At 35.9% G+C, this 109,719-nt stretch overlaps 2 protein-coding genes across 3 annotated transcripts; one reads left to right on the forward strand and one right to left on the reverse strand.

Annotated features, from left to right (window-relative positions):
* Positions 1-36,701: 36,701 nt before the first annotated feature.
* On the reverse strand, positions 36,702-95,163 carry LOC121423470 (transportin-1-like). Of its 2 annotated transcripts, none has more exons than XM_041618818.1 (22): positions 95,025-95,163; positions 92,248-92,323; positions 78,644-78,903; positions 69,211-69,344; positions 65,012-65,093; positions 63,702-63,824; positions 60,630-60,748; positions 59,461-59,629; positions 57,451-57,511; positions 55,981-56,133; positions 54,455-54,651; positions 53,102-53,326; positions 52,383-52,577; positions 51,408-51,563; positions 49,896-49,983; positions 48,576-48,674; positions 46,793-46,888; positions 45,057-45,132; positions 43,099-43,198; positions 41,888-41,962; positions 40,226-40,344; positions 36,702-39,280 (listed from the first exon to the last, which is right to left on the reverse strand). In XM_041618818.1, exons 1-21 carry the CDS (start codon positions 95,127-95,129, stop codon positions 40,237-40,239), a joined length of 2,697 nt encoding a protein of 898 aa, XP_041474752.1. In that variant the 5' UTR covers positions 95,130-95,163; the 3' UTR covers positions 36,702-39,280; positions 40,226-40,236. The 2 variants fall into 2 exon arrangements, with proteins under 2 accessions (XP_041474752.1, XP_041474753.1); XM_041618819.1 differs by having other exon boundaries at positions 54,455-54,627; positions 95,025-95,162.
* A 4,079-nt stretch (positions 95,164-99,242) lies between these two features.
* Positions 99,243-102,839, forward strand: LOC121424298 (protein PET100 homolog, mitochondrial-like). The gene is made up of 4 exons (XM_041619927.1): positions 99,243-99,372; positions 99,762-99,848; positions 100,894-100,926; positions 102,651-102,839. Exons 1-4 carry the CDS (start codon positions 99,343-99,345, stop codon positions 102,765-102,767), a joined length of 267 nt encoding a protein of 88 aa, XP_041475861.1. The 5' UTR covers positions 99,243-99,342; the 3' UTR covers positions 102,768-102,839.
* Positions 102,840-109,719: the final 6,880 nt, after the last annotated feature.

Consider the following 109,719-nt stretch of genomic DNA (forward strand, 5'->3'; position numbering starts at 1 on the left):
TTGAGCTAAAGGAATTCTTACATATTTTAAGATACAAGATATTTATTTTGTCTTCACAAACATGATTACAAAGAAATTTGTTTTCCACTGGTGTAATTAGACATGCATGAACAAAATCAAACAAAGAAAACAAATAAGTTACATATGTATGAAGCAAAAAAAAAACATTTGCAATAGTTTGAGTCATCCAGAATACTTATCATAATTATTAGCATTCAAATATTGTTGTAATTATTATTGACATCATTATTATTATCATTATTATTGTTGCCATCATCATCACTATTGCTTTTATATGACTATTATCATTATCATGAAACTTTCCAGGATATCAGTAAATAAGTTCATCATTCCGCTGGGAACAGAAGTTTACTTAACGTTGAGCTTGTGAATTGAATTTGTGGATAGAGTCGGGTATGAATGAATTTAACGGGAAGGCGGGTTGGAGTGGGACGAAGTTTTATGCCAGAACGATTGAACGAGTAGTAATGATTAAGTGGATGAGAAGTGTCTTTCATAATTAACTGATTAAGCGAACTTTTCCTAAGATCTGATCGGTACAGTGGGATTCGATAGAGGCCAAATCTACTCCTATTATTCTTTGCGCTATTTTACGGGGCTTTTCCAGTTTCATCTTGTCATCTTTTGAGAGATTGCCAAATACACATAATACATTGAAGAGATCTACTCTATTTTATTACCAATCACTATTAGAAACACCTCAGTGCGACAAAGTATGAACATATGATCATATTTTCATAGAATATTACAAAATTCAATATAGTGTCATTAGACTTTGTTTATTTCTGGCATTGTTGCGTATATAGTGAAAATGCGTTCTCATTGTCTCCTTTTCATTTAGGGATTGATATTATTGAAATGTAGAATTAAGTTTTTTTCACGTGTTTTTATTCTGCATTATCTGCTTTAATCGCTATTAGAATAGTTGGCATGAATAAAGGCTTTCTACACCCAATTGTTCGTAGAGTTTGGTATTCTGTTCTAAGTCTGGGCGCCAACAGCTCCCAATTCTGTGGCGCGCGTGTTTGTGATCCATTTCACGTTTTGGAAATTACAAATTGATGAAATAACCGGGATTCGAGCCAAGGGGCTTGTAGCACAAAGAGTATCCATCAAGTTCAACTCAACTGTCAACCAATATGCGTACAAGGGACTTGCGTATGATTTTTTTAATTACCATTTTCTTCTTTCAGTGGGCCCCATGTCCTTTGGATGGTGATGTTAGATGTCGGTTCCATTAGTAAATAATTCTCACTTGTTGATGAACATCTCTATATACTCAACCACACACAAAACTTTTTTATAAAAATGCTACAAGATAGCTAGGTCTTAGTTTGTTTTAATTCCCCCAATAATGTATTTGCTCGATGATGATGCTAATCATTAGAATAAAAATTTTAGAAATATTAATTATAATAATGACAACGAAAACAACAATAGTAATGCAATTCATTATGTGCTAGTATCAACTCCACAAATTGCGAAATGTGTTCGATCTTTTTATTTTTCTGACGTCTGGAAAGTAGAATATTTTTATATTATTTAATTCATAATTAATTTGTAAATTACAATTGTTTTTAAAACATAACATCAGAACACAATAGCATAAAAATTATATGTATATAGGAGAAATTGCATGTTGGAGAAATTTCCCCCAACATACAAAGTGTATTGAAACAGGTGAAATAACAAAAAAAATGCATTAGACAACACAAATAGGTGATACAAACCTTCTTAAATATAATGGTCAATGTATAGGGTTAGCGGAATAGACAGAGGTAAAACTGATGTTCAGAATATTCGAATACTTTAATGTAGGAGACAGGGGTTCGCTTTTTTGTTTGATAGCATTGTGGAGGTGGAATAGAGTGACACCGAATTCGTTAAGGGCATGTCCATGCTGAAATCACTTCCTTTTTAGGATATTTTTTCTTGGAAGGGGTTCCGGTACAACTGTGGCTGAAAATTATTTCCCAGAGCAACTCATAGACATAGTTCAGCCAATGCAGTTTCAATGGGTGGCCAAAATGGCGCATAATGCTTTCGTTATATACAGGCAAGCCCAATCCAAAACAAATTGAGCCATACAGGTAACCCATTGAAACCGGGTTGGACTCAACTCTTTCTATTAATGGCTCTGTTTTCTTCTGATAAAGAGCGCCATCTCTTGCATGAACTTCATGGATAGATCTTCAAAATAATGATTAATTTCATAAAATGTGCTATTTTAAATGAAAATTTATTCAAAATCCACAAATGTCGATAGAAAGATATTTGTCTCTTTAGAAAAGTGGATTCCTTCACACTGTGATACTAACGGCGATTATGAGACCGTTGATATAGGGCTGCCATTGTATGATAAGGGAACTTGTATGCTCAAGCTTGATGTATTATAACGATATTTGGTAAGCAGATTGGATTGATTCATAACATGATATAATTTTGGATGCGATTCATTAGCGTCGTGGCCCAGTGGATTAGTCTCCGGACTTTGAAACAGAGGGTCGTAGGTTCTAATCCCAGCCATGGCGTAATTTCCTTCGGCAAGAAATTTATCCACATTGTGCTGTACTCGATCCAGATGAGGTGAATGGGTACTCCGGTAGGATTTATTCCTTGACCGCCTTATAGCGCCTATTGATATGGCGGCTCAGCTACGGCCGGGGTAATAATGAAACCAAGTATCAAAGCGCAGTTGAGTATATGCACATAGTATATAGCTGCGCTATATAAATGGACATATCATTATTATTATTATTATTATTATTATTATTATTATTATTATTATTATTATTATTATTATTATTATTGTGGAAAAGGTTTCTATGTGAGAGAGGAATCATCATTCAAACTGTAAATTAAGCTATGCATGTCTCAAAACTGGCAGCACTCGTTAGGCCTCTTCTATAAAGCAAACAAAATTATCGAAACTAATAAACATATTTTACTCTGTTTCAATACGCATCGTCGAATGAGATCGAATATCCCGAACCTCAAGCAATTGTTATCTAAAATGAATTCACTTAATTATCGCCAATAGTTTGACGTTACAATATAGGCCTTCCATAGTGACTGGCTCGTATAATCTGGATATAGTGGAGAGCGCCATCATATTCAAGTACTACAAAAGTATTAATAATTTATATATTAATAATCTATATATCAATATGTCATATAATCATCACCAATGGTTTGACGTCGTATGGATCGCCTTTGCCGACGACGTCCTACTTACGAAAGCGACTGGCGCGTATAATCTGGAGAGATTGAAGAGCGCCATTATATTCAACAACAACAACAACATAATGTATGCAATTTTATATATCAACACTTCCATCATAACTATCAACACCACCCCCTCCCCACATCCGTTCTGTCCGTTCCCCGTCACTATTGCTTTTTATTACTACATGATAATGTGTATTCTAAAACCTTGGTTGGGTTATAACAAAATTATCTCATGATTTCAGAGGATAGTTACCAAAGTAACGATTCTTGTCAGCCAATCAAAATCAGGAAAAGGTGTCAGATCTGACCACTTGTCGAACGAAAATGTTGTGAAACACTCCCCTGATGTCCAATCAAAATAATATACACTGCAAAATCTCTGGTGTTGATTAAACATCAGCCCGGAATCTGTTATGTCCACACCAGAGAAGTGTTAGACAACACCAGTTTCGTTTTGGTCTAACACCAATTAGTATTAAAACAGCATCGATTTGATTCCAAACTGATGTTGTTTCAACACCGGAGTTTTTGCAGTTTATCCTTATATTTTGTTCTATTTCTCAAGAACAGGTCTGCCCGAAATTTCACTATTTTAACCTGGATGTAGTTTTGTTATTTCCATTCCTTGAAATTTAATAGTGAGTTTTCAAAAGGTCCATTTCGAAGATTTTATGATACCGAAAGAGGAAGCTAAATCCAATTCCACAATTTTACAAAGAATAATCGGATGCTGGGAAAAGGTTGTATAGTTACTATTGGAAGTTTGTAAGATATACATGTAAGATGATACTCGAATAAGATTCGCATTACTGACCATTTACTAAAGTGGCTCCAACAAATTCCCGTGGAGAGGTAAATCCGAATTACCTGCATGTTGATAATTATGAAGGGGTTTGCTCAGTTGGTGGGCGATCGGTGTATACTTTTAGCGCGAATAATGACAATTTCAAGGTATGAAATTGAAAATGTTCATGCACAATTTTCTAGATGGACAATTGTGGGCCCTGGGAAAAATAATTGAAAATATAAAGATAAAAAATGATTAGTCATTGTAAGTTAACTATTAACAAAAAAGATTTAAAACATCGCCATATAACAAATACTGTTGAAATGGCTTACGTACTTCCTCCGCGCATTTCGATATTTAGCAAATATTGAAGAAATTGCTTGTGTCTAAACTGATCAGAGTTTAGTATTCCTTAAGTGTTAAACCAAGGGAAATGAAATATTTTTTTGCAAACACGTGTATAAAGAAATAACCCTCTAACAATGAGCGAGCCCCTCAGAGCTAAAGTTGATAAGCTTTCAGGTTAATTGCAGCCTCGATCAAAGCTGGAAATTCCCGTGTCTTTTTCGTCACAGATGTAACCATGCATTGGCCATTATGTTATGAAAGGTACTATTCTTTTACTATCCGCCCGTGAATTGGAACTACTCCCATTGCCTTTCAGTAATTAGAAATGGATAAATTATTGACGCATCACTGCGCAACAGCTTACCGACGACTTGCACTCGAGGCTGGATACTATAATACTGGCGACCTTTCACTGTAGCTTTGCATTGTTATATCGCAAGCAGTCATAACAGACGAATAAATCGAATAATCAATAATTGTGATTATAATTCAATCATAATTTTATCAGTGAAAGTGCATAGAAAATGGTCATTTATAAAAAAAAAATTACAGAAGTTTTTTGGCAATTCACGTTATGCATGCTTTAAGTCACATTACTCGATGATCTACGTTGTTTTAATACGAGTGGGTGTTAATAGTGAGAAATAATGCTCTTTTCATCATGAAAATAAAAAGCGATTGTAAAAAAAAATCGGACCAATAAAGAGATTTATCTTATTAGTTCGGTTTAATATAATATCAAATGCGTTTGAAAAAGTCTTGACAACATTCAGGAAAACTCTACTTAATTGAAATCAACATATACTGTTATAACTGCAATATATATTCCCAACATTTCCTTGTGTTGTGTCTGAACGACGCTAAGAACGAACAGTGGCTGATGCATCCTTTGGAAATGGGCTGGAAGTTATTAGAATTAAGTTTACGTGAACCTTAATAAGGCATCTCATTAATGTTTAAATGGTAAAATGCGAGCAAGGACCGTGAGCTAAAACTTTTGGATATGTCATGTACTAAGATCAGAAGTTGGAACTTTTTTGTATATAATCATGAATGAGTGTAACTACGCGAGTGCGAACCGCGATCTGATACATTTGATATACTGACCTGAAAAAGGGAAAAATTTTACAGGACTGTTTGCACGAACTAATAAAGAGGTTATCCAAGAGCGAAAGGGAGAAAATGGTACTCTGACCTGAAAAGCGGTAATTTTTAAATTATGTTTTATAGTAAGGAGTAGGATGCGTATATCACTAAACAATAATTAACATGATTAATGCGACCGCAAAATGCGAGCTGAATTATTTCATTTTCCTACCCCAAAAGTGTTGTTTTAAGCAGATTGTGATTTAAGAAAATCATAGAGAGGATACGTATGTCTGTAAATGAGAGCACAAAGGGCGAGCTGATATTGAAAATATCCCGACCTAAAAAAAAGGTCATTTTTAGCACATCCATGAAAGAAAACGATTTCATCAAAGTTCAAATTTCTCGTTTGATTTATTTTACATTCTTCAATCAATATCGACATGGTATATTCAGTGATATTTCGCGGGTTCAATTTCCTATATTTCGCTTTCTTAATGCTTCAGTTTCCATTAGATTCATCTACATTCATTATCATTAATTTTTCCAATATTTTACTCTCTACAAGAACATTATACGCATTGACATGAATGCTGCATTTATACAATTGAAATTCCATTATTTTCATAAAATATCACTCGATAAGGTTCTACGTGGCATCGAATTTCTTCACAACGAAACTTGAGAACTACATCAAAGACTGTTTCTTCTTTCCTTGTTTGTGACGGAGCATGCAGACCTAGGTTGTCAATGACCATGATAGCGAGATTGATTCCATGTTTTACTTCGAAATTCATGAAATTGTATAGCTGTGTTTTCCAGATAGCAATGAGCTCCGGCGCTGGTATATACTGCAAGAGTATACCTGCGTGATGGTGTGAGGTGAAATATGGAGATGGGTGAAATATTGAATTAAACGAAAAGAAGCGTTGATTTGTGGCCAGCGGGGGAATAACTGAGTGTGTTTGTCATCCGAGACTCACGTTATGACATTTTACGACTCTTTTTTCCAACAAAAAATTAAAAAATAAAAGGGTTTCAATGTTTTCAACGCCTATATTAAGACTTGCAATTGCAGATAAAGTTTTCGTTCAGGGGGTACAGAGAGTTAAAGAACACAGTAAATGTATTGAAAATGTCCATCGGATGACAAAGGACAGCTGGGAGGTCTTTGTCGAAAATTCGTGAACCGGAACAGCAGTTTTGTCTTAACTTTCGGAGCTGACGAAAAAAATGCAAAAATGTCGTTTTTTCCACGGACGAAACTGCTGTTTTGAAGAAAAAAAAAATCCCCGGTCTCCCGATTTCATCCCTAGAGTTTTTGAGAATGAAAGGCGACATTGTAAAGTCAGACAATGATCATTTAGTGCGACATTCCGATAAACCGCTTGCCGGTTCGGCAGTCAGCCACGACTCGTTTTCAGAGATCGGGAATGTGTGGACGCTCCGTCTTAATAAAAAAAAGGTCTCGTGACATTTGCTCCGGCGACAATTGCTCCACTGTAAACTCCACACACTAATAGGATGACCAACTTCAACCCTAGATTTAGTACTATACCCTCTCCGAATCCAAATCCAAACCCTACAAAAAACCCTATCGGAACCCTAACCCTACATCTTAGACGAAATAAATCCGGGAGCAATTGTCGCCGGAGAAAATGTCGCCCCCCTGTAAGCGGATGACCGTCAGGAATATGACTAATACCTCAGTCAGATTTGCTCTACGCAAGCCGTACGGCGAGTCCAAAACAGCCCGGGTTCTTTTTTTCATTTTTATACAAACGACCTTTATGTAGCTGGTACAAAAAATGTTAAAACGGCTGTTTTCGACTCGCCGTACGTGACTGTGTTATAAAGCTGCATGCCGGATCCAATCAACGTCTCGTCAAATTCATCAATTTTTCAAAATCCAAGTCAAGGCTCTTCGAGGACGCTAATGACTCGGGTGGATTTTCTATGGTGGCTTCGGAATAACGTTTCACCTTAATAATAAAATTGAGTAAGCTATGTATTTATCTTGGTCAGAGTTTTTTTTATTTATGTACTATACTAGACATCATTTGGGGGGAGCATCCATTCTTTGTTCAGGACTTATTGTACAGAAGGAATTGTATTATTTACAACCATGTGCTTCTGAAAGCTGAAAATAAAAAAAATATAAATACATGTATCAAGATTGTTAAAGCGCTAAAATTGTGTTTTCGGAAACAATTATCCTTTAACTAAAATGAACAATAACCATTGATGTAAGCTATGTATTTATCTTGGTCAGAGTTTTTTTTATTTATGTACTACTAGACATCATTTTGGGGGAGCATCCATTCTTTCTTCAGGACGTATAGTAAAGAAGGCATTGTAATATTTACAACCTTGTGCTTCTGAAAGCTGAAAATAAAAAATTAAAAATATCAAGATTGTTAAAGCGCTAAACAGGTGTTTTCAGAAACAATTATCCTTTAACTAAAATAAAAATGACCATTGATGTTAAAGTTACGTGATGCAAATTATAATTGCAAATTATTTCATGATTAAAAACTACATTACAATCCTAACTCTGACCTTTTGCCCACTGAGATATTAACACAGGAGCAAATGACGCAGGAGCATGTGTCGTGTCACTACTACATTGTAGAGGGACATAGACCTACATACACGTAAGTAGAGATAGTCACTTCAGCTTGTACCTAGTTGTCAACGCAGTTGTACAAAATCTCAGATTTATTTTAGATAAATTCCGACGTTAAATCTATAAAAATGCGCTTCAGTCCGCATTAACGCGAGCCTTCAACCGATAGCAAGTCAGCTAGTCAGTGGTGGATCCCGAATTTCACAAATGGTTAGGTATATGGCCCAAGTAAACTTGGCTACCCTTTTTTTTGGGGGGGAGTCCAGTCGCGGCTCCGGGATTTTCTTAAAATTGCTTAAAGGGGTGCGTTTAGCGTTAAAGAAATGTCATCACTCACAAATGAATGAGAATTGGTGTCAGGAAAGAAAAATAACAAGCAAAAAAGTCATCACCAATACATGAAAGCCGATGGATCTCCTGAAGAACTGACAACCTCCCCCCCCCCCTCCCTTAAAAGGATCATCACTTCAAAAGAAAGCATCTTCAGTTCTCTTACCGGGGGGTGCAATTTTACGGGATAACCTTTTACCTTCCGACCCCCCCCCCCCCCGGATCAGCGCCTGGGGGTCGTAAACACAGAAAATGCTGAACGTGGGTACTGGTCGGTCAGCGGGAAGGTTCCATATTCATCTCATCATCTGATGAATAATTCTGGTTGAAAAGAATCGATCAATTGCAAGCAATACTGTGATTCATTTCCAACCTACACCCCCCCCCCCCCCCCCCCTCTTCAGTTATTGAAAGTTTAAACAATATTTTGCATCTCAATTTCAGAAAAGAAAACGAAGCTAATCTACACGTACAACACCCCCTCCCTCTACCTGAATATAGCATCCTCGTTATGGATGCTCGCAATGCTCACAATAAAAAAAATCAAGATCGGATTTGAAAATTATTGGGCCTGCAATACATGGTGCTCGATCCTCAGGCTCGATTTGAACCAGTTTCCTTTACGTCATAAACGTTGTATTTATTGTTGTTCATTTTTCAACTTTGTGATTATGATTCTTTGAATGTGTTAATGTTTTGTATGATTTTTTGTTCTAGCAAATTAACTAAATTGAAATTGAACTTGAAATAAATATTGAATACAATTTAATTGATTCAAGAATACATTATTTTTTAATCAATCAAACTGATATGTTAGTATCCACAAGGACTGAGGGTCCTGTTCAGAGATAACATTGGCATATGCCAGCTACCATCATTCCCAAAGGGAATGGAGTGTTTCAATATAACCATCTGTTTGAGATGGCCTCAAGGGTAAAAGCTAGACAGTTTCCTCATTATCTTAGCCATTCGTCACTCGGGAACATTCGATAAATTTGTGGATTCAGGCAGTTGTTCTATTTCTCACAGACCGTCGCCATCCACGTGGGATGAACCCCAAACCGCTTGGTCTACTGTCAATTCGGTTCAACTTTCATTTGGTCTAGTTTCCTCATTTTATTATATTCCGTTATAATGATAAATGATAATAATATTAGTTTTCCGCTTTCATACAGTGCGTATCAAAAAAAAGTTTACTCTTTGAAAAATCCTGTAAAATTATACATTTGCAATATCCTGAAGATTTTTCCGCATTTTAACATTGGTACAGATCCATTTAAGCAAATGATGATATAACAGTCGAAAAACATTTCCGCTTGAGTGAGCACCACTTACTTTTGAAGAGTTAGTGACGTGTTTTAAGAATGCAGTAAGTTCGGCATTGTGCACTCCAATTATTTCATGATTCATAATATCGTTCGGTGCATGACACATGGCTGAGGTATAGGGATAGAGAATCCATTCTTCACAAATTATTCTAAACGATGGTTAGGGGAAAAAAAGCCAGAAACGTCACCTTAAACAATGATTGTTAAATCTTATACTTTACAAATTGAAGATTAATCTTTCAATATGCATGATGTGTAAGACGGTATTGCCCGTTGTTTAATCCCTGCAAAAAGGTTGGAATTTCTTCTTCGCCTGGCTTCAGGATGTACGGCTTTTTTTTCTACACTCTCCGGGGCCGATGCAAACTTATCCATTAGAGTACATTTTCACTTTTAAGAAGTGCAATGCTTTGTCGACCGTAAACCCACATCCCTCTTCAGCAGAAATACACTTACTGATTGAAAAACCACAAACATACGCATTAACACTAAAAACAGGCGCCTAGTGTAAGAAGTTGGTTGAGTGGAAGATGGAAAGCCCCCATCCTACATCTCCCTTTTCCATTCATGAGGCGATGAGAACGATAAAATGGAAAATGGAAATCAGGACTGGACAGAATGTGTGAATGAATAGGATATAACATCCCGCCACCATGACAGATATACCCCCACACCCTCAAAAAAAAAAATTAGGAAAATGATGCCTTGTTTTACCCATGCAGAAAATGCATCCCCTTTCAAACCTCAATTCTCTACCACTTTTCACACTCTACACCCTGCTCATAAGGGAGTTGCGGTGTTAATGGCGTTGGTCCTATATATACTGTGTATCCCTCCACTTACAATAGAACCAAATGGAAAAGTGGGTTTTGCTCGACTGATATTATTTTTCGAAATCTATCAGGTTCTTGACGTCTCGAAAGTGACTGGACTTTCTTCTTTTTTCCGATATGTATGCTTTACATGACTCGTAGAAAGGTCCCTATCATTTTTCTTAGACGACTAAAATAATGGGTCCATAGTATATCACAATATTATTACACCGACAGAAGATGATCAGCCACGTAGGTGCTGACGCATTCAGGATAAGTCCAACCGGGTAAACGGGGAGTTGAGAATAAGCATTCATCTCACCTTCGTTACCTGGGTCAAGTGCAGCCAATGTGGATATGTTCCTTGCTGAAGGAAATTAACGCTTGGATTCGAACCCACGACCCTCTGATTGGAAGGCAAGGGTCAGAACCACTACACCATAATGCTTCCATGAAACGCTCAGACATGTACCATCTAACCTATCAATTAGAAAAAAACAATCCTTCATAAAACTTCCCCAAGTTCAACGTGAAGCACCTGGGGAGTGTTTCATGATTGTTTGTCTGACAAGTTGTCAGGCCCGTTGCAGAGAGAGTTGCGACCAAACGCAACTAAAAAAATATTGCGCAACTTGATTTTCAACCAATGAAACACCCGTATTCGCAACTATTTCTGTGTCCATTTTTCTCACATTTTCCAGTTTTCTTTCTTGTAACACTTTCCACTACAATCGTATATCAATCATTACCATTTCATCCTTATTGTATACCACGACCATCAGAATTCACATCCTCTTCATCATCATCATCGTCGTCGTAGTCGTAGTCGTCTTCGTCGTTTCATGATTATTGCAACTGGGTATTTTCCTTCTATTTTTCAAGTAAGTATTTCGATTGTTCTCTATTGTCCATTCTGTTCATTAAATGTGATTAAATATTCATTATATATCTTGGTTTTTCATATTATTCTCAAGCATTTTGCTTACAATGACAATCCGTCTTCCGCAAGTGATTTTATGCTCAGTAATGTGTATATCTGACTTATTGCCAAACTTTTTTGTGTGCTATTGTTATGCAGAAGAAAAATGGAAAATGAATCAAATCATATTCAATCAGAATTTTGTTTGGTGTGTGATTGGAAGCAGTAAAAATGCCATTAAAATAGCAGTGTACCTCAAGAGGTATGTTCACATCTACTGAAGATAAATTCACACTTATAGTTACGGCGGCTCTAAGGGGTCAGGAGCGACCCCCCCCCCCTCCATTTCAACAAATTGAAAAGAGGTGAGAAAGAATTCTATATAAAAGAGAGGTATGTTATGTTGTATACATCTTTTATCACCTTTGTAATTCAACTGATTGAAACAATGAGTCGTATTTTTCATAAATTTTCCTAAAAACGCAGTTTACAACAAAGCCCATTTTCCGTATAAGATCATGACGACACACGTAAATAGGTCAGCTAGTTGTTTCTTTTTATCGATATTAATGAAATAATATTACTAAAATATTTGGCTAATATACCAATCATTTTTAATAGTATAATAGACAATCTTAGCAATATTATAGAGTGGAACCTCGATGTGTTGAATGTCAGAGCAAAGAATGATCTGAATTCAATTTCATAAAGACTAGTTGAAAATAACAATGCCGATTTGTTTTCTATGCCAATGAATCAAACAAAATTATTCAGTACTTTTTAGCAAAAAGAAAAAAATGATATCCCAAACACTAAACGGGCTACTGACATAGCTCCCAACAGTAACTGAAATACGTATATGAATATCACAACGCTCCAAGTCCATGATTTGGAATAAATTATTCTTTAAAAATATATCTGTGTATGTTCAGGGCCCATTTTTGTTAGTTTATATTCATTTTGGCTATATTTAGATCTAATCCAGAATATGAATTACGAGATGAGCAATGTAAACGCAGCAATATTCCACGTTTTAGTCACTTTGGTCAAAATTAAGTACTTGGGTCGATCTTGCATTCAAACAGCCATATTTCATTCGTGAATTATTATCAGAACCCCACTCAACATTTAGAGCCATTTTAGCCGCAGAAGACGTATCATTCATCGGGTATGATTTGCTCACATCTAGAAGTCGGATCCTTCGCATGCGGCGGTATTTTTTTTTGTTGTTGTTCATCTTGCATAAGTACGGACGACGGCGGACATCAGCGATGCATTACGCAGAGAGGGCACATTAATCAAACATCCACAGCGAAATTGAAGAGAAGTCCCGAAATGATTGAGTCTTGGATGAAAGTGAGAGAGAGGGGGGAAGAGGGAGAGAGTGTGAGGAAAGGAAGATAGAGCATGTCTGGGATCTGAAAAGGAGATTATGGCTCTGGTGATGGGGATGAGATGGGGTGGATGAGGAGCCCACTAAACATAAAATAAAGATTTGTTTAAAGGGGAAGACAATTCTGATGATTAGTTGGTTTTAATACAAGTGGGAAAAGAATAAAAGTAAACATTTGTGAAAGTTTGATGAAAATTGTGAATCACCAAAGATTTATAAGAGAGAGGTGAATTCAAAAAAAATTTCTTGTGGCGTCATACGCCAGCAGCTCTCTAATTATCGTATTATAAATTTTATCAATTTCAGATTTTGTTGGAACATGAGGCTCTGCATGAGTTATTCACAGTTCATGAGGAGTTACAGACGAACAGGAGTCGTTTGATCCTTCAAAAGTGATAGCTGCAAGTGGTTGCTCTTTCAACTATGCCAACGTATTCGTTATTTTGAGTTTAGTAGGGTCAATTTTAATGTATAATGTGCAGAGATGTATCCTGTTCCTTACACATTTTTTTTTCTACGATTGATTCCATGGACTACAATGTACAATCAATCGTTGAAATCAAGCATACGATTACTCGATAACTTTTGTGTTACGGGCCATTGGCGGCGGAAGCCAAAAAAAATTCAGGGGGTCCACCTGAAATTTTGGGATGGACACAAGTAAAACATTTGACAAGCAAAAAAAAATTATCAACAGAAAATTTAGGGGGGACGATCCCCCCCCCACCTGGAACTTAGGGGGACAGGACTACCCCCCCCCCACTTCCGCTGCCTATGTACGGGACCCGGGGTATGTGAATTCTCTCAAGGGGGTTTGGTGCAAAATCAAACTCACTGCATGCGTACAACGGTTCACCCATTGAATCCCAAGCTAACTTCTGGAGAAGAGTTTTACCAACATATTATCGTCTGACAGGTTGTCAGATCTGACAACTTTCCTTGATTTTGATTGGCTGAGCGGCATTGCTACTATTGTAACTGCCGGATATAACAGGACTTGTGGGATAAAAGTACTGTTATTTTACTGTTTGCTATATTCTGAGAGTATTTCGGGTGAGGTATGCACATGAATCTCCGAGGTAATGTTGTCAAACTGGCCTGGGTAATTTCAATATTATCATTCAGTTCCACCAGAATTAATGATCGCCTGGTTTTCGAGCAAACATCAATCGATGTTCGATTACCCCGTCAGTTGAATAATCACTTTTTTTTAATAACCCTATCATGGAGGTGTGTATCAGCGATCACTGTAGACCGAAACATGGTATATGTCCAGATAAAGCAATGTATACCGTAGAGATATTGTTGCTGTTGTATTTGCCAAGCACTTATACAAAACTATAAAATGCATAAGATACTAGTATTGGAATTCACAAATCTTGACAGGATAGACACATATGAAAACTAAGGAGCTTTTTTCCAACATGTCCAATGTGGTTTTATACTGAAAAAAGCTGCAAAAACACATACAAATCGAAGCATTTACAGTAATTGGAAAAGCAAAATGATTGAATGAAAAGATGAATTTATATTTGAGGTAGAAGAAAGTAGAGGAAGAAAGGGTTAATATAAAAGAGAACATAAAATGATAAGGAAGGAGGAGGGAGAGGAAGAAAGAAAAAGTAGGAGACTGAAAAGAAATAAGCTCACTTGGGGTTTCTGATAAGTGTAGGGATTATTTTCTTCTTTGAAGGGCAACAGTTGGCCTTCACATAATCATCAGAAACATTCGGATCGAGTCGTTAAGTTCTGGGAATAAAAAGAGTTCATGTTTAAAGTGCAAGTGGATTACTTCACATCTACCCTAGATACCAAGGCCCGTATTCTGAAGTCAAGTTTAACGTAGACCATCATGTTCTAAATCTGTGCTCAAATTATGGGGGCCAAAAGTTCAAAAATCATCATTTTGTATATTTATTATATTTACTATTTTGTTTCCTTATGCTTTCATAACGAAGAAAAATATTTCAAAATACTCAGTTATCATTCCCGGACAATTATGGACAATTCAGGTGTCATATGAGTTAATACTGAAGGGATTCCATAGTTAAACCACAACTTTAAACCAGTGTGTAATTTAGACATGAATTCAGAATATGGGCCTAATATTTCACTAGTATTTTCTCCTCCGCCCATTGGTCTACCCCTTCCCTTCCGTTACCCTCCAATTTTTTTTTAGCTTATTTCCCTTTTTGTATTTCTGATATGCAAACCTGATATAATAGAATATTCATTTTGATTGGTTAAAATGCCCTTCTGTTTAGTTCTGATAATGGTATATTGATTTTGATTGGTTTAAGGGGCTAATGTGCCAATGAGATTCCCATCGATCATTCCCTATTTCAGGAATGGGATCATGAGGAAACCCTGGATACGAGGGTCAAACAGTTGACCTCTATTGATGGAAATGAAGTGGCTGTGCATGTAGGTGCGCGGGGGAATGAGAAATCTTCAATTCGGTTACTCCCACGTGTTTAAAGCAAAATTCAACTCAAACGACTGCTGTGTCGGTATATTTCATGCCAGACTGAGTGCTGGAACTTTCCCTTTGTCTGCAACGGAATAAGGGGATAAATCTACCAGCGGAGCAATATTGCGTATTACATCATAATAAATCGAATAACACATTCCTTCTGAAAGTCTTCATTTTTCACAGCGCTATTTCAATACAATCTATATCATGTCTACAACAAACTGGCCTATGTATTAAAAGTCAAGAGTGAAGCATAGGAATTGCTATTCAGTTGTGTCAGAAAAAAAACAACCATTGTTTAGGTTAATTACACACCAAGTTCTCAATTACCTCAAAATGTTTTGTTTTTGTTGTTTGCGGGGGTTATTTTGGAGAGAGAATGGAGATGTGCGTGGGGTCAAAAGACAGACGATGTACACGAATTTGTGTCACGTAATTTTGGCGCCACGTGGGAGTCGTGGGACCTCACTTGGTGTCGTCCAAAGGGCTTCGGCACATACTTAGAATCACCCTTCGTCTCTCCGTCTTGCATAAACTCGACTGACCTCGACTCATGTTACTCGTGCAGTAAACAACCAACAAACAACCCTAGTGCATTTTTTCTCCATCCCTCTTTCTCTCTCTTTCTGTCTCGTTTTCGACAGCAAATATTATAATGGACGTTAACCGATCATTTTGGGGGGGAATGAAGAAATGCGAATAGAATTTGAAATTGTATTTGAATCGTGATGTTGAATTTGAAATATAGGCTTTATTTCAGACCCTTATTTTACCAGGGCAACCTCGACAATTCATTTCCACCTAGGAAATCCATTACGTTTCATCAAATTTTCAAAATTTGCCAACGTCTTATGCTGTCATTAATGTCATCATTGTCGTTATATTCACCACCATTGCAGTATTATGGTCATTAATCTATGATCTCGTTATCACTTCATTAAAATGCAAAATTACGCTTTGTCCTTGATATTATTGTTTCGTAAAATTTGTCAGCTAGGGCTTCGCACGGTAAAATTGTCGCGCTGGTCCGTCAAAACAGATGCGGGAGCTTATTTGACCCCCCCCCCCCCCCTTACTCACTTATTAACAATGGCCTCATAATAGTCACTATAATATCTTATTATTTCCCTAGCTTTGTTTGCGTGCATGTCGGGATATTTAGATCGCAGACAGTTAGTATTCGCATGTCTGCGAGTATTACTTTCGTCTCGTTCATACCCATTGCGGAGAAAGCATTATATCGACTTGCTCATGAGAAATTCCTCACCATGCCATAGGCACCTTTTTACGGTTCTAGGGTCTAGGGTCTCCTCAATTATCGTCTAGCTTCGGGCTAAATCTCGATTTACCTGCCGAGACCGAGTGTGTTTTTAGCATACCTCATGTTAACCAATAGATGATGGATCTGCGAAAGATAATTAGCTGCAGTTATCGACAAACTTAACCCTCAATGCGATTAGGCTGCCTTTTGACCCTAATCCTGTTTGTTACATGAAACTCAAGCAGCCAGAAATGGTGTCTAGTTTCATCTGATTACATGAAGGCTTTCATGAAACATGTAAGACAAGTATTTATTCTTTCTACAAGGATGACTTGAGTGGCGTCGAGTGGTGGGAAACTCAATGAGTCTCTATCTATAGCTGAAGGCTCACCAGAACATTCTCCACGTCATGCATGTGGAATGTTTACAAATCAAATACATTTCATATTTGAAATGAGAGAAGACGTACGTGTATCAGAACTGACAGTGTCCTAGCTTTTATCGTGATTGTCATTATGCAGCAATGAACTTAAAATATTCCTTATATAGCTGCCGAATACATGTTTTGCATGCACATTGCCAGTCTAGGTTTCATATGAGCAAATTATATTGACGTCAGGAACGGTAAAGAGGAACAGAAATGTTTAAATAGAAATAAGGAGCTAAAGAAATTCAAAGAGAATCACAATAGGGTAATGGAAATAGATCACTAGAATTCCATTATATTCAGAATCGCATAAAACATGATTAAAAAAAATCATCATCGGCCTTGGAAGAGGGCGCGCTATTTTGAAGGAAAACATGACAATAAAAAAATGAAGGTGATTTTGATCAAATTTCTACATTTAAGCATACCAACTTGATTTTCAGGGGTGCTGCCTATGCTACCCCAAGATAAATTCTAGAGGTGCTTCAGCATCTCCAATACCTCCGCCTCTCCGGGCCATGTACAGCATTTTTTTTTCTTTGCCGTTGTCGAGAGGTTAAAGACGCCTGGCAAAACCATAAAAGTCAGGGATTCGAATCCCGGTAACAGCATCTTGGAAAAGGCTTTAATATGCATTCGTCTTTCATCATACACGGAAAAAAAATGCATTGTTCTATCAACATTTGCACTTGTTTTTATCTTAAGAGATGTCTCTGATTGAGAAAAATTCTTTTGAAATTCTATTCTTGTTATCTTCCCTTTTTATATGAACATTTATCTTCCTTCTCGACGTCGTCCGTTCAATCACCCATCTTCGTCGTCTACCCCTTCTTCGTTTTCTATTTTATATTCTCAATATTGTCATCACAATTCCTGTCAGTGTTAGTATGTATCATTGTTGATGTTGTTATTGTTACTAAATTATTATTGATAAAAGCAGTAGAGTAATATAGCATTCAAGACAGTAGAAGTGTTGTGTAGTTATTTAGTTACAGTTGTCCTTGTTTTAATTCTTGTTCAACATTACCCTTCCTTCTCGTATTATGACTTTTCATGAAAAAAAATAGAAAAATCACAAAAAATTACGCCATAGTATTTCCATGTTGCTCAAATAAAACATCTTCAACCCGAAATCCCATCATCGTAATGACAGCGTCTCTGCTTGCGGGTCATAAAATAAGCTATTCTATATCCATTTCATTACCATGCTTACCGAGCGTATCGTGATTGATCAATAAATCAAATGCATTTTATGATATTCCTCACAATATTTTGAGTGTCATTTCTTTATGTTATCGTGTTCTCGATCGTCAGCCCTGCATATTTTAAAAGCGGCAGTATAACAGGGGCCACAGAACAGGAGGTACACAGTAAATACTGTGGTGTTAACAGGTGAACATAGAGGACCACACAAGTTATTTTACATCGGCGTTAAACTGGTGGTGTTAGTTTTACACCTATGGGAGTTATTACAACAACTATGGTTGTTACATTTACACTCTTTGGTGTTAGGTTTAATCTCTAGGGTGTTATTTTAACACCTCTGGGTGTGGTCCTCTATTAACACCAATTGGTGTCAGTTTTAACACCACAGTTTTTACAGTGTAGGGAATCCCCTCCCCCCAACTTTTTTTCAATAACCACACACAAAAAATTAAAATGAACATAATATGTTATATATGCCCTACTTGGGAGTGTATTATAATAATAATAATAGTAATAATATAATAGTTTATTTTATATAACGCTTCATAGGTTGTATTTCTACGCGCTTTAAATTGATGAGATGGCAGACCTATAGCTACTCAGCTATTATTGTTCTTGCAATATCCTTTTGTCATGCAAAAAAACAACCCAGAATTACATTTGACGCAAAATAATTATCATACACAAAACGAATGGCCACCCCCTATGCTGATTTCGACGCACGCTTGGGTTATATCGTCGGCAAACGATCGTTATTATTACTTAAAACCCTTTATAATGCGTAAATCATGATAACAGTTAATGTATGCATTACTTTCATATAAATCGAGCTTCACATTTCAATGCCCCCATTAATCTACCAAATCTTCAATCTATTGAAGACGTGCATGGTGACTATTTATTCATAGAAACATCTTTCGTGTCAGAAACCAATTTCAATTTTTAAATGAAAACCCAGGAGTCTATTTACAATCAAAATGATTATTTGCAGCGAAAAGTCCGGTGTATAGGGCTATAAATCGCTAATGACCTCAAGAAACCATGGAAACGGGGGAATGGTTATCATTCTTCCCCATTTTGATTAGTTTTACGCCTTTGTATCACAAGTCTGCTCACGACGTTGTTAAAGTATGCTATATGCCTACATATTCTGCGATTCGCTTATAATATAATCAAAAGCAAGAAAATGGGAAGTTGTGCCAGAGGAGGGAGGCAAGGAGCCCCCCCCCCCCTCCCTGGATCCGCCGGCTCTGATACAGTAGCTGAAATGCTTATCTGCTCTCTGGGTATACAGTCGTAATATTCACATCTGAACGGTACACGCCAAACAAACATGTCCGATAAATACAGAACATCCACCAAGTAGAACTGAATTAGATGTATAAAAATGTTCAAACACTTTCTTTTGAATTCTGTTTTTCAGACTGTAGTTATACTAGAGAAGACTGAAAGGATTGTTCGAAAATAATTGATCTATTTTACATTGGTGGAAATCCCGGGGGACAGGGGGACGCGTTCCCCCCCCCCCCTTCCGAATAGTAGGGGAGCACAATATCAAACGTCCCCCTACTATTTTTTGGTCTTTTGTGACGAAAAGAAATTTTGGACGAGATGACTTTATATACTTTTGGGGTGATAACCTTTTTCTTCTTTTTTGTTGTCAATTTTTCCAGCCCCTTGTCCTCCCCTACCTTTTGGGAGAGATTTCTGCCCCTGCGATTTTAAGGAGTTGAAACAAATCTTTTGAGTTTTCTTTTCAATGATTTTTTTAAGATAAAAAGAATGATTCATTCCGCTGTGGATTTTGAGATATTTACAGTCATTTTCTGAAACCCGGACTAGAGTATTAGTCAGGAACAAAATAAATTTCAAGCTTAGAATCTTAAAGATGATTGAAAATTTTATAGTAGGTCTCCATTTTAAATCACTTTGAATTTATCAAAGTGATTGTAATCTTATTTCAAAGTCTGCTCTAAAACAAATGCAAAAAAAACGTTTAATTTGACTTTAATCTTGTAATGCAAAATCACATCTAAGCAAGGCTTGTTATCGCTTAGTCAGAGCTGTTTGACAGTTTCGTTTTTCTGAATTACCGTTTTCAAGGAAGACGCAAACATTCGAAAGATGGTGAAAGAGGTGTCATGTCGGGACATGGTTCGAACTAATTAAGACAACCGTCTGATACGCTCAAGAAACGGGAAACCGTAACTAGAGAGTGAACACGCATGTTGCGTTCGATATCAAAGATTTAATTTAGTTTGTCTCTCCTGTCACACGGGTCGGGCCAACAAAAAAAAGACAAATGAAGAGAGGAGACTATTCCGATAATAGTAAATTCATCTACTCAGATTCGAAAAGTTATTTTGTCAGAGGGGCGCTTACTAAAATACCAAGTTAAAGGGCTGAATGACTAAAAACTACATGATTCTATAAATGTCAATAGAATGTTCAATTTTTAAAATAAATGCTACTGATTTCCCTTCTGATAGGCTAATTCAATTATGAGTAGATTGGTTTTAGAATGTGCAATGATGACATCCATAAATCATGTGTCAGAAATTATATGGGATAGGCCTATATCGTTCTCTCCTGTTTCATAAAAGCTGTTTAGACATTCTGTTCAATGATTTATGACATAAAGAATGATAATCCTTCTCTAAAATCACATCGAATTTATCTCTGAATGTCAATCTTCGCAGGTTGGTCTTAATTTAATGTGACGTTGGAGTGGAATCGAATCATGCCCCAATGTATATTTTTACACAGAGAAAAAAAATCAGCGGGAGCAAGCAAAGCATTTACGAGTCTCTTTACGCGGTAAGTCTTCCTCTTTTTCGCTCTCATCCGAGTAAAATGTATGCCCTATCAACCCCGAAGTGTATATTGAAAAAATGTGGCCTCGCGCTGTTATGAAAACTGACAAGAGCTCTCGAGGCGCAGTGAGGGGTAGACTCGCTAGGGAATCCCGGAAGGGCCGATGAGGGAACCGGGGTTGCGTAGCAGCTGGAAAAAGGAGCATTTCAGATCAGTGTGAGATGTAGACGTATTATTCGGAGCATGAACAAACACCTGTTAGCTATTCTTCTTCTGTCGATTTATTTCGTTATCACGAAGCCCTAGTCAACATTTCGATTTTGCTCGCCGAATTTGCCTTTTCGGGCACAATCATTTTGTTGCCACTGAGATGATACAGCCTCAGTGTGAACGTTAAATGTAAAAAGCAATCCCCTTTAAAGAAACACCAGCATGATCATTCCATTTCTCCATCTTCAGTTCAAAAAGTTAAATCTACAGGCACTAAAAATAGAATCTCCAATCTGCATTAAGTCAGAAAAACCTTCCCCTCCTCCCCCGCCGTCCGCCTCCCCCATTCGTCCTTAATGATGACAGTAGTATTTATATAACGCCAATTCTATTTATGAAATTACACAAGGCTCTGAGGTTAAATGGCAAGATCATTAAAGTAGGGGGTCCACGTGAATTTAGGGGGACGCAGAAAACAAAATTGACAAAAAAAAGTAATTTCTCCCTTGACATTCAGTATGGAAAGCCATGAACTGGTCTGATAATTTTTTTTAATTTGTGGGCAATATCATATCGTGTTTTTTTTTCATACAACAAAGTCAGAATCAACATGTTACTACAATACAGATTTTGGCGTGTTTAGACATTAACTGGTCTGATAATGGTTATTTAAAAAATAATAGATAAAAATGAAGCACAATAATCTGCATGTCATCGTTCGATCTGAAACTAGACATTGGCCTAAAATCCTACACTACAAAAACTCCGGTGTTGATTTAACACCAGCCCTGAATTTATGTATGTCCACACCAGAGAACTGTTAAACAACACCGGTTTGGGTATTAGTCTAACACCAGATAGGTGTTAATACAACACCAATTAGTTTTAAAACAGCATCGGTTTGATTCCAAATGTAGTTGTTTCCATACTTCTCTGGTGTGGACATAGATTCCGGGCTGGTGTTAAATCAACACCGGGGTTTTGCAGTGTACTGGGGTCATCGTAAGGTTCAGTTGGTCGACAAGCAGTTGGTATACTTCTCACATACCTGCAATTCAATACCACACTGACTAAACTCGTTTGGTCTATACTATCAAACGATATCTGTCTGGTCTACATTCCTTATCCAATACCCATGCAGTCTAAAAGTTAGTGGCCCGTATTCTGATAGCAGGTTTAACTTAAATCAGGTTTAAAGTTGTATTTTAAGTATGGGAGGCCAAAAGTATCAACATTTTTATTAAGTTGTATGTTTCTTACATTTACTTTGCTCTTTCCTGATTTTTCGATGGTGAAGACAACAATCTATAAATACTTGCTTAACAATTATGAATGATTTTAAAGCCAAATGAGCTGAAGTATGATATCTCTAGAGTTAATAATTTATGTAACAAGTGGCTACCCATACTTTATCCACAACTTTAAACCTGAGTTTAACTTAAACCTGCTACCAGAATACGGGCCAGTGAGTCTAATGTCCAGTTTTCCAGTTGCCACTAGTTTCGTCTATTCATTTTTTTTACTTTGTCAAATGAAAATATGGTTCATACGCAAGTTTGTTAGACCAGGTGGACATTAGTCATGTTAGAAGAAATGTGCATAGCGGAACTAGTAAATGGTAAATGGGCTTAATGGCATTTAGACCAACCAGTTAAGAAATAGACCACGTCGGATGAGATAAAAACGGGAGCTACATTATAAACGAAGCGGTTGTCAACCACTCTCAATTTGACAAACAAATAAGCAGCTGTTTTTAGATCTTTTAAAGATTATCGATTGAATGGGATATATGAAAAGATTATGGAAGATGCAGCATTGCAATTGTGGATAATTTATAATTGTAAACCGTCGTCCAAACCTATTTTGCTGTTAAACAATGCACTTCAGTATTAACCTTGTCTGAATATGCAGCCTATAAGTCCCTGCCAACTCAAACCAGTTTTACTTCTACTTACATTGTCATGTGCATAGTACACAAAAGAGATCAATCTATAAATTTTTCCTAATAAAGTATAATGCAGAATAGGTATTATATCCAAAATCATGCTTAAGCTAATTCAAAACAATTATTGTGTACGCTGTCCAGCACCTCCATGACCTCATGGTGAGGATAAACACAGAAAAAAAATCTTAACATTTTTATACAACGCTGTTTAGCTCTACTTTACGAGCATTACAATATAGCTGTTTAACAGTTCAAACAAGTCCTTGAAAAATAACAGCTGCGCTTAAGTTATTGAAAATTTAAAAAATATATAAAAAATTAAGGTTTCAATCACTTATCTAAACTTTTTTTAGAGCACATGGCCCTGGGAAGCGGGGGGTGGTGGGAACCAAGTTGCATCCTCATTTTTTAGCGACCCCCCCCCCCCACTCTTTGGGGGGGCCTGTAAAATTTTTCTTGACAAAAATGTCCTTCATTTTGTAGTAGAAACATTTTTCCCCATTTATTTTGAACTTAAAGCCTGCACCCCCTGTATAGAAATCACTCCCAGGGCCTTGATAATACAGTGATGTAGGCCTATATAATATATATTTAAAAAAAACAGTGATTTTATTGAGTGATAAAATTATTCGCATGTTTTTGTGGTTCCATTAACCAAGCTAACTGCAGGTAGTTACCTTCAATCATGCTAATGGTCTCCTTACATCAGAATAGAGCACTCTCAATCTAAATGACTCATCACCCTGTTAGCAGTGTATGATAAAACCACATTAAATCAGTGGTTTCTGATGGCCCTCAATCTTGGCATGAGAGGCATCTATTAGCATTAACATTCTTACTTAAGACCTACTTCATATTCCTGTACTTAATATATGTACTTAGTATTTGTATTCATCAGTCTCGTATTCAGGGCACTGTTCTGTGATGTTGACATGAGAGTAATCATGGTAATACTCTCAAATCGCAATTAAGATTCAGAACTGGTACACTTAACAGAGAAAAGACATGTTTTCTAAATAAGTCTATAAAATACACGAATTAATTTCAATTTCTATACACCTGCATGGATATCAAAACATCTAAGCTTAATCCATTTTTTCTTTCTAGTCGCTGGAATTATTGTGTACTCTCAGAATATATTTCAAGAGTTGGAAACGAACTATTGACCAACTAAAGTAGCTCCATGTTCAAACGGAGTAAGATTAAAGTTAAATGCTCTTTTCGAGTATGTTATATGCTCCGTTTGGATGCAACTTCCAGTGGTCTGAGTAATTTCAACAGGAGCAAGAAATAATATTTCTCCGAGTCTATTTTTCATAAATCCATGGAATTGTGCCACTCGATTATTGAAAAAGCATGATTGTGGATGAAATATCAAAACCTGGTCACATAAGATTTCATATTTTTGGTCAAAAGAGGGGGAAGACGTCCCTCTAAAGGCTCCTACCAAAAATTTGAAAATGGTGGCGACACGTCATCCCCCCCCCTCCACCTGGATCGCTGCCAATGGTCACTACCAAGCTATACATAGTAAAATGGTCCAGCATTACCAGCATACATGATCCTTCCTGGCCATTTCATCAAATTCATTTTGACTATATTTGATTTAAGTCAATTAAATCCAGTTGGGTGTTTCATTAAGCTATTCGTAAAATACGAATGACTTACGCATACGACTGATGATCATTTATTGTGGTAAATGATAGCCCCTACATGTTTGTAGCTGAGTTAGCATCTAAGTTCCAGTCGCGCTTAACATTTACGAACAGCTTTAAGAAACAGCCACTTGCACTGTTAATACGAAAGTTACTTCACATCTACCCAAGATCAATGTATAACAAGGCTTGGGGTAGGCCTACGTATTAAACAATAGCGATTGATCAGGCAATCGATTTTACAATTAGTTGCGTATCATCAACCATCATCAATATATTGCAATTGAAATAAATAGAGTTAAATATACAACATTGGAAGAATCACCCAACAAGTGCCCATCTTCAAAGTATAATCAATGTCAGGTTGTGCATACATGTAGGCATATCCAGCGCGGACCAGCCCAAGAAACGGGTAAACAAGTTTTGGTAAAGGGGAATTTGGCGACCGAGATATATAGTGGTCGTCCAGACACATATTTTACGCATGCGTAGAGCCTTGAAAACACTTTAATTTACATCTAGACAAAGTCTTTTTAATGAAGAACACGTATTATTCTATATACCCACTTGATTTAGGTTGGGCCATCTTGCAGCAAATAATTCTCATTTTAATTTCCACCCACCGTCATCGTCACCCAATAATCATACTACACAAATCTTTTTTATGAAAAAAATCAATACAGTAAACGTGAAGATGGCAAAGCAAAAAAACAAGAAGCACTCAAAATAAAGGGGTGTTCACAATAATTGCTCGTGCGATTGTATGCGATAATTTGGTCACAATGTTGCACAGAATCGCAACGGTTGTAAGCATGCAGTCGCACCACCAGTTGTGAAAGGGGCTTAAATTATCCTGGATAAAGTAGAAAAAATCGGTGTATATAGACCAAATCATGTCCTCTTTTCAAACAATACACAATACTGATATGAATAGCACATATTAGAGTATTGTTGAACAAAATATATCTTTAAAAAGACACAGCAAGTTACGCAAGAACTCGTCTTTCAAATAACATTAATGGTGTTGAATTATTCGTCATCATAATGAAAGATATACGATGGCCAAAATGACAGGTACAGTAACAACTGGGTCATCCGGTGAAATAAACATGCAATTTGTTTTGTTTCGTAAATTTCTAACCAGCAAGAAGCGCGTCTGCCTTATTTGAATCAATGCCAACAATATTAAAGGTGCAATGTTGCAATAAACAAGGGTTTCTTACAAATTTCAAAATAAACATAATAAAGAGGTATTGTGTCGCCACCATAGACTGACAAATCTAGTAGACGAAATTCGATTGGTCAAGCGAAAAACGATTGTATTAATTCAATCCGTCGATAGGGTAAGTAACCCAGAATATTCGACAAGGTGTTCACACTTCAAAATGTAAGATAATTTTTTTCGTGCGGCAGAATCAACTTTACTGATATCAGACTAAATCTATTCATTATTGACTTGAATCAAACATACTCAAAGGTATTAACATGATTAAAGCTAACTTTTACAAAATAAATTATGGAATCTCCTCTGCATGCCGTGTTAAATGTTTGATTCACATCAGTTGTTGATAAATCAGTGTTCTGATTTAACCTCGAGCAAAAGTTTCAATAAGAGCCTGTCACCTTAATCTTCCGTCGGTAGACTGGGGACTTGCTCAAAGTCATGAATAGCTGGATTGCTTCCACTTAAACTACATGTACATAGTCCCAGTTGTGTAGATCAATGTTAGACCCAACAAAATCTATATGAATTCATTAACACGTTCAACATCATAACCACATTCAGCACGAATGAGAAACAACACCTGTTGAAAAATTATTTTAATAAGAGATGCGAAAGTAATTAGTGCGACGGAGACAGGTGCAAGGATTCAAAATTAGAAAAGAATGAATTTCCTACCTTTTCGCGGGGCTGCCACACGTCCAGTCCGAATCCGCCGTCCTCCTCTTTCCCGGGAGGGATGGGGTTCTGGGCAGTGCCATGTCGCCTCTCTCGCCGCTGCGTAACGACAGACATTCCAACAAGATTGATATAGATCCAATAAAAGAATGAACTGCAAATGCTAAATTCCAATTTATATAAATCCAGGGAAATGCTTCGTACAATATTCCAAGTGTGCACGGTGTCTGTGTCCTATAATTTAGATCCGAGACTGGAGGCTAAATACAATTGAATCGTGAATCAATCGAATCGGGCAATGATCGAACTCGCCCGCTCGCTATCTCTTTCGAAATCTGTAGATATCGATCGATCAATCAAACATTTGCCTGGTAAATCACAGCAAATATCCACAGTGAGGATGAATGTATTCTGATGATAGTTCACACTCCTCCCTCTAGACTTGACTTCCACGATATCGAATCGATCACACAGGCAAGTTCGTCAATATGCTCGAAATTCCTAGGCCCGCAAGGTTAATAAAACAATACCGATGAGTTCGACTGTCTGCGCAAGCAAAGGCGCGAAAATTTTCGACCGTAATTTGACAAGCCAATCACGAGCACGTACAGTGGAAAGGGATAACGGCGTCTTAAATGTTGTGAATGCGTTGTGGGTTCAGGGAGCACACCAACATCCGCCAGCAAACAGGTGCCGGAGGGGAGGATAACTGAGAACTAAGAACATAATGCGGTTCGTGACAAAACAAAACTCGAGAGTCGAAGAAGTTTGGGATTGTAATTGATTTTTACCGTTTTTTTTATTTGATTCCACTAGCTTGGATAGGGTACTGAAAGGGAATTTCACCCACACTCTTTTATACGCACACACATCTATGATATTTTTCGACTTTTTATTCTCTGCCTTGGCCTATTTTTTTTTCCAATCTACTCTCGCCCCCTCTCTATCCACTATATCCACTATAACCCCTTAACTCTCCTCTATTTCCATATATTTCCCCCTTCTTCAACCTATTTACTCTTTTGAGATTTAATGAAAATACAGGGACTAATCGCTAGACTCTGAATAAAGGCAACCATAAACACTAACATGAACGTTCTATATTAGCCAGCCAAGGAGAGTAGGCCTATATGAAGAAAATTACACGTAAAAAAAGTTAACAATAATGAAGGCATTTTATTTGTCATCCGGTGTTCTTATAAAGTACTATTCTTTATAACGGGAACGATCGCTTCGGGACAGACATGACAGATGCCCTGTTGAGTCTGTCTGTCCTGTTTTAGCATACTGCGTTGATTTTGTCTGGTCCACACCATTTAGCGTAAATTGATTGTTACAATCTTGCTATTAATATTTTTGATCTCGGTATAGACATTCAACACAATATGTTACCAAGATGACGAAGGGCAAAGTGATGTTTTAAACGTCCAGTTATTGAATAATGATATCTTTCAGTTTTTTTAAGGCAATTTTAAATTTCTAAGTACATTTTTTGTTCGATCTTTACTCATCCGGTATATTGGGTTCACCAGCCCGAAACGTTGGGGGGCCCTACCCCATCAATCATTCTCGGTCTGATAGCTAGGCTGTTCACTTCTCGGGACATATCATTAAAATGATAAGAATGATACCAAGAAAACAGTGTGGTGAATGTTATTTTCGATTCAGGGCTCTGTAATACAAAGGTTTGCGATGAATTGCAAAAAGAACCGCATATAGAATACATTCTAGAAAACAGTGCTCAGCACCATTCTTATCTGAACTGTTTATAATTCATTGTAATGCATTTTTTCTCATTTATATCATACTTTTACACGTTTTCAATCTCACCAATTTCACCTCTGCAATCCGCACAACCCCCTCCCTCCTATCTACGTCTTTTATTACCCCTCTCTACAATAATTCATTCCCCTTTCTTTCACTCACCCCTTCCATTCATCTTCCCCTTTCATTTTGTCTCCCTCCCCCTCCCAAATCTCTTGTTCGCCCTCTACACATCCAATTCTCTCGTTTTCTCTCCCTCCCTTTCCACTCCACGTCTCTCTCTCTCTCCCTTTTATTTTGTCTTCCACTGCCCTTGATCTTCTCCACATCTCATTTTATCTCACCCCCCCCCCCCCTCTCTCTCTCCCTCTCTCTCCTCCAATCCTCTCTTCAAGTCAATTCAAGGTTATCCATTCTGCCTTTCATCAATTACTACACTCGAGCTCTTTCCAATTCGCCATCACAGACATGGCCTTTTATCCCTCACCAAGGCAAAAGTAAAGCACCAAATTAATGAAGATTGTTGTACTTTACGTCGTAGTTTAATTACCACCCTATAGCTGCCTCCTCATACAGTACTTAACTCATTAAGTTACAGATGTACAACTTAACTGCCTGCATTCACATACGATGTTTATATCCTTACATTAAAGCTGTAACCATTACAATCCTATGTGTGCTTAATATCCTTAACCATAACCTTAGCAATATACTTATTACACATACATCTCTCACTTAATACTTAAATCCCTGGCATAATTTCTTAGAAATACATAAATATCCTAGTTTACAAGTAATTACAGCTTAGATATCTTATATCTTATCAATACAAAAATTAATTACTGTGGCCCCTGTACAGTATTTCCTTAGATGCATATACAACAGAACATTAACATAACGAGCTTACTTTTTTTTCAAAGAAAATTCAACAACGTACACACAATTTTTGCCACTTTCGCCATTTTGTAGCAGGCAAGAAAAGACTTAATCGTTGCAAGAGTAAAAAGACGTTTTCTAGCCATACATACAATAATACTATCAATGGAAAACCTTGTGCATTGGAATAAATTACGTTAGATTTCTCGAGGAAAGATCTCTGCTCAGAAACACACTAATAATTGAAAGTCAGAACACAGCTGGGCCCAGTAGCACGAAGCTCAACGATTGATTGTGGGGCTGAATTATACAATTGATTACACACATTGATTAATGCGATCAATCGTAGCAATCAGCTTTACGATCAATCATTAAGCTCTGTGTATCAGGGCCCTTGTGACTCAATACAATAGTCAAGATAGGTATGGGAGAGAAATTTATTAGGCCCCCGGAAAGTTCTTATTGCCATCACATTACAGAGCACATACAACCTTCTTAGAGAAAGCCAGTCTTATCAAGAGATGGAAGGAAATAGAGAAAAGATTAAAGAGGAAAGAAAGAATTGGAGATAAATAGCTGATTATTTTCAACAATATATCTTTTAAAAAATTAGCCTATTTTAAATTTATAGAGGATATTCTAATTTCCAAGTATTGAAATGGTTCCAGACAGCCGCAAGCTTTCCTCAAGGTTTCAAAGATCTGCCCACAACAGCAGGGCCCCGTCTTACAAAGAGTTACGATTGATCCAATCAATCATAACTCCATGGAAATCCATTAGTGTCATAATTTCTTCTACAGGAAATTTGCAAAATGTTCTTTGTAAATAAAGGAAATCACACGAAATTGTCAAGAAATCAATGACTTTATGGATATACATTCATATCTGGAAATTTTTTTGAGCATGCATTTCATATGTTGACTTTGCTGGGTATTCATAGTTGCGATTAATCGGATCAATCGCGATTAATCAGATCAATCGCATCTCTTTGTAAGACAGGCCCCAGGTTTCCTGGTTGGACACGCAGGGCAAAACAATATTGGGTGACACAAACCAACATCTTTCTGTAACATACGGAACCTTCTAAGTGACAGGAGCACCTCTAAAGGCACATCGTCATTAAAGGTTGGAAGAACAAGATGAAATATTTATCAATTATTAAAGTGGATGACTTGAAATCAAACCTATCCAGGGTGACATGAACATTCACATAGATAGAATAAGACCATGAAAAAAATGACACATTACTGTTTACATAAGTTCCTATCTCCTATAGTGATCCAAGTAGTATTCAACAATCAGAGTTTTATAACCAAAGTTACATGTACATGTAATCTTGCATTGTGGAAATGGACATAAGACACTGAAAAATATGAATTCCAATCAGATTCATGTGTGGGGGGGTAACATTCACAAGAAAGTCATGATTAAAATGCAAGGCTTGTTCAGATACAACAACCCGCAAAAGAACCAATATTTGTTTTTATAAGGAAATAAAGACTGATAATGCATTTTTTTTTTCATTTCTTGTATTTACTCAGGACTGTTCATATACAGATAATAACTCCTGCACAGAGTAGTCTTTTACATGAACAGAATCACTATTCTTATTTTTTCCCTTTTTTATTGGAATTGGGGGGTCTTGAAAAAATCCTTTGACAAAATGATTTAAAAGTAAATAAGGGGGGGAAATGCAATTTTTGCATTATCCATTTTATTTCATTTTGTGTGATGTTTTAATCGAACGTATCAGAACAAACCTTTTACACATAGCGAATATAATATCCAGAGATCAATATACGGTGGGAAATAGAGTAATCATGACAGACTATGGAAACGTTTCTGTATCATCATTATCACTTTTTGTCATAAAACTAATTTGAAAATTTTGAGATCTGAATAACTGGAAGATGATAGTACAGTGTACATATATCAAAATAAAAAGTCTGCAAGGTGAATTAATTCCATCTGAAAATTATAGATACTCTGAAATAGAAATTAACAAAATGATAATGCAAATTCTCCATCATAAACAGAGATGAATAACTATGTGCTATAAAATTTCAGAAATTTTCAGCCCGAATTTCATTTCACATTGTAAACATGCAGCTTTTATCAGTGAAGTTCATAATTGTTTTATTGCATAATCTAACATAACATTCAATTGTCAATCGGAAATGAAATATCATTCTCCTAATAATTTCCACAAGACAATGAGTTGTAAATCTGTTAACAAAATTAAATTGCACACCTACCGTTAAACAACCTGAAATGTTCCCTATATTATCATATACTGCACAACATCTGAGCTGATTACCAACGTTAGAAGGAAAAGTATGCAGATACAGCTGCTTTAATTCAATATAATACCCAAGTTAGCATTGGACAAGTTAAGATTCTAATCATACAAAGCTGGAAATAAATAACTAAATAATTAAAGGGATGGTCCAGGCTGGAGATATTCATATCTCAATAAATAGGGTAAAATTCATTAACTTCTTTGTTATCCGATTTTGATGAAATTTTCAGCATTTTGCTCTGTGAATTTTACTATACTTATTTAGATATATTTTCAGCCCGGACCATTCCTTTAATATTACACCAACAAAACTGAGTCCATTTCAAGGAGTTTCATACAACAAAGACATTCCTGATTTCCCATGCCAATCTAGATTTATATGGTACTCAATGAATATTTATTCTTTAAGAAAGGTTTAACAAAGAAACATGTATGGATGTTGCTTTATTTGTATGGACACGAAGGGGAGTCATGTATTCCTCAAAATCGTTATGTCCTTTTTAAATAGAACAGTTGGCTAGTCTTTCCAAAACTGCAAACCAACAACATGGTCAAGTTGTCTTATTTGGTATCAGTGACCCACAAGCATTTTCCTTTATTGGGTGAAAATACGATTTTATAATTAAATATTTGATTTCATGCATCCCTTTGCAATGAAAATGGTGACCTTGATTTTTACCTTTTTTGAAAATTACCAGGAAAATATGAGTAATCAGGGATTTCAAGATTCACTCATCAAAGTTACATGTATGCAGTTTTTAACCTTACCTCAAGACCTTAATCTAAAAAAGAACGGATAGCCAAATCAATTATCATTTCTCATTGAGAAAAATAAACGAAAATCTAATTGAACAGCCTTCATAATTATTTTCTCAGCACCTAACATCATACACTAAAAAATGACAGTAATTGGTACGAATACTAAAGCTACATAGACGCCGTCGTTTGAAACAATTCTTTCATGCGCAACATAAATAATAACATACATTTTTCAATCACATGGCTTGCATGATCAGTTTTATATACCAGAATAGATTACTAACAGAAAGACTGCATTCAAACTTGTCTGAAAGTCATAAGAGAGGAATCATAAATCATTACAAACACCAAAACCTGCCTTTTCTTGTGAAATTGAAGCCGAAAGAGTGTTGGCGTAAGCCAGTAATGATTTATCTTCAGATCAAAACACTTTCGTCAAAATGTGGGGAGTTTTGGGGGGGGTTTCTTAGAAGAAATAGAGAGCATTTGTGTCATGGAGTCTCCCTTCTCAAGGAAGATCTACATCTAGCTTCACACGTGGGAAAAATCAACAGAAACAATTCATAAGACCTGAAAAAACATGGCGAGTCCCATCTCTGAAATAAATAACGTTACTGAATGTACATAACTCTAGAAAATACTGTACAATAATGGCATTCATCAATGCACTTAGAAATACTGATAGCTTAAGTAATAAAACTTACTTACTTACTCATAAAAAATAAGGCCTATTCCTAGCTCCCCATTATGTATATAAGAAAAAAAACTTAATGCCTTGCATCGCAAAAAATAAAAAATATGGTAGATATCAGTTAAAGCTTGAAAGTAATAGACATCTATCATGAAAAATAGAAATTATAACTGATCCAAAAGGATGCATATAATATTACCAAAATAAGTGAATTAAACCATACATGTAAATTTATTCAGAAAGGTGAATTGACATCAAGTAGCACTGAAGGTTAGAAGTATTGATTTAAGTCAGTTTAACTTAATATCAGGTAGTAGTTCCGCTTTCTTTGTGGTAAATACAAATAACCCACAAAAAAGTTATTCCCTATGTTTAAGCAATGTGACAGTTCTGCTTTCTACACTTACTTCTGACACTTAAAGTGAATCAATTCTGTATGATACATACAGATACAACAAATGTTGTTTATCCGTAAGTTCAAAACAGAGAGTAATTTGAAGTCTACAATTAAACAATTGAATATCTGGCTTCTTGAAGAGTAAGACCTCGTTGATACAACAGGCAAACGATGCAGAACCATTTAAATATTGGTTGACATTCTCATTGGAACCAGACGGATTCAACAAATATTAAGTCAGTTTGCTTCATGAACTTGCTTCAGAAGGCAAACTCTCCATAACTTGCTCGTTCAGGATTTCACATATGCATGCTACATTTTAAATGCACTCCCCAATTGTTGGAGATGCCGGAAATTTCAACATAAGATTCATGACTGCAAATGCCTAGAAATATGAAATGCAAAAAAAAAATGAAAATTGGAAAACCATGACTGACATTACTTAAAGAATCAAGAATCCATTACAAAAATTACAATTAAAAAAAAAGAGCGAAAATCTTACGAGCTGCAATTACATGGCAAATAGAAGAAACCTGGCAATTAAAAAATACATATATAGAAAGCCCTGATACATTGACATGATATAAAGCTTATCGTATTCTTATTTCAATATACATAAATCCTAGCACCTTAACAATACGATTCCTACATAATTATTCAATCCTGATTCCGACTAGTACCCTGTGTTACCCCATACATATAAACATACAAGACTACTCCAGTGAGTGAGACTGCAACCCAAATTAACATAGCCATGAAGAATTCATCAAATTGATTTTTTTTTTCCACTGCTTAACTTGATGTTATTATTGGCTGCCCTTCTCATTTTAAATAAATGTGCTGCCTCCGACAAGGCTTCCACTTAAAATTATCCAGGCTGCTACCTTAACCAATGTTATCTCTATTGAAGAAAAATAGAGCTACAATTACAAAAACAATAAGGTCTTTGCTATGGGGCTTGTTAGGGGCACATTGCTTAGTGCAACCCAAAGAATCCCCAGCTTATCTTCATACGTGATTTTGTTTTAATTTAATCCCCTTTTGGTGCAATCTTGAACCATTTCCTATTCTTGTACCGGCATGGGGAAGGACTTGTTAGATGTTATAGCTTCAAAAACATTTTGATCTTTGAATGGCTGTATTTATCATACTACATGCTTGTAAATCTGCCCATCTATACGAGAGATAAAATCATATTCTGTATCATTCATGGCTATGTACACTCCCAGTAATAAACTTTGGGATGAGGTCTTCATGAAGATAGTCCAACAGAGAAACCATAAGGTACACCATTCTTATTATTTTACCATACATTTCATAACACAAGGAATCGACTACATACTTCATGTTATATTAAAATCATGTTGGGGGAGTCTGTGAAGAGCAACTTTGCTTCTTCGCGTAGTCCTTCTAAAAATATAACTTATGGGAGAGGATGAGAATATTTGTTAAAAATTGATGTGTGGCTAGACTCTTGAAAGCATGATATAATCACTATCACTATCAGATTTCTTAGAGAGTAACAAATACTAATCTTTGATGGAGATAGTGGGGAAAAAAGGTATTTAAATTTGATGAAATATTGATTCTCAAAGCTCTCATTTTACTGTTTCAATGGTGTCTGGGTTATGAAGAGCTGTGCTTGTGTTTAGTATACTGGGATCGTTTCTTCTTGAAAGGGTGGTTGAATTTAATCGATAACCTTCATTTCAAATATTTTCTTTGGGAAACAGGAACTTTTCATTTATATGACAAATTATTCAACAGAAGAAATAATTAATCCCACAAACTTTCCCATCACAAGATGATTGTAGAAAATATCTTGCATTTGATAGTCAGAATGGTGATCGTTTAAGGTCCAATCAAAGCTGGATCTTATCCCTTATATGCATTTGCTGTGCATTAACACTACACCTAACATAATTATTTTTTGTCTTGAAAATTTCTAAAGTAGTAATGCACACTGTCACACATATTATGTATGTATATTGCATGTGAATATTGCCCTAGCATTTTAAATACATCATAGTATTATCACAGCCCACACCCACCTAACGCAACATCGATCACCAAAAATAATGAAATAAAAGCACCCAATAACTCTATTCTTTTCAAGAATGTTATAGCTATGGTATCCTTACAAGATGCGGTACGCATGATATTTTCGATTTTTTTTTCGATTTTTTTTTTTTTCGGCTTGAAAATTTTCCAAGACATTTGCAAGACACATGCATACGTGCATTCTAGTAATTTTTCTTTGAAAGTTGCATACATTCATCAACATGCAATAAAGATCATTCATTCCCAACATTCACGGCATCCTCACATCACCCCCGTTATAATATGAATACCTACAAACTTAATTAATGCTTCATAGTTAAAAATGCAGCTATATTTGTAGTAGTTACATTACAAAGAGGTATATCCTTAAAGTCACTCATCATCATCAAATACTATTTTTGTGCTAACGAGTTGCCCTATCATTTCAAATGATAATAATAACGTCTTTTTTAAAAAAATACATACATCCTTGTCACCCTACATCACTAAATTCTTAAATACACAATAAACCTGGAATACTTGAAGTACTTAAAACATCAGATACATTAGAATATTTTTAGTCCAATTTTCTTTACAATTTGGACCCCTCCTCAGTAACAGGCATAATCATACTTTCATTCTCTGAATAGCCACACAACGTGCTCAGCACAGTTGCGGATGAATGTATTCCTTTGCACACAGTATTTTTCTGTTTTGTTTCCCAACTTACCGGTACAAAAGAAAGGAAAAACTCTGAAAGCCGGAAATTTAAAGGCCGCCGCTGTTCTTTCATCAAGCTGCCTGATCCGACGGAATGACGAGCAACACACTTTTCAAATATCCTAATTCAATCTTCCTCTTTGGTCTCCTAAACACTAACATAAATCTGAAATAAGCTTATAACAAGATGATCTTACCTTAAAAATACTACCTTACATCTTCCTAACCACAGCGGTTTGATTTCCTTGAAGATGCAACCATAAGATACATAGCCATACTTATGATAGAAAGGGACATGCGTCCGTCATGCTCCTACCACATTCATACCTACAGACTTACGAGAAAAAGGACTTACGTCCATCATGCTTGTTTTTCCGAGAGATGCGATCCAACATGCACTAAACATCAGGCAACAACGTGTATTCATACGACAGGCAAAACTAGAAATAAGTACATCTTACGATAATAACCAGGAAATCCAGATGTGACTTCCACACTAACACCACGTGCGTTCACACGCTGCACAGGAGCCAGACTTAAAATACTACAATCAAAGCGCAAGACAATCACCACTAACCTATTACTGGTTTATGCTTCCTTGTATTCAAGACTACAGTGGGAGTTTCACATGATTTGAATAATGATGCGTTCAATTGTAACCCCATCAGTTTTACACAACAGACCGACGTTCTATCCAAGCAATTTCAGGGAACTCGTGAAGCTAAATTATCAAGTGCTCGATAGCCAATGCATAACCAATAGGCAGTGTATCGTATAAAGTAACCAACCTCTCCTGAAGCACGTCTTTCTTAATAAACATAGTAAAATATCTGTGGAGAAGTGATTCAATCTCACTTAGCAACTATTTTCTTCCATCCATTCTTATAAAGGAACTACAGTATGAACATTATGCATATACATGACTCTACACATCATACTAGAACTTATTTGATTATTGCTGCTTTGTATGAAGCAAATAAGATGAATGAAAAGGAGCAAAACTAATACCGGAAAAAACTGAAAGAAAAGTAATAAAGGTGCAAGATTACAATTTCTGCACCATTTCAAAATAGAGACGATTTGTCTATCATATGCACAAAAATAATGTTTTAAGATCTAAGAATAAGAGCGAAATGTAGTGTGTCATGCTGAATAATTACTTGAACTAAGTAAAAACAAACAGTGCAGCTTAGCTAAGCAAACAACCTTCAACCAGTGTACTAGCCAGTGTACTAGCCATGTAAAATTAAAGGCTACAGGTAGAGAAAAATGCATACTACCTATCTAAATCATATGTATATACAGTGGTGCTAGAAAAATATTGAACCCCATCAGAAAATGAACATACTTTAAAGTGTTCGGGTTCTGCCAAGTTCTAGATATTTTATTGTGAATCGATTAAATATTGAATTCAATAAAGTTTGTTTCTCTGAACTCTTGGGATATTGCAGTGTTGTTGTATTTTACATTCAACATTCAGCATGAAAGAGTGCATTTTCTGGTGGAGTTCAATTACTTTGTAGCACCGCTGTACTCTGTAAAACATCTTCACCAAAATTAAATCAAATCAATTTCATAAGACATGGAAAGTGTATGTGTTGTGGAAAACCATATCACATAGATGCTTGTCACAACACTATTCACAAATACTAGCTCAAGCACTTATCTGGTAGTATATCTCGGTGATATGCAACACCAAACTCTTAGTAGTCCGAGCACATAAAATATGTTGTTTTCACTGCAATTATATATGTCTGCAAAATAGTTTACCAAAGAGAATATCTGAACACCTCATGTCTTTATTAAAATATCTAGTTTCCTTTTCTATTCTGTCTCTAAAAAAGAAGAAACTTACATAAAACAATGGTTAATATATTGATGGTACATATTAAAGAATGTATACAACTAATTTTTTTCCAATCAATCAAATATTTACTTAAACTCAATGTTGAATAAATTGAGATTTACTGTGATGATATTCAATTCAAATCCAGATGCTACAGTATTTCTACAAGTTGAATCTTGAAAACTAATAGTTAAAGAAATTGAGGAATTTGTCCAATTTTACTACGTGCTACTTGACTTGCAAATATCATTATGACACAAAAATATGAATGGAGATTATCCCTGAAGTATTAGTTTCTCAATATGATAGATATATATATAAACCTTACTGAAATATGATCTACAATTCTCTACAACACACAGAGTTAGAATGCCTGCCTAACATAAGTGCTTAATACTGCCAACACAGTATATATATTTCTACCGCAACATATACACGTATAGCCTGTGATGGAAATGATGAAGATATACAGATTACGTTTTCAATGATTACTGACCAAAGGCGATTGATTCTCAAATAATCAATTCTTATTCGTCACACTGCAAGAAATTTGTGATTGATAAATATACGCTATTCTGGTACATCTTTTGAAGTAATCACTGCATTACATGCCGATATTATACGCAATATAATCATTAACATTCGCCGAAGACAACAGCAGAGCTGAATATTCAACAGCTTCGCATAAACAGACATTGTTGAATCTTAGAGAGATATAATGATGGTGATCTAACAGAGAGCCGCTATGCCATCATTTAGCATTTACCGCTTGATGATGCGATTCTCTCTGATAAAATCATACCCTATCTATTGATCTTCCTCCCTCCCGTTGCTCCGAAGCTCCTAAGAGTCTATCGAGAGCTGTCCTCCCATTACAACCGGGTGCAAGCTTTGCACCCCTTCCCTACCAAGGCCCACATCATTCCTACCCCGATGTGGGTTTTGCACCCCTCTGGGTTGCGCCCCTCTGGTCCCCTACAGGTGGTAGTGGTTCGCCCCCTCCTGTGCCTTCCCTGGTGCTGGTGGCCCTCCCTCGTTGCGTGGCCCCTCCCGCTACCCTTCAAGGAGGGTGTTGACATCCCCTCTCTTGTGGTGGTGGTGGATTCCCATAATATATCTCTGGAAAACAACACAAATTAAAATACTCATTACAGATTCAACTTATTAAGTTCATAATCAGTTAAGTGAATCCACACATCGATGTAATAACAAACTCAAATCTTTTCAGGCATTTTACCCTTTATTTATTGTTTCAAAAATAATTTTTGTCCCTTTGATTATTATTCTAACTTTCATAAAATTTCAAGGCTTGTTAAGCTGCCTTTCATCCTTGGGACGATGCTACCATACTTTGGCAAAAGGAAGCAAGTTACAAAAGTATAATTTGTTGTAAATGAGCAATGTGTGTTCGTCATTTACATAGGCATCAATGCAATTTAACAGCATATTTTCTTCAATATCTTTCCATAGAACGATAATTTCTTTCCAAAATTTTGCCTGAACGTGCAAAGGGTGTTTCAGAAACAACAATAACTCAAATTTGACTGATGTGTCACTTGCTTCCTTTTGCCTAAGTAGGGCAGTGTACAAATATTCAACTTCATTGGCTTAACCCTAAATCTCCAGGGGTATTTTGATTCTTGTCATTCCGGGGGGACAGGCACAACGAAAATTTGCATGATGTTAGAGAATAATGTAATCTACACAGTTGCATTGGTAAATTTCACTGAATTCTTATATTTTTATTTATATGAATTAATTATGCTAATTTATTCATAAAATCATACTTATTGCTGAGTCACTAAATAAAGCTCCTAGAATGCTATTTTTTGGTGAAAATATTCTTTATAGCATTCCTAACAATTGTGAATGAGAAAACTTCTGGTTCCATGACCGATTTCTTATGTATTTTATTGTTTTTTTTTTTAATTTCTTATGTATTTCTTTGTTTTTCTACATTTTGTTTTTTACTTTCTGTTTTTTGTTTTTTCAATGGAAATCGTTCCAGACTTAATATTGATCTATGGGAAATGTTTACAGGTGGGATACCTATAAGAAACATACCTTGGTAGATGTTAGAGGTGGTACTGCATAGCTAATATCTGCCTTAGCGGAGGTGGGAACTGAGCGGAGAATGGCTGCCATTGCTCCTCACCAACTTCGTTCTTGAAACCATGTAAAATCTACAGAACAGAATAAAAGACAAGAGCATCGCTAAGGCAAGCACATAATACGCCCGTCTGTAGCACGGGAAATGGAGTTATTGGTCAAGCAAGAAAAGTGGAAGGTGGCTAGGTTGAGCCAAACTGAAGTTATCGCGTTGACAAGGAAAAGTGAGCGGACAGACATCGAGCGTGATACCATAAAACGTCCTGTCCTAGGACGTGCGTATAAAAACCACCATGTTTCAAAATTGATGAAGGTCCTTGTGATGGCGATGGTGGCAGCGGTGGAGGGGATGACGATGCTAGTGGTGGCAGTCGTTGTAGCAAGGTGGTGGTGGTGGTGGAGGTGGTCATGAAAGTGTTGATGATGTTGGTGGTGGTAGTAGTAAGGTGCTGGTGGGTGGTTGTGGTAATAATGGCAGTAACGGTGTTAGTGGTTGTGATAGTGGTGATGGAAGTACCCAGGGTTCCCACGGAAAATTGAAAATAGAATTCCATGACTTTTCCATTACTAAATTGCGGCTTTCCATGACTTCCCGTGACATCCCGGGAGCTCTATAGAATTTGGGAAGTCACAAAACTGGGGAAAATGGAATTCATGAACAGCAATTATAATAGAAGAGTATGATCACAGAGTATGAGAGTTGCAAGACAAACTGGAAAGCTGCCATAGCCAAGAGGTAAATGCAATTCCATGACTTTTCACAAGTTTTCCAAATTCCCTGACTTTTCTGACTTTCCACGACCACAATTTTTTCCAGGATTTTCCATGACTGTGGGAACCCAGAGTACCACTGATGGTGATGGTTGTGATGGAGATGGTGATAGTGGTAGTGATGGTAGTGGTGGTGGTGGTATTTTGTCTGTGGCAGTGAAGAAGATGAAGGTGATGATGATTGTGATGATAATGATGGAAGTGGTGGCAGTGGTGGTCCACATTGCTAACAGAATAATTCTACCATATTCACATAAAGAATTTGTCTCATGGAAATCAGAGCATTTTGTCAGATCTGACCATGGTATGACAATGACGACAATGGTGATAACAATGGTGATAACAATAATGACAATGATGATGATGACCACGATGAGGATTTCATTTCAAGACCTAATGGGTATTACATAAAGCTGTTCGCAAGATACAAATGACTTTGAGCATGACTGGTGATCCTTTCTTGTGCTATGTGGTATCCCTACGTAATGACCTTATGACCTAAGTTATGACCTAAGAACATGTTCCAGTCGTGCGTAAAGTCATTCATAACTTTACCAACAGCTTTATGAAACACCCAGCAAGGCACTTTTTCATGAAAGTTGTCACCGAGTTACCATACCAACAGTCAGAAACAGAAGTTTTCAGCCATGCACAACCAAGGATTTCACTATAATTGTCAGTGCTGACAATTTAGTCTGTGCTGAAAACTGTCATAAAACGGTCCCTGAATATACAGAACTATGAACATTTTTGTTTTCCTGATAGATATAACTGGAGTTTACTGATTTTTTCGTAAACCCTCAATCATTTTTAATTTTTATTTCACTAGATTTTTTCATAACTTACCTTTGCAAACATCTCCTTCAAGTTTGGCTTGGGGTTTTGCCATGATGCCACTGCGTCACAGAAAAAGATGAAATCCTGAAAGTCAAAAGAAAAATGAATCAAAATCAAATGTATTTCTTCCCTTACCAAATGTACTATAAATTAGTCGCCTTTCCGCAGAAAGGCTGTTAATGCGCAGGTGCACGAAAAGTACATTTTCAAGAAAACACAAATCTCGTTTTGACCTTACTTTTGTGCTTTAAGCAGCTAGTGTATTATTTTCTGTCCTAATCCATACTTTCTGAAAAAGCAAGATGTTTTCTTCATTGATATTTCGTTTGTTTTATTTAAAACACTAACGCTTTCTAATCTTAAGAAGGAAAACCTAATGCCCTTTTTCTGGGAAGAAAAATGCGCAATCCGCTGATCCAGTGACCGCAGAAACCGCTAGTGCGAATTGGTCTGTGCGCGCACACATATTGAATGATAAGCGTCTTGACCCAGACTAAGGATGCGTCAATGTGCTAAAGCAGGTGGGAATATTTTTGCTTATTATTTCATGACGTCACATTTAGGTTCGAAAATGGTTTCAGCAATAAATCAAAATTCGATATTTTGGGCACCAGAATACGTTAACAGCCTTTCTACAGGAAGATGACAAATTGTTTTCAGATCCAATTATTCAGCTTATATTGATATTAATAGGAGATTGAATCTATATTAGTCAACTCTTTATATAGATGGTAACTACCAAGTGAAGTTTTTTCATTTCTCAACTCATAAATTACAGAATGACACACAAAAGAGAAAAACAATTTTCAGATAAACTTATTTGTATTTAATGAAAATGCATGAAAGTCATGAAAATTAATCTTGTGATTTTCTCATGATTTTTTATCAGGGTAATTAAAAATCAAAATCAACATTAGCAATGTAAAATAATCAGCCTAAACAGTTTTTCACAAAAATATATCTCCTTGGGAGATATTTTGGAAATCGTATCAGTTCATGAGATTTAGAATCACAACTTTCCGATAAACACATACTGAGAGAATGAAAATGCAACAAAATCATCAATATTACATTTTGTATTTTAATTGGAACTATGAAAGTGTATCCCCCTTGAGAAAGTCCTATCAGATGTTACATGGCTAGAAATTAACATCTTTAACAAATTTTCATTCAATGATGAAAATATCAAAAAGACTGCCAACATGGAAAATATAATTTACCTGTACTACACCGGATGGGTTGATGGTAATCATGGCACAGATACCTCGGAATGCTGAGTCTTTCTCTTCATTATCACGGATGTTACGCAACGATGTACACCTGCAAGGGAAGCAAGTGATGCTCGTCAATTTTAAAACATGATAGTTGATCCTAATATAGTTTGAATGTTGCATATTCATACACGTATTAGAGCCATGATATAAAGAGACTTGAATTCAATTTATTGCAATAGAAGCCAGACGAGTCCGGCCCTAGTTTGTTTTTTGTTGATATTTTTTACTAATCATCATCTTTATCACTATCATAACTACTATCATTATTATAATTATTATCGTTTTCATTATAAATATCACCATCACTATCATCATTATTAATATCATCATTGTTGCTGTTATCATAACTAGTAATATTGATTCATTTATTCATTGATTTCATACTTCCAAGTTTTATTTCTTAATGTACATTTTGATTACCATGAAAACAACAATCACAAAATATACTGGTCAGGCATTCAAAAGAATTTTTGAAATAGTTACACCAAAATAAAAAAAAAATCCCTGGCAAAATGTAGTATGTGGCAATGCTAAAGTAACATGCATGCATAATGCACATTAACATAATATAAATGTGGACTGATACAGAAGCTCTATGACATTTGTGAGACAAACTACAGGGGTATTATTGACTCAACTTCAATATCTAAGCTGAGAAGTGATAAGTGTATATTGTTATTGTTGCCGTTTTCTGTATAAACTTTGCAACAACATAACTTTACACATATGATATTTTGATTTTGCACATACACTGCAAACACCACATTATATTTGCTGTGTAAAAGATATGTGTAAAAATCAGTTAATACGACATAAATGTTTATTCACTTGACAGGTTCAAATACAGAGGTTGAACCTACCTTTTATGGGGAAAAATGAATGAATTTAGCTTGTGACTTGAGATACCAAAGAATTACCAAAACTAGTAATTGTTATCATATGTTATAGTGGGAAAATAACATTGTTTTCTTGCAATTAATACACAGAAAAGTTTACATATTTATATGTATCTACTACAAATATCACAAGCCATTGAAAAAAAAAACCACTTGATAACAATTCCATATTACAAAAGGGTACCCCTATTCTCAACATAACAAGAATGGCAGCTAAAAGATAAATGTTATACCTCAAAGCAATTACTAGATTGTTTTTTTTTTGGGGGGGTGGTTCCGTTTTCAGTTTGTTTGTTTTTTATTTACTTCTTAAATGCTAATTCTGAAGTATCATAACAATGTATTGTGAAAAATACATTTTGCCAGGCACAAAATAATCTAAATCAGAAGACAGGACAATTATATTGTTAGCAAACAATTTTCTGGAGAAGTGTCAGAAATAAATACTCTGAATAATAAATATACATATAGAAATCTATGATTCTGATCACACTGATAATGAAAACACAAAGGCCTGGGTCACCCCATAGCCCAACTAGAGGGTTTTAAAATTGTTTCATTATATCCAATTTTGCAATTTTAAATAAGACTGAAAGTGAGACTGAATATTACCTTTAATTCTGACAGTCAATGTATTCCATACCCTAGCCTGAAATCAAAGACCCCTATTAAAGTCAAAATTTATATTCAACAAATAATAGGGTGACGGATTCACAACCCCTTCCCCTATATACTTTTGAATGACATAATAAAATGGCTTTCATTTTAGTACTTCAAAATGATTTTTTAACCGGAAAAATACATCTAAGTATGTGGCATCCCTCTTTGAAAGATTCAAGAGGATAAAGAATCTACGTTTGGAACTGAATTTGGTTTGAATGCCAGGTTTGAAAGACTCCGGACATCTCTCTAATTCAAAATAAAATTTGTATCTTAAAGGATACCATAGATTTAATATGAACTCCAAACGGAAAGGATTTAAAGAAAGGAGAGACTGTGAGTACACACCACTGTCGGATAAACTGCGAAAGCATGGGGGCCACTGCAGCAGGACATACCAAGCCAAGCCGCCCTATCGTGATAGCTACATTGTGATTGGACGAAGACATCACAGGCAACGTACAGATGACCAATCAGCACGGGGAGAGAGAGAGAGTATAACGAGAATGAAGGGGAGGAGAGAGGGGGAGGGGAATAGAGAAAGAAATGGGGAAGGGTGAATTGGATTGAAAGAGGACAAAAGGGAAATAATAAAAATCAACATTACTAACAGCATGGAGAAAAAAAATGACATTAACGTAAATATCACATAGTCAAAACAAAATCATTCTATGGGGCATACGCATCTCAATTTGTGATTTCTCTGTATTTTTATTTTTGGATCCCTCCCATGCTTTTCACAGTAAAACCAAATGTTAAATATTAATGCATAACCAAAATGCATTCAGAATGAGAAACAAATATAATGCATGCCTGTGCTCAATGCTAAATAAAATCATCCTGGCGTAAGATTTCACAAGTTTAAGATTCTACTCCATTTATTGGTTGGTTCTCTAAAAAATTCAATTGAGATTTATTTACTACATCAGACCAGGTAGTTTATGCCAATCAACGCATTTAGCAGTGATTATACAGAAAAATTTAGAAAATTAAATTACATCCTTTATAATGTACAGAAATCAAAGAACTGGTAAAATTTGTCGCTTACAAAAAATAACAGCACGTCTGTAACTTTTTGGAATGTATGCAACATATTCAAATCAGTTTTGTTATAAAAATCACATTATTTTAAAAGCAATCAATTCCATAGAGAAACAGTTGAAATGCTAAAAACATGAAATTTACGATCAAAAAATAAAATATATCTGTTCTTATGAACAAGTATCTGATTTCTCAATGATAACTCTCTCACATTATACATTATGATACAAAAATAAAAACATTTCAAAATAGCTGGAACATTGAATAAGATCATGCAGTGAAGAACAAGAATTGTTGATGCATGGAACAATGTATAATACCAGTACATCAACATCACATCATCGTAAACGGGTCACATTTCTCACAAATTGGCACATTTCCATCAAATAACTACTAAACTAAATGCTAGAAAGCACCAACTCAATAAGGGTTTGATCATATGAATATATATGCACAAATTTCCATCACCTTGGAAACCGAAGACAAATATAACTAGCTCATTTGGTGCATAATATGAACGGAAATATATCAACACTGAATGAATACACATGAAACTACTCTTGTTGTTACTTGACTGGAACAAAAATTCTCCTAAAAGAGCAATGCATCATTTTCTGTATGATATTATCATGAATGCATACTTCTTTTCAAAGTGCCTGAATACGAATTCACTGGTAAGAAAATATATATCTTCATATTCAATACCTCATAAAATATATCTTCATTTTTTTTTAAAATTCAACTCGAGAATCTCAAATCCAATCGCGTCAGCCGAAAAGACGATATCAAAATGGAGGGTGTTTCACAAAGATTTAAGCATGACTTGTAGTCGCACTTAAATGCCAAGTAGTGTGCAGTATAAAAGGCATGACCACATTGTTCCAATTATGACAAGATGACATGCACTATAACTATTGCAAATTGATCTATAAGATGTGCGTTGCATATCATGTACGTGTCTGCATTTAATTGCAACTCGAAGTCATACTTTAATCTTTGTAACCTCCCCCGAGCACATACAAAACGTTTGAGAGGTGACTTACCAGTGTTTTCTAGCAGGGTCTTGGGAGTGTTTGGTCTGTTGATGATCTCAGTTAACTGTGACAGAACCCCAGGAATGAATTCTTCCATGGCAGGACCTGATCAACATCAATAGGGGGCGAAAAGAGATCAACTTCATGGGTTATGGCCCACATTCTTAAGTCAGGTTTAAAGTGATTGGTTAACATTGGTTTGACTTTTAAAAATCTGAGCTAGGTGACACTTGTCACCTGTGTTGGTGCTATGTTACAAAAATGAAGCCAAGAAATATTGTGTTAGAAAACAATTATTTAGTGCTTCAAAAATTAGAATATAAAGTGACCGGAAACACCATCTTATTTTCATCCCATACACTTATGTGTACTATTTAGGCCTCTATAAGACGCCTATTTACAAAATCGGGGTTTGCCTTGTAGTTTTAGCTTTTCATTCTCAATAATGGGTATTGCAAGGTTCATTAGTTCTAATACATGCACTTGTACACATGTTTCATCTTGGTTTGAGAATTTCTTAAATCGGCTGCTCACAAAGTTAAACAATACCTTTAACTTAGACCATAGTCAAGGCTGAAATTATGGGAAGCCAAAAATGTCTCAATTTTGTTTACATTGTATGTTTCTTCTGTTTACAGAGTTCTATCATTATGCCTTGATGGCGAATAAAATTGATTCAGTTATTATTCCCCGACAGCTGCGAATCATCTAAGGAACTGGTGAACTAATCAATTTTAACTTAACAGTTAAAGATTAGTTTCACGTTGGCTATCCATAGTTGAGTCGCAACCTTCACTAGAGTTTAAATCACACCCAACTTCAGAATGCATCCCTATATCATCGATAGAGTAGTTTCCAATGATGCAACATTGGGGGACACAGCAATGAGGAATCCTACAATGATTTGCCATGGTTTTTAAACCTATTGTTTCTGTGGTTTATTTTTAATTGGTCCAATACCAATGCGTCCAATCACCAACTCGTCTACAATCATTCCGTCTACCATCAGTTCAGTCTAAATGCCATTTTATCAAATCACCGTTTCGTCTAATAACCAGTTGGTCCAATAGCCATTTAGTCCATATACCATCAGGGGCCTGTTTCATAAAGGACTAGCAACTGTTGTAACTTTGCCATAATGCCAACTACCATGGCAACAGGGCTCAGCAGCCAATAAGAATCAAGGGTTCCATGGTAGTAGCCATAATGGCAAAGTTACAACAGTTGCAAGTCCTTTATGAGACGGGCCATTGGTCTTATTTGACGAAGCGTTAATTGGGCAAAATGAATGAAAAAAAAATGGGTATTAGACCAACTGGTGATTACACGAGAAGTGGCCCTGACAACAAAACTCAAAAGGCTGTAAGACGAGATGTTGATCGACGGAATGGCATGAGATAAAATGAAGTTAGACCATGTGATGAGAGGACGAGTTGGCAATAGACCAATCGGCACTTCACCGTTTTGATATGGTTCTCCACAGAGTACCAAGGTGTGATGTCATAAGTAACAGGCCATTAATGCATTGACGTCAATGAGGTTAAGCAGGTTTTCATGATGTCATATATAAGGTCCACTGAAATGATTCTTGCCAAATTTGGGCTAAGCAGAGCAGCCAACCCGAACAAGTATTCTAAGTATTTTAAAAGCTGAAAATCAGCAAAGTCTGGTGAGGAAATCAGGATTTTAAAAGAAATACCACAGGACAACACGTAAAACTGAAACTTTAAAAATCGCCTCATAGTTGGATTGTGTAGTGTGCCCTGGGCTTGACAGGAACAAAATTACTTACCCATTTGAATAGAGATTTCTCCTATAGCCCACGTAGCATTGTTACAAACAGAGATGAACTCAGGATTGAGATTCTGACTCAAGATTGGTAGAAAGTCATCTATACAGATAAAATAATAATAAAAGTTAATCATAATTATAACATTTGTAAGGTGCTTGATACAGATGTTTCTAAGCGCTCAATTTTCTCACTTCTCAAATTTCTCAATGACCGGGGTTGTGAAAATAAATATGTAATCTTAATAAATAAAACAAAAAAACACTCAAATTGAAGAGAAATCAACAAGACAAAATGGAACAAAGATGTGCACCTCCATATAGACCAATCCACAACTGATAGAGAGTAGAAATTTTTTTTTTTTATGAGTCTTTAGCATGGTCTTAAAAAGGTCTCAAGGAAGTACATTGTCACGGTAAAGGAGAAATATATTGATTCAAACATATGGCCTTATTATATATCAATGGAAAGGTAATGATGTGGGGATTATCATTAGGTCATTTGAAAACAAAATTTGTTTCAAAATCCAACATCTAGATATAACTTCTGAGTTTTCTTCCATTGACAGTGTGGAGAAATCGCACAGGCACTGGCATTCGCAGTAAGTTTTGCATGCAAGTGGAACTTGATGTGGGAGAGCCAATCACGTCTCTTGTACCGTCATACACGTCATCAAATTCGAGTCAGTTCAAAGACTGATGCGAGGCATATTTCAGAGAAGCATTTTAGCGCTTTTTAATTGGCGATTTTCCACATTATGTATCATTTTTTATATTTTCAAATGACCTAATGATAATCCCCACATCATTACCTTTCCATTGATATATAATAAGGCCATATGTTCATAATCAATATATTTCTCCTTTACAATGAATGACGAAGTAGAAGAGGAATGGTACAAAATACAATAATTTGTCGCATGAATTAAAAAGGGGTGTATAAGTACCACAAATTTTTAAAAAGCTGAAAATTCAGAATCTCCTAGATTTTTGTACAGAATAAGTACACAAAATTGAAAATAAGATAAATTTTTTTTATAGCCAAGATAAGATCAAAAGCAGATCACACACATCCTTAAATTCTTATTTTTGTTATTAGCGAAACAACTGACATGTAACATACAAATCTCGATATTGGACAAGATTAATTAAAGTTCTTTATTACAACAAAATTCTTTAGCAATCAGAGAAAGGATATGGCATGTTTACTTTCATATCTTGTGCCGTTTTCACAGAGAAAAAGAATGCTCTACGCAATAAATTTTAGTGATTGACATTGAGACTAGAAATAAGTTGAAATGATATGAATACGCTTATGACTTACTGATGCATGGCTTGACTAATTGAAAGCAAGCTTTAGTTAGATCACCCAGCAAAGCAAATGAACTTTGCCTAACCTCAGGCATCTTGTCCTGTTGAAGAGAAATTCATATACAGTTTCAGATAAATTCAAGTTGTGGGAACGATTCGATTCCAAAATGACTTTTTACAGAATTTAATATAATGATCACCCAAGTGTCTGTTTGTATGAATGAAAAATATGTGCCAAAGGATTCTGGAAAAAATTGCTGAGAGATAGGCAAAATAAGCGTGGATTTGGTCACTTCCGTCAGGTCTTTATTCCAGCAAAAATAATACACTGTCCCACGTGTGCCTATCTGAATTGGCGATCTACAGTGTGATCGTGTTTTAGCTAGATATTATGATTTCACAAAGTTCAGTTTATGTAACTGTACCAGATCTAGATCTACGATGATATATTAATACTTAACCTTGGTTTTAAAGACTTTCTCACGAAATCAGTGTTTTAATGCAACTACCTTCATTTAGCGTTAATGACGAAGAAAAGTGGTTGCAGAAAATGCTCATTTCACAGGAGTCTATTAAACCTAGGTCAACTGTCATTACAACATGGTAGACCCAGGGCCAGTTGCAGAAAGAGTTGCAATCAATCGCAACTCAACTCTAAAAATCATGAGTAACTTGATTTTCTAACAATCAACATCGCGCATTTCGGACTTGCTATCGATTTTTTTGTCTCGCATTTGAACCCAACTCTCTCTGCAACCGACCCCTGGGTCCTGTCTTACAAATATTTATGATTGATCAGGGCCCGTTGTACAAAGAGTTACGATTGATCCGATAAATCGTAACTCTATGGAAATCCATCAGTGTCATAATTTTTTTCTACGAAAAATTTGCACAATGTCCTTTTTTTGCAAAGGATAAAGCGCAGTGAATTTTCAAGAAAACAATGAATGCATGAATATACATCACAGCTAGAAAATATTTTGAACAAACATGCATAATAGATGTTGACGTTGCTGGCCGTCCATAGTTGCGATTGATCGGATAAATAGTAACTCTTTGTACAACAGGGCCTTGATCAACCACAACTATAGAAAGCCAGTAACCTCAACATCTAAAACGCATGTTTTTTAAATATTTTCTAGATATGAATGATATTCATACCTCTATCATTTTCTTGAAAATTCAGTGAGCTTATCATTGTACACTAAGGACGTGGAAATTTCCTCTAAAAACAATTTTGACATTGATGGATTCCCACATAGTGGAGGCTGATCCAAACGATCATAACTCTTTTTGAGACAGGGCCCTGGATATGGAACAGTTACACAAAAAATGTGTAAACTGAACTTCATGAACTCGTGAAAACTTATCTGGTATTATTTAAAGAGAATTTGTGCATCACATGCACGGAAACCGCCCTTAGAAGCGTGCACAAGTGCATTGTGTAAGGGCATTTCTGTACCAATGCGGTGTGTGACAATTTTTTGCTGAGGGCGCTCTTGCGCCGACACAATGCCGGACCTACCTGCATACATTGAAAGAGAAGCCCCATGATGTTGCTGCTTGCTACATGCTGAGATATGTGACCTTCTAGACCTTCCGCTAGACCACTCAACAGATCCAGGGCCACGATCATGAAGTCCTTGTCGGGAGGCTCAATCTCTGGGTTCATGTTGGATGCCTGTATAACAGAGAAGTGAAGATTTGCAATATCCTTTTTGTGGTTGGTACACATTCTGTGTTGTTTTCCTTAAAAAATCTGCAGACGAATTCAAACCTTACATAGCCCGTCATCACGTTGTTATTGTTATATTAGCCTGTCTGCAGTAATCGATTGTGAATCCAATGAGTTGGTACGAGTTGGTACGAGTATAAGGTAGGTTCCCCCTGTCCATGGGGACCAAAGTGCATGTTGGTTTACTTCAACTACTACTACTACAGTAGCCAATAATTGCAAAGAGTAATCGCTCTATGTGAAACAAAACCATATTACTTGCAACAGACATTTCACACATACAGTGCGTCCCACGAAAAAAGAAACCTGCTTTCCCATTTATTTTTTTTCAATATAACCAAGAAATTATGTTATTTCCTTTATATAATCATAAAATTCAGCTTTTCCTCTCCATTTCGATATAAAATATCATATGAATAGTTCATGCATAAAAGGCAAGAAGATTTGGAAAAATTGATGCAAAACCAAATTGCGCAGGAAAAGGGATGGTTCATTACCATACCTTTTGTATTCTATGTTAAGTTTCTTTCGCTAGTCTCGAGAGCGAATGCAGATTCACATGTGACTTTCTGCACAAATTCGTTTCTGACATGCCTCAGTATTTATTGGTTTCATTTAACAATGCATTAACAATTCACAAAGTATTTGGTCTCAAACTAAATGAGGGTTTTCATTCTAACTATCAATGTTGATTTCATGATCTACACGTAAAGCAATTATAGTGATATCTAACTCTGTAGGATGCACTGAATAAACATAGCCTACCATGATCTGTGCCAGTGTCTTCTCCGTCAGGGAGACGCACCTCTGGAACACTGGCTGGCTGTAAGGAAGGAAACCAGACTGAAGTGCTGTGGCTACCGATGACAGACACTCTAGCAGTGGAAACAGATCCTTGTCTTCATCCTTCAACTGGTTCCACTTGGCAATTAGAGGAGGCATCAGGATGTCTATATGCTCCTAGGCAAGAGATACAATGAATGAAATATTAGTTTGATAAATTATGACATTTGGAACAAATCCTTGTCTTCATTCAAGGAGCTCCACTTGGCAATTAGAGGCAACATCTGGGAAGCATTTCATTAACTTATTCGTCCGGCCTGTCAACTGCTTCTGAATTTGATTGGCTGAGAACCATTTTTACCATGGTAACTGTCCGATACAAAAGGACTTGTCAGATAAAACATCGACAAGTCCTTTCATGAAATGCTCCCGGGATATCTATATGCTCCTAGGTAAAGAGATACAACTATACCGTACATGCAAGATTAGTTTGGTAACTAACTCTAGCAGTGGGAACGGATCCTTGTATTCATTCTTCAAGGAGTTCCAATTGGCAATCAGAAGTGGCATCAGCATGCCAATGCCAATGACCAATCAAGATCATTGTTGCATGCACACTTTGTCCAAATCCCCGACCAGGAACCAATCAGAATGGTTCTTTCATAATGACAATTCATCATAAACTATACACCAATACAAACCTCCTTGTTGAGATGATGGCCTACAGAGTCTGCCAGTGTACCGATGGCATCGTAGAGGATCAGGAGATTCTTGTGCTGGTATTTATTGAAAGCATACACCAACGTCTCCAGGATGTTTGGTAGGTACGGCACGAGTTCTGTGCATGCTTCTTCCTCCAGGGTTGCAAACGCACTGCATGCTGCCTCCTGGACTCGCTTGTTGCTGTCTAAGATTCGCCTCAGAAGCTGTCAAAGTAAAAAAAGGGAATATAATCATCATATCATATTTACCCAGTGTAGTTACTTCAATTTCATAAACTGTTCTTCCTGAGGCCCTACTTAAAATGATTTTATTTATATTATACCTGCTTTAGCATAGTGACCCCGTGTGCTCACGCATTCAAGAAATTTAACCATTTACTAAACCTGGGTGGGGAGAGGCAAATGCTACAAAGTATTACAATTGAATTATTACAACTTTTTAATTTCTTAGGTGCCTCAATTGTAACTTGTAACACGCAGCTGATCCTGTCATTCTTGATATGAATATATCAAATAGGTTGGACTTCCCCCAAGAAAGGCTTGCATAGACAAAACGAGACATTTCCTACCAAACATATCCAACTTTAATAAAAGTACAAAAAGCATAGAGGTTTAGTTGGCTTTCACCTTCCCACCAGAGTGACAGGTACAGATCCCTACAATGCAGTTCTTTTCCATTTGCAAAATGTTCATCCACATTGTTCAACACATGACCAAGGTGTATGAAATAGAAACCTGGCAAGGATATTCATTCCTCAACATCCTTTTATGCCAGAATGGGGGAAGGATTCAACTTCTTCGCCGTACATCAACCTTTTTATCTTTCTCATTCTTTTATCATTCTCCTACCCTTATCTTTCTTCTTCTTTTTCTTTCTTCTCCCCAATTAGAAGTCTACACACTTAACAAAATTAGAAATCATCTTTCTGTATATAACTTCAGTATAATCTACCATGTTGGTTACCATATGGTAGAGGGGTCTAATTTCATAATCATTCATATCATACACTATGCTGGTAGAGGATCACTCATCTATTCCTTTTTGTGGCTTCTCTAGACATGATTGATGGTAAGGACAAAACTAAGTTGTGCAAATTGATAGGTAACATAAGATACACTACTTCCAACAAAAGAATCTTGTAAATATGTGGATTTATTTTGATAATGGCGATAGACCTCCATTACGCCACCATCTTGGAGGCTAAAGCTGGTGATATGCAGCCGACACATCTCTGACAACTCCATTTACACTTATTCCTATATCCTCTGAGTGGGGGCACTATGAGATTGTGATGTCGCTTGTATAGGGTCTATTTACACCCTATATCTTACCTCTTGCATGAGCTTCTGGAAGTAGAGATGATGAGGTTGGTTAATGACCCAATGGGAGTATCTGCTGAGCGTCCAGCAGGTGATGGAACGTACCAGGGCTTTCTTCTCCGACAGGCAGTTGATGAGGAACGGGACCAACTCTGGTAGATGCATGCTCATCGCATTCACGCAACCTGAATCAATACCAAATGTGACACCTGTGGTGACAGTGACACGTTTGACTTGATAGGCAATACAGGGTAATGTTTTAAAGGGCATACGCACCAGCAGCCCCAACAGTCCATAACTACTCATATCTGGCCATCGTTATTACCCATGATACACCATTCTGAGCAGAGTAGTCTTGTAACACAGACCCACTTGAACGATAACATACACATTCACTTCTCAATACATTCATAAAGCAATAAGTATGTTACCAAGTTGCAAAAAAGGGTACTTTCCCACTCAAAAACATTTCAGTTTCCATACACAAATGAAATTATAGGCTAATTTATTCTATGTATTACTAATATCTCAAATGGTATATAAAATCAAAACCATTTATGATACAAAGTCAATGAGACCACACACAGGGTTGGTCCCCCTTTAACTTCATTTGTTCTTTTGATGTTTATCATTCAATATTTCTCTCCTGTGCTACAGGAAACAATGAAAAAAGTATCCCTAATGCAGACTACCTATAATTAAGCTCCTTTCGTACATGGAAAGAAAATATCATTATTTTTCATGCTCTGGCATTGTTACCATAACAAGTGAATACCACATGTAGTCTTGCCTGAATTCTGCAGTACAATATAGCAACAAAACACTTTGTAACATTTAAATATAAAACATTTCCTCTTTTACATTTACCCTTTAATGTAATAATCCACGGCCAAGAAAATCAATCATTTCGCTTAATATACATCATAATAATTGCATAATTCTAATCACTGTATAAAGTTAAAATGTGTTTTATATTCATGAGAACTTCGTAATATATGTGATCTGCTTTCTGGTAAAATTCTGTATCAATAGTCTTTCCATAACTACTGAAGGTTCTGCAATAGCCTTGGGCCATCGCACACCTTACACTGGTCTACGACCTGATTTTAGACAGAATCACAATTTTTTTTTTCATAAAGATATTAGAGAGGTTCAGTTTAACTGTAAGGGTATTAATATTGATCTTTGAATAATTTCAAGCCTTTATTTTGGAGTAAAGACCAAATTTGTTTCAAATCATAGCCAATCACACTACTGCTGTGACATTGTTACAATTAGATATCAAATTCACTTTCATTCTTGTAAGGGGGTAGCAGATTTAAAGATACATATGTTCATACAATGAATTTAATAGAATATTGCACATTAAATGTCTCAATATTTGTATCACGTTACTTTCTATTCCAAAATGCGGTCGCTGACCAATCGAATGTGTGCAGTGGCTTTAACATCTCTGTAACCTATTCCTAGAACGGTTCAATAGCACTCTCTTTACTTCAGCCCCATACACCCCATTCCATGTCAGTCCAATGACTCACCTTCTGCAATGGCTCCTAACACAAGAATACCAGACTCCTTCACCTCCCAGTCAGAACTGAAGAGAGTTTCTTTCAAGATCGGTAGGAGCACAGGCATCAGCTCATCTCTGAAGACATTGGCAAGCATGTCAAGAGCAGCTGCTGAACATTTCCCTAGAGAGTGATTAACAATGATAATAACAATATTAATAGTAGTAATAATAATAATCATAATAATCATAATAATAATAATCATCATCATAACAACCATAATGATGATGATGATGATGATGATGATGATAACACCGACAATAATAATAATAATAATAATCTATATAACAATACCGTAAAGGCAACACCCCTAACAATAAAACTTTTCTCACAATTAGGCCCGTTTCGGGTACACGTGTACACGTGTACACGCACGGTCAAGTCAGTGCACGTGTACTAAATTCCATCACCGTGTACACGGTAGCATCTGCATAAAGCTTGCGTGGGACTGTAAAGTCAGTGAACAAGCTCACAGCCTCACATTAATTCTTAGTTCTAAGACACTGCACATGTTTTAATCACTAATATGTCAATATATTTCAATTAACCTTCCAAAATCGCCGATTTAATCCACATTTATTCTGGAGACTCAAGTTTTTGTACCACACGAAATGGGTATGCTCCGGTCAGTGCAGGGCCCTAGTTAGCGCCGACGTTCGTTGGATGCGCATTTTGCATACTGTACCGTACATACATGCACAGATCGCTGCAGAATTGAGTGTAACTGAAGTTATCGATTGATTTTCATTATTTTATTGCCAATTTGAGGAGCGTGTGTTTGTAGGCTTGTAGCACATGTGTATGAGCGTATAACACCTAACGAGACTCTCGAAAGCGTTCTTCAATCACTTTTAGAGCCAATTTGAGAATCACCAATTGCGACAGCGATCATTGCTCCAGTTACGTGTTATACGCTCATAAACATATGCTACAAGCCTACAAACACACGCTCCTCAAATTGGCAATAAAATAATGAAAATCAATCGATAACTTCAGTTACACTTAATTCTGCAGCGCAGCGATCTGTGCATGCATGTACAGTATGCAAAATGCGCATCCAACGAACGTCGGCGCTAACTAGGGCCCTGCACTGATTTACTTTTGCATTCTTTATTAATTTAATGCGCTGCTAAGCTGAGTAAACTTTTTAATTGCACCAATTTTTGTGGATTGATACTTCTAACTTCTCAGGTAAGCTTTAAAACCGTGACTTAGGCTACATGTAGGAAACACTGAAAACATACTGTAACTCACTCTCACTCAGTGTTTACAACGTGTACACGACCGAAAAACACGCCGTGTACACGTGCATCAAAAATGGACTTTCAAACCGGGCCTACTCACAATGCATACTGGTTTCAGATAAATGCCAACAAAGTGGTAGCAAATTGCTAGAAATGGTAATTGCTATTTGATCACCATTTAAATCTTTATACTTACTAAGATTCCAGTCCGATAATGCATCATCGTCATCCATGCCATAATCAGATGCTGAATCTCCCTGTAGAAAACAAGAGGAGGAAACAATTACTTAACAATAATCACAAAGACATCCATCTTAATTAACAATGCATCAAAAGAACAGAACATTGTGACCCATATTCTGAAGTCAGGTTATGGGGAGCTAAAAAATCATAATTCTATTTCTAATGTATAATATCAATATTTTTCTTTTATAGTGAAGTACTTCAGAATACTTAATTTATCATGTCCAGACAATTGTGAAAAATTGGGCGTCATATGGGTTAATAAATTGGATGTGAACTGTTAATAGGGATTTGTGCCCCAAATGGCTCTCCACAGTTAAACCACATCTTTAAACAAGGGTTTAATGTAAACCTGAGTTCAGAATATGGGCCTCTGACTTTAAGAATATACTTGAGATTGCATTCCGGGGAATGGGTATTTAGCAGCAGCTGGCTTTGCTTATCTCAAAATATTTCCAATCTTGTTTTTTACAGAAACATGCACGCAAACTGCTACCTTATTGTGATGTCACCCCTGAGCATTAATCTTGAGAGATTGGTAAACCACAGTGCACTCAATCACAGTGTTCCTCGTTCAAAGTGATTTAAAACTCCAACACTACAGTTTTTTGCTGATGTGGTTTACGGTACACCATGTGGAGTGTTATAGAAACGGTGGATAGAAGAAGAAAAGGAATGGATAGGCGAGAAAGTGGAGATTTGAGAGTAGAGTATTCTTTCTTGAAAGTAGTCCTGAAAAAGACTGTAAACCAGAAGAGATTGATGAGTTGAGAACATCTTGAGTAGTAGAGCTGATGAGATGCTGGCTTGAGTTGGCGAGTAGAGATGAGTAAAAGCAGTAGAGATACTCGACGTTTCAGGCAGGTTGACTGTCCCGTCTCTACTCTCAAATCTCCACTTTCTCGCCTATCCATTTCTTTTCTTCTATCCACTGTTTGTATAACACTCCACATGGTGTACCGTAAACCACATCAGCGATTGTACATGCCACCATGCAAACCTTCAAACAACATCTGACTAGTTTTTGTTGGATATCACTACTAGTTCTACTGGTCAATCCATATTCTTCTCTGTAAAAATAGCATTCATCATCAAACTGATCATTTTCTCATTCACAGCCCGTGCTATTTTATATCTCTTTCGTAAAACTGTGGACAAAAATTTTCGGACAAATTGTTAGATCTGACATCTTTTCTTGATTTTTAATGGCTGAGAGGCGCTGTTCCTATGGTAACTGTCGGATAAAACGTCTGACTTATCCTTGCATGAAACACTCCCCAGGTCTACTACCAAGTCTCTCATGTTAACGAACATTCACTCATGTAAATGTATTACAAAACCAATGAATTGTGCCGAGATTGCAAAAGAAGCTCTTGGAAGGATTTTCAACCTCATTTCCATTTGAATTTGAATTTCATTTTCTATTTCTATTCCAATTCCAATTTCAATTTCAACTTAAATTTCAATTTCAAATCTATACAGTACTTAAAACAAAAAAAATTAAAATTCACCCCAAAAATGAAAAATTGTACATTGGATTGAATATGAGAGGGACTGCAAGAAAGGAGCAAGCCTTGTGATTATCTCCCCCTACAATATAATATATAGATTGCATGACGAAAAAAGAAAATCACTAAGCTACAACATAAGGAGAGAAGGGGGAGCCTTTAATTCCTATATCAAATTTAAACAAACGATTACGATGATCATCTGTTAAAAATAGATTTCCTAGACTTTGATACATTTGAATGAAATTGATTGTTTGATTATATAAATTTACAGAAACACAATTCCAGATTCGAGTTCCTTGTAATTAAGTTGAGTCTTTAAAAGATGAGACTCTAGGTTAAGGTAGATGAAAGTCTTTTACATTTCTCGTATTACATCCAATGGATGCATTTCATCAGTGAACTTAGAGAAGTTAAAGATCTTCTTTGGTTGTTTGACAGAATCACAACTTTACCTCTTCCTCTTCGAATGAATGCTGCTGAGCGTGCGTCTTGGACTTGTGGAATCTTGGTTTTATATCCTGTTCATTGTCTGGGATCATTTCATCCTCTTCAACATCTCCTTTCAACAAGATGATGTCAATCTCAGAGTACTTCATACCCTTGATCAAAATTGGAATTAACCTGAGAGGAAAAAAGGAGGATCATGTATGAAGCAATAAATACAATACAGTATATCCTACAGTACATGTAGTATCTTCCTTTTTTTTCTATTTTTCACCCAGAAAAGACCCATCCAATGGAATAAAAAATGCCCTGTAAAATTTACTACTACCAGATTTGGGAAAAAAACACTTGAAGGGAAAAGCAAGAAAATATTTGCAATCATTAAGGAAAAACCGCTTATTACAAGATACATAATTTACCTTGGTAAATGTAGAGCTTGGATGTCTTTACAGATTCTATGTTCTGCCAATGTTTACCAGAACTAATTACCTTTAAAACAGTCCAGCACGTGTGTGAACCTTCCCAAAGTTACTCTGTTTTAATAATTGTTACTAATGCCCTCAATGATGTACATTATCTGAATATTATTAAACCTTTTGAGATTAAAAGAAAACGCATTCACTTCAAGAGACTTGATTTACCCTGTTAAATGAAGAGCAAATGTTTCCTTACAAATGCTCTGTTCTGCCAAAGGCTAATGTGCATTATTTCTTTATGATACAACTCCTAAGAATGTTCTGTAATCTGATTGGTCCAAATCGGATCACGATATTCAGCGAATTGCACTATTGCATCCAAAATTCTCTATCCTGCACTCTGACATAACACCAAAAGTACTATCCTGTACTCTGACATCAGAGTGAAGGATAGTGAGAGGTCTAGAATTATCTAGATAACATTTGGGGCAACTCAGTAACATGGGGGAGGGGGGAGGTTGTATAAAACAATCAATACACGCATTCTTGTGCATAGAGGACCTAAATAATGAACTCCGCGCTCAACTTGCCAAATGGATATACCACACTCAGTCCTCCTACGGACCTCGGTGATGTATATCCATTGGCTCTTCTCGCACATCATTCATTATTTGGCCCTGCATGCACGTGCATTATTTGTAATACTAATGAACCGTTAGGATTTCAGTATGGCCTAAGTCATTACATGAGATATAACTCACCTTGGTAAATGTGGAGCTAGGATGTCTTTACAGATGCTCTGTTCTGCCAATGTCAACCAAAACTCACATGCTTCTAAGGCAACAGCCTCATCGCCATCCTGGGTCCGTAACAGTATGTACTAATTGACGAAAAATACAAGGTAAATTAATAATAATTATATTCTTTTGTACAGCACTTGATTAAATGGAATGACGTCTGCAAGCACTTAATACAGACATTCCATTCTGGTTATTAAATTAATAATAATTAATTACATGTATAATAACCATCCAAGCATGTCACCCTTTAAACATCTGTATAAAAAGCCCTACAAATGTTGCAACTATTATTGGATGTTTTTGTCTTTTTTATTATATTTATCACATTCTCATAATCATCACCATCATCAATATCATCATTATCATCATCACTCATCATCATCACTATCATCATCACCATCATCATTTATATCCAAGATATTCTAACCCATGGTATCAAAGGGATTCTTTTCTGCATAAGTCAAGCAGAAGTCATTACCACCATCATCATCATCATCATCATCACCATCATCATCATTTATATCCAAGATGTTCTTAACCCATGTATCAAAGGGATTCTTTTCTGCCTAAGTCAAACAGAAGTCACAGGCCTACACACAGAAAGGTGGTTTTGAATCTGTTGTTCCAAACCATCAATTATGGAGACATCAATTATCATGCATTGATCAAACATAATTCAGAGTGTACACTGAGATAATGGTCCAATCACAAAATGCTCGCTTTTGTTCACAGCGCACTGAATTGACTCCTTTGTTACTACGGTTACAGCATAAATGGATTCATTAATGATTATTAAAATTCAGTAACAAGCATCAAGTTACCACCTGTGCTTGAAAGCATGCTTTCATTGTTTGATGCTTTCTCATTGTACATGTTGAATTAAATGTAATTGATGCATCAAATATGCATGAAGCATGGTTTCCAACCACAGAATCAAAAGACATCCTATGTGAATTCAGACCACAGATTTCTACAGCAGCAGCAGCGCGTGGAGCGTTGTGGCCCAGTGGATTAGTCTCCGAACTCTGAAACAGAGGGTCGTGGGTTTGAATCCCAACCATGGCGTAATTTCCTTCAGCAAGAAATTGATCCACAATGTGCTGCACTCAACCCAGGTGAGGTAAATGGGTACCTGGCAGGAATTTATTCCTTGAAACGCAGCGCGCGTAACAGCTGCACTGCTAAAGCCAGGGTAATTATGCTGCATATACTGTAGAGCGCTTAGAGACTTCTCACAAAGTAAGTATTAAGCGCTTTATAAGCAAGTATAATTATTATTATCACTATCCTGGGGTCTTTAATAGAAAGTACCAACAAATAATGACAAATACAAGGAACATGTAAAAAGCATGTTAACAGAGGTACTCAAAAGTGAACCCCACCAGAAAATGAACATATTTGAAGTGTTAAGTTCTGGCATGGTTTAGATATTTAATTGTTAAGTCAGGTATTACTATTACATTCAATAAAGATTGTTTCTCTGGGCTCGCCAAACATTATAGTTTTGTTATCTACATTCAACACTCAGCATGAAGGAGTATATTATCTGTTGGGGTTCACTATTAACTTTTGAGCACCACTGTATTTTACAAGATGTTCTAGTCAGGAGCTGACCTGAGCAGTATACAGTTTCGAATGCAAAATAACGATTTCAATAAAAATATTAACAAATCATTACATTACAGAGTGGAAAATACTACCATAGAATAAAGGTTGTGGGGGAAAAAAGGTGGACCTTCAAATTATTTTCATAGTTGGAAAATTTGTGCATTGCATTATTTTCATTTGTATATCATTCCATGCTTTAAATTGTTCATGGTAATGAGAAAAAGCTAATGCAAATTATGAGTCTAGACTGGAATGGGTTTGTCTATTTTTTTCTTTATAACATGCAAATATGAGTTGGCTTTCCCTTTAAACAAAGTAGAAAATATCCATGAAGAGTATTTTAAAGTAAAATTATCTCTTAATTGGAATTCAGAAATAAAGGTTACCAAAACGTATCAAACCATCAAGAAAGGAGAGTTATTTCTGTGAGTACATGACCTGCATGGCATCATTTTCAATCACAAAAAAATTCTCACAGATGAGCTTAAAATATTTGCTCCAATTTTTTCATTCCAGCATCCACCCTGCAGTGACCGTTCAAATGAGACCAAGAGTTCACACAACATATCTCCCAAGTACACCGGCAACAAACATCCCTACTCCATCAACCCCCTAAAAACAAGTCTGGTAAACTCATCATTGCTCCTCGTCTAGACAAACATAGAAAAGGATGAAATACCACGGCCTACATACGTCTACCTCAGTCAATGGCATTGACATTCCAGCGCACTAATTTGATTAGTAGAGAGAATAGATTCTCCTAACCTTGCTGATTAATTATGAGCATCTCCCCCCCTAAAAAAAGTGCAAACATGTTTACTAGCATGCACATGCTATCAGAAACATTTTCCTCCAAAAAGCATACTGGTACTGCAAATCAACCATTTAGCAAAGGCATAAAGGAAGTAGGAATCATAAGCTAGAAAATCCCTGTAAATTTTACAGAAAAGAACACAACTTCATAGTGGGATCAGATGTAATTCATCTAATATTCAGACCACAGTTGGATCAACTAATTTTCAATTTACCTTATTATCGAGTCATTTGTACAAAGAGTTTAATTGAATTAGTTGGATACTGTAGCTCTGTTCATTTTAATTCAGAATTTATTGTCACAATGCAATGAGGGCTTCTCTCGGTGTTTAAAAACATAGACCATAATTTGGCGTTAAACTTTTTACCAAAAAAAAACATATATGAATTTGACAGTATAAAGCTCTCATGTAACTTGGCCTAGATAGAGAAAAGGAATAAAGGACATGGATATAAGAGCATATAAAACAAGGAAGAATGTTCAACCTATTTTGGTATACTTTGCGACCAGTCCTTCCTGAATCTGCTTCTATAACTGTCATTATCCCCATCTCCGATATCAACGCATGAGGAAGATGGAAGATTTCTGATGACAAACAAAACAAACTTTACCTCTATAATGTTCTGCATGTGTGGGATAAGCCTATCTAGTCTCACTTCCAGGAGCATCACCAATGCTCTGCATACATTCTTCCGCACTTCGGTGTCTTCGTCGGAAGCTAATTCAAATAGGTTCTGGAAGGAAAGGAGAAACAAGACAATCAGGGATGAAAGATCAAATTTGAAGTGGTGAAATACACTGAATAAAAGAACTCTGAAGCTTCTACTTCAGTGCTTGTCTTAAAGAAACCTCATAAATTCAATATGTATCAATTGTATCACCCTTTAGTTGTCAAAAGGATTCTCTCTATTAGGGTTTTTATGAGGGGGTTTTTTGTCTTAATTTTCTTTCATGAAATAAGGTGGATAGAGTCGGAAAATGTCTTTCAAAAAAAATTGTCTACTATCCTCTCAATGCACATGTCATAAACAATAATTTACAAGCAAACAAGATTATTTAATTCCTAATTAAAAAAATGATACAGCAAGATGTGTCTACATGTATGAAAGAAATTTCTCATGTGGAAGAAAATAGAAACATCAAGGTACCAAGGTGAAATATTTGGAAAAGAATCAACTTAATGAATACTAAGGTAAGCTATTGCTTAATCATATATTGCCTAAAACACATATTATTTATCAATTGTTAATTGACTCTCATTTAAATCAAACAGATTTGTGTGGCCTAAAGCGAGTTGATTCTGGCAGAATACTTGTTTAAAAAGCAAATCTTTCATATCCTAGTACAGTTTACAGTTATACAGGTACATGCATTGTACTCTTAATAATCTACTTGCACCAGTGACCGACAGATAATTCTTGTACAAACCCAGGTTGGAGGTGAACCAACGGTTTTATTGCCTGACATATTATTTCTCACATTGGAAATCATCTGGAAACATGCCAAGCCTGTGGTCCCATGTATTATGGATGAACTCTGTCCTAACTTCATAGATTACACTGAATGCACTTTTCACCTGTCTGAGCCACAGAGACAATTGACTTGCTATTCAGTGCAGAGTTCATACATGTACATATCTATACAAAGGACTCCCATCACTTAACTTCTCCGCTAGTCATTACTTTTATGGAGAAGCGAATTGAGCTTCCTATTCAACAGAATGCCAGGACAACTTTCTTTATTATATTCATTTTTGCATTATATATTCGGTATAACAAATCCCTTTTTAAGAAATGCTAATAGCTATCATCAAACTTGTCACTGTACATGTAAGAACAATAGAGGAGCGATAATCTGTGTGTAGGTGTTCATAATTACTCAACTTCCGCACTTCCCGATGACGGTTGGTGATATTACTTACATTCATAAAGGGATCTATATGTAGCATAAGGGCTTGTGTTTTGCTGATGATGAACTGGTTTACACATGCAATAGCATGGGACCTAAACGATAAAGAAAATGGAAAGCAAATTATATATAAACATTGACTTTTATACTGTACGACCATTGCACACCTTACGACTGGTCGACGAACCGATTTTACATGAAAATGTGAATGAAAATCATACTCTTTCTAGTGCAAATTAACCTCAAGATTACTAAAATAACAATTTTGGATAATTACAAGCCTTTATTTTTTATTGTATGCAGGATAGGCTTCAAATCGTACATGAAGCTGGTTTTATGACTGCTACAACGTCATTACGATCATTTCGCTCTTATTCCAATAAGAATGGTAGGATAGTCACAGATTACAACATAAATATCTGTACAATGATTTAGAACTTTAAACAGTATGACATTCTATAAATGTGTCAATGTTCGCATCAAATTTTACTGCGTTTTATTCTGAAAATGGTTCCTAGACCAGTCATAAGGTGTGCGGTGGCCTCAGATTCAAAATGCAGGCATACCCGTCTTCCTGACAGCTACATGAAATCATCACATATGAAGCAACTTTTTACCCAACAAGCAGACTAGAACTGGGACACCATGTCAATAGGGCCTAGGTCTTGTGGCATGTGGTCATTTTCAAACAAAAGTGGACATGGGGGTGAAAATTAAAACTTGCTAGAAATCATTAGGCATCAATGTTTTTTGAAACTAGACATCTTAAAGTATATTTTTCCATTTCATTTACATAAAAGTATTAATTATGTCTTGAGATACAGTGAATTTTATGCAAGGGAAATTAAATGTTACAAAATGTTGATTTTTGCATTAAAATTCACATATTGCCTATCACAATATAAAATTTGTATTAGAAGCACATTTGTTGGCAAGATACAAGCTGTGTATTGTATCTAACTCCTAAATAGCAAAAAAAAATTCTGTGAAGTGTTTTTCTGAAAAAAATTGGGTTTCAAAGTTTTCAAAACTGGTTGTCATGTCACTCACGTTTTAAATGCAAAAAGTTTTCTAGAGCTGTGTATTCTGAAAATTAATTTATCCCAGTACTGGAGCAAATACAGTTTATCTGTACCATATTGTATATAAAGTAACTTGGTCCACTGTGCTAAGGTAAAGCTAAAATTAACTGTTAAAGTTGTGTCGTGTCACTCACAATGTCGTGTCACTCACAAAATGTTGTGTCACTCACGGTATTATATTGTGTATAAAAAAAGGACATCCAGTAATGTTTGAAGCATTTTACCAGAGATACAGTCAAAATGTTGTTCCTGATATCATTTAGGCCTATTTTAGGCTAATAATTTCCTCCATCTTCCTAATTTTACTCCTTTTTATGGAAATATTGAATTTGACATTGAGTTCATCTATTTTCTCTCCTCTCCGTGGTTGCCTTGGTTTAAAAAATCCTGACAATTTTCCATTGGTGTGAAGACTCGGATCCTAATTCATATTTTGGTGAATGTACTGTGATTAAGAATAATCAATCAACACAAAATTATGAATGTATCAAGAGAAAAACCACTATACTTTAGCAATGGACATATTTACAATGCATAAAGGGTTGGTGATGGTGATGTTTCAAGTCATACATGTACCTAGGTATTACTCGAACATTCTCTGTCTCCATTTACAGAAATGAGCAGAAAGTTCACCTTTCTTTTGAGCAATGTTATTTCTTTGTTATACTCATAGAGCTTTAGAAAAGTCAGGGATCCTTTTTTTAAATTTGCAGAAATTTAGTGGTAAAGTAGTGTACATGGAATATAAGAGATCACCATGACCACCAAACATTTTTTTCAAATTCGGAAAAGAAAATATTTTTCTTTTCCTTCTGATTGATTAAATCAACCTTTTCATTTGCCATAAAGCTTGTATTCCAGGACATGAAATAAACAAATTTGCAAGAAAACATAAACATTTCAGGTGAGAATGTACTGAGATTTGATAGAACATTTTGGATATTGCTTGAAGCAGCTACATGCCAAGTTCAAAATCATTATTTGTTCGGCCACCATTCATACCGCTAGTGATTAACTACATGTAGGGTCTGAACAGCAAACTACCGTAAGCGGGCCGATGTGTGTTCAGAGCAGATTTGCAGTTACACATATTCATTACAACAAAATGATGCATGTTCATGTAGGTCCCAACAAGTCCCAACCGAGACCGCATTTTGATTTGAGCAACTTTGGATGGGTTGCCATGTACCAGTAGATCATTTTTTTTTTGGGGGGGGGGGTACCCTGATAAGAACAGAGCTGGACCTCGAGGGGAAAAAGCTATTGAGGTATAAAGGGAGCCTGGTTGGGATGCTGAATTGGACTTTAGTGTGACATCCAAGGGCTTAGAAAAGGAAAGGCTAATGACTTGTAGTTATTATGTAATAGTAGCAGACTGCAAGAATCAGGTACTGACTGCGTCTTTCACCTTGTGGCTTTCCCTGGATTCCCGTGGTATGGTATATGATCAAATAATTAGCAATGAAAAGGTACAAGATTCCAGCTAAAAGCATAGCTCTGAATTTTGGTACAGTGCCTACATGTACTGCCTTGGGAGGGTCCATATACATGTACTGCCTTGGGAGGGTCCATATACAAGCACTGTTCAGGAGAAAACCTATGGTTGTTGAGATGAATTCCCAAGTTTCTCAAGGATTTGCTGATAGTTCATCTGAAGTGTGCAGCAACGTGATTGGGGTTTGGTACCGAAAAAGATATTGAAACTGCCATGTCCTATTTGGACAATGCCTAAAATATTAAAGGAGGATAATATTGTAATCCAGTATTTCAAGAAAAAGGAGTCATACATGACATCATTGGCTACCAGACCATGCCAGATGATGTTGGTGACTATTGAGAATACCTTTCTTACAAGGAAAAATTATTCCATCCGTTGTGGATGCTGAATTGTGTGAACCTGTAAACTTTCATGTACAGATAGGGAGAAAGAGTTAAAGTTTTGAATGATATCAGGCCACAAAAAGAATGTTTGAGTTGATGTCAATGCCAAGACCTCATAACACCTCCTTCAAGTGCCCCCTCTTCCTCTAAAGAGGAGAGTGGTAGAAGCCCTAGTGTGACAATGTGGTATGGTGTAGAGAATGTGAGTTGATGGGCAAATATGACCATAAACCAAGAATAAAACATCAGGATGACATATTATGAACTTTAAAGAAAGCAGTTATTATGTAATTAAGCTTGTTTTTTGGTTAATGGTATTTTACTCTTCTAGATCATGCAAAAAATACTTTCAATGTTGAGATAAATGTTGTATTTTTTGCACTTGTTGTGTCACTCACGTTTTGGATGTCGTGTCACTCACGGTATATAGAAGGGTACCATTTTCAATAGAGAAGGTTTGATTGATTTTGACTATATGTGTTAGATAGGTACACTATTTATGTCCATTTACTGGTACTCACAGTACTCCATGACAACTACTTGGGCACGAATCCAACCATATGTGTTAGTGGTCAGAAACCCATGTCCAAAATTTGTTGTGTCACTCACGCACCGTTTTTTAATCATATCTACTAAATGAATTGTTGAATTCAAATCAAACTCGCAGTGGCCCATGCCAGTCCTACATTGTATATAATATAGTAGTCATGATTGATTCATAACCTTTAAGTTTGAAGATATGAGCCCTTAAACCTCTCCGATTGTCGTGTCACTCACGTTTGAAAATGACCATATATTATTAACTCACTGGCCCATATTCTGAAATCAGGTTAAATTTAGACCAAGGTTTAATTTGTTAAAATTATGGGAAGCCAAACGAGTCAAAAATATTGTTTGTCATGCTTACTGTGCTCTTTCCTAATTCTTAAATGGTGAAGACAACTGTCGTACCTTCCCAGGCAGTTAATGTCTTTTTAATAGTCAAACGAGCTGATACATTGAACCTCTACTGTTCGAGATTAATGTCACAACTGGCTTTCCATAGTTAAACCACAACTTTTGATATGACTCAAAATAATGTAATAGCTTTGATCAGTCTGGAGTCAGCTGTTTTGGTATGGCTGGAGCATGAAGGGAACATGAAGGAAGATTCAAATGAGGGTCTGAAGTGAAGACTACACATCCCCTAAACATCCTGATCCATGTATTTCTAAAAATGGATTTCTGGAGGAGGAAGAAGCGAGCATACCTGATCTTGGGGGAGGCATGCTTGAAGTAATCCAGCAGTTTTGGAATGAGAAAGTTGAGTGGGCGATCAAGAGCGTCGCTATCCAGGACATCGGCCGAATCCTCACAGATCTTCTGCAAGGCCCCAAATGATCCCTGCGATAGATTACAAAAGCAACATCATGAATAGAAACATGAATAAATTGCTATGATGTGAACATCACATTGCATATTCAACAGGGAAAACAACTGAGTGGATATCTTGAAATGTCTGAGAAGGTAAAATGACTGAATATATCGCTATCCACAACAGTCTGTATCCTAACAAATCTTCTGCAAGACCCAAAATGATCCCTGCAATAGATTGCAATGCAACATTACAATAAAATTAACGTTGCAATAATGTGAACATTGCATGTTAAATGAGAAAAGCAACAGAGTGAACTGTTATAAGCGGGTCTGGAAGAATGTAAAATGACAAAAATATATCACAGCTGAATCCTAACAGATCTTCTGCAAGGCCCAGAATGATCCCTACAATTCGGATACCAAAAAAATGTCACGACTGGAAACACACCACAATTATGAGTCACAGTAATGTACATTGAGCTCAAGGTAACTAAAGGGGAACACAATCAAGACCATTTTCATATTACATGGTCATGGAAGAATGCAAAATTTCCAGCTATAATTCAATAGCAAAACATAATTTTTACTTTTCTCCTGCATAGAGAGGTTCAGATTTTAAATCTAGTACAGTGCACCGACAATCAGTTTGGTTCTCCTCTACCAACTATTAAAACCCAGGTTCAAATGGGTTCTTGTTACACTTCATAGAAGACAAGCTAGAAAACTGCCTCTCACAACCATTGATACTATCTGCTGGGAATTTTTCCTAGAAATAGTGGGCTTTATGCATTAGGGGATACCGGGGTTAGTTGCAACATGGGGTAAGTTGAAACATTGTAATTTTCTTTGAAGCCTGTAAAATAAATTTTTGCAATACTGCCCTCAATTTATTGCTATTAATAATACAACAGTGTTGAAACATTATTGCAATAAATTGAGGGCAGCATTGCATAAATTTATTTTATAGGCATTTAAGGAAAGTACAATGTTTAAACTTACCCCGGTCTCCCCTATGTGTCTCCAGCATGGATGACGTTCAAAGAATGGCACCACAAGCACAATAGGACACCCTATTCAAGTGTTAACCATATTCATGTAATATTCATTTGGACCATCAATTTTTTATATACACAACCTGCTCTCATTCAGCAAAAAAAAAGCTTTACTGCAAAGAGCAGTCATAAACTTTTTTTTTATAAACACTTTTTATAGTTGCAAAACATGTACATTGAGAAAATAAATGTCTACATGTATCACTTGAAAAACAAATTATTTTTTAAACTATGTTTTCGAGTGATCTTCACTGCTTGTTTGTGATGAAGCATATAATAACTTATTGTACCCTTGGCTTGCCATACATTGTATTTATTTCTCCACCTCTCACAATAATCAGTACACCCTTTCCTGTGAAAATACACCAGGCAATACATTTTCTTTAATTTTCGGGGGCTATTTTATAACCTACTGCATATATCTGCAACACTGGAAAAGTTTTATTGCAGTGAATGGTTATTTTCCAGGGCTCTTGAGCATTCAAGGGCAAAACCGCCTGGAGGCCCCCCCCCCATGTAATTTTTTTTCCATGAAATACACCCTTTCACCTTCAATAGCATATATTGAAATGCGTGTGATACTGGTGTGAACAAACCTACTTGAACCACAGTAATTATACCACACCAAACATATTAGGACCCATTTCACAAAGAGCCACAACTATGGCAACTTTTGTCATTAGGCAACTATCATGGAAACCTCAATTCTGATTGGCTGCTCACCTGTTTCATGTACCATACAGATACATATTGCAATAATGGCCAAGTTGTCATAGATAAACAGGCCCAGGTATAGCATAGTGGGAACACACCCAAGTTTATCTTGCATACGACCAGCTGCCTTTGACATTTTCCATCGTCAGCCAGCAAAGCATCATTTTTGTACATATACATGTATTGTCTAGATGGCGCAGATCAGAATAAATGTAGTTTAATCTTGGTTCATTGCTCTTCCCTTCGTCAGTAACAAACCCTTGGGCAAAGCCACAGGTATACCCCAGTCTTCCCTCAAGTCCTTGCCAACCTTTTATTCTCCTTCCCTCTTCGTTTAATATCTTCCTTGTCGGGATTGAGATCTACAAAGTTTTGAATTTTTCATATTTCTGTACATTCTAAAACAGAACTTCCCTTTCTGAAAGATTGCATTCCAATGAATACAATATGAAGGAAGAAACCTGGTTTCTTGTTCCATACTTTTTTTTCCACAGAAGCATGCAGTAGGCACTTTATAGAGATATGTTTTGTGATAAGCGCTATAAAAAATGTTAGTTATTTATTATTTTAGTAAATAATTTCATAGATTTAAGCTTCCATGAAAAAAATGTGTCTGATCATATACTTTTCTGACTAATGTGTGCACAGATCTTTTTTATATTGTTTTCAATCTTCTGAGAAAATGACATTTTATGGAACTTGATATCACACAACAAACGGGGAAGCTGCTTGCAAAGTGACATCACAAAACCAAAACTTGACAATTCCAGAACTCTGTTTAATATTCTTGATGATTTTCACAACATCTTCATAAATCTGCTTCTTTCACTGGGTCCTATTCTGCTTGATTTATAAAGAATAAATGCCAGTTGCGGTTTACATGATTTCAAAATGAGTTTTGTACAGAATCCAATTAAATGACAACCCAAGTGTCAGATGTTTGAATAAAAGAATATGCATCAAAGGATAATGGAAAAATATTTGTAATTGCTGAGAAATTAACAAGAATGAGTATGGTATTCCATATACCGGTAAATGTCTGGTCTATTTCAAAGCAATGGAAAAAATATTTTCCAAGATGTGCCTATCTGTGTTGGTGATCTTCAGTGTGATAATTTTTCAGTTTAGATTTCATGATTACACAGTCGTCCTAGATCTATTAAGATCATATGATGACAATTAAACCTTGGTTTTTCTAGCTTTCTCATGAAATCAGTGTTAACTACTTTCATTTATCTTTAAACCAATTTTTTTGGTCAGTGTTAACTTCCCCATTAATACAGCCGTTTTAACATTGTTTTGTTTGATTTAAAATGAATAAAACAGCTGTTTTCGACTCGCCGTACGGCCACTGTAGAGCAAATGTGACCAAGGTATCAATGGTCATAAAATCAGGGAAAATTAGAGGGGCACTTTCACTTCCTGAATTCCCTCAAAGCCCTGGAAATAAAAAAAGCCCCTGAAATCATCTTGCAGTCCATTACATGTTTATTATACAGTTTGGCAAATCCGGCTTGTATTTTTTTTTGTAAACTCAAAAAGTAGCCATGGAAAGAAAAAATATAAATTTCATAAAGCTGACAATCTGAACCTCTCTGTATTTACATGAATCCCCAAAAGACTGAGAGATAGACACTGTTCTCATTATCCCTTTATAAAACTAAATACTGGAAACCGGTTCAGGAAACCAGTTTGGAAGATCGCTTTGCTAGCATTCCGATTTGATCACTTGAAAGTGGTTTTTCAAACCAATTCTTGTAAAGTGGTCTTGTTGCTATTGGAACACTCTCAGTGGGGTGACATGTTTCGCGCAAAATTTGAAACCACAGCAAAGCATTCCACACACAGTGTGTAGAGTAGCATGCTCAAAATGTACGAAGATCGCTTCTCGAAGAAAAGTTGTGTCCTCACTTCACATGTACACTAAAACCAGTTTAATGGGGCAAAGCGATCTTGAAAACTACATGAACATGTACATAGTGAGGTGGTTTTCTGAACCTGTTTGGATAATTGCTTCCAAGACCGCTTCGACCATTCTCATTACATGTTTAACTAGTTTCCACTTAACTAGTTTCCAGTAAACTAGTTTTAGGATGGTAGTGAGAACGTTGTCATAGAGTAGTTTGGCATAAAAAGAGTTAACACTCTCTCATCTTCACATCAAGTATGTATCAATCAACCGGTGGCGAATGAGACAGGTGCACGGAGTAGGAAACTGTTCCTGACACAGAGAAAAATGCAAATGAATTCATGAGTCAGGTGCCTATGTATCCAGTTGCCTGTGAGGGACTGTCTGATACGTTTCTTCTCATTTTAATAGGAACCAACATGGCCAATAGGGGTTTATTATAAAACATTTTAAAGGGATCAAAATCCAAGCCCTAAATCAGAAATCTGTACTTTTATTCAATGCTTTAATGGTTGATAAAAAAAATAGGAGTTCAAATAATATCATGTTATTTCTAAACTGTATTTTATAGGATACAACAAAAGCAGCCCTGGCTTATATTAATCCAAGGCCTTCTATATCCATGGTCGTGGATGGCTAATATTGAATTGACCTCATTGCGCTTTTCGTAGGCCTGGTCATTTTTTGGTGCCCTTTTCAATTTTTCATAAAATTTTGGGGCGCTATTATTTAAAATGTACCCTTTCGGAAAGACTCTTTAAGAGACTGTGCCCTAGAAACATCAGATTTTAAGGCTTAAAAAAAACACATGAAATGATTTCACGATATAGAATCAAGCAAAGTATGTACATGTAAAGAGTTGAATGTTTGCTACATGTGCCATTCGCATCCATGGTATTCTGTATGCTCTGAAAATATAATCTGACCGACTCCCTCTCAGAAAGTATTCATCCAAGATTCACACTTGCATCTCCTACGGGATTCAGGTTCTTGCATTTCACGCTCTGTGAGTCTTTGATGAATAATTCTTTTAATATTCAACTAGTGTTAGGCTTTATCCCTCCCCTCCCTCCCTCCACTCCACCATCCCCATCACACCTAATCGGTGTGTTGGCTCAGTTGGTTGAGTGTCTGTCTCACAACCGGGAGGTCGGGAGTTCAAGCACCGGCAAGACGTTAGAAGATGGGAGTTGCTGCTATACCGTTTGGCATTCCAACGATTTATTAGGGATAGAGCCTTGTCGATCTGGCGCTGCACAGAGGCTGCCGGGCCCATGATCAATTGGGCAAAGCAAATTTTCAGAGTATTTCATTTCAGGTCTATTTCGAATAAAATATATATATGGATGGATGGGATCTCTCAAGATTCGCTCTGTGAATCTGCCATGAATACTTCTTCAAACAATCAACAAAGTTAGGCTCTATCTCTCCCTCCCCTCATTCCCCCTCCCCCAATCTCTATCTTAATCTGTCTGTGAATCAGAGATGAATAGTTCTTCAAATATTCAACAGTGTGTTAGACTTTTAACCCTCACCCTCCCTCACTCACCACCCCTCCCCTAATTTCTTTCTCCCTCACTGCAAATCTGCAATGAAAACTTGTGACATTCAACACTGTCAGGCTATAACCACCCCTCCCCCACACCTCCCTCTTCCCAAATCTCCTCTCTCTCCTATCGACTCCCCCCTCCCTCCCCCTCTCTCTGTCAAAAACAACAAACCTTTCCCCTGACCTTCCCAAGAATTACATGGATAAATTATACAAGTACATCCTTATGGTAATAAGCCCATGTAGCTTTAGGAGAATGTCACACTGTCTTTGGGCAATTCAATTCATCTGCCTCCTCCTCCTCGACTAGCTAATGAATGTACTGCCTCGGAAAGTGCCATAGAGGATGTTGAAACTCCATTCGGCACACACCGGCCTACAGGCAGAGAATGAATGAACTTTGACATTTACGGCTTCCAATATTCCATGGATCCCGTCCTCGTTATATTGCACAACCAATGCATTACCAGAAGGGGGAGCCGGTGTCATCAACGTGGGGAGTGGAGATCACCGCTCTTCGCTTGGAACCTTGATTACACATTAACCCTTCAATACATTTTCATTTTATTTTTTTCTTTACAGCCGTTTCATCTTGATTTTCACCAAAACTTACATGTATCAAAGAAAGTGTAGGTCAGTATAAAACTCTTCACTAGTAAAAAAAAAAATTGTTTTGTTTTCCAATTTAAGCTTGATGAAACCCAAATTGTTATGACCATCATGATAAATTTACCTGGTATTAAAGTAGGCATAATTGGCATTATGGGAATATCTCCTTGCATACATGTACATGTATTATATTTGAAAATTATGTAAATAATGAATTCACCTTATTTGAGCTTATTCTTTTTTAATTCATTCATTCACACATCATTTTCTTCCATTTCAATTATTTTAAGATACAAGGCCCCATCTTTTAATCCGATCAACCAAACTATTGAAAGCCATCAACACATCAAATGCATGTTTGTTCAGATTGTTTTCTAGATATGATAAAAAATCATTTATACTTGGCAATGTAGTATGCTCCTCTTTATTTACAAAAGGATATTGTGCACATTCCCTCTAAAAAAGAAAAACATGACAATTATGGATTTTGAGGTTCATTGTCCACATCAATCATATTTTTTTTTTTTATAAAACAAGTGCACACCTAGTTACCAATAATGCATATAGCATTTCCCTTTATTTGAAAGCAGGATAAAAGAGCATTGTAGATTAAATGCCTTGCTCATGGGCATAGGTGCCGCGGCAGGGGATCGAACTCCGGATTTTCCATGTATAGCCAGGCGCCTTAGACCACTCGGCCACGGCACCACCATCATAACTCCTTGTAAGAAAGGACACTGCCCTCACTATCTTTACAATTCACTCCATGGTTCTGTGTCACCAGAGATTATTACAGTACACATTTAAGTCAACGCACAAGCTTGTATTGTGCTCAGTAAGAATTCCACCTGCCGTCGATCAAGAAGCAAGAAGAGACAAAAAAAACAGACAAGCCTCAAGAACCCTACATGAATAATTGACAGGACAGACTATGATCTTCCTATCCAGTACCCCAGGCTGAAAATTCATTAGTTGTCATAAGCACACATATGCGCAATATGTGTATGTAATTCATGTTTTTCTTGTATCTTAAGAGTTGATTCATCTGCAAAATAAACTGATTTGACAACTCTTCCTTGGTGCACATGCATGCAGGATATGCAATAGAATCAGCAGTAAAGGATTCAGGGTACACTGCTATCCTGGGTCCCGTAACACAAATGTTAGCGATTAATCGTATGCTTGATTTCTATGATTGATTGTACATTGTAGCCAATGGAATCAATCGTAGAAAAATGTTCTACAATCATTGCTAATCTTTGTGTTATGAGCCCCTGAATATTTCATGTACTGCCTACATTTCTGTACATTTTTTTTCAATACATCTAGGGATAAATAAAGAATTAGTGCTTCGGAAATGCAACCAGCCTTTATCACAAGACGAGCATTGTGTTATTAATTATTTCGATAGTGCTTTCAAATCTTCAAAACACATTTGGGCTTGATTGAAGATATATATTCTCCACCAAAACTTGGTCATTGCAAATACTTCATGTAGTGATTTTTTTCCTTTTTTTCATCCACCCCAAATACTTTTATCTCCTTTCACGATACTAGGCCTGGTTTGAAAGTCCATTTTTGATGCACGTGTACACGGCGTGTTTTTCGGTCGTGTACACGTGTACACGTTGTAAACACTGAGTGAGAGTGAGTTACAGTAATGTTCCTACATGTAGCCTAAGTCACGGTTTTAAAGCTTACCTGAGAAGTTAGAATTATCAATCCACAAAAATTGGTGCAATTAAAAAGTTTACTCAGCTTAGCAGCGCATTATTAATAAAGAATGCAAAAGTAAATCAGTGCAGGGCCCTAGTTAGCGCCGACGTTCGTTGGATGCGCACTTTGCATACTGTACCGTACATGCGTGCACAGATCGCTGCAGAATTAAGTGTAACTGAAATTATCGATTTATTTTCATTATTTTATTGCCAATTTGAGGAGCGTGTGTTTGGAGGCTTGTAGCATATGTTTATGAGCGTATAACACGTAACTGGAGCAATGATCGCTGTCGCAATTGGTGATTCTCAAATTGGCTCTAAAAGTGATTGAAGAACGCTTTCGAGAGTCTCGTTACGTGTTACACGCTCATACACATGTGCTACAAGCCTACAAACACACGCTCCTCAAATTGGCATTAAAATAATGAAAATCAATCGATAACTTCAGTTACACTCAATTCTGCAGCGATCTGTGCATGTATGTACGGTACAGTATGCAAATTGCGCATCCAACGAACGTCGGCGCTACCTAGGGCCCTGCACTGACCGGAGCATACCCATTTCGTGTGGTACAAAAACTTGAGTCTCCAGAATAAATGTGGATTAAATCGGCGATTTTGGAAGTAAACTCACTCTAGATTAATTGAAATATATTGACATATTAGTGATTAAAACATGTGCAGTGTCTTAGAACTAAGAATTAATGTGAGGCTGTGAGCTTGTTCACTGACTTTACAGTCCCACGCAAGCTTTATGCAGATGCTACCGTGTACACGGTGATGGAATTTAGTACACGTGCACTGACTTGACCGTGCGTGTACACGTGTACACGTGTACCCGAAACGGGCCTACACGATACCTATCCTGATTAAATCAAAGATGGTTCTGGAATAAAACTTTAAAGAGGTCTACATAAAATGAATAGGTTGATCATCAATTTTCAATCTCAAACGATCTGCAATGATTTCAGGGTACCACTCACTGGTCATTGTCATCTTCAAATTGCCTCCAGCAGTTTGCTGAAAGCACTCTTTAAGGATGTGAACCATCACAGACCGATCACTTACTTAAACCACCCTTCAGCCCACCGGGGAGTTTAGGAGATATCAAAATATCTTGAAAGCTTTAGCCTTTAGCAGTGCACTCACACTCTCTCTCTCTCTCGCTCTCTCTATAGCAGCACTTCGAGAAATGCATTTTTTTTTGCTCAAGCTGTCCCAACCTCAATGCTCATGCATAAATGAGCATGTACATGTAGCTAATGTAGAAGAGCAGAGAACTGAAAAATATTTGGATCATATAGCAAAACAGTACAGTATGGGCAGCAGTCTTTTGTGAAAATGCAGTCTAAATATCTGATCACATATTTTGATATCACATTCAACTTTTTGAATATTAAACACAAAACACGACCATCTCACCCAGACCTCTAGAATTTAAAAAAGAATTAAGTTGCTGCAGTTGGTCAATTTATCTTTGTACATTTACGTGTACAGCATGCTGAAAGTGTAAAACTCAGTATCAATTCTTAAATTGGGCAGTTTACAGCTGTACTACAGTGGTTCCTTTTTGTATTTAACAGCATTTGAATGTTAATAGTGTAAATTAATTAGCTCAAACTGATTTACATTTTTTTTTTTGCGCCAGTTCTGACATAATCCAACCGTTTCCAAACATGTCCAAACGGAAACAGTTGGGAACCGGATTTATTACATCTAAATGTAGTAATTAAATACGACAAAGATGTTTCAACAAGAACTTCAAGTTTGCCATACCTCACAGGTGTTGTAGTCTTCCGAGTCCAGGAGTTGGCAGAGCGTCGGGAGGAGGATGGGCCAGTTCTGTAGCTCGCCTCTGGTTGCTATGGTAGTGATAAGGATACCGATGGTCGCCCTGATGAGGGGTGATGGGTCGCCGATGTTTGCGAGACATTCCGACTTGATGAATTCTGTCACCTCTTTCGGGAAGTTGTGGAAGTGAGCCTTCACATTGTTTTTGAGGATTAGACCGCTCAGTGACCTTGTAGGTTCATTAGCTGTGGAGGAAAAATAGATATTCATTTTGAATAATAAATTCAAGCTTTGGCATACCTGCTGAATACTCAATAAATGATAAAGGGGAATTAAGAAATATCCATGCACACGAAGGACAAAAGTAGAGGCAGCACAATCAACAACTTTGAGTTTACCAGCCAGCATTAAGGTAAGTCGGCCTACATGTACACGGAAGGCATCTGGACCTACATGTACATGTATAGTCAGGTTCAATGCCAGGTTCACTGCAACAAAGACTTGCTTGGAATGGAGAAAAAATGAAACAAGGATACACATGTAAAGATAGTGGATACACAAGGGAATCGCTGGTGTCATAGTCTCATTTGAATCCATTTTTCTTCTGTTTTACAGTAGGCCTCCATGGATGTAGTATTTACGACCTACATGTATCTCAATTACACTTTCTAAAACAACATGTAGTTTTACCTGGAAACCGATTCAGGAAACCAGTTTGGAAGATCGCTTTGCTAGCCTTCCCACTTGATCACACGAAAATTGTTTTTTTTAACAATCACTTCACGTAAAGCGACCTTGTTGCTATGGAAATGCATGGTGACACGTTTTGCGCAAAATACGAAACCGCAGTGTAGGTATTCCACACCTGTTGTGTGGAGTAGCGCGCAAAAAATGTGCGAAGATCGCTTCCCAAAGAACGCTTGTGTCCTCGTGCTAAAACCAATTTAACAAGGCAAAGCGATCTTGAAAACTACATGTACATCGCGTGGTGAATTTCTGAACCAGTTTGGAAGCTTGCTTCAAAGACCGCTCCGACCGTTCTCACTACACAAACTATTTTACATGTAGTTTCCAGTAAACTATTTTTATGAGGGTAGTGGGAACAGTCTTTTATATACTTAGAATATCTCCTTCAAAATATGAAAACTTGTTCTGATGCTTCAATGAACTTCAATGAACATGCAAAATCATCCTTACCATGATCAAGATAATTGACACTAAAATGTCAAGCAAGTCACACTTTTAAATGGGGGGGCATGTACATGTATATGTAGAAGCCAAGAAGAATTTGTTTTTTGGTACAGTATGTTGTCTGATTGTCTGAAAATCAACCCCAGAATATTGTCAGTAAACATGGCCCGTTTTTCCCCAAACACCCAGTCAAGTGAGAGGTCAGGATTCCTATACCGCATCACATGAATCACAATGAAATGAAGTGAAAAATCAATAACAAATTTACTCAATACTAACCCCCCCCCCCCCCCCCAATCATTATGTTTATATTGAAAACCATTTAAAATGTTATTTTAAAAAGAGGAAGTAAAACATTTCCCAAAAGTTGCTGAAATATCACATTTCATACCTTTACATCCATGAAGTAGCCATCAATTTTCAAAAATGATCCGATCTGTCAAGTTTACTTTTCAAATAATGAACCCATATCATTTTCATATTGTCATACAAGTCAATAATGGAATGGCTAACTGTACCTGATTCAACCAATATTTCTATTTCCCCTAGTATACATGTATGTTCTAAACCCCTCAAAAAAAGTTTTGCAACTCGGTTTTGGGGGATGATATCTTTTTGGTTAATGAAGTATAAAAGATGAAACTGGTATCATTGGAAAGCTGAGTTATTCGTCTTTACAATGACATGCCATTTGCTGTTATTATGTAATCATGGAATATGCAATCACCCTGAACATCTAGAAAAGTCAGGAGTGAAATGTTGCAAAATGCATGGATTTCCAACAAGAGTCTCCATTTCTATAGAATTTCAACCATGCAGGTGACAGTGAATGCACTCGGTCCATCCTCGAAACAATTGGAAATTCGCTATTGCAAACGACGCATTTTGCAACATTTCATGTCTAACATTGCTGCGTATTATCATGTCTGTGTATTTCATGATAACACTAGCATTACAAATGACACATGATTGTAAAGGAGAATAATCATACTTTCTAAAGATATCACTTTTACACATGATGATGGCACATTAAGAAATCTATTAGCACTCAAACTTGCAGTTTGAGTTGCAGAACTCAAACATGACATGGCAACGAATTTTTGCAACATTTCTTTCTTACATTGCTGCATATTTATCATTTCTGTGTATTTCATGATAACAATAGCATTACAAATGACACATGATCGTAAAGAGGAATAATCATACTTTCCAATGATACCACTTTTACATATGATGATGGCACACTAAGATATTTATTAGCACTCAAACTTGAGTTGCGGAACTTTTTTTGAGGGGTTTACCTACATGTATACGTACTGTACATGTAAATCATTGATCATTCTTGTATCATGAAAACAAATGTGTGGATGTGTATACCAGTTTGTATTTGTAAACTGTCAACGCCACTGAAAGTTGCCTGTCCTGAAAGGGAGAAATGACTCACTACCAAACTTCCATAAATAAAGCTTTGTTGATTTTAGACTTGCAATGACTATCAGCAAACCTTTCAATTCGGATGTCTAAACATGATAAAACCTGAGGCAGGTGCCAGGATCCGACAGACACTCATGGTGAATGTAATATTCTTGCAAAATGAAAAGTGATCTCTTTTTTTTTGCATGATATATCTCAGAACAGCCACTTATTTGGAACATCCTTGTGCACGCGAATGTAACTTAAAGGAGCTCTTAATGGAATTTTAGAGGAATACTACCAACAGGCATTTTTTAAATCTCCTTATCCCCACTCCCCACAAAAAAAAAGAAATTGGTGCATCAACTTTTCCTGTAGCTATCCAATGATTATTTGAGTCCACAAGGAAAATGAATGAAAGCCTCATTCAAGTGGCAGCATTAGAGTCCAAATCACAAAGTTCAATACACATGACATTATAAAAAGCCTCCCAGTACATCTTGCCTACTGTACATGAACAGTAGTTTCCCTTGATCTACTACATGTATGTAGACCTCATTATGTGAACACCAACACCGTGGACTACACAACAACATGACTGGTGCTTTACAAATATGAACCTAGTATTAATGTACAACTACTGTATATGAAATACATGTATGTGCTTCATGGATATGACCCTATTTCAGCAGTGAATATGAAAGGGGCTTCTACATGTACAATGCCTACAATAACAAGCCGGGTAGGACATTGGTTCTATTTTTTAGTGGTTGATTTTTTACACATCGGGGTGGTTGCTGTATTCTTGGGGGCTTTTTCAAGGGCTACTTCTCTCTTTGCTCAGCGACCAATAATGCTGTAAAAACACATCCCATTATTCTGCTGTTCATGTATGTTTCTGAGGATTCTGAGCATAGAAAATTGATTATTTTCTGAATGTTTTATGTTTGTGGCATATAGTGGGGCAACATTCATAGAAAGATGATCACCCCAAAGCATTCCATTTTGCAAATTTTAGGGGCAATTTTGGCTGTAATGAGGGCCAAATCGCCCATCGCGACATCACCCTAATGAATTTCCTATGCTGCCTACAACGTATGTAAGTGCATGTAAATCACAGGGAGGGGTAATACATGCATTAGTCATCATTCCCCGGCTAACGAACCATTCCTCAATGGCAAGCTTGCCGTCCCTCACATAGCAGACAGTAACATGAGACATAAACAATCTTGACCTTTCCAGATGAGGTCACGCAAGGAGAATAATCAATCACATCACAATCAATCAATATGTCACTCGTCACGGTAGCGCGACCTGCATCTCAATATTGCCTGCCTAGCATAACTTGCATACTGTATAGTCAATGGCCACTCTTGTGGGGGGGGAGGAGAAAGCTTTAGTATTTTTTTGTAAAGTGATTTATGGATGGATGTGTGATCTTCCTGAAATGCTATGCTTGCAGCACATCTATAAAATGCAGCCTTTCATAGACTTATCAAAGGGACATACAAATAATAAATCATATTGTACAAATGTACATGTACATGTATTATGAAAACATCTTTTATCATGTTCAATCTCTCCTGCCAAATGTTCAAGGAAATTTGATGAAAATCAGGATGTTGAAAAAATTATGCAGTATAGAAAATGATTCTACAAGATAGCCTCATCTAGATCTCGGGTTATAAATAATTGATTGATTGGATCAATCTCAACTCTTTGTGGGGCTGGCCCCTGGCCATTTGTAAAGATGGGGAATCCCCAGACAGGGTCATGTACATATAATACTGTACAAGATAAATGTTTGATGTTCCTTTATCATTTGCTCCTTGTACTTGTATACATGTGCATGTATACAAGTACAAGTCTGAACTGGTCCCGATCCACATTTCAAACATTTTTCTATCCAGTCAGTAGCAGCAGCATCATGCGAGCGTTACATCATAAAATGTGCGTGGTATAATCTACACTCACATTGATGCACATGATGGCTGATGCATGCAGTCAACCTGTCATATCATCCATTAAAGATGACGGAATGACCATAGCATGAGAGATCAACTAAGATGACAGCCAGGCCCATTTTCATTAATCCCATGTAGCCTATTCACACTAAAAGGAATACAGTACTGGGCACATGCAGTAGTCTGCACAATGTCCTTTGGATAGGATGTGAAATAGAGGCCAAGTGGAGAGGATAATCAACACAGAGCTGCCAAGTTGTATTTTGCATTTTCAGTATTCTTATCCCCCAAAATCAGTATTTTGACCAAAAAATCCGTATTTTTACCATGAGATAAATATGCATGCATAATGGCAAAGTTCGATCACTTCTTACATTATTTTGCGCCCCACACCGTCGCACACGAGACTGAAAGCTTCAGTCTAGATTTTGGTTGTTCCGCAGAACAGCGTTGGCTGACTCACCAATACATAGACTGAAAAATTTGGAGGCCCGTACGTACAGACAACGTATTAGCAGTAACGATAGATCTAACATTCGACGGAAACCTGGTTTTTTCCGATCGTTTTTTTGCACATAAAATCATAAAATGTCACATTATGAAAAAGAAATTGCATCCATATTTACGGAAAAATGTATGAAATTCAGAAATATCGTACCTTAGACCGCAGTTACGGCTAATTCGTTTCAAATTATGATCGAAACATCGTCATCTTCGATCCTTCCGTCGGTCAACGTAAGTTGCCATCTTGGATGACGTCATCATCCTTACAGACGTATTTACCAGTCGCAAAATATCGCGATTTGAGCCGCTGCTTTGCGCTTGTAAACTACGTGCATGCGCTCGGAACTTGTCACCCGCATTGATTCGCCAGGATATCGAAAATTCTAATCGGAAAGCCTTGATGAAAGCATAACTCATTGAACGTAGAGGGCAGCAACACACGGAATACCTTTTCTTCTCTAATTTGTTTTTTCCCGTATTTTATCATGAAAAAGCGTACTGCCGTATTTTAAATTGATTTCCGTATGAAATACGGAAAAATCGTACTACTTGGCAGCTCTGTCAACACCTCATGATCATTCTAATTGTAGGACTAGAGACAGTACTGCAAAACAAATGGTTAAATCCTGTTGCGATCTCCCTGTATAAAACAGTATGCATTAATTCCTACATGTACCCAGTTAAATACAGATGCCAGGGGGTAAGTATTGCAGTGATTATGTTTGCTTTATTTTACATCTACCTCTGAGGCAAACAAAAAGATAAGAGACAACCTGATATTATGATTTTACACAATTCTTATTCCAAAATACATACATTCACTCTAAAGGAAAAGTTCTTGTTCAGTAATGTACAATTAGGCCTACATAGCGTACAGTTTTGGGGGGTTTTCTATAGTCTGAATGAGATGTTAAAGTGCCTGGTCTATGGATTCTGTATTATTGTCAATGACAAGATAACAGCTCAGGCAGTCCACCACACTCCTCATCAATGACTCATTAGGTGGTTTCAGACCGCCTCGAAGTTCGCCAGTTCCAGGTATTCTCTGATCGGGAAATTTACCCCGATCAGAAAATACCAGGTATTTTGGTAATGTGAAAGCAAACTACGCGTAATCTCCCCGAAAGAAAATTTTTCAGCCTAAAAAAGTTCTCGTAATTTAACGGGGATTCTTGTGATCGAGGCGGTTTGAAACCACCTAATCTGGAGTGAAGACCAAGATTAAGAGATGGAGCAGCAGTCTGGAAGTTGTTCTCAACTATCGTCCCTCCAAACAGATATCTATGCATGCAAATTAAATAGGATCTTGAAAACACACTTTCTACGTAATCCACCCCTACAAAAAGTTGATTTGAATCAAAAGAGAAAAATCCAACATGCATAATACTGAAAATTTCATCACAATCGGATATCAGACCTTCATTTTTTACCGCGCTCCTTAAATAAAATAAGGAGAACAAAAAATCGTGCTCCTATAAAAAAAAAAAATTCCTTGAAATTATTTAAAACTATCAGAAAAATGAAGAATATTCATCTCTTTCCCAACTCTGATTTTAATTCAAACTCGGTCAATATTGCAGTCCCATGTAGTCCCATATGTACATTTTCATGGCAACACCATGGAAGTCTACATGTGGGACTAAAATATTTACCGAGGTAAGAACTGTCTATTATTTACAGGTACACTGTGGAAAGAGTTAAAAGCATTTCAAACTGAAACCTGATACTAACACAGTATGAGAACAAAAAGCAATTTGACATAGGAATGATCATCAGCTTATTACTGTGGCACTGAATCGAAATTGTTATGATGAATTATATATGGTACATATCGCAAACTTTGCAATCTTAGAATCTATTCTTGCTGAGAAAATCCATCAAGACCTTTCACTGTCACACTCTGATAGAGAACAGACAAGGAATTTAATACAGACCATGTGAGCATTTTGAGCACATTGTTTAAAGGGGTAAGTACTCCAGGCTAAAAATAATGATTTGAACAGATTTAAGTACAATCAGACAAAGAATATCCTGAATTTTTCATCAAAATTGGACAAGGAATAACAGTTCAAAGTTATTACATTTTCAAGTTTTGCATTATTTTGGTGAAACGGTTCTATTTATGTCTTCATGACTTTAATAGGCAAGCTGATGACTTCATACATGTATGCCCTACTTACAGTGTAAATACTTTTTTTTTATTTTTACATGGAATTATAAGACTAACGTCAGAAAAATTCAGACATGCTAAACAAGACAGCTCGTTGAGGGTTGGATCTTAACAAAAACATACATTCTTTCTTTTTCATGTACTGTAATTTCTTTTTAATAAAACACTGAACAATTATTTTCTGTTCCATTTTTTATTCAGGGCTTCATTTCATTTTTACAATAGAGATAAACCTTTACAGTGAAACATTTAGTTTTCAAATACCAATGCATTGAAGTATAGTGCTACAATGTACATGTATACGCATTCTGTACATGTACATGTAATGTAGGCCTGTAGACAGGGATAACCCGGATAAGTAATGTACATGTAACTTGGTGACTGGGTGATTGGTAACAGTCCTTTGCTACCCATTGTAATTAATTTACAAATCTGCAATGAGAATACTGTGTGAGAAACAGCCTTCACTGCTGTCAAAATTCCAATTTAAAGGGTGTACAGATGAGAACATCACTTGCTCATACATACCTGTCCAGTCAGGGGCGGATCCAGGATTTTTTGAAAGAGGGAGGCACATTTTCCCCCGAGGAATAATTTGACAAGCCAAAAAAAAAATTATTACATTGTATTTACATGTATATAGCGCTTAATGGTGTTTATAAGCGATTTACAAAACGATTAAGTAGCATACATTATCACAAGAAAGGAAATGTACAGTGTAAAGTATCTTCATATTACAAATTGCACAATGTACAAATTAGCTAAGAAAACGGCCTACTAAATTGGGAAAAACAAAATAATGATAATAATAAAAACAATGATGTTTATTAATCAAACAGTTCGAATACAAAAAATCTAAGTTAAACAACATGAATCATCAGAAATAAAATGACATATATTTGTTCGAATAATAAAGCAGTGCAATAGCTACATGTAAACATAAACAAGAACTATTCGTTTGATATTGACAAGATTAACCTAAAACTTAAAGGAAGAATTGTAAAGGTAGGTTTTGAGAGAAGCTTCAAATGATTCGAAAGACGGGGCATAAAGGTCTTCACTTTCAAAAGGGTGGGACACACTTCTGTTTTAACAGCATTTTTACATCACAAATTTTAGTTGTTCCTCTCAAAAGGGGGGGGCACGGGCCGGCACGCTACATGTGAAATGCCTACGCTGCAGTTTCAAATTTTGTGCGAAACATGTCACCCCACTGACAGTGTTCCCAGGTATACATGTAGCAACAAGACCGCTTTACGTGCAATGGTTTTGAAAACCACTAATGGGGGATCAAATGAGAATGCCAGCAAAGCGATCTTCTTCTTCTTTTTTTTTTAATCTTTTTCCCCTCCACAGGGATTTTATTGGCAATCAAAAATCAATATACAGAGTACAATGAATATAAACAATGAACTGACAAAATAATTTTACATGTGGAAATCAAACAATAAAGAGATTTTTCAATCGAAACCATATTTTGTCAAATCTGTGTCGGTTGTAATTAAGTTGGGCAATGTATTTTTCATTTTGGTAATAATTGATTGAGGATTTAATGATACTGAAAAGAGGAATTGTATTGTTTATTTTACAATCATACACAGTTTTTCTTACTATAATGAAAATACAATTGAGTGCAGAATTGTTTTTTCCAATGAATCCGAATATTTTATTTTCATCTGAAAAATATAGATATAGCGATCTTAACTGATTTCCTGAACCAGTTTCCAGTATTAAAACCAGTTTTAGAAAGTATAATGAGAACAATGCCATACTGTATGTGCTTTGAGGCTAGTCACAGACCCTTTGTTTTTCTCAATTCACGCATAATGATGAGTCTGAATTAGTGAGACTAGATTCAATGTACTGTGGCTGGCTGACACAGTTAGAGGCGAGCTTTTGGCATCTAGTCTTATTCTCTAGACCTGTCATTGGTCAAAGTGTCAAATAGGAGTCTGGGCTTGCAGACTACTAGGAGGATGCTCTATATCCGAGTATATTTTGTACATCACGAAAGCACCTTGTACCAAAATAGAGAACGTGATAGGTTTGAATCCAAGGTAATCATCGCCGCTTCCTGCCTTTGAATCTATAATAGTTTCACTTGCAGTAAGTCAGTTCATTGACCCCAAGTTTATTAGAGTGCATTATGGGTAATGAGGTTAGCAGAATCAACCCCATGCAAGTCAAATACTGCTCAAGAATATCCCATAACATTCTGGGGAAAGGGTTTTAGGGGTATATAATACATAACCTTCGAAAAATATACAACTTTCGAAAATTCAGACAGCAAGTGCACATGTACATGTAGTCATACTGTACATGTTTGCTTTTACACCTTCATGTAGTATTATTACAGCTACATGTACATGCATACTTCAAGAATTTTGATTTGTTGTCAAAGACTTTTAAACAATCACGATCAACAATCATTTTCAGCTGACGTTGCAACACCATGAAAGTGGTCTACATGTGGGACTACAATATTGACTGAGCGTAACATCATAAAACAATCTCTGAGATATCTTAGAAAGATGTAAAATATTCTTCATTTTCTTGATATTGTAGTTTCAGACTAAATAAAAAAAATTTCAGGGAAATATGGAAAATACATGGACATTTCATGGATTTAAAGATGCAAAATGTGAAATTCTAAGAATTTTTTGTGAAGGTCAAGAGTTTCTTTTTTTTTAAATCAAATTCAAGAGGCAAATTCATATTCTTAACTTTCTTGATAACGTCCAAATAAATCAAAACAATGTCAAAGAAATAGGCAATACACTGTAGATGGCCATTCCTTGGTTTTAAAGATGCAAAATATGAAATTTCAGCAACTTCATTTTTTTAGACCCCCACAGTTAACCATTAACACCTGTTTATCAATAGCATTTAAATGTTTTTCAAAATAAATGTAATAACTTTATTCAGGCCTAGTTATTACTACTTTACTTTAATAAATTTGGTTTGATAAAGTAAAACACTACATGTACATGTAGGCCTTTATGTAGGAGTGATCTGAGTACAAGTACATGTATAAGCACTTTGCTTTAATAGCCAAGTAAAATACTTGTACAATGTACATGTAATACCAGCCCTGAAATCTGGCCAGAATATCAAGCTTATTTTGCCAATTTCTTCCAGAATCCTCTTATACATACATGTACATGGCTGGCCTGATAAACCTCATACCTCAAAATTGAAGTATTTTAAAGACAGAGCTCATGATAGGCGAGATTTTAGAGTTAAAACATGGGTTTTGCCTTGAAAGAATTCTTCACAGGTAAAATAGGAGACTTTCAGGCAATGCATGTATGAGACTGCCACCACTGCTAATGTCTTAAAATACAGCCTTTAAAGCTGCCCTTAATTTTTTTCTTATTTTGCGATGTACTTTCATCAGCCAAACCACAAATTATTTTTCATTTCATTGGATTCTGTATGAACTCATTTTGAAATCTTCACCACAGCTGGCATTTATCTTTTAAAAAATATAGTCTTCACTGTGTTGTATGAAGCATAACTGAATAATTCATGTTCAGTACAGTATGCATCAGGTTGACTAATCTTGTTATTCCACCTGTCTTTCCCCTCATTATACATTCAGTGTGTCACACAGTATACGTGTACACTCCTTTAATACCACACACACAACTGCCCCATCCCACAAGCGCCATCGCCGAAAGGGCAATGTTTCGGCTCCGCTTAATCTCATCATGACACTAGCACATCAATGTATAGGCAAGCCCCTACAACATGTCCAGGGGAAAAGGAATCTCTCATCTTTTTGTGTGTGCTTGTTTTCAGTTGGTGGGCACTCAGACAAATCTAGGTAGCATTCTGTTTTTTAAAACCACTGAAAAGTGATCATTTTTTTCTTTTTTATAAGAAACTCAATTTAACTATTTTAAGGTGGAGGGGTTGTTGAAGGGGATAATCGGGATATCATTACATTTACATTTAGATTTCTTGTCTTTAATAAAGGCCAAGTTAACCACAGAAAAAAATTAATTGGAATCAATAGAGAAAAATCAAACAAGCATAATGCTAAAATTTCATCAAAATCTGATGTGAAATACGAAAGTTTTGACATTTTAAAGTTTTGCTTATTTTTTCGCAAAACTCCATGATATGCAAAAGCGAGAGTCAATGACGTTCCTCACTCACTATTTCTCTTGTTTCTTATTGTTTGAATTATACAATATATTTCAATTTTTACAGATTTGACAATGAGGACCATCTTGACTGAACCAAAAATGTTTAAACAATGGTAATTTCACATATTCAGGGAGGAATAAAACTTTGATTTGCAGGACAATGACGAGGAAATTATGATATTTCAGATAATAAAATACAAAAGAAATAGTGAGTGACATCATCAGTTCCCTCATTTGCATACTGACCAGGATGTGCATAGAACTGTTTTGTGTAATTATGCAAAATTTAAAAATGTCATAACTTTCTTATTTTACATCCGATTTTGATGAAAATTTCAGTGTTATGCTTGTTGAATTATTCTCTTTTTATTCAAATCAGCATGTAATACATATTTTCAAAGAATACATTATGGATGTACGGAGTTTGTAACTTTGTATTACCATAGGAAAGAACAAAAACAGACATTTGGGGAACAGTTTATAGTCTATTAAAGGAAAATTTGTTTACATGTGACATCATACATCTTTGTCACAAATGGGAGGTTCTCCATAGTATTTCTCTTTATTTGTCTGATTTTTCTCAAAATTTCTTTGATACTCTGATTTTTCTTTTTCCACACAAGCCTACTTGTTCCAAAGGTTTCTTCATTCCCGTTTAAGTTTTACTATTTCAGCAGAATCTTTTTTTTATTATTTCTTCTTGTTCTTCTTCCCAATGCTGTAACTCAGTGTCATGGTTCATTGTGATTTTGTAGTAGGTTTTCTGTTCAATTATAATTTTGTTTGAGGGGGAAGTAAAGAAGACTTCAACTATTGACAGTTTTAATATATTGTTTTATTTTATTCTGATGTACAGTTTGTAGTTGCATCAATTTTGTTGTTTAAACAATTGAAACCACATACAATACAAACAAAAATTGCCAGTTTCTCAGTCTAATCTTCTTATTTCTCAGGTCTAACCTAAGAGGCCAGCCCTGTGTAAAAGATAAGTTTGGTTTCAAATATGTGCAGGTGAAAACAAAATGTCTTCTAATTCAGTCTAATTGGAGTGGTAAAGACAATGACTTCTAATCTAGAAACTTTATCAGCTAAACGACTGAAACAAGAAGAGAGAAGGAAAGAGTGGCCTGAAAGTTTAATCTCATAAAAAGGCAAATTATGGAAAAGGCAAAATGCACCTGCTACGTTAATGAACATGTGAAAGAAAAACAATTCAAAAAGAAACATCAATTCCTTATTAAAACACAAAACAAAAATAAACTTGATGTGGGGAGGGCAGGGAGTAGTCTCCAGGCACAATACCCTTGGTTATCGCATGCATAATTCAGAGTCTGAATGAGGAGACTTCACTATGTACAGAGGCAACTTCTCACTTGACACACAAAGGGTTTGAGGTCTAGTCTCCATCCTAGACATGGAATTATTTATCAAAGGGAAAGTTTACCCTAACACTAGGTTAGTTCAAATAAATAAAGATAAATAGCGGTTAAGTTTTGATAAAAGTCCATTAACGAATGACAGAGAAAATAACAGCCGACCAAATAAACAAACCCTTATTTTTTTCTTAGGTTGCGATGACATGTGCGAGTAGCTCAACATGTGCGAGAAGCCCAAAATGAAAATTCTATAAATTCAGATTTTTTAATGGAACATGATAAAATTAAAATCTTCTTTTTTTTCTTGAGGGGGATATAAAATGTGACTAATGATACATGTATATTCATTATACAAATAAAATCACTTTGAAATCTTTGAGAAAGTGGCATTTTCTTTTTTTATCCATTATCACACATTTTCTTTTTTATCACAAGACATATGGGGGGAGCTTCTCGTGACGTCACAGAATCAAAACTTAAAAATTCACAAGTATGTTATTCTTTTGGCGGATTTTAATTAAAGCTTCACCTAAATAGATGTATTCAAGCCAAATGGCATCAGGACGACCTTCCCCTCGTAAGTGTCAATTCTGAGTCTGTGCTTGGAGACTAGACAAGCTACTACTGTATATATTCAACATATAAATGGGATGACAAACTTCAACCCCGGGCTTAACACTATACCCAACCCTAAACCGAATATGAAACCATGTTGTAACCATAACCCTTAAAATCTTAGACTAAATAAAGCCCAGAGCAATTGTCACCATAGCAAATGTGTCACCAGATAAAAATGACTTTCTAAAATTGAGAAACTTACCTTGGTCCTTGAGCTTCGTCAAAACAAAGATGAGATAATTGTTGAAATCAGGAAACTGGTTCAAAGATTCCAATTTCTTGTGGATGATATGGTTAAGGAAAATGGTTGCATACATGTATGTACATAGTATGGAATTGCTTCAAGAGAAAGTACATGCAATTGAGACTTTAACTTAAGTGAACTTTTAGGTCGCGCACCATAAAATTCTTGCAAAACTTAAAATATTTGTGAAGCACCCGCCCCTTCCTGGTCTTTGGTCTTCATCTGTAGCAAGGCACCTACCCCGATCGCATTCTGGAAATTGCTTATCAGGAAAGTTGAAACAGGAGACAAACAACCTCAACTCAACTGCTATTATTTGTCGAATTCAACTTCAACATGGATGCATGAAATGCTCTCCAAGGTAAATATTTTCTTAAAAATGGTTTAATCTGATCCATTACTTATCAGTTCCTTCTAGGTCCTGAAAGATTGATGTTGAGTGATGTGTGGCATACATGTACTGTATCAACACAAAATACACACTACAGTCCCATAATTGTACTTACTACAGAGCTGCCAAGTTGTATTTTGCATTTTCAGTATTCTTATCCCCCAAAATCAGTATTTTGACCAAAAAATCCGTATTTTTACCATGAGATAAATATGCATGCATAATGGCAAAGTTCGATCACTTCTTACATTATTTTGCGCCCCACACCGTCGCACACGAGACCGAAAGCTTCAGTCTAGATTTCGGTTGTTCCGCTGAACTGCGTTGGCTGACTCACCCATACATAGACTGAAGAATTTGGAGGCCCGTACGTCTAACATTCGACGGAAACCTGTTTTTTTTTCGATCGTTTTTTGCACATAAAATCATAAAATATCACATTATGAAAAAGAAATTGCATCCATATTTACGGAAAAATGTATGAAATTCAGAAATATCGTACCTTAGACCGCAGTTACGGCTAATTCGTTTCAAATTATGATCGAAACATCGTCATCTTCGATCCTTCCGTCGGTCAACGTAAGTTGCCATCTTGGATGACGTCATCATCCTTACAGACGTATTTACCAGTCGCAAAATATCGCGATTTGAGCCGCTGCTTTGCGCTTGTAAACGTAAACTACATGCGTGCGCTTGGAACTTATCATCCGCATTGATTCGCCAGGATATCGAAAATTCTAATCGAAAAGCCTTGATGAAAGCATAACTCATTGAACGTAGAGGGCAGCAACACACGGAATATCTTTTCTTCTCTAATTTGTTTTTTCCCGTATTTTATCATGAAAAAGCGTACTGCCATATTTCAAATTGATTTCCGTATGAAATACGGAAAAAATCGTACTACTTGGCAGCTCTGTTATTATTGCATTCCTAATGTGTTTGAAAAAAACTCAGTATCGACCTTTCAGGACCTAGAAAGGACTGAAAATTTATCTTTTTAGAGTAATTAATAGACCAGATTAAACCACTTTATTAAAGTACAGACTTTGGAAGAATATTTCATATCACAGGGACAGTGATTTTCTGTTTTACTGGTAAATAAAATGGAAATTCCATTTGGTTTTGGAATTCAGATTTTTGCTGTGTACATTTTCAGTGACAAAACAAAATTTCCTTTGTAAGATTAAGTTGAAACGGTATTACAGATTCAGAAACGGAAAAGACAATTTTTTAAACGGAAAATCATTGTCTCTATACTGTATGAGTGGAATATGAATTTTGCAGGTAGCAGTTGAGAGGAGGTTATTTGCCTTGTGTTTCAACATTCCTGAATGTGATTGGGGTAGTTGCATTGTAAACTTGTCTGTACTTTAGAATTCAATTTCTAACATCATTCTTTTATTTATTTATTTTTTTATTTAATAACATGGACATTTCAGAAGGTGATAATAAATCTTAATCTTACCAAACTTTGTCAGTTCTAAATGTATCTATTGTTTTCAAAACAATTTAAGATTGATTGCAATTACAAAAACAATCAAGGGAGCTGCTGCGATTTTACATTTGATTACAATCTATCATACCTAGATTAAATAATCCTGTAAAAAACTGTTCTGCTTCTGTTTTGGATTGCACTTGACATCACGTGCGGTGAAGCGCAATTCTGCTGCTCTACCAAGCACCAATTTTTTAACGTGCGATAGGGCTTAATCCATGTCAAAGGTCAGGGACTGTCAAATTGTGGCGGCGAAAAAGGGCAATAAATTGAGTGACTGACAATCAAGATTTTATGAAAAATATAGTTGATTCAGTATTGCAAATGAACAATGCACTAAAAAATAGGAATAGATCTAGACAAATGTGTTCAACAAACAGCGCATTGATGGCTTTTAATGATGCTTACACTAAGAGTAGATAGATCTAATGAATATCATTTTGAATTGTGAACACAGACAAAATTTGATTTTTTTTTTTTTTTTTGAACAAAAATTGCAAGCAGAATGTGTTTTCAATGTCAAATCTTGCACAGGTTCTTAATACTCTACCAACCACATACTCAGGGCATACCAGTCAACATTGTTTCTCTGCAAGATAGTGTCTCTTCCACCATTTTCATGATAATTTGACATTATCTTCATGCCACATCCATTACACACACACCACCCCCACACACGATCACGACCCGCGCCACAGACATTGGAAATGCACACGGCGCGGCGATGACGCACGTGTAAACAACTCACTGGGAATGAATGAATGACTGGCTTACAAACCGGAGAAGAAAAATATAATAAATATGAATTCATTATCTCGCGATACAAAATTCATATACCAGAAAGGATACTTGTTGAACTGCTCTCTGTATTTCTGTGTTGGGACTCTGGGATTCCTTCAAAAGCTGTAAAATTTGCTCCAAACCATCATTGTCCGGCTGCCATGCTAACGCCATTTTGGTTTTTCGGAAATATCTCGAAACGACAGTAGGTGTGACAAGAGATGGCGCTATTACAAAAGTGAAAAGTTGAATTGACATTGAAAAACTGGTAAATTATGCAGAGTTTAGACTGAGGCGATTGACCCCGGGAAAGATCAAACCTCAAGATGTTGATGGGGGGAAATAACCGAGAAAATTAAGCCATATATAGATTATTATTTGGAATGTATACCTTTCAAGATACCTTGTCTAGTCTATTTATACAGATCAGAGATGTTCATAAATGTTATCCCTTTTTGTTATTCAGTTAGTTTTTTTCATTATTTTTTATTTTCTTGACTTCGACAAATGAATCGTTTCGGAAAATCAGTGGCGTAGCTAGGATTTTTTCCCAGGGGGGCACTGGGGGTCCTTGCTTTTTCAGGGGGGCACCGGCCATTTTCCGGTGTGTATGTATGTGTCCACAAGGGCGGATCCGACTTTCGCTAATAGGGGACGGGGCCCGAAATTATCTTCACCTATATCAGTCACTTGTTAGTTTTATTCCTATAAAACAACATAAACATAAAATAATCTCATAAGCCTTATAAAAAGTGCGAGCGCGAAGCGCGAGCGATTTTTTTTTTTTACTTTAATGTATTTTTTCCTGAAATTTATTTTTCTGGGCAATGTTATGTGTGATCCTGAACAAGATTCGTATGTACCCCCAAGCGCGAACAGAAATTTTTATCAACTGTTCTAGCATTATCGAAAAGGGACCTGTTAAGGACTGCTTACAGTTACCCACGAAGACGGTATATATTTCAATAATGCGAGCGCGAAGCGCGAGCAAATTTTTTGACATTCCGACCTAAAAAAAATGGTCATTCTGAGCACTTTTTGTATTAATTACTGGGATAGGTATGTAACTAAACAATTGACGCGAAGCGCGGGAGGAAGAAAATTGAGATTTTAGACCTAAAAGCGGGACACTCTATTCATATTTTGTAAGTCATAAATATGATATAGTCAACTGGGTATCATTAATAATGCGATCGTGAAGCGTGGGCAGACAATTGATATTCTGATGTGAAACTGGATAATTTAAGTACATTTTAAATAAAGAACATGCACGCTATCGCGCATGTTTTATATTTAGACCTAAAATCTGGGCATTCTTGAATACATTTGTTTAATGGAACATTATGGAATACACGTAGACAATATGAACTTGGCAAATCATTTAAGCGTGAGCTTAAAATGTTGATATGTAGACCATAAAACGGACATTTTACAGAGCACTTAAATTTGTAATGAAAAAAAAATAATGAAAGCTCGATTTCCGAGCTAACTATGTTTTGCATATTGACTTCAAAACTTGCTCCACATCAGCCTATTGAGCAAGATATGAATCCCATCGAACGGGCAATTATGGCGCGAAGCGCCAGCAAAAATTTTATATAGAAACATGAAAAGATTTTTTTTTAATTGCAAGTCTTCCCCTCACATTATTTCATTCACTCATCTTCCTCTTATTTTCCTCTTTTTTTCTTCTGTCTTTCTTCTTTTCCTTTTTCTTTCTTCTTTCTCCCTTTTCTTTTTTTTTGCTCTGCCAATTTTTTCTGGAGGGGGGCACCTGGGGGGGGCACACCAAATCTCAGGGAGAACGTGCCCCCCAGGCCCCCCCGTAGCTACGCCACTGCGGAAAATATCAAAATATATTCCCCCTACATTTTTGCGGGATGGCATATTTTATCAGTGTTCCGTTTCGCCTGTGTTTGTATTTATTTTATGTTTTGTTTCTCATTATTTAATGATAACCCGAATTTATAACAAGAATAAGAGAGGGAAAACACGTTCATCAGAAATGGAAAAAAAGTTGCATAAAAAAATAGTCACTTATGACTAATTGCCAAATAAAAATTAAAAAAATTATAGATTGTTTTGTCTTTATTTATACTCCGAAATTCACAATAAAAAAATTGTACATAAAATTTTAAACATGTAAAAGCAAGATATGTAAGTTAAAAAAAACATAAAGAAAAAATATCCTAAAGAGACATGTGAGAATAGTGAAATCGAAAAGATGGGGTTACACAGAACTTAAGGGTATTGAATTAGGCAGGACTATTTCCTCTTCTTAATTGGCTTTCTGATTCTTATATCATTCGTCTGTGTCATATTACATGATTACGGCTATTTTTTTGTCCAGTTGAATAGCTATATCCTGGAGTGGGGTCTCTCTCTTTTATTATAGGTAATTAACCTTTTGTGATTGTTTTAGAATGTTTTGTATCTCAAGAGGAAGATGGGGATATCATAAAGAATTAAGTATAGTCGATAAGCTGACCGGAGCGTCACCAAGACAATGAGATAAATGAAACAAATGAAGGGACAACACTTGACCAAAGTGTGGGTTTTACTCCACTTTTTGATTGTTTTCAGTAGACCATGCCGAAGTTTTAGCTCAATAATTAATTAACACACCCGTTAATTTTATGCCAAGAAATCTATTACGAAAGGTGAAAATCCGAGATGGTAAATTAACACTTCATTTTTACAGTGAATCTTGGAATTCTAAATACATCTTTTATTATAAAAATCAAAGCGAGCTCGAAGCGCAAGCTTACTTATGCCAATCTGGAAAAAAAAGAGTAAATTTCAGCTCTATATTTCAAGCACATTGTAGAAAAATTGTGAGGTGGAGAAGGATCGTACTTAATAAAGAGCTGATATTTTTCATTATCACATGTCATTATGAAAATGCTGACTACCTTCTTATTCTTCTTGCTAAGCGCGAGATAAAAAAGGGACAATGTAATTATTAAATTAATATCTTATTCATTAATGCCTAATTAGGGCGCGAAATCTAATATTATGGCCTGAAAGCTGGACATTTCAAACACTTTTGATTGTAATTATGAATAGGATGCATCAGTTAATATAATTTTAACCATTGATGCGAGCGCAAATTGCGAGCCAAAATTTTTAAGTAGTTTCAATATGAAGACATACATAACCCGCCAATCATAATGCGAGAGTGCAGCGCTATAGCTGATACTTTTTGAAAATCAGACCTGAAAAAGGGATATTTTGAAACTTTATTGAATACACGAAAAGAATAGGTGCCTGATAAATAAAAATTTGTGAGCGCGCAGCGCAGGCAAAAAGCGTTAATATTCAGACCATTAAACTGACATTTTTACAGAACACTTTTTAAAAATCAATTTGTTAATCACACAAAATAATGAAACTTCGATTTCCGCGGTGAAAAATGGTTCGAATATTGACTTCCAAACATGATATTTAAACTCCATATTGAACGATATGAAAATCACCTAACAGGCAATGCAAGCGCGGAGCGAACATTTATATAGTGACATGAAAGATTATTGCTATTTTCCAAGTCTTCCCCCTCATCTTATTTCAATTCAATTCAATTCTTTATTTTATTTCCATTCAAAACATAATACAAAGTAATATATTTTATTCACTCGTCTTCCTCCTCTTCTTTTTCTCCTCTCTTTTCCCTCCTTTTTCTCTTTCTTTCCCTTTTTTTATTATTTTTTTGCTCCGCCAATAGGGGGGGGGGCGGCGCCCGGGGCCCGATTGCCCCCCCCCCCTGGATCCGCCTATGTTCAGTCAAGTTGCTCCTTTTTGTCAAATCTGTAAAAATGACAATTATTGTATAATTCAAACAATAAAAAAACAAAAGAAATAGTGAGTGATGGACATCATCGACTGTCTCCTTTGCATGCCACTGAGATGTACATAAGATGTCATAACTTTCTCACTCAGTTACATCCGATTTCGATGAAATTTTCAGCATTTTGCTTTAGTTTCATTTTCTCTATTTATTCAAATCATCACTTTGTGGGATGGACTTAACCTTTAATATCAACTGACAAAAAATAAAATGAAAACATTTTATGAGGTATATTGATTGCCGTTACGTTTCATTGGAGCATCATAGGCCCATTGATCCAGATGAGCTAGACGACTGCTAAAAACGTAAAAACTAAATAGACAAAAAACAACAATATAAACAACATGTAGTGTGTGTATTTTTTATCATAATGATACATAAAATGAACTTGGAAGAAGCGCAGTGTACAGTAGCAGCCGACGCGACGTCTGCATATTATATTACGTCATCAGCATTACGTGACCTAAAGTTAAACGAACCAGCTGCAGTCGAAGAATTTCACGTTTTTTTGGTAGATGAAACGTTTGTAGAACGTCATATAAGATGGGTACATGGAAGCTGGAAGTGATTAAGGTATGGCATAGCTATGTATTCAATTGTTTCTTGTTATCTAACATTATCAGACAGTATTGTTAATATTTGAAAATGCATTTTTTCCTATTGTAGTCCCACATGCTACTAAGCACGTCATGCTGTAATAACTACCAACCTGAATTGCATTTGCATCTGTTTCTGTTTGCGCGATTGCGTACTGCGCACATAAATTTTGACTCTTCGTATTAATGTTTTTTTTTTGATAATCAAAGATTTCATTTGATGTTCTTCTAAAGACTGACAATAGTTGTTGGAGTAGTGCCAGTGGTAAAATCTCATTGGGTATAATTAAAGGCCAAGCTATTTTAAATTTAATTTCCCTTTTTATTCTGCATCTGCCGAAATAATCTCCTTTGTTTTCATTTCAGATGTCCATCTACGTAATGTTCCCTGTGACCATGTTTTATTACTTCAACCAGACAGATCTCTTTGAAAAATATGTCTCAGATAAAGTAGTGAGTACAAACCCCCTAAGAAATTTTAAAAGGACAAGTCCACCCAACAAAAGATGATTTGAATAAAAAGAGAAAATACCAACAAGCATGACACTGAAAGACCCGTCAAAATCAGATGTAAAATAAGAAATATATGATGTTTGCTTAATTTCACAAAACAGTTAGGGCCTATATGCACATCCTGGTCGGTATGCAAATGAGGAGATTGATGACGTCATCCACTCTATTTCTTTTGTAGTTTATTATATGAAATATTCGAATTTTCTCATTGTCAAGTGAACCGGTTAATTCCTCCCTGAACATGTGGTATTAGCATTGTTTAACACTACATAGTTCAGTCAAGTTGGTCCGTATCTGCTTATTGTCAAATCTCTAAAAAAAAATGAAATATTGTATAATTCAAACAATAAAAAAAAAGAAAGAGTGAGTTAGGAACATCATTGACTGTCCCATTTGCATGGCGCTGAGTTGTGCATATCACTGTTTTGTGAAAAATAAGCGAAACTTTAAAATGTCTAAACTTTCATAATTTACATTCGATTTTGATGAAATTTTCAGCGTTATGCTAGTTCAATTTTTCTCCATTTATTCAAATAAACTTTTTTTCTTGGGTAGACTTGACCTTTAATTTTGATAAATTCAGTAGAAGTCTGGAATGTTTTATAACAATTTGTGATTGACTTGTAATCAAATAATTGTTAACTTTCGCTATTGAGTGCACACTTTTTCTTTATAAAAAAGTAACAAAATCCTGACAAGAATCCATTGTAACATATCAATTGTTGATTGCTTTGCTACCTTACATGTACTTTGAAAATCCATCGAGTTCCTTGTTATTTTGTAATATTTTGTATTTCTTCTTGATACCTCTTGAAGGAATATACATGTACATCATTGGTTGATTGATACTGGTGTCTTTAAGAGCTAGTCACCCATTCTCTCAAAGGATTTGTTTAATCATGTGATGATTTATTTACTTAACTTGAATACAAAAATGGATTAACATTATTTGATTGGTTCTCTTTTTATTTTCTCCTGATTACAGAGAGCGATGTACCCTCCTGAGAGCAAGATGCATGTAAGTCAGTACTTAGTTCATTTGATACAAGTTTGTGTAGGGTTGAAAATAATACAAGTCTTAGGGGGAATTAAATGTTTAAGGCCTGGTAGTGAGAGAGGGTCAAATTTTGCTCACAAAATTGGGGAAAAAATCGAAAACAATCGAAATCGAAAATAGTGAACGGTAGTGAGAGGTGATGATTTTTTTCTCTCCGCTCCACCAACGCTCGGATGGTGTGACCAGGCCTTTAATTGAAGAAGGAACAGAAGGTCAATCATACACATCAAATGGAACAGCATATGGAGAGAACTTGGGAGACAAAACAAAATGGAACTTTAAGTCCGGTGGTCCACTGATTTAATCTCTGGGCTACTTTGCTTCAGTAAAACTTGGGATCACATAATAATTTACATATATTCAAATCAAGTCAACCAATCAAAATCAAATGAATGGAAGGATCAAACTGTAAGAACCCAATTTATAAGATAAACCAATGAGGAATGAGATGAAAATGATAAAGGATATCTGTGTGATTTTGTAATAATGGAAATAGAAACTATTAAAGGAGTCAGGTGAGGATGGAATGAGTGCAACACCTGAAGAGAGAATAGATAATAAATGAAGATGACAAAGAGAATCAGACTAAAGGCATTCAGAGTAGAATGAATGAATGACAACTAAATATAAACTTGAATAACCCAAGTTCAGACTGCAAGGGCAGTGCTGAAAAGAATGCAAATGAAGTAAAATCTAGCAGGAACAAAAATGTAAAATAGCTGGAGAGACTAAAAGTTAAAGGAAATTAACAAGATAGGAAAATGACAAAATAACCATCCTACATAAACTTTTTCCTTTTAAAAATAACTAATCTATAAAAAGGAAACCAAGTATCAAAATAACAGTCCTAAACTTTTATTAAAATCTAACTGAAGTAAAAAAAAAAATAAAAAAATAAAATTACTCTCAATTAAAATAGAGTAATATGTCTCACTTCAGTTATTTCAATACACTTATTATTTTGTTAAATTGACTGGATCTTGCCTTATGCCATCAAAAATAGTGAACAAGATAAAAACATTATTTTGAGAAGGCTATTGCTCATGAAATCTTGAAACATGATTCTTTTGAAAGATGCTGGTCAAACTTAATTTATTTATTACGTTAGTACATGTTTTTTTTTAATTTTGTCTCTTTTGCTTTGCATCTTTATTTCTGGTTCTCAAATATTATCTTTAATTTGTGATAGTGACATGTTATTTCACAAAAGGTATTTATCAGTCATTGTGCTGTTTTGTTAAACAATCACTAGCTGAATTATATTGTATTATTTGTTGAAATATATGAACATGTAACTGTGAACTTGGATTTGTTTATTTAGTAAAAATGCCCTGGGTGGGTGGGGTGGGGGCAGACTTTAAATAACCATAAAAATTGATGACTGAGATTTCACATTTCCATATCAATCAAAGCGAGATGTAGAAGAAAAATCTTAGATGCAGATATGAAAATGTGGATATAATCAGGCAAAAAAAGGGAAGTTTTTTTTCTCATATCGCAGCCTCAGCCGAATTGCATAATTGATAACAAATTGTAGATAGTACCACATTTCACATCAAAAGAGTATTCAGTATTCCTATCAATTTTAAAAAGTCTGTGATAAAGTTTCACAGTTTAGCCATTAGATTAAGCAATTCAAAACAAATATGTAATTCTTGATTTATATTTCATTATTGATTCCACAGAGGCAAGAATTGGAGGACCTTCGCCAGAGAATGCGGGTGAGATACGAAGAAAAGCTGAAACGATTAGAGAATGAAGAAAGGGAGCTAATTGCAAGTGCCAAGAAGGCTGAAAGATAGTGACATCAAGTGCCTTTTTGTAATGGACTTTTTAATCGCACTTTTTCTGGAAGCGTATAATAAATGGATTACCATCTATTGAACTTTTCTTTTGGAGTGATCAGCTATTTGTTTGTTTACATTTTAATACAACACCCCAGGAACAAGAGACAGATGTACCCTTAATTTGTGAAATGAGGTTTGTGAAAAATGGACTGTAATAATGGTGGCATGATATGTTTTATGAAGGCTTGACCATGCATGAAAATTCATTGTTGATTATAGGAGTTACTGCATGTGCAAACATTGTATGTGGGGGAAAGTCATAATCTAATGAATTTGTTTAATGTGGCACAATGAATGCTGTAGTTTCAAGGTCACTGAAACTGAATCGGCACTAGGCATCCCTCCCAAAGTCTTATAATCGCCTAAAGTCAACGCAGATTTCCAGGACCTGTAATGAAAACCTTGTTATTCACCAAATTTGAGCCTTTTTGGTAATTCTGTAAAATTATCAACCTTTTTGTACATCCGACCCCCGTTTTTCTCCAGTTTTACTTCACTTCATTATCTAACCAAGTCATGGTCATTTGACAGCATTACAGACTGTCAAAAGAACCAGAAATAAGAGACAGAAAATTCTATGAAGGTCTCACATACATGGGGTCGGATGTACAGATTTCATAGAATTGCCCTTGTAAAAGAAATTGTGATCCCAAAAGATTGGACAGAGTCAGATTCATAGGTATTTCATATTCTATGCTCATCCAATTCAGAAAATGAATTATTGAAAGCTTTGTTTGATCACCTTTTTTTCTTAACATTGGCAATGCTTTATTAGAGCTATATGATATTGCATATTTGGGTTTTCCGATTATCGCTAGCTATAATACAATGATATACTGTATGTTGATATATTGTCCATATTGCCCATACATGTATTCTAATCTAAACTTGGGTTTAGTTTAAAATCTGGTCTTAAGTTGTGTTATAGTTGACTATTGATAGTCAATTGTGATACTAATCTCTTGTAGTAGAGTTTCAATTGGGAAGTACATTCAGTTCCCAATTCTTTCATACTTGTCTGGGAATAATAGCTGAAATATTTTCTTCACCATTAAAACATTAAGAAAGAATACAATAAAAAGGTGAAACATGCAAATCAACACAATTTTGACATTTTTTTAATTTCCCATAATTTGAGCATCAACTAGAAGAATACAGGCCTTTGAGTATTTGTCAATCTTAATGTTGTGAATACTTCTTTAGCTGACGCATACATTTTATTAAAGACGTTATGGGGGAAAATTTGTTCAAGACTTCAAGGTCAATATTAATACATCCGTTCCATGGACCCTGTTGGGTCAGATTTGTATGATGGGGTGTATGGGGGCTTCATAGCATTTCAAGGGGGATTTCTTGTCTGAAATGTAATAAAGTCTTTATCTAAAGTACAGTATTGTGATTTGTACAATATTGTGAAAGGTGATCTATCACGGACCTCTTGAAGTCTTTTTCACTGAAATGTAATATCACATTTTTTTTTACTTAGTGTCGTCGCACGCACCACAAACTGTCCTCTCTGCGCACTTTGATGCGAAAGTTAAGCGCACTGTATCTATTCCACGAACCGTCCTCTGTTACGTTGCCCACTGTGGCGTAAATAATTAACTTCAAGAAAATATAAAGATACGGGATGAAACTTTGGAACCTGAACTTTTTAACGAAGACTGGTAATTTGCTCTCCTTGTAGGTGCACTTATTGCTGGTTTTAAAAAAAACTTTTCTTTAAATGCGTTTTCTGCAAAAGTAACTTTCGCGTCGAAGTGCACAGAGAGGACGGTTCGTGGTGCGTGCGACTGTGTGATACCATGCAGCCCTAGTGTCATTGATATTTTTCTTTAATTTTGCTATATTTCTTTTGGAAATTATAGATAAATATTGATTGTTAAACAACATCTTTAGGTGTTGGAAATTTCCCAGTTTGTGAAATACGTTTTTAAAAATGGCTTACTGTACTTTATTTCAATACAAGAGAGAGACTGTTGAAAATGTGAGAACACAATAATTTTCAGATTTATATTCAAAAATACAATATATCCTGTGTCTTTTGGGTTCTGTGAGCAGTATCTTTCTTGAAAAGTATCCCTTCTGACATACTGTATACATGTGTATATTGAAATATTTGTAATTCATTTCGATACAATATTTTAGATGCAAGCTTCATACATTCAAAACTTGGTCCTGTATTGAATCAAATGGAATGAGGCTTCTTGATACTTTTCATATTACGTTCTGGGGCGGGGTGCTTACAAAGACAAAGTCTGACTAAAAGTCATGACGAAGTGTCTACATGTACATGCACATAAATATTTGTGGTGCAGTTTTGTTATTATGGGAGAGTATGCATACCATGACCAGAGGTGCAAATTAGTAGGATTTTTAAAGGGAAAGTGACACAAAAAAGGATGTTCAAAACTTATCAGAATTACTATTTTTAGTATGTTTTTTAAATTTTAAACAAAAATAGGATTTTAGATTTGAAAATGGGATTTAAAAAAAGTTCAATTTTGCCACAATTAATGTTGGCATTAATACTGAAATCACTGACTACAGGTATGATATCCCAAGGCTGTGCATCTATCCATGCGTAAACACTAAAATTTGATTTATGTCTGAATATTTAGTACATGGTTCTAAGGAGGAATAAGCCATAATTTTGATGACTTATCATTAATACTGTTTAAAGATAAATTCAAGTTTTGGTAACAATTTCAAAATGACTTCGTACAAATCCAATGAAATGACCACCAAAGTGTCTGTTTGTATAAATAAAAATATGTTCCAAAGGATTCTGGAAGAAATTGTGTAATTGCTGAGAAATTAGCAAATAAGCACAGGATTCGGGTCAAGCGTCGGGCCGACATTCAAAGCAAAAATAATACACTGTCCCACGTGCGCTTATCTGTGTTGCTGATCTTCAGTGTGATCATTTTTCAGCATAGATTTCACAAATTTCAGTTTATGTAACTGTACCATATTAGTTTCACACACTTTCTCGTGAAATCAGTGTTTACTGCAACTACTTTCATTTATCTTTAAAGTTCTTTGAGAAATAAAACTCAATACAAAGACCAACAATGAATCACAACTCCATTGCTTGCAAATGATATGGATTTATTTAGATACATAGTGGATTGCTACATATTTTCAAATCATAACTATACATACAATATATTCCACTTAAGCTTTTAATATACGGCATTGATCCAGACATAAAATAAGCATTTTTTAACAAAAACATAATGAGAATGAACATTTACTTTTCTCAAGTATACAAACTCATTGAATAATCAATACATGTAGTTTTTGATGAATGAATGTCATCAAGACACCATTAGGACAAATAAAAACTTAAATAACATTTTTACATACAATATATGTTTAAATAGGATGGCTAAGTTTGTTTAAATATGCAAGTTACAGTAATATTAAACCAGGTTAACCAATTTGGTTGGTTTCACAGCAAGCTGACTGAGTGGGTTTATTCTTAACAATGTTAATACTACGTCATCTTCTCCAAAACTGAACATCATCAGTCCTAAAAGAATATTAAATCAATAGGCACAAGATTGTCTTTTTAATACACATGGGTATCGCATCTTAGTTTAGCTATTTCCTATTAACAGCAAGTCTTACACACATGTACATGCATGAACACATGCAACCCTATCCAAAAATAATAAACATAACCTGATTTTTTAAATAGAAAACAGCACACCAGGAGTGGATACATGTATTCTTGCCTATCTCCTTGAAATTGTCTCAAGTAATTTTGTAGTAGGATTTTTTTTGCAGGCTTACTACAAATATGGTTTGTCTTGTACTTTTACAGTGCATAGCATAAAAAGTTTTAATAGTAATTGATGCTACATGTACATGTATATTCTATGTACCTGTCTCAGTTGGAATTTCATGTAATAAATCGGGAGGGCCGTTTCATGAAAGCTGTTCGTAAGAGTGACTTTAAGAATGATCCTTTCTTGTAAATTATATTCACCATTAAATGTTAATTGGTGATTATTTACTAAGAAAGGTTCACCAGTCATTCTTAAAATCGTTAACTTATGAACAGCTTCACCTGGTATGTAATCTCAATTTATGGCAAGATATTTTGCTTTAATGCAAGCAAGATTCTAGTAAGTTGGAGGAAGTACCAATACCTCTTGTATATAAAAGGAGAAACTCATGAAATATGGAACAATTGACCTATAACAACATAACATACCAGTAACCCCACTGATAAATGAAATATGTGAATTAAGAAGGTAGCACTGTTTGGAAAATTTTAAAAACATATGTTGCAGTTCATGAATGTTCAGATAAGAGGGGGAACCCCTAATGCTCTAATGCCAGAAAATAGCAAAACTGATACCTTTGACTTCATACACCCAATGACAAAAATAAATCATTTTAGAACAAAAGTATGTAACTTGTGTTCATGACTTACATACCGGTATAATAGCACCAAAAAACCAATCTACATAAAAAAACAATGCCTTTAATTGATGTAATGTATGAGGAAAATGTGATTATAACTGAATGAGGATAGATATGAATGGCCATTCAAATGTAAATTTTTCAACTTCTAATAATATGAGTTTAAAACTGTATTCTTTATTACTTTTATTTATACATATTTTCAAAGGTCTTGGTCCACCACAAACAACTAAAAGTTAATGAATAAAAGGCATCCCACTGAAAAATTCATTGAATTGGACATAAATAAGAAAGTTATGACATTTTAAAATTACTCTTACTTTTCCCAAAATAGAACTATACACAAAATACATGTTATGTAATAATATTTGAAACTGAGACTCACTAACTCACTATTTCTTATGTACATTATTGTTTGGATTATAGAATATTTCATTTTTGCAGATTTTAACAACAATGGCAATTCTGCATGTTGAGAAAGGAATCAAATTTTGTTTCACATTTCAGGAGAAAATCAAATAATTTCAGATTTCATACAAAAAAAAGAAATAGTGAGTGGGTGATGTCATAATTTGCATACCGAGACCAGGATGTGCATATAAACCATTTTGCGAAATTAAGCAAAATTCTAAAATGTCATAATTTTCTTATCTAACGAGCAATTTTCAATGAAATTTTTGGCATTAAGCTTGTTTTATTTTTCTCACTTTATTCAAATAAACTTTTTGTAGGGTGGACATGTCCTTTAAATACACCCTAGGAGTCATATCTTCAAAGAAAAGGTGACGCTGCAATTCAAATACATGAAGAATGATTGCACAGGTGAATGCTGTTTTCCTAATGCTTCATAATTGCAAAAAAATATGCCAGAAACAAGAATGAAAATGAAATGTTGCCAAAAAAACTTTGGAAACTTAAAAAAAGCAACAGACTTCTGGACCCATGTCTAACATAAACTTTGATTTGATCTCGATTCCTTACAAAGCAAATAGTTCCAACCTATCCCTCAGTACCAGACTGTGGCATATAAAAGTTTCAATCAACATGAATCAATTGCAAATAATAAAAGAGATTTGACTTAGCCAGACATGAATATCACAAGCTACTTCATTTCAACCAATAAATATACAGTTCTGTTATAAATTACGAGCGACTTAACAAAATACTGGTAACCATTTCTTATGATTCTACAGGAACTATATCAACACCATGAGCAATCTGGATCACTAGTTGTTTTTTAAGTCGCTCGTAACTTTACAGTTTTATGAAACACCTGCCTGATGTTGATAATTACATGACTGCAGTCTATTAAGTGTGGCAAATTTGTAAAACTGATGCACGATATCCTTTTTTTATTTTGGCAACCCCATTTTCAGAAAGTACATTTATAATTTGGAAGCCACAAGAAATGCTTTCATTTTTACAGAAATATACAGAATGTACCTTTTCTTATGGCATGGAGACAGAACAGTTATGCATTGGATTTGAAACCAGAATTGCATTTCAAGGAAGCTACTTCATTTTGGAAAAGCATAAGAGGAAGTCTATTTGGGGAAGAATAAAACTACAGTATACGGAGGCTTATTTATAGCTAAGCTCCACAAAAATAAAGTGCAAAAAACTGCAGATTCTTCATTCATCAAATTGTTTATTCATTGTGTTACGCAGACTGGGGTTGTGAAATTCATCTAGGAAAATATTTTTGAAACTTTCTATTTACAGGAAAGTACCGACTTCATGTTGCAAAGCAGAATACAAATAGTATTGTACCTAATGTGCAGTACTAAACCAGTTATTGCACCGCACAGCACCAATTCATATTTCGCAAGTACACAGCATTATTCTGTCTAGAAATTCACTTCTACTCAATTGCATGAATAATGATGTGTGTGTGGCATTGCATTTTACATTCATGTTCTACATGTTCAAACCAGCATTTTTTTTTTTTTTTTTTTACTGAAAAATATATTTGAAACACAGACCTCTCAAAGTGCTCGACAAATGAAATTGCCATTAACAAATGACACACAAAAACTGTCATTAAAATGAACTAGAATCACATGATATCATGTAATCCGACAATCTGGTAAATATTTAACAGACAAGAGTTGTGATCATGGGATTCGAAATATGTTAGGCTATAAAAGTTGATTTGAATAAATACATGAAAGTAGCACTATACATCTTATGTAGACAGTGATCTTTTGAAATCAAATTGAAACGAGGGGGGTGGGTGGTTTGTTCAGTCCTGTTACAAGTTACACATTACACATTGTGCATGTGGGAATAGGTATCATAGGATGTGTGCTTTACTGCTGTCACAAGTTCAAAATTTCGATATTAAATTTTTAAACATTTTCATATAACATCCTTCAGGATCTGGGTCCCGTTTTACAAAGACTTGTTTATAAAACAATAACAAATTAACAATTTCTCTAACAAGTTTACTACCATCCAATCAGATTAAAGGATT

This window comes from Lytechinus variegatus, chromosome 11 (assembly GCF_018143015.1).
Source record: "Lytechinus variegatus isolate NC3 chromosome 11, Lvar_3.0, whole genome shotgun sequence".
Lineage (NCBI taxonomy): Eukaryota > Metazoa > Echinodermata > Echinoidea > Temnopleuroida > Toxopneustidae > Lytechinus > Lytechinus variegatus.

Coding starts and splice junctions, on each gene's coding strand:
- LOC121423470 (XM_041618818.1), bottom strand. CDS start 95,129: ATGGCGTTAGCATGGCAGCCGGACAATGATGGTTTGGAGCAAATTTTA. Junction 57,512..59,460: donor ATTCATTCGAAGAGGAAGAG/GTAAAGTTGTGA, acceptor TGTTTTCTACAG/GGAGATTCAGCATCTGATTA. Junction 46,889..48,575: donor AGAAATCTCTATTCAAATGG/GTAAGTAATTTT, acceptor GATGTTGATCAG/GTCCTGCCATGGAAGAATTC.
- LOC121424298 (XM_041619927.1), top strand. CDS start 99,343: ATGGGTACATGGAAGCTGGAAGTGATTAAG. Junction 99,373..99,761: donor GGAAGCTGGAAGTGATTAAG/GTATGGCATAGC, acceptor TTTTCATTTCAG/ATGTCCATCTACGTAATGTT. Junction 99,849..100,893: donor AATATGTCTCAGATAAAGTA/GTGAGTACAAAC, acceptor TCCTGATTACAG/AGAGCGATGTACCCTCCTGA.